A 140,126-nucleotide genomic window follows, 5' to 3' on the forward strand; every position below is an offset into this window, starting at 1 on the left:
GTCCTGGCCATCACCAAGCACCAGTGTAAGTACTTCGTGGGGAGGAATGATGCTGGGATTGCTGCTGAAGCAGAGCTGGGTTTGAATCCAGGGGTGCTCCTGCCATCACTCCTGAGAGGTGCAGAGAGATATTTTGGGGAGGGGTGCAAGGATGCAGCTCCCCTACGGAGAGAGGCTGAGGGAGCTGGGCTGGGTCAGCCTGGAGAAGAGAAGGCTGTGGGGGGACCTCACTGCAGCCCCCCAGTCCCTGAAGGGAGCAGAGGAACAGGAGGGGAATGGGCTTGTTAAAGGGCAGAGACTGGCAGGACAAGGGGATGGGGTGAAGCTGGAGGAGGGAAGGGGGAGAGGAGAGACTGGGGGGAAGTTCTTTGCAGAGAGAGTGGTGAGGGGCTGGAGGGGCTGCCCAGAGAGGGGGTGGGTGCCCCATCCATCCCTGGGGGTGTCCAAGGCCAGGTTGGCTGGGGCCCTGGGCAACCTTGTGTAGCTCCAGGCCTGGAGGTTGGTGTCCCTGCCTGTGGCAGGGGGTTGGAGCTCTGTGACCCTTGGGGTCTCTTCCAGCCCATGCCATTCTATGATTCTGTGCTGCCCTTGATTTCATTCTGATGACACAAGTAATTCCCCTGCCCAATGCCTGTGGTCCCTTGGAGCACCTCAGATATTGAGCCCTGCCTGCACAGGCCTGGTTTAAAGGACTGCTGTAACCAGTCTGCATTTCCCAGAACTGTTTCCCATAGGAACTGGAATTTCCTTCTCTCCAGGACAAATAAAACGAGTCCTTTTAAGCAATTTACTTATTTCCAGGACAAATAAAGCCAGTGCTCCTAAGCATTGTCCCTTCAGCGCTCGTAAAGCAGGTGGGTGAGGATACTGCAAGCCAAACACAAGGCAGCAGGGTGAAAATGCCTTCTAAACTTAGTCAGCATATAAAACCCCATTGCCATCAAATATTTAACATCATTAACGAGGAGGGGGTCACATAATTCCTCCCAGTATTTGCTTGGCACTAGACCAAAGAGAGAAAGTTTGGGGGGGGTTGTTTTTGTTAGGAGCTGTTGGTGTTTGCTGCATGCTGCATTTGGGCTCCTGGCCACCCAGAGCCCTGTGGTGGGTGTACTCCTGGGGGTGGACAAGCTGTGTTGGGGTCATAACCCCCCCCCCCAAAACCTAAATAACCCTCCCCACAGGGATTTAAGAGCTTCAGCCTAGTGAAAGGCTGTGAAAATACACTCATCCCCCATCCTGAGGAATAACAAATGTAAAAAGAAAAGCAAATATTTTCCCATCACCTCCTTTCCTGGGGACATGAGGAAAAACTGGGTGTTTGGGGGGAATATTTGGGGCTTTTTTTCTTCTTTTTTTTTTTTAGGGAAATGGGGATATTTTAGGGGAAAAGCCTTAATCCTGGGGGAAAGCAGAACATCTGCACTGGGTATTTATCTAAATGGGTATTTATGTAAAAATATATCAATGGTTATTTATGTTGAGGTTGTTCCAGTTTTCTGTTGGGGTTGTTCTGGTTTATGTTGAGGTTTTTCCAGTTTATGTTGAGGACAATCCAGTTTATGTTTAGGTTATTCTAGGTTATTCCAGTTTAGGTTATTTAAGTTGAGGATTGATACATTCAACCAGTGGGATTTACTGAGTAAGCACTTTTTTGGGGGGGAGGAGGGTGTGTATTCTTCAAAACAATTCATCTTTATCTTTCAATCCTGACCAAGCAGCTTGTGCTCAGAGGTGGAATTCTTTTCTGCCTTAGGTTATGCAAGTGTATTTCAAATTTGTTGATGTCTCTAGAACCAACCCCCCCTGAAAGGCTGAAATTAAAGACCAAGGCTGCTGATCCACACTCAGAAAAACAGAACTGAACCCACTGGACTTCAAAGTAACCCCTGAGCAGAGGGTTTTACCACAGATAAAGGAGAGAGAAGGGAGTAGTAAGGCAGGAGGAGGGAAGTGCTGCACCTTGGAGTTGTTGCCTTGAGCTGTGTGATTCTGCCAGCCAGGAACTCACGTGGGCTTCATCCCCCTCCCAAGCAAGGAGAGTTTGGGGTGCCTGCTTGGGGGACCCTTCCTGCTCCTGGAGGTGACAGGGAGCTTCAGGCTGTGGTCTGAGTAAAGAGAGCTGAGATGAAGGCACTGCTGAAACCTCCCTCACAAACCAGGGTCTGGCTGTGGGCTGGAAAGCTCCCAGGGAGTTGGGGGACTGAGTTTGGGGGTCTTCCTGGTGGGACTACAAAGGGGATTGATGGGATTTTAACCCCTCTCTCTGTATCCTTTTGTCTCCTAGCCCTGACTGACCCCAGAAGCTACTACCTGTCGTGTGTGTGGAGTTTCATCTCCTTGAAATGGGCCTTCCTGCTCAGTCTCTACTCTTACCGGTACAGGAACGAGTTTGCAGACATCAGCATCCTCAGTGACTTCTGAGCCTTGGACTTCAATCCTCTCTGAAGGTGCTGGATGTTTGGTTGCCCCCAGAGGCACGGTACCCACCAGAGATGTGTGAGGGGCAGAGAGAAGGATCCCACCCAGTGCTGCTTGGTCTGTCTGTCTGCAGTAGGGGTTTTTTCCTAATTGCTTTTACTCAACCATTTAACGTTCGGCTAACGATGTCAGTCTAGTCCTTCTGTGTCTGGTGTCTGGTGGTGAGGTGAGAGACTCCACCTGCTTAACACACAGCAGGCCTGGAGCTGCTATTGGTGGTTCTCCCACTCCAGGGCACCTCTGAGGAGGAAATCAGGGGGTCTTGTGGGTCTGGACCTGGTAGCTGCAGCACCCGAGCACCTTCCTCCTCGGGCGTGTGGAGTGAGGAGCCCTGCTGGGTGGGAGTCAGCTCCCTTTGCACTGCTCTGCTCCTTGGGGTGGGAGAGGTGAGGTCCCTGCATCCCCCCCCTCTTTCTGGCCAGGGTCCCTGTATCCCCCCCCCTTTCTGGCCAGGGTCCCTGCATCCCCCCCTCTTTCTGGCCAGGGTCCCTGTATCCCCCCCCCTTTCTGGCCAGGGTCCCTGCATCCCCCCCCTCTTTCTGGCCAGGGTCCCTGCATCCCCCCTCCTCTTTCTGGCCAGGGTCCCTGCATCCCCCCTCCTCTTTCTGGCCAGGGTCCCTGCATCCCCCCTCCTCTTTCTGGCCAGGGTCCCTGCATTCCCCCCTCTTTCTGGCCAGGGTCCCTGCATCCCCCCCTCTTTCTGGCTCGGCTCCCTGCATCCCCCCCACCTTTCTGACTGAGGTCCCCCCATCCCTCCCAGCCCATACCATGCATCTTGCCAGTTTTCTTTCCCCCCATTATACTCCCAGTCAGCTCTCTCCAGTGCTCTGGGTGAGCCCCAAGGGACAGGCCAGCATCACTGTCACCTCAAGGCTCTGTCCAGGGTGGGGAACACTGATTCTGGCTGCTCTCCCTCATCATTTTCAAAAGGAACTTGATACTGGGATGTCACCCTCAGATTTGTAGGTGTTTGGGTGAAAGGTGTACTGGGCAGAGGGTTACCTGCCTGAGTCTCTGCAGAAACACAAATACCACTCTTCTCCTAAAGAAACAGACGCTCTGGAGGCAGGACTGAGCTTCCTTCTCTTTGCTCAGCTTCCCCCTAACAGCCAGGGGGGTGAGCAAGGGGAGGGGACACGGTGCTCAGGTCCAAAAGGGACCCAGAGCCAGGTCCCACTGAGTGTCCCCACAGCCACAGACACACTGCCAGGCTCCTGTGTGGCGAGTTAAGGGGTGACAAGTCTCATGCTTGTGGGCTGGTGTGTGGGATGTGGCTGGGCTTGCCCTTTGCCTGCTGGTGGGGAAGCTTTTCCCTCTGACAACCCTAAACCCTGCGTGGATTTAGTGGCCTCTCCCCACCCTTGCTCCCTGCCAGCAGCTCTGCACAGGAGCATGAAGCCTTCAAGCCTTCTCATCATCCTCATTCACTGCACGTCCCCTGGACTGGGTGCAGGTTTGGGGCTGCTGCTCTGGTGTTTTGAGGTGGGAATGGCCATTTGCTTAATCACATGTAGATGGGTGAGAGGAGAGGAGGGAAAAGCAGGGGAAAGGTGCTTGGAGTCCTGCAGATGTTCTCCTGCCTCCCCTGCAGAGCCTTCCTGCCAGGGACCTGCTCAGGGTCTGTGACCAAGAGGGGTGCGAGTGGAAGGTCCCCTTGTCCTCTTGTGTCAGGCCAGCCTTCCCTCACACCCCCTACACAACTCCCACTCTGGTTCTTGTATCGTGGGCTGTCCTTGTACCCTGTCCCAGCACTGTGCCCCACCACTGCCACCTCTGCATCCCTCTGGGAGGCTCCATCCCACCTTGGCTGCTGGGGAAGGTGGGTGACTCGGGCACGTGGTGATCCATCAGAGCTGCTGAGGGGGGGTTGGCTGTGTTTCCCAGCACCTCTTCATAGTGTTCTGGGTTTCTTGGGTAGGCAGCTCCTCAAATGACTTAATTACATCGAGGAAGGGCTTCAGGTTGATGTGTCAACCGAGCTTACAGCCAGCTTCTGCCAGGGCTCCCCCTGGAGCTGCTAAACCCAGGCAGAGGGCTTTTAAATGCTGCCACCTGCCTCGCTGCTGGGGTCAGGCTGCCAGAGCCTGGCAGGGGACAGAGCAGCTCATCTCCCTTCCCTGCCCAAAGCCACAACACCCACTGCCAGGCTCACACAGGGTTTTGGCATCGTTCCTGTCCCTAAAAGCCACCTCTGCCTCACCCAGCACCGCGAGCGCCGGCTCCGAGCACCAGCTTGGGTCCCGACTCCCATCGCTTCCCACCAAACATCATCCCCATCTCTCCCTAAATTATCCAGCCCACACCCAGCGTGGTGTGCTGAGGGTGTGTGGGGGGCTCCTTCCTCAGTCACTCACCCAAAAATCCCCTCAGGGCCAAGGGGGGGGATATTTAAAGTTGATTTTTATGATTTTAAATAAGCTCACTGAACCTGACCCCTTCTTTTTTCTCCCTGCCACCTTTTAGCTCTGGAATTTCTACTCCCACCCCAGCTTTTTAAAAAGCTGCTTTCTGTAAATATCTAATATATTTTTACATTGTTTATGCTTCCTTTGCACGCTGGGGGTGAGATTGGGGTGTGGTGGGACGGTGTTACCTCACGGTGGGCTTTGTCTGTGTGTATCCTGGTGTCTCCTTGTACTAAACCGCGCTGTAACTCGTCCGTGACGCCACAGCAAGAGCAGAATACAGTCTGTCTTTCTCACCAAACCAGCCTCTGGAGTGATTCCTTTGCCTTTTCCCCCCATCAAGTTGTTAAATTCCCTCTTTCCCCTCCCTTGGTGACACTGAATTGCACAACACATGGTGCTTTTAGGGGTGATGTGGAGCCCCCCCCAGCATTCAACTCTGTCGTGCTCCATCCCTTCCACCTTTAGCAGCATTCTCAAGATAGAAGTGATGCCTAAAGTGGGTTTTATTTCCCCCCTCTTTGGATTTTGGGACTGAAGGAATCTTGGACACTGCAGCCCATCCCTGGGGGGAGACACCCATCCTGCAGCCCTGAGCCTGGGAGGTGCAAATCCCTGTACACTCAGGTGAGAGAGAATCCCAGAATCCCAGACTGGTCTGGGTTGGAAGGGACCCCAAGGGTCACAGAGCTCCAACCCCCTGCCACAGGCAGGGACACCAACCTCCAGGCCTGGAGCTACACAAGGTTGCCCAGGGCCCATCCAACCTGGCCTTGAACACCCCCAGGCATGGATGGGGCACCCACCCCCTCTCTGGGCAGCCCCTTCCAGCCCCTCACCACTCTCTCTGCACAGAACTTCCCCCCAATCTCTCCTCTCCCCCTTCCCTCCTCCAGCTTCACCCCAGCCCCTTGTCCTGCCAGTCTCTGCCCTTTAACAAGCCCATTCCCCTCCTGTTCCTGGGGTCCCTTCAGGGACTGGGGGGCTGCAGTGAGGTCCCCCCACAGCCTTCTCTTCTCCAGGCTGACCCAGCCCAGCTCCCTCAGCCTCTCTCCAGGCTGGTGCAGGATTTTCCCCATTTCCCTGCTTCCTGGAGTTAAAACTGGCTAAAAATCACCAGGATCATCTAAAAATACCTCTGTGCCATCCAGCAGCTGTGGCCTGGGAGCAGCTGCCTGTCCCCCCTGTGTGGTCTCAGCTGGTCAGCGAGCTCCCAGCCGGCTCTCCGGTGCCAGCGCTCACGGATCGGTGAGGGAAAAGGGGGATCCCTCAGCCCTTCCTCCTCTTGGGAAGGGGAAGGGGCTTTTAGGGAGCCGAGCAGGGGTGGGAAATGCCTGAAATTCAGAGCTGGAGGCTGGCTGGCAGCGTGCTGGGATGTGCTGGGATGCACTGGGCTGCTCTCCCACCCGCCAGCGGGGTGGGCTGTGCGTCCTCCTCATGGGCTGCTGGGGATCCTGTGTCCCCCAAACCTCTCTGGGAGAGCCCATGGGCAGCTCCTCTCCCAGTCCTGCCCAGTGCTACACGTCCCGATGCTGGGACCGGGCCCAGTGAGGTTTGGGGTGACGAGCTGAGCCCCCCCTGTGTCTCGATTCCCAGTCCCCACTTTGTGCCTTGGCAGCACTGGTGGTAACTGGAATATTGGGAGCGAATTGGGAAATGCTGGGACCGTGTGTCCCCTCTGATGCTTCTCCTGCAGGAGGGGAGAGTGGTGAGAGGGTCCTTCAGCGAAGGGAAGGGGGCTGAGGACCGCCCCCCGTCACCCCCCGGGACCAGCAGAGAGGGATGGAGGGAGGGATGGAGGGAGGGATGGAGGGAGGGATGGAGGGAGGGATGGAGGGATGGAGGGATGCTGGAGCCGGGACCAAGCCGCCAGCCTGGCCAGGAGCACCCATGGGTGCAGGGTGGGCAGCGGCCGGTGGAGGGCAGCAGTGGCCCGGCCATGGCTGGGGGGAGCCGGGACCCCCCCCCGGAGGGTTGTCCAGCGGATGCTGTTGTGGTGGGAGGGGACACAAGGCTGGAGCCCTTTGGGGACCACCAGCTCCCACCACCCCGGCCAGGACCCCCCATCTCCTGGCAGGCTGAGGAGGCTGAAGCCCCCGTTTGAGACCTGCACCCCATCCCGGGGTGACATGAGGGTCTGGCAGGGTGCTGAGCCGTGGCCCACACCCCCCCGTGGGCTGGTCTGGGGGTCTCCTTCCCTTGCTGGGGTCTGGCAGATGGTTTTGGGGGTCCCTCCTGGCCCCGCTCCCAGCTCCTTCATCCCGAAATCCCATCTGAGGAGTCACCAAGTCTCTGCCCTCAACGGGGGGCTGACAGCCCCCTGACACACACACCCAGGGCGCCATGTGAGCCCTTCTCAGCGTTGGGGGACGTATTTCCCCCCCCTCAAACCCCATCCCCTGTGGCATGTCCAAGGGCTGAGCTCAGAGCCACAGTGGGTCCAGCACCGCGGCACTTGGGTGTCCCCTGGGGTTGGGGTCTGCGCAGAGGCTGGTGGGGGGCCCAGCACAGGGGTGTCCTGCCATGGGATGCTCAGAGATGCTGGTACACACTGGTCCTGCTGCCTCTCTCAATGGGGTCACAACCCCAAAACCCGATGTGGAGGGAGGGGATTCCCCTCCTGTGCTCCCTCTGTGCTGGGGAATCCGTGTCCCCACCCCATCCTACGGGATCTCAGGGGATCCAGACCCCCTTCAAGGGGGTAGAGCAGCTGTTGACTGCCCTGGTCCTGGGAGGAAAAACCTTCTCCTCTCCTGGGAAAGGTTTCCAGCCCCTTCTCTAAACCAGGGGGGGGCAGCACGTGAGCCCAACCTACCTGCTCATCCCTGGGGTAGGAGGGGAGCACAGATCCCCCATGGCTCTGAAGGGTCAGAGCACCCCCCCAGCTAGACCTGAGTCCATCCTCTTGCCACAAGAGCCCTTCTCTACCTTCAGGCTCCCCAAAAATCACCACGATCCCATCCCTGCTCTCAGGTTAGACTGGCCTTTCCCACCCAGCAGGATGGGAGGAGCAGCAGCTTGAGGAAGCCCTCAGGAACTGGGCAGCATCTCCTGGCTTTGACCCACGTGTTGGGGGCTTGCAGAGGACCTTTGGGGTTGGAAAAGAGTCCCAGTGTGGGGCTCAGTTCTACCTGCAGCCTCACCACAAGCACAGGTCTCCCAACAGCTCAGTGAGACCCATTCTTGGGGGGCAGGGGGGGCTCAGCACCCTCCTGGAGGGTCCGTTGTTGGCCCATGCTGGTGGCCCTGATCCCACCTCCCTGCCTTGGAGATACTCAGAGCAACATCCAGGCAAGCAGCAGGTTTTCTGCATTTCACCAATCTGCTCTCAAGATGTGGGGAGGCCGGAAGCGGCGGTTCAAAGGCAGCGGCCCCGCCAGGCGTTGGAGGCCTCTGCAGAGGAGCTGAGCACGGGCCTGCAGAGGTGGGGTTGGGTGGAGAAGGGGGCTCGGGGGGGCTGCTGGCCAGGGGGACGCTGCCCTGGCTCTTTGTGGCTGGAAATCGTGGCTGCGTGTCCTCTGCGCGGGCTCCGGGGTGTCCGACAGCTCTGAGCTGTGGGGCAGCCAAGCAACCTCCTCCAAACACCCTTGGAGACCCCCTCCCACCATATTTGGAGACCCCCTCCCACTATCCTTGGAGACTCCCTCCAACTGTCCTTGGAGACCCCCTTCAACCATCCTTGGAGACCTCCTCCACCCATCCTTGGAGACCCCCTCCCACCATACTTGGAGACCCCCTCCAACCGTCCTTGGAGACCCCCTCCAACTGCCCTTGGAGACCACCTCCCACCATCCTTGGAGACCCCCTCCAACCATCCTTGGAGACCCCCTCCCACCGTCCTTGGAGACCCCCTCCCACCATACTTGGAGACCCCCTCCACCCATCCTTGGAGACCCCCTCCCACCATACTTGGAGAACCCCTCCACCCATCCTTGGAGACCCCCTCCCACCATACTTGGAGACCCCCTCCAACCGTCCTTGGAGACCCCCTCCCACCATCCTTGGAGACCCCCTCCCACCATACTTGGAGACCCCCTCCACCCATCCTTGGAGACCCCCTCCAACCGTCCTTGGAGACCCCCTCCCACCATCCTTGGAGACCCCCTCCCACCATACTTGGAGACCCCCTCCACCCATCCTTGGAGACCCCCTCCCACCATACTTGGAGAACCCCTCCACCCATCCTTGGAGACCCCCTCCAACTGTCCTTGGGGACCCCCTCCACCCATCTTTGGAGAACCCCTCCACCCATCTTTGGAGACCCCCTCCAACTGTCCTTGGAGACCCCCCTCCACCCATCCTTGGAGACCCCCTTCAACCATCCTTGGAGACCTCTTCCACCCATCCTTGGAGACCCCCTCCACCCAGCAATGAGTGGAGCTGGCAGGTCTGGGGAAGCCCTGGATACGGGATGGTGCTGGGTGTGATGGGTTGAGGAGGATGTGGTGAGGGTTGGGGTGCCCTTGGGTGCTGTTTGGCACGGTGGGTGTGGGTTAAAGAGTAAAATAAGGCTGGAAGGGACCTTCTGGTGGAGTTTGGGCTGGCTTCCTCCTCATGGCAGGGGTGCCTGCAAGGTCTCCCTGCATCCACCCTCTGGATGGGTGGAGAGGACAGGACAACCAGCCCAAGGGGAGCATGGTGAGGAAGAGTCCCTGCCTCAGACCTTCTTGCTGGAACAAGTAACCCCAGAGGTGTCTCCTGGCTTCCTCCAAACACTGTGTGTCAAGCTGGATGGATGCCTGGACAAAGTCCTCCTCCTCTTCCTCCTCACCTTCAGCCCTAGGTCCTGCTTGGCTGATCTGGGCTCTTCCCAAGGGAATTCATGGTCCTTCCTGGAGCTTCTCACAAGCCCCTGGCAGAGCTGAGACTTGGCAAAGAATTCCCAGGGGGATTCAAAGTTGCCAACTGAGCTGATTGAGCGCTGGGAGAAGCGGAGATGGAGCTGGGAGGCAGCCATGGATTGGGGGGGGGGGAGGGGGAGAAGGGGGGGTCGTGGGGATTGAGCATCACACGCAGAACTGGGAATAGTTATTTTTAGGCCATCTTTCAGTTTGGAGAGCAACCAAGGGAGTAAAATGGTTCAATATGGTTCCAATATTTAACGGGGAGGCTGAAAATCGCCGGGTTGGAGTCTGGAGGAAGAGCCTCTGGGACAAGATTTATGGGGAGCCACGAGGTGCAGCCAAAAGGGAGCTAAACCTCTGCTTTGCCAGGGGGGTTGCTGGATGGTCCTGGCACCCCTGTGGAGTTGTGCTGCACTTTGGAGTTGGCTGAAAGGACTCTGGTTCCCTTCTGGATCGGTCCCTGCCAGGGGCTTGGAGTTGAGCTGGGCTGGAGGCAGCTTCCCATGGAAGCAGCGCTGCTTCTCTTCCTCCTGAACCAGGAATGGGGGAGGAAGGAATTGAAGAAAGGGCTGAAAAAGCCAAGAACAAACTTGGATGGTCCCTGTGGGGCAAAACCCAATGGCAAGCAGAGAGACAAGCACCCAAATGGGTGTCCCCCCCCCTCCTCCTGCCAGTGAGATCCTCCACCAGACCCTGTTTACTCCACGCCTGATGCAGCTGGAAGCATCTCATGGAGGCAGCGCTGTGCCAGGACATGTCTCTTGGCCCAGGGCTCCGTGACACAGCTCAGTGGTTTAGGAGGCTTTGTGGGGGAGAATTAATTCTGGGAATAATTCTAGGAGAGCCCTTGAGGGTTGGTGGCACGAGGGCTGGGAGCTCCAAGGCAGGACAGGGACCTGCTCAAGGTGGGTCGGTTTGGGGTGCACAGGGCATGGGGTGGGCACCCCAAAGCCCACCAAGCCAAGGCACGCTCCTCCTTTCCAAATGGGGTTTGGTTTTGGCTTGTTCTCCCATCCTGGGGGAAGATTCTGCTTGGTGGGGGTGGGATCAGCTGCATTGTGGTCAGGGGGCAGCTTCACCCAGGAAGGGCACTGGGGGAGCAATAAATGGGGTGTCTGTGGTGGCATGGGGTGTCTTTTCCCCTAAAGAGTGGTTGGGCATCAGAAGGGGCTGCCCAGGGAGGTGGTGGAGTCACCATCCCTCAGGGTGTTCAAGGAGAGGTTGGATGAGGTGCTCAGGGACGTGGTTAGTGAGTGATAGAGGTGGTAGAGGGGTGGTTGGGCTGGATGGTCTTGGAGATCTCTTCCAACCTCAACGATGCTCTGATTCTCCTTGTCTTGCCCAGCTCCCACCCATCCCCACTCAACCCAGCTCAGATACCCCCATCCCAACCCAGTTCAGGTATCCCCATCCCATCCCAGCTCTTGTATCCCCATCCCATCCCAGCTCAGGTATCCCCAGCCCAGCCCAGCTTAGGTATCCCCATCCCAACTCAGCTCAGGTACCCCCATCCCAACCCAGCTCAGCCACCCCCATCCCAACCCAGCTCAGATACCCCCATCCCATCCCAGCTCAGGTGTGGTGCTGGGTATCCCCATCCCAACCCAGCTCAGGTATCCCCATCCCAACCCAGCTCAGGTCTCCCCATCCCAACCCAGCTCAGATACCCCCATCCCAGCCCAGCTCAGGTATCCCCATCCCAACCCAGCTCAGATACCCCCATCCCAGCCCAGCTCAGGTGTGGTGCTGGGTATCCCCATCCCAACCCAGCTCAGATACCCCCATCCCAGCCCAGCTCAGGTATCCCCATCCCAACCCAGCTCAGATACCCCCAGCCCAGCTCAGGTGTGGTGCTGGGTATCCCCATCCCAACCCAGTGGGGAGATGCAGGGAGGAGAGGGGAGGGTCTGGGAGGGTTGTGTGGGTACCAGGGCACATCCTGCCCATCACATGTCCCCAGATGAGCAGCTCCATCCCTTCCTGCTCCGTGCTGTGCAGCCCATCCCTTTACTTAACAACCCCCTTGAAGTCATCTCCAGCCCTTGCCGCTCGTGCCCTCGCCTCCTCTCCCTCCTTTAAATCTTCCTTGGAAGCTTTTAGCCGATCCATTAGCCCAATAAATCCCAACAATTGGAGAGAAACCCAATCCTACCCCCCCCTCTACCCTCCCTCCCCCCCCTTTCCCCACCGAGATCAAAGGGGTTTTAATCAGAATAGAATTTCCTCTGGTGAAATGAGGAAAATCTGTCGCTCTCATCCGCTCCCCAGCCCTGGGCTGTGAGGCTGGGCTTGGTGCAGGACCCAAAACCCACCCTCCCCAAGCATTTTCTGGACACTCACTCATGGCATCCTCACCCCTGAGGGGGTGGTGGGGGTCTGGAAGCCACCAGTGAGTGTCCAGAAAGGGCTTGGGGGGGGTCTGGCTGAGCTGTGGAGAGACAGAGGATGCCAGCACCAGGGTTGGCTGATGGAGCACACAGGTTGCACCCCACTCCTGGCATCCTCCTGGTGTGCTCCAGGATGGACCAAAGGGCTATGGATGGTTGGGATATCTGCTCTCCCAGCAGCCCCGTGGCTGGTTGGGACATCTGCTCTCCTAGCAGCCCCGTGGCTGGTTAGCAAAGTCCCCCCTGGAAATGAAAGCTGCTGCCATGGCGGTCAGGAAATGGGCCTCAAACCCGACTCCAAAGCACCAGCAACTCGTTCCAGGCGTGGAGGGAGAGTTTCCTTTCATCTCCAGCCAGGAGTTTAACCGGCCTTTCGTCTCTCCCCAGACGGGGCTTTGAAAGCTCGCAGGGTCCTCCCACATGTGCTGCTGGGGCTGGGAGTGGTGTCAGCTCTGGGACTGGGAGGGAGGAGAGGTTGGAGATGCACAGTGGGAGAAAAGGGTTCTTGCCCTTGGGAGATGCCCGGATGGGGAGGGGGTCCCACAAACCAGCTTTACCCCTGATGGTGATGGAGAGATGGGGGCATCCAGGGGCTGGGGGAATCCAGGGGCTGGGGGCATCCAGGGGCATCCAGGGGCTGGGGGCATCCAGGGGCTGGGGGACATCCAGGGGCTGGGGGCATCCAGGGGATGGGGGACATCCAGGGGCTGGGGAACATCCAGGGACTGGGGGCATCCAGGGGCATCCGGGGGCTGGGGGCATCCAGGGGATGGGGGACATCCAGGGGCTGGGGACATCCAGGGGCTGGGGGAATCCAGGGGCTGGGAGCATCCAGGGGCTGGGGGCATCTGTGGGCTGGGGACATCCAGGGGCTGGGGGCATCCAGGGGATGGGGGACATCCAGGGGCTGGGGGCATCCAGGGGCTGGGGACATCCATGGGCTGGGAGCATCCAGGGGCTGGGGGCATCCAGGGGCTGGGAGCATCCAGGGGCTGGGGACATCTGTGGGCTGGAGCATGGAGGGACCATCCTGAGCATCTCCTGGTGGTTTTGAACTTGTGCAAAGTCTCTTCCCCAGGCAGCTTAGAAGAGGTTTTAGAGCTCTTGAGGATGGAGCAGAGATGCTCCCCCTGCTTCTCCAGGTCTTTGGGCTTGGGTGGGGGGGCAGGGGGTGGGTCCTGCTTTCTGCCCTGGCCCATGCTGTGGGGAGAGATGAAGTGCTTTACACTGATTGTAGAGGCAGAGTTTGGTTCCCCCTTGCAGAACAGGATCAGTGATGTGGAGAAGGGTCCAACCTCTCCACCAGCACTCACTCAACCCCCCCTTTCTCCAAAATCCTCCCACCTCTTTCTGCAACTCCAGTGAGAGCAGAGCAGGGTGCTGATGGTGGTGCTGATGGATGCTGATGGAAGGTGATGATGGGAGAGCATCCAGCCAGTCCTATCCCACCCCAGCTTGTGCTGAGGTGTTGACCAAGGTGTTGGCCACAACTCTGCTCTGCCAAGCTCGGGGTGCCTGGGAGCTGTGGGAAGCCACCCCATTGTGAAGCTGACCTACTCACCTGCTCCAGGATGGTTTGTGGGCTCACACAGAGCTGTGTGAAGACGCCTCAGCCCGCTGGTTCCTCTGAGACCCCTTTTCCTCCATCCCTGGGGCTGGTGTGGCTCCAGTTTGGCCCGTGGCTCGGAGGGAGGAGGTGCAGGACACTGAGTCAGGGCTGAACGCTCACCAGGTGGCTCACATAAAAATAACTCAGCGTTCTTTGGGCTGTGCATCATCAGTGGCATCTGTCTGTCTGTCTGTCTGCTCTGCTGGCCTTACCCTGCTGGTGGCCTTTGTGACCTGTAGGTAACAGCCCAAGGGCAACTGCTAGGAAACATCTGCCCTTGCTGGTATCTTCTTGGGGCTTTTTTTGCTTCTCTGGTTGCCCCCAGGAGGAAAAAACACCCTCTGCCCCTCCCTGTTTTCACCCTTTCCCAGTTCCTGAACCTCTGGTTGATTTGGGGTGAGCAGGAAGCACGAGGGTGGTTTGGTCTCTGCTTGGGAATAACACCAAGTGAGATGTCTCCTCCCAGCTGGGGATGATGCTCTGGGACAGGGACCTCCCTGGGGCAATTTCAACTTCTGCCCTTCCATCCCTTCCTCCCCCAGGGGCTGTTTTGCTCCTGGATTAAACCAAACCCACCCTGAATGTCTGTCTCATTGCTAACAGGGGGTCAGGAGGTTGGGATGGCTTTGACCTACTGGATCCCCCTCCAGAAAAAAGTGGCTGCACATAAAAAATCCACCTCTGCCCCCATCAAATTCCCTTTAGAGCAAGAGGATGGGTTTGGTGCACGTGGGGAGGGAAGAGAGTTGGCTCCCATTGGCTTTGGTGGGATTTTAGGGCTGTCCATAGGGGAGGGGAGGGGGACAGCTTGGTAGAGGGGTGATGTGTGGGAGTAGAGAGGGGAAAGGTGTGTGAAGGGGGGGTGAGTGGCCCTCTGAGTATGTATGGAGATGGAGTTTGTGTGTAGAAGCTGGTGCTGGAAGGTCTGTGCCTGACACAGAGGGTTTGGTGCAGGGTGACCCACAGCCAAGCCACCCCTTGGGTCAGGAAGAGGCAGAAATGGGCCCAGGGTGCAGCTTGAGAACCCCAAAATGACCAAGTTTCCTCTCATGAGCTCCCATGCTTGGGGAACTCTGCTTTTGGGGGGGTTCAGAGCTGCAGGGGGGTGTCTGGGATGCCTTGGGAGGCAGGGGGAGGTGTGCAGCATTGACACATCCTGAGAGGGTTCAGATGAAACTCCCCAGGAGCAGAAGACAACCCTCTGGCTTCCCTTCCCACAGCCCAGACTGGAGGCTCTGGGATCTCCTGGTTGGAAGTGGGAAGAGGCTGCCTGCTCCCCCCTCCCCCAGCCCTGGACATTGGGATCCTCACTCCCCCTGACCGTCAGTCCCTGGCCTCTCATCCCTGGTGCTAGACCAGGTCCAGATGGGTACTGGGAGGCACTGGGATGAACTGCAGAGCTCTCAGCCCGTGGTGGTCCCACACCCCATCTCCTTTCCTTCCCTGTGTATGCATCAGGCATCACAGTGCCCCATCCATGCCCAGAACCCTCTCTCCAGGCAGGAGTCTGGGTGAGGGTCATCCTCAGGCCCCCAAGGGTTTGCTGTGCATGCACATCTGGAGCCAGTGCTGGGCCCTGCAGCTGGCTCTGCACATCTGGGAGGTGCAGGAAGCAGGGATGGACAACTCACAGCCTCCCTCTGTGCCTGGTGTTGAAACCCAGGCCACAAAATCAAAGGCCAAGAGGGTTTTAGTGGCACCCAAGGTGTGGGACAGCAGCAGGGATAAGCACAGCTACCCACCAGCTCTGAAGATGATGGAGCTGGTGGTGCTGGGAGATACAGCCAGGAGTGACCCCCTCCTGTCTGAGCAGAGGGGCTGCTCCAGGAAATGTTTGCTGCAGGGCTAAAATAGCCCCTGGGTTGGGCTGTTCACCAGGCAGCGCTGGGTTTGCCCCTCACAGCAGTTCCTGGGCTGTGGGGCTCTTCTTGCTGCCTCCTCCCCAAGACTTCCTTCACCTGCAAAGGTTGTGTTTGGCCTCTGCATCCTGTATCCCCCCACCCCAGGGCAACACATGTTGGCTTATCTCCTGTCCCCAGCATGGAAACCCCCCTCCCTGCCTGTCCCATGGCCCATGGTGCCCTCCCAGGGCGTCTCCATGGCGAGGGCATCGCCGCGCAGCCGCGTCCTTGGCGGGAGGCAGCTGGAGTGAGTAGGAAGAGCGACTGCTCAGGATGCTCTCTCACTGCTGGCAGGGAGAGGATGTGTGTGTGTGTGTGTGATCTGCTGCAGAGCTGCCTGGGACTGATGCAAATTCAAGGAGAGAACAAGGTCACAGGCGGCACGTCGGTCGGTCGGCGCTGAGGCTGCGGATGGAGAAGGGCTGGGCTGGGCTGGGCTCAGCTGGGCTCAGCTTGGCTGGGCTGGGCTGAGCTGCTGTGCCCCAGTGTGAGCCCATCGTGCTCTGTTTCCACCCCCCTCCCCAAAGCCTCAGCTCCTGCAGCGCCAGGGCCCAGGCTCAAGGCAGCTTCAGTGGGAACGATTTGGCTCGTGGGGAGAGCGGGGAGGGTCTTGGCAGCAGGACCTGGCCCGTGGTGCTGTGCTGCTTTGATGGCCAGATGGGAACAGATGGGGAAGAAGCGTGTGGAGGGAGGGGGGAACCACCCCCACCACCCCCCCCAAACTTTCACATGTGAACTGGAACGGGATGGGCGTCAGCGCAGGGCTGGGGGTGAGGGGGGGTTGGCATCTGTGGGTGCACGTGGGGCATCCCTCCATCGCTGGGTGCTGCAGCTCATCCCGCTGCCCCATCCATGGGGAAGGGGCACAGTGAGGGAGGAATGCACTGTGGCTCACCCCCAGTAGCACCAGTGAGACCCCATCCACCACCAGACCCCACAACCAGCCCCCATCCACCACCAGACCCCACAACCAGCCCCCATCCACCACCAGAACCCATGGCCAGACCCCATCCACCACCAGAACCCATCCACCAACAGAACCCATGACCAGACCCCACCAGACCCCAGACCCCATGGCCAGACCCCATCCACCACCAGACCCCCGGCCAGCCCCCATCCACCACCAGAACCCATGACCAGACCCCACCAGACCCCAGACCCCATGGTCAGACCCCATCCACCACCAGACCCCATGACCAGCCCCCATCCACCACCAGAACCCATGACCAGACCCCACCAGACCCCAGACCCCATGGCCAGCCCCCATCCACCACCAGACCCCATGACCAGCCCCCATCCACCACCAGACCCCATGGCCAGACACCATCAGACCCCAGACCACATGGCCAGACCCCATCCACCACCAGACCCCATCCACCACCAGACCCCATGACCAGCCCCCATTCACCACCAGCCCCCATCCACCACCAGACACCATGGCCAGCCCCCATCCACCACCAGACCCCATGACCAGACCCCACCACACCCCAGACCCCATGGCCAGACCCCATCCACCACCAGACCCCATGACCAGACCCCATCCACCACCAGACTCCATGGCCAGACCCCACCACACCCCAGACCCCATGGCCAGACCCCATCCACCACCAGAACCCATCCACCACCAGACCCCACGACCAGCCCCCATCCACCACCAGACCCCATAGCCAGACCCCATCCACCACCAGCCACCAGCCACCACCAGACCCCATCCACCACCAGACCCCACCACCAGACCCCATCCACCACCACCGCCCCTTCATTTTCCCCACCCCCCATCTTCACTGAGGAGTTGGGAGGGTGGGGGGGGGGGTGGAAAACACATTTCCTTAGGGGAGCATCTTTTAGTTCTTAAAAAGTTCAGCGAGTTCCAGGAACATGAAGTCACTTTGACAAGGAAATGAATCTCCAGCCCATCCATCAACCCCGCAAGGCGCGCGGATCAAAGGGCCCCGCGGCGCTCGCGCTCCCTTTTACAGCCAGGGCCCTGCACGGTCCCCCTCGCCCCTATTCCCCCCTGGTTGCTCCAGCAACAGCACGCCGCAGCGGATGCTTGGCATTTTTATTCACACCACACATGTTTCCACTCTCAGCCCTGCAAATAAGTAGAAAAACCTGCAAACCCCCCGCCCCCCACCATCACCATCACCATCACCACCCTCCAAGCTGCTTCCCCAGCCCCCAGGGGCAGCAGCTATTCCTGGCTCCCTTTAATCTTCCCTATTTATTAGTGTTATCCTCCCTCTTTTTTTTTCTTCACAGCAGAGATTATTTTTGTCCTTTCCAACAAAGAAAAGGAGCTTGTAACCACCCAAACCAGCCCCTCCTCCCCCAAATCCCCCCACACCCCCCCCCCAAACTCAACCCTCTGCATCAAGGCTTGGCCCCTTGATTCTGAGCCTGGAATTATTCCATCAAAGTGATGTTATCTCCTCCAGCACCCGGCTCACACATGGACCGTGTTATCCTGCAGCAGCCCCAGCTCTTTGCAGCAGCAGGTTTGCAGCCTGGTTTTACCAAGGGTGGAGTTGGGGGGGGTTGGGGTGGGGTGGGGGGACTTTCTCAGCCTCTCTGGCCCCAAACGGCGTTAGTGGGATGGGATGGCTGTCCTGGCCTAAGGAAAGGTTGGATGAGGCACTCAGGGATGGGGTTTAGTGAGGGATAGAGGTGGTAGGGGGATGGTTGGACTAGATGATCTTGGGGGTCTTTTTCAACAGCCTTAATGATTCTAGGGTCCTATGATTCCATGATTCTATGATTCCTTGATTCTAGGATTCCATGATTCTAGGGTCCTATGATTCCATGATTCTATGATCCTTGATTCTAGGGTTCCATGATTCTAGGGTCCTATGATTTCATGATTCTATGATTCCACAATTCTAGGGTTCCATGATTCTAGGGTTTTATGACTCCATGATTCTATGATTCCTTGATTCTATGATTCCATGATTCTAGGGTTCCATGATTCTAGGGTTCCATGATTCTAGGGTTCAATGATCCCATGATTCTAGGGTTCTATGATTCTATGATTCCATGATTCTAGGGTTCCATGATTCTAGGGGTCTGTATCTCCATGATTCTAGGGTTCTATGATTCCATGATTCTAGGGTTCCATGATTCTAGGGCTCTGTAACTCCATGATTCTAGGGTTCCATGATTCTAGGGTTCCATGATTCTAGGGTTCTATGATTCTAGGGGTCTGTAACTCCATGATTCTAGGGTTCCATGATTCTAGGGTTCAATGATTCCATGATTCTAGGGTTCCATGATTCTAGGGTTCTATGATTCTACACAAGAAAAGATCACGGGTTCAACCTCCCCCTGCAACGCTCAAGGATGCAGAAAGCTCCTGTCTGCTGTCCCATCCTTACACCCATGGGGAGAGAACATCAGCTCCACACCGAGCTCTCCTCACCACGCATGAGCCCACCTGAGACCTCCTCCCACCACAGCCACCCTGCTCGTTGTGTCTGACCCGCTCAGGGCAGCTCCTCGTGCTGTGATGCCACCAGTGAACCAGCAGCAGGCTGCTAAAAGAAGTGTTTTCCTTTTGAGGTATCAAGTGTCTTTTGAGGTGTCTGTGCCCCCGTGGGGTGTCCTAAGAGGGACACAGCTGGACCTGGGGACCTTCAGACCACGTGGACAACAACCACCTCTTGCTCTGTTGGACCAGCCCTGCAGAGAGAGGCCAAAACACTCCAGGAGCTTCGTGTGAGCTGGGGAGTTGTCCTGAAAGGAGGTGGGAAGGAGTTTGTGCCGGAGCTCAGCGGTCCTGGGAGCAAGGTCCTGGGAGCGAGGGGCTTTCTGAAGATCTAACTGTCCAGGAGCCCTGCAAAGCATCTTCCAGGCTCAGATCTGCTGAGGACATCCCAGCACCAAGGACATTTCCTACCTAAACTGAGAAACAAAAAGAGGTGGCTGCTTGGGAAAGATGGATGTGAGCAGCACAAGGGTGGAGAAGGACCGGGAGGGGAGGTGAGCTGAGGGGTGGGACGTGGTGGGAATTCAAATCTTCCATCTGGTGGCTTCTCACTAGGCTTCTTTTTTTTCCTTTTCCTTTTCCCTTCATATTTAAGGTCTGAAATTTTCACTGATCTGTCAAAATTGCAAAAAAAAACCCCCAAAACCCACCCCAAGTAACTGGAAACGCAAAGTTATTGAACCCAGTTTGGTGACTCGTGACCTTTCCATGGACAGTTCATATTAATGTTCTTCTTCCCCTCCTCCCAAAAAAACAAGACCAAATTGAAATGTTTAAGGGGAAAAAAATAAATATCCCAAAACATCCAAATCTGGGTGAAAAATAACCCCTTCTGGAGCAGTTTGGGGTGCTCAGCTGATCCTCCCTTCAAGGCTCGTTGGAGTTCTTCTGCACAAGGATGTCAGCAACGGTTCCAGGCTCCAGCCCCTCCCTCCCAAACCATTTGCCAGGGAAATTAAATTAAACTCTTTTTAAAATTTTTTCCTTAAAAAAAAAAGGGAAAACAATAAAAAATATCCCCACCAAAACTCCACAAATCAATCCCAGCACAAGCCAGTGCCCCGACTGGTGTTAATTGGCAGCCCCCCAGCCCTTGGCAGAGCCGGCTGCTCCGAGCGCGGGATCAGAGGACCCTGGATCCCGCTGGAATCCTGCCCTCCCTGGGGGATTTTCTTCCCTCTCCCTTTGTTTTCTCTCTCTTTCCCAGGCCCCTGTGATCTATTGTCTCTCCACATCTGATATTAGGCGCTGTCTTGACAACGCTCGCGTGTGAGTAACGCATCCGATGTCCTGCCCGGGGCATCCCGGCACCATGGGCTTTGGGAAGGAGCAAAGTCACCAGGCTTCATCCCAGAACATCTCAGCATCAACTGAGAGGGTCTTTTTTTCCTGAGCATCTTTCAGTTTTTAAAGGAATATTGGGTGTTTTTCAGACACTCCATGAGCTCCCATCCATCCCTGCCAAGGTGACACCAGTGCAGGCAGGATGGGGCTGAACCCAAAGCCCTCTCACAGCCAAAAATCATCGTCCTGCATCATCCCCGGGGTGGAGGTGGCCCCTTGAGGTTGTTGTCTCACTCGGTATGGAGGGAAGATGGAAGGGTGTGAAAACACATCTCCTGGACGTCAAGAAAAGCATCATGAGAGAGAAGGTGGCATCTGTGTGAGTGCAACTAGGAGGGTGAAGGAGTAGGGAAGGAAGGGATGGATGGATGGATGGATGGATGGATGGATGGATGGATGGATGGATGGATGGATGGATGGATGGATGGGTAGGTGGATGGATGGATGGATAGATGGATGGATGGATGGATGGATGGGATGGGTGGATGGATGGATGGATGGATGGATGGATGGATGGATGGATGGATGGATGGATGGATGGATGGATGGATGGATGGATGGATGGGATGGGTGGCAGGATGCTTGTCTGGTCAGGCTGCAGGTGCTTGGCGGGTCTAGGCAGGATGGTTTTGAGGAGAGACCTTGTAGCTGAGCTTGAATGGAGTTGTTTTCTACTGGAAATGGGTCGAGCTTCCTTGAGAAGAGTTTGGATGGGGGCAACAGACCCTGGAGGAGAAAGACCTTGGAGAGCCAGAGGGGGCACAGGCAGGAGATGGGAAGGTTATAGGGGTTCCCAAAGGAGTAGGAGCTCTATGGGAGTGGGTGGCTGGGTCTGGGAGGATGGTGGGCCACTGATGGGCTCCAGTTTCATGTGCTGGTGTGATAACAGAGGCTTGAAAACTCTCCAGGGTAAGGAGGGACCTGTGCAGAATGGTTCAGCAGCAATGGATGGATGGGTGGATGGATAGGTGGATGGATGGATGGATGGATGGATGGATGGATGGATGGATGGATGGATGGATGGATGGATGGATGGAGGGATGGATGGATGGATGGATGGATGGATGGATGGATGGATGGATGGATGGATGGATGGACGGACGGATGGACAGGTGGGTGGGTGCAAACTCAAGGTCATTTTGAAATACACCATTTCTTAAGAGCAGTATGGATGCCTCTTGCCATCGCTTCTTCCTTCAGTTTCAGAGAGTACCTGCACTGCTCATTGGAACTCCCATTACTCCACGTTTCCACTTGAATCTCTCCTAGCTAAAGGTCTCCTTCTCCAAGCTGGACAAGTGAATATTTCTGACTGGCTTTTGCAAGGTCAACTGGGCTTAAAAAATGATTAAAAAAAGAACTAAACCCCCCCAAAAAGCCTCTCCTGAACTCCATGGCTGGTGCTCACATTAGCATAGGCAATGTCCCCTGACATCCGGGCAGCAGGCTGGAGCATCTGTGCCGGAGGGCTTGGGGGTGTTTGGTGGAGGAGGGAGGAAATCTGGAACCCATAAGCTCCACTGATGTTTGCGTTACCTTGCACGGCTGCATTGGTCTGCGCCTGGTCCGCCCACGGCCTTCCTCACCCTATCAGCAAGAGCCATTCCCCAAAGTTATCCGAACGCCCTCCTCTCCATAGCCCAAAGGAAAAAACCAACCCAGCTCCTTGGAGGGCTCCACAGGGCTTGGGAAAGTCTAGGGAGGCTGAAGGGTGGATGCTCCGGGCTGCATCTCTTGAGCGGGCGCTGGCTCCTCTCCAGGCCGATGCGCCGTGGCCGTCGTGTCTCCTGAGTTGCCCGGAGCCCCTTCCCCAGCAAAGCTGCCAGCTGAGAAGATGAAAGAGGAAAACATGTGCCCGGATTCCCCAGAAGGCAGCCTGGTGACCAGCGAGGAGGAAGGTGACCGCCTGCACAAGAAATGCCTGCGCAAGCGCGGCCAGGGCGGCAAGACAGCGGCGGTGGCGGTGGTGGCGGAGGAGCGCGGCGCCGCCTCGCCGCAGGGCAAGCGGAGCAAGCGCAGCCCTGTCCCCCAGTCCTTCGAGGAGGTGCACACGCAGCGGGTGATCGCCAACGTGCGGGAGCGCCAGCGCACCCAGTCGCTCAACGACGCCTTCGCCGAGCTGCGGAAGATCATCCCCACCCTGCCCTCCGACAAGCTCAGCAAGATCCAGACCCTCAAGCTGGCCGCCCGCTACATAGACTTCTTGTACCAGGTCCTGCAGAGCGATGAGCTGGACCACAAGATCACCAGCTGCAACTACCTGGCCCACGAGAGGCTCAGCTACGCCTTCTCTGTCTGGAGGATGGAAGGGGCTTGGTCCATGTCCGCGTCCCACTGAGCCGGGGGGGGGTACGTACGGCCGCTCACACCTCCGCACGGCCCCCTCGCTCCTGCATCCTCCGCGCATCTGCAACCCAGCTCGGTCCTTCTTGGGGGGGATGAAGGGGGGAGAGGGGGGGAAAGGCTGAGCTGCTGCCCCCTCCTCATGCTACACGTGTGAGTGGTTTTGCTCTAACGAAGCCCAGACGCTGCTGAGGTGGAGGCGGGTGGAGGAGGGAGGTGGCTGTTCCCACCCTCGCCGGGGCTGGATGGATGTTGTGGTTGGTGGGGGGGCTGAGTTTTGGAGCCCTGAGGTGATTGAGAGTGTGTAGCAGGGGCTGGTCTGGGATAGGCTAGAGAAAGGTTTAAAATGAGGGCTTAACCCCCTGGTTTCTCCTCCCTGGGGAGGGGGTGTAGATCAGTGACCTGTCCTGACCGCGCTCGGCTTTCCAAGGTGTCAAAACCGCGCGGGAGGGACCAGTGGCAGCCCCATCGGCCGACGGCTGCTGTGGCTCCCACCCTGCCTTGTCCTCACCATCCTGAAGCCCTTAGGTGGCCCTGGAGCCTCCAAGCATCCTCACATCCTTCTCCTAAAGCACCAGGGGTTAGATGGGACCCGTAACCCCTCCGGATCGGTGGGCTGAGGGAGCGTGCTGGGTTTGGCCACTCATCCCACTACACCCCTTGTCTGAGGTACAGCACCATCCTGCCACCACCCCAGCGTCCTTCCAGCCCCTGGTGATGCTCTCAAGAGGGGGATAATCCTCATTTTGGTGCTTCAGGTCTCGTTGGGGTGGGAGCAAAGGGGACCAGGGGGAGAAGGGTCAGCGACGCGTGAGCGTTTCCCGCAGCCCGTCGGCAGGAGCAGGAAGCTCTGGAGGATATTCCCAAGCTGTGGACTTTTGGGACACGTCATAGGAGCTCAGCCCAGCTCCTGAGTGTCCCCAAAGTGGGATTAGGGCTTCCCTTGGGTGCTGCTGAGCATTGGTCCTGCCACTCCCCTGGGAAGCAGAGTGACCCTCACCTCTCGTGCGCCAACCTCAAAGAGCTGCAACCTGGAAAACCCTTTTCCTCTGATTTTCTGGCAGCTATTGGGGGCAGCCTCGTGCTCCCCCCACCCCTCCATGTGCCACTTCTCCTCCTGACGGGTCTTAGTGCAGACCCAGCTCAGTGCAGGGACCACCGTGCCCAGCCCTGGTCTCCCTGCAGCCCCCAGCAGCATCTTTACAACGCGCCCCAGTCCGGATGCTGAGCAGGTGCCAGACCCCCCACACTGACCCCCCCAGCCCCACCTCAGCATGGGCACAGGCTTTAGGGTACATCTGGGGATGCTGTAGAGCAGAAAACCATTCTGCTCTCAACCCCCAGAGGCCAGATGGGGGGGAAAAGGCCTGAGACAAAATAACCCCCTACAAAGTGTCCCAAGCGATGCCTGGGTGGTGGGAGACCCTTTGCCATGGCTGGTGTCCTCCCCTGAGCACCCTGCCCCCAGGCTTTGCCACTCACCAGCCTGGAATTTCCAACCAGAGCTTGTCCAGCTCCCAGAGGGGGATCACTCAAGGCTGTGCCACACTCAAAGCCTGGTTTTCCTGCAAGCCTTGCTAGGACCAACAGGAAGGCTGCCAGTTCCCTAATCCCACAGCCAGACCTGGTTATTTGGGGTGCAACCTGCTCATTTAGGAACAGGACGATGCTGGAGGCAAGACTGATGACCCCTTGGCTGTGGCTGGGTGCTGCTGGGGGACACCTTCCCCTTCGGGACACCCAGCAGCAAAGTCCAGGGCAGTTTGTTGTCACCTTGAGAAGCCCAAAAAAGCTCTGCTGGGACAGTTGGGATGCTGATGTCCCTGAGCCAGCCTGCAGCCCCCTCCCCAGAGCATCCCTCACCCTCTTCTGCGCATCACTGTCTTGCAGCCCCGTGAGCTTTGCAGCTCACAGCTGGCTTATCCTGGGCTGGGGGGTGCAGGGTGCTCTGTGCATGCTCCCAAAAGATGGAGTGAGGAGGGTGGGGGGCTGCTCCCCTCCCTATTCAGCCCAGGGAGTTTCTTCAGGGGGTGGTTTTCAGGAGCGCCGGCGTTGTGCCGTGCTGGCAGAGCCCGTGCTGATGAGCTGTGTGCTTCGTTAAAGCCTAGCTAAAGGCATTTTCACCTTGGGGAGGTGTGGAGGGGGGCTTTGAGTCCCCCTCCCCATCTCCTCCAGCCTCTCAGTGCACGGTGCCTGCTCCCAGTCGCGTGTGTGGGCTGCTGTGTCCGGCCACTGACCTGTAGACCTGTTTGTTTAAGCTGAGTGCTTGGCCAGAATCGTGTTCCCACAATAAACAGAGGCATTAAAGACCCTAAAACCCCCTCTGCTCAATGAAAACCCCCCTGATACGCTGGTTAATATTCATCCCAGGCAGCCCAGCTCTTGCCTTGGGGCGAAGCATCCTTGGCTGAACAGCTCATCATCTGCTTGGTGCCAACCTGCAGCGGCGTTTGGGTACCAATTAGCAGCTCCCAGTAGGGCAGGGAAACGAGGGGAGGAGGGTTTTGCTAAGCAGAGACCTGGAAAGAGGGACCAGCTACAGGGGAAGGGATGCTAGAGTGGGAAAGGCTGAGCCTCCCCCCTCCCCATCACCCCCCGTAAGCAAATTAACCCAGCGCTCGCAGTGGGACTGTAATTCTATAATGGAAAGCAGCTAATGGTGTACTGGTCTCCACTGGAACCCAGCCTATTAAATATCAAAGGGTGCTGGAATAGCTGGATGTGGATATGCCCTTGTTAACCAGGAGACATCATCTGGGGAAAGAGGGATTGAGCCCTCAGGCAAGAAACACCCACCCTCCCACCCCCTCCCCATCATGTTTGAAGTCCCCCTCCCCGAGCTCGTGGGTTTTCAGCAGGGTGATGAGCACATTAAACTGGCTCCTTTTCCTGCTGGAGGAGAAAATGAGGCTGGGAAATGCTGGGGGTGGGAGAGGGGGGAGAGCCTGGCGGGGTGGTGAGGGGTGATATTCCTCGCCCTTCATTCGTCTCCCTGGATTTATTGTCTCCCTGGCGTTGCCCTCACTTAATTGTCTCTCCTGAAAGACCTTGGATAAATCTTCCCTGTGGGGCTGTTGCTCTTGCTTGGAGTCTGCTGCTTCGCTGGGTGGATGCTCCATCCCCTTTTATTTATCAATCCGGCTCGCTGTGAGCCCCGGGGGTGTCACAGGGGCTCAAGGAGCCCCCCCTTCCCCCCCCCCCCCGCTTGGGAAAGCAGCAGCAGCTCTCTGATCTCCAGTGGCTCTGTGAGATTCCCTCTGCAGACAGGGAAGGAAGCGTGGTGCTGGCTGAGCCAGCTCACCAGCCTGGCTGGGTTTGTTAAACACACTGAGAAGTTAAACCAGGATGGTTTGGCCATCACTGATGGTTAAACTGGTCAAGGGGTCCCAGGAAACCCAGGGCTGGGTGAAGAGCAAGCCTGGATACCAGGGGGCCCCTCCATAGGAAGGTCCAGCGGGTGAGGAGTTGGGTCTCCTCACTTTCACTTCAGGTTCGAGCTCCCAGCAGAGGTGAGGAGCTGCCCAGGTCCTGGGAGACCTTTTCCCTGGGTGGGTTTGGTTTTCCTTTCTCCCATTCCAGATGAGGTTCTGTGTTAAACACCAGCCATGGGCAGGATGCTTCTTGGGGTTGCTCCTTGCTCCAGCCTGGGGCAGCTTCAGAGCCCAAAGGTTCCCTCCTGCTGCCCCCCATCCCGTGCTGCCAGCGCAGAGCTGGAGTGGTGATTGTGGGATGGATGAAGAAGAAGAGCTGGTCGGTGCCTCCAAGGCTCCAGCTTCAGTGCACCAGGGTGGGGGAGCAGCTGTAGATGGGGGATGCAGGACACCCCTAAAACCCCAAGGCTGGTCTCACTGGACTGGCTCCAGGTGAGCCTGCAGGACTGGGTGAGGCTGGGGGGATGCTCAGTCCATGTGGGACACCCCAACTGGGGTGTCAGAGCAAGGGGTGGCATCACTTCCACGTCCCAGAGCTGCTCTGCTGCAGCTCCCAGGGGCTGTCCAGCCGTCCTTCCCCAGCTCCCTCAGCACAGCAGCATCTGGCATGACGACACATCACTGGAGTGACTGGGGCTGCCAAGAATTTCACATTCAGAAACAACTTTTCCTAACAAAAAAACCCTTCTACTTTTCTCCTAAAAAACCCCCTGGAGAGCTCAACACCAAACCTCCCCTGGGGGAAACCAGGCTCCTCTCCATCCCAGGTCCTCAGCACCGCTTGGGATGAGTTAAAATTAAACCAGAGAGAAAATTCTGGAGCCAGCCCTCCCTCCCCAGCATTAAAATGATGGCTGGTTTACGATCCCTGTGAGGAGCTGGAGAGCTGGATCTCAGCTGCCTCCCCTTAGCCTGGAGGAATGTCTTTGAAACCAGCCCCGGTGTCATCGCCCAGCGTCACGCCTGGGATCTGAGGGGGAATGAGGAGAAGCGCTAACGAGACGGGCTTTGCACTTCGTTGCCTTTTATAAGGGCTCTACCTGGAGGGAGATGAGGGTGGGGAGGGCAGGGTGCTGCTCAGTGGGGGCTGGGGGACGGGGGTTTGGCCCACACTGGCTGTTTACGGGGCCGGCATGAGCCAAACCCCCGTCCCCCAGTCCTGGGGTCGGGGTTGATCTGCCCTGAAAGATCCTACAGCCCTTCCCTGGCCTTCTGGAAACCATCCCCTGAATGCTTGTGGTCCAGGACATCCCTGTCCCCCAGGACATCCCTATGCCCCAGGACATCCCTGTGCCCCAGGACATCCCTGTGCCCCAGGATGTCCCCGTGCCCCAGGACATCCCTGTGCCCCAGGACATCCCCGTGCCCCAGGACATCCCTGTGCCCCAAGACACCCCTGTCCCCCAAGACACCCCTGTCCCCCAGGACATCCCTGTGCCCCAGGACATCCCCGTGCCCCAGGACATCCCTGTGCCCCAGGACGTCCCCGTGCCCCAGGACACCCCCGTGCCCCAGAATGTCCCTATGCCCCAGGACACCACTGTGCCCCAGGACATCCCCGTGCCCCAGGACACCCCTGTGCCACAGGACATCCCTGTGCCCCAGGACATCCTTGTGCCCCAGGATGTCCCCATGCCCCAGGACAACCCTGTGCCCCAGGACACTCCTGTGCCCCAGGATGTGCCTGTCCACCAGGACGTCCCTGTGCCCCAGGACACCCCTGTGCCCCAGGACGTCCCCGTGCCCCAGGACACCCCTGTGCCCCAGGACGTCCCTGTGCTCCAGGACATCCCCATTCCACCCAGGTGGACACGAGTTTGCCCGCTGTGCCAGCCCCAGTTGCCAATGAGCTCTGTGGCTGTGCACGGCGCCTGTCGGGGACCTTTTGGCCCGTGGTCCCAAAGGGGCAGCAATGGGACACGTCAGGCTTTGGGGGGGGGGCTGTGGGGGGGTTGTTTTCTGTGCTGCCCACAGAGACAGTGGGCAGGGGCTGCCCCCAGCAGCCTGCAGCCCCCCCTCAGTCGCCATTACCTCAGCGGTGCCGGGGGGGTGAATTACTGGAGGGTTTGATTTATTCCTCTCCAGGCTCCTCTCCAGAGAGTTAAAGGTCTCGGTTCTTGCACAAGGAGGCACTAGAAAAGCAGGAGGCAAAGCCAAGGCTGGGGTGGGGGGAGGATGAAATAAAACCAGGGACCTGGGGGTGATGGGGAGGAAGCCCAGAGAGTCCCAGGACCATGGGAATGGAGCTGTTGCCTCTCAGGGCTCCACTCCCCATCATCCCCCCCACCCCCCAGGACTTTCTTTCCCCTTCCCAAGGTCCGAATCAGGCCCTGGATCCTCTTGCCCTGCTCCTGTGCTCAGCTCACCCCCACCACAGCCCCCCTGGCTCCAGGCTGGCGTCCGGCATCGGCTGGAGGCGCCCAGCAGCTCCGCGGGGTCCCCTCCAGCATCACCCACCCTGGGGACATCCTGTCATCCTCCAGGCTGGAGAGGGACCAGTGCATCACAGGATAAGGCCTGTCCTCTCCAGGGAGGGGTGAGGAGAGGGGGGGATGAGCTGCTTTCCTCCCAGAAAACCCTATTTGGGGGGAAATGTGGTGAGGTTTTGGACCGCTCGGGGTGCTGGGCTCAGGTGTGGGGCCGTTTCCCAGTGTCCCAGCCCAATCTCTGGTGGCTGTGGGGAAGTCTGCGAATGCAAAGCATGAAGGCTCAGCAGCCAGCAACCCTCCTCCCCATCCCTGCCAGCTCCCCAGCTGGATTGTTCACGATTTTGGGAAGCCTGGGCTGCTCCAAGCCCAACCCTGGGTGACTCTGCAGCCCGGCTGACCCTGCCTGTCTCTCCCCTCAGGTCTTCTGCCTCCGCCTCGATGGAACCCAGCAGCAGCTCACCAGCGCCCAGGCACCCAGCCCCAGCCACCCTGCTCTCCTTCCAGCACCCAAAAATTCCCACCAGCCTTCAGGAGAGCACCAGCCCCATCCCACCCTGCCAAGACCCCTCACCAGGGGCTGCTCTGACCCCTTCCAAACCCTGGGGCTGGGGCAGAGGGACCCGATCCAGGACTGAGGTGCTTTTGTTTGGGACGATGCTGTGAGTGGAACTCTTTAGGGTGTAATTTATTTTTGATTGGCAGGTAAGAGGCCATCCAGTTACCTGGTCTGGTATTTCCCTCCTGCTCCCAGAGCCTGTAGGGATACTGATATCCCTGGCTCTGCATCCTCTCCAGCCCTGCAGCCAGGATAGCTGCCTTCTGCCAGGACAACACATCGTGGGATGATGGGAAGGGCTCAGCCCTCCTTCCCTGGCCTGCTCCTTGCTGCTTTCCTCCCCTTGGGATGGGAAAACCCTGCACCCAAGGAATTTGGCCAAGGCTGGAGCAGGGAGCCCAGCACAGCTCCACCTTACCCTTCCCTGGAGGTCTGCGCCACGGCGCACGGCGAGCGGATTTTTGGGGGGGGGGCTGCACAACCTCCCCCCCCAGGCTCACAACACCCACAGCTCATTTCTCAAAAGCCTGTTGGAATGACAATTTTCCTTGAAATTCCTGGAAAATAAGGCTGGGGCTGTTAGACACAGCCCTCCCCTCCTCCCCAAAAGGCTTTGGGGATGTCCCAAGAAGGGGGTGGGATTCAGGCTCTTTGGGGGGGGGGACAGTGGGGGCTGTTGAGCTTTCCAGACAATCCCTACAAAGTCTGGGGGTGGGGGGAAGGAATTTTCCAGGGGCTCAACCCTTTTGTTTCCCAAGGGAATTGGGAATTCCAAGGTGCTGCTGTAAGCACCCAGCTACCACTCACCCCCTGGTCCATCAAGCACTGGTGCTCAGCCAGTTTGATTTAAATTGGGTGAGGGGGAAAAAAATCAGGGATTTCTGCTCTTTATCCCAGGAAAAGGCTGGGATTAATGAATTAATCAATTAATGAATGAGTTAATGAATTAAATCCCTGTGAGCCAGGCTGCAACAGGCGTGCACCCCCCCCAAAGTAACCCCCATGGGAAGGAAGGGTTGTGAATGACTTGATGGTGGAGTTTTAATTAGTGCTGGTGCTTCATTAGGCACCAGAGAATCCAGGGAGAAGTGATCACCAGGCTCAGCCGACCTTTTTTTCTATAGAATCATCGATTTTTTAGGCATTTGCTGCCTTGGGGAGCTGAGTGCAGCCTTGGAAAAAATAGAAATAAATCAGAAAGTGCTTAAAAAAATGTAAAAACACCTAATAAAAAGAATTAGATGTAAAATAAGGTGATGGGTGTCCTTGTTACCTGCCTCAGGGGAAGGGTTTCACCTGTGGAAAACATGAAATTACCTTTTAAAAAAATAGAAATTTTCTCCCCCCAAAGGAAAAGGTGCTTTAGAAGGGGAAATAACCTCTGGGGAGCCCTGGGATCCCAACCTCAAGCTGTACAAAAGGGGAAATAGGTCTGAAAAAAAATGGGGTTTTGGCTATTTAAAAAAAAAAAATTAAAAATAATAATTAAAACAAATAATCCTTATAGTGGTTGATTTATAAATGAGCAAAAAGCTCATCACTAAGGGGAACGATCTGAGCTGAGGGCTTGAGTTTGGTCCCAGTGCCCACAGTCCTGGCTGTGGTCACTGTCAGGGAAGCCACAGAAAATCAGGGGGTCTTGGGGGGGACAAAAGGTGTTTGGGGGTGCAGGGGGATGGATCTGGAGATGATCTGGCCCTTGGCATCCTCACATGTCTTGGGGGAACCCCCCCCCCACACACTAAATCCCATCCTTGAGGGATGCTTGGCTGAGGTGGGGGGTTTCCTGCTGCCCCATGGAACCTCCCTGTTGGCTGGGAAGCTCCAGGGATTTGGGTGGCATCTGGTGCTGCTGGGGGTGGGGGTCCCGTTCTGTGGGGTGGAGGATGCTCAGGGCAGGAGGAGCTGGGGGGATGGGGGAAGCATCTGCCTGAGGTTTGGTGGTTACAATCAGGTGGATTTTAGGTCCCTCCTTGGGGGTCCCTCTGTAGGGTCCCTCTGTGGGGGGTCCCTGCTCTCCATCCAAACCCAGAAGCGCTGGGAGCACCCAGGGAGTGTTGGACCCACCCAGCGCTGGGCTTCGGCATCACCACAGCAGGACCCCCACTTGTGGGACCCCACCACCTCCTCCTGCCTCCAGAATGGATCTTTAGGGACCTGGGGATGAGGAGGTGACACCCCACAAGGGAGAGGGGACCCTCCTGAGCCAGCACGTAGCTCTGCTCACATCAACACCCACCCTGCTCTGCCGTCGTCGGGGGGCAGGGACACCAAGGCTGGGGGAGCAGCAGATCCCTCCCACCACCCCACAGGCTGGAGGGATGGTCCCAGCACCCCCCCAGTGCCAGGCTCTGGAGAAGACAGTGAGGTTTTTGGGGTGCTGCTTCACCCCAAGATGCTCCATGGCACAACCCCCCCCCCCCCACCTCCTATCCCGCCAGAGGCTGCGGCGGTGCCGAGTGTGGGGCCAAGAGGGTGTCCCAGCACCGAGGTGGCCGCTACCAGAGGGACACAGGCCAGGCTGTGGTGGGGGTCAGGGTGGTTTCCTGCAGCTCCCAGCCATCCCCAGGCCCTGTGCCCCCCACCAGCACCGCTGGACCCCAGCTCTGGGCAGTGTGAGACACAGAAAGGTTTTATTCTTCCAAGGTCCCTCCTTCCGGATGCCTCCAGAGCCCCAAACAGGTCTCAGGGCTCCATCCATCCCCTCTGCCCCAGCCCCCCCAGTCCCCCAACCCCGCTGCAGCCCGAGTGGGGACCTGTCCTTGAAGGGTGACCCATGGGACACGTGGAAGAAAGGTACTGGGGGTGAGGAGCCACGTGCTGCCCTGCTGCAGCAGGAGAGGGGAAGAAGGCAAATCTTAGATGGATGCTTATTTTGGGGGGGGGACACGACCCAAAGACACTGCCAGGACTTTGGGTATCCCTGGGGGGAGCTGAGCACCAAGCAGAGGGTGACAGGGCTGGAGTTCATCTCAGATGGAGAAGAGGAGCCCATGGGGGTGCTGGAGGGGGCCCTGGGCAGGTTACAGAGGGGCTACAGCCATAGAGATCCTCAGGTCAGCAGGGTGCTGAACGGGGCTGGAGGCAGCTGGGTGAAGGTCCACAGGAAGAGAGGTTGTGTCTGTTCCCAAAATCCCCATGAAAGAAGAGTCTGTGAGGTTCACATTAGCACACGTCAATTGTATATAGTGCAAATCAGAGCCCCGGCACCAGAGGGTCCCGCTCTGGTTAGTGGTTAGGATGTCCCCTGGGTGTGAGCCTGGGCACTGCAGACACTCCAAGCCCTCGCTCCTCCCCGGCAGCAGCGGGGGCACCGGCGCAGCATCCGCGGCTCTCCGGGCCCTTCACACCCCCCGGGGTGCTGCCACGCTGGCTCCCACCTCGTGCCAGAGGAGCTGGGAAGGCTCTGGGAGAGGATGCAGAGGGAGAGCCTTGTCCCTCCTGAGTGAAACTGGGGGCTGCTTCTCAAAGGCACGGCTTCCCCAGGGGTGAGGAGCTCTGGGTGCAGTCCCAAGGGTGGCTCTATCCACCCACAGCACGGCCACAACGTCCATCCCAACACCCACCCCCTTCCCCAAGGGTGAGGAAAATCCCAGGAGAAGGGCAGGTCTGCACCCAGCTGCAGCCAGAGGATGAGGGGGGAGAGGCCTCCCACACACGTCCCTGGGGGGCAAGGGGGTGGTTCAGGTCCCAAAAGGTTGGGGACTGATCTCAGGCACGGTGTAGGTCCCAAGGCAGAGGGAGTTCCATCGGTCCCGAGCAGGAGGATGCGTCCCAGCATCACTTCTGGGAGAGCCAAAGGTCCAGGTCCCTTCCAGGACCGTGACTCAGGGAGTGAGGATGATGTGGCAAATGGGAAGCCAGGAGCAAAGGGTGAGCACCGGGCTCAGCAGAGTCCAGCCACGTCCTGGGAGCAGGGGAGCAGAGAACGGCACCACTCATCACTGGTTCATGGGCTCCTCTTCCTCCATCGGCTCGTCCTGTGGCCTGAAACAGAGAAATCCCACAGGTGAGACAAGGAGGAGATCTGGGTGGTCCAACTCATCCCTCTGGGCATCAAGGGGCTTTCTGGAACCACCCAACCAGGCTCCCAGAGCTTCCCACTCCACTGAGACTCTGGCCGAGTCCTGGTGAGGATGGGAAAAGGCGGTGGGCAGGTGGGGACCCTGTGCTGAACACCCCCCCACCTCCAGCCTCCAAGGAAGGGAAGAGGATTTGGTCTCATTTCCATCTTGTTTGGGATGAGACCAGCGCTGAACCCCCCCCAGAAGGCAAACTGGGGTCCTGTACATGGGGTGAGCAGGGGCTCACCCCAACCCCCCCAACACTGAAAGCTGGAGACAAATCTGCCAAGCTCTGGATGGGAAGGGTGGCTGTAATTCCCACCTCCCACACCTCAGGACCTGCTGGAAGCCAGCCCTGCCCTGTCCTTCCAGCAGCAAGCCTGGCCATGGAGCACCAAGGCCATGTCCCAAGGGGCACCCATGTCTCCCAGGATGAATTAAGGGCATCACCTCTTCTCCACCATCACGGCCACCGAGAGGGAGGCCAAGGCTGTGACCGTCTCCACCTCTTCTGCCTCGTGGTGCTGTGCCTCCAGGAAGGAGCAGCCCAGCTTGGAGGCAAAGCGCTGCACAGCCACCCAGTATTTACCTGGGGGAGAAGCCAAAGTCAGGGGGTGCCAGGGAAGGGGGTGCCCCAGGTCTCCGGGCAGTGTACACGTGGGGCATCACCCTCCCCTGAGGTGATGATGATGATGATGATGATTAGAGGTCTCCACTTGCCCAGGACCCCCTTGGAGGTGACAGGGTTTATTGGGAGGGGGATGAACCACTGAGGTCTGGCCCTTCCACACCAGCAAACAACACTCACTCTGGACCTGGAGCACGGCTTCCAAGGAGCGCACCGCGTTGGGGTTGGGTTTCTGCCTCATGCTTTCCTCTGGCAGAGGGTCCAGCTGCCCAAAGAAGGCACAGGGGGGTGAGGAGGAGAGACCCATGCCCAGCACCCAGCTTGCAGCATCAGTACAGCCCCACAGCCACCACCCCAGCCCGGCTCTCACCTCGTTGCCCAACAAGGCTGACACACAAGCTTCGGACGCGTCGCAGATGGCTGTGAGGTCGTGGCCACCTTCTAATGCAAGGACGATGGCTCCACCAGCCAGGCTCATCAGCTGCTTTGTCATGTAGCCAAAGCCTGGAGAGGGGATAAAGCCCAAGAGACTGTGTCACCCTCCCTGCCCGAAACACCGGGGTGACCCCACAGATCTCACCCCAGACCCCAACCCCGGCTCCCTGGAGAGCTGCAGGGTCCCAGCTCCCTGTGGAGAGCTGCAGGGTCCCAGCTCCCTGTGGAGAGCCTGGGTGGATATCAGGAGCCACCCAAACTAGTTCCACCTCCTCACATTTGGCAGAGACTTTGTAGCCACCCAGGGGGGGTGGGTGCCCGTCGGCTGCGTCGAACCCGGCCGACACCAGCACCAGGTCGGGGGAGAACTCGTGTGCGATGGGCATCACCACCGTCCTGCACGGGAGAACCCAGGGAGAGGGGTTAGGTGCTGGCTCAGCCAGCACTGGGGAGGGGTGGGGGATTGGGGGGGAGGGAGGACATGAGCAGAAACACAAGGAACAGCACCTGAAAGCGGCCAGATACTCAGGGTCGCCCATGGGGGGGTCGAGCCCTCCAGTCCAGGCTACGTTGACATTAAATCCCTCACCGGGGCCAGCGCCAACCTGTGAGGGCAGCAAGGACAGTGGTGATGGTGATGGGCTGGCCCAGGTCTGTGGGGGTGCTTGGGGATGCATCCCCAGCGGGCTCCATCGCTGCCAGGCTCTGCAGGGACAGGGCTGGGTGTCCCAGCCCTCCTTTCCCCCCCCCACCAGTGCCACCCAGGAGTGGGAGGGTGGGCAAAGCTTGCTGAGGAGCTCCACGATGTCTCCCAGCCCCTCACAGCACTTGGTCACCATGGCTACAGGCTGGGGTGATGCCTCAGCTCTGCTGGGTGAACTGGGCAGGATCGGGCATCGATGGGATGGGGTGGGGGTGAGGTACAGACATGGGACCCCCCTCTGCTTGAACCCTGTTCCCCTGCCTGTCCCCAGCGCTGTTGTCCCCAGGCAGAGCACCGACCCCTCGGTGCCCTTTACCTCATCGGCAGCCCCACTCCCAGGGAAGAAGTTGCCATCGTCGTGACGATGCAGAGAGATGTAGAGGACATCAGGGTCTCTGTAGAAGATCTGCTGAGTCCCATTGCCATGGTGAACGTCCTAAAAGGGAGAGAAACTGGGAGATTGCTCTTCTGCTCAGCCTTGAGGGTGGTCTTATCGCCTAACGGAGCCAAAAGGAACTGGATCTTCATTCCAGGGCTTGGTTCCTCCATCCCTGGGATCCAGGGCTTGGTTCCTCCATCCCTGGGATCTGGTCCTGCTCCCTCACCCCCACATGCCAGGGGGGTTCCCAGCCACACTCCTGGCAGCCAGTCCCCAAGGAGGAGGTTTTGCTGCTCTCTGGTCTAGCTCCAAACCAGAGGTGGAGGGAGGTGCAGACACCCACCCTTGGGGATGGCGTGGGGAGGAGCAGGGACACGCTGGGGGCCGTTGGGACCTTACCCAATCCACAATGAGGATCTTGCTGAGTTTCCCTTTCTGCTGCAGCTGCCTGGCAGCAATGGCCACCGAGTTGAAGAAGCAGAATCCCCTGCAAGGAGGGAGTCAGAGTCGGTTAACGGCGTGGGGTCCCCCCTGGGTACCCCCCACCGGCTCCCCGAAGGATCTGGATGGGTCCCAGGGGAGGTGAATCTGGAGTGACTCCGAGCCAAGGAGCTGTCTGGGGGCTTCCCACGTGGCAGCCCAGGCCCTGCTGCTGGGGAAGGGACCCTTACATGGCCGTGGAGGGATCTGCATGATGTCCAGGTGGCCGCACCACAGCGAAGCCGTTCTGAGGGACAGAACAAAGGCGAGAGATCAGCGCTGCCGTCCCCAGTGTCACCCACCCCTCTCCACTGGGAACAGCCAGGGACTGCCAAGAACACCCAGTGCTGGCTGGTGACCCCCTCCCCAAGAGCCTCCTTCTTGCTCTGGGTCCCCCAGCTTGAGGCCACCTACCTTCAGCTCCCTGGTAGCCACCTTGAAGGCCAGCTCGGTGACGCTGCCGGCAGCCCAGCGGGCAGCGTTGGAGGAATGCAGCTCGTTCCAGATGGTGTCACTGTCCACCTGGAAAGCAAGGAGATGGCTCAGATGGGGGACCAGGCAGCAGTGGGGGACATCTGGGTGGTGGGACCCACGCTCTCTGCCAGCCACCCTGCTCAGGAAGGGCTGGGCACCGCGGAGCTGAACCATCTCACACACAACTGAGCAGGGTCCCCAGCTCTGTGGGGGGCTCCCTTGGTGCTGCTTGGCCAGGATTGCAGCTCCTCTGCCCACTGTCAGCCCCAGCCCCCAGCCCATCTCACCCTGCACCCAGAGGGGGGGGGGGGGGGGCTGGAAGGAGTGACTGAGAAAACGCTCGTTACCTTCTTTATCTTATTTTATTGTTTAACCAAACATCTTGGTTTGATCAGGATCACGTCAAGGGCCGGAAAACTCAAAGTCTCTTCTGATCAACTCCATGTGTGCAACTCAAAGGCTCCCCTCTGCCCATGGAGAGGGGCAGCTCCAGCCCCCCCTCCCCCCCCAGCCTTCGGGCCACGGGCGAGAGGAGGGCAGGGAGGGGGAGAGCAGGGAAAGTGGATGCAAACGGGGCTGAGAAGAGCTGGTGCCCAGCAGCAGGGGCAAGGAGAGGAGAAGAACCAGAAGAGGCAGCAGGAAGGCATGGAGTGAGACCCTTCCCTGAAAGAGAGAGAGAGAAGGACAGAGGCAGGGGGGGGAGAGAGGAAGAGAGGAGAACGCGGTGAATGGAGAGAAACCAGGGTGGCAAGCTGTGAAAGGAGAGGCCACAGAAGTGTCTGGAGAGAGGTGGCAAGCTGCTGTCCCCACCACACCGCTCCCCTCCCTCAGTGCAGACCGTGGCTTCAGCTTCCTCCGGCCATCCCGCTCCCTTCTAACACCCCAGGCTCTCAGAAATGGCTGTGAGGGGCTTTTGAGGGCTGGATACCCCGGAGTGAGGGGGTGGAAAGGGTCTCCTTTCAGGGGTGGGATGTTTGGGACCATCCCAGGGATAAAGGGAGCGCTGACACCACGACATCTTGCCCACAGATGGAGCACTCCCAGCTCAGGAGCTCCCAAGACTTGAGGAGCTCCCTCTCCTCTCAAACCCATGAGGAGGCTCCCAGTGGGGACAGATGGAAGGAACAACCCCCAAAAACCAGAGCAGAGATGGAGCACTTACCCCCACCCCTCCACAGGGCAGCATGACGAACATCCTCTGCGACAGGATCCCTGTGGAGAGAAGGGAGAGGAAGGACTTCAGAGCTGAGCAACTGGGGGGCAGTGGGGGACAGGGTGGGGGTACCAAGGAGGGAGGTTTGGCCAGGATGCTTGGCCAGAATTAGGACCAGCCTGCAGAGAAGCTGCTTGGCGTGGTTCCCAAGGGTGTTTTGAGCCCCAGAGTGGGATGTGTGGGGCAGGGATGGGCAGCAGGTGAGGGCTGGGCTCACCTGCCAGCTTCCCATTGTCCAGTTTCAGGCGGTTGAGGGGGTTGGTGCCGTAGAGGAAGACGTGGCGCTCGGTGTGGACACACTGCAGCTCTTCCAGGGTGGCCTTGCGACCCCGGAGACACTGTGGTAGACAGAGGTGGTGACCAAGCTGCTCTGGACCAGAGCTCTCCCATCAGCTTGCAGGGGTAAGGGGCACCTCTGAGTAGAGCTGCACCTCGTGCCACTGGAGCTGGGAAGCTGAGCATGGTGCTTCTTGGATGGGATTTGAAGGGCATCAACCCCTCCTCCCTCCTCCTCTGCAGGCAGGCAATGCCAGCACCGCTGGCATCACCAGTGGCATCACCACTTCAGAGCCCAGCTAGACCAGAGCAGGGGTTCAAACAGACTGGAAATGACACTGCTGTTCCCAAGGGCTGTTCCCAAGGGATCACACCTCTCCCTGCTCCCATCTTCCAGCAGAGCAGACTACCACTGCCATCCAAACCCAGGGATGGTCAGGCCAGCGTGGCTCCAGCTCAGCACTGCCAGCAAGAGCCAAGTCCAAGCCCCATTCCCAAGGTCTTTGTGGCCTGGATAACAGGCTGAGAAGGGAGTAAAAAGCATGGAGGTGGGAGTAGGATACCCTGTCACACAAGAGCTACTCCTGCAAGTATCCCAGGCAGGAGTGTGGGCTCCCTGGGGCTGCTGGAGCTCACCTCACACTGGCTGCGCAGGCCCCTCTCCTGCAGACGGGACCAGATGCTCTGGATCCTGCCTGCATGCTCAGGGTGGTTGCTGTTGTCACCACAGGAACACTGGTGTTTGAGCATCACCGAGTCGTAAACCAGTCCTGCAAAGCACAAGGAAGGCTGCTGTCCCCAGGATGGGTGGGCTGAGGACATCCTGACCCTAATTCAGCTCTTTTCCAGGAGCTGGCTGAGACCCTAAATGCCCATAAGTATTTGGTTTGGGTGAAACAGCCCCCTGAGGCTGTGGCAGCCTCTGTCCCAGCATGCTTGAAGCAAATCCTGCCTTGGATATGCAAGAGAGCTGAACCTTCCCAGCATCACCAGACCAGGATGGTGCTCAAGGGACCAGCCCTGCTTGGAAAAGCCACCTCAGATAAAGAGAAGGGCCCCTCAAAGCTTGCTCTGCTCTTTCAGCACCCAGCCAGAGCACTCCCGAGCATGTATGAGGCTGGGAGTGAGCAGGATGGATGCTCAGCTGCTCCTGGGCATCCCCACCTCCCTTCCAGCTCCTGTCCCCAGCTGTGACAGCCCCGTACCTGTTGTGAAGTGTGGCTTGGCTGGCTGCTCCTGCACAGGCAGGGACAGAGTCTTGGAGGCTGGGTCCTGGGCAGGGAGGGAGACGGTGGCAGTGGCAGGAGATGACTGGGCCCTGGAGAGGGGCCTGTGCCCTGTGTGGATGGTGGGGACCATGGGGGAGTCAGCCAAGGGCTGTCGCTTGAGGAGCTGCTGCTGCACACGCTGGTAGGAGTCCCAGAGGTAGGCCTGGGGGAGAGGGAGAGGTGAGCACAGCACCCACAGCAAGGCACTGGGGTGCTGAGAGCAGCATCACCCACCCCAGGGAAGCCCTGCATTGTGCACCCTCCCAGGGTCTGGATACAACAGCCCCCTCCTTGCTGGGGGGCTGGGAGCAGGTTTGGAGGAGCTGGGACAGACATGGTGCAGCATCTGCTGCTCTCTGCTGGCTCAGCCCCGCAGTGCTGGGCAGGGATGGGTGAGCCAGGAGAGTATGTTGCTGCTGCAAGGGTGAAGCCATCTGGGGACCATGCCCCAGCCTTGGTGACACCAATGACAGGGCTGCAAAGTCCTGGCAAAGTGCTGGAGGAGGGAACAACCTCCTTACCCACCCAGCACCCCCTTTTTGGAGGTGGCTCCCAGGGTCTGATCTGAATCCTCCCAGGGCTCCAGGTGCTCCCAGCCCTGCTGGCTTTGTGCAAAGCCTCACATGGGAGACACCAAGGGATGGAGAACTGCTCTGCATGGCAGGGCTGGGATCTCTGCATGCTGCCTGCACAGGACCAGTGCTCAAAGCACCTAAGCCCCAACTGAGGAGAGAGATGAAGCTCCACCTCTTCCAGCCCACTCCCAAGCCAGCTAGGAAGGCTTCAAACCACCCCAAGGGCTCTATGCAGCTGGAGACAGCCACTGAAGCTGTCATCCCTTCTCCTCACGGGCTCCTTGTGTGCAGTGGGGAACCAGCTGCTCCAGGTGGGCAGCCCAGACCCCTCCCCACAGCTCTCCCATCCCCACCAGCCCTCACGGACCTGCTGTAAGACTAACTCCTCATGGGGCTGCATCATCTTCTGCGTCCTCTCGGGCTCCTTCCCGCTGCTCCCCGGCCGTGGGGGCTCCACACGTGCCCTTGTTGTGTCGCTGCTCTCAGCTCCAGGCTCTGGGACCGAGCCCTCAGCCTCCATGTCCTCTGAGGAGGGGATCTGGCGCAGCCGGGGCTTCTCGCTGGATTTAGCCATGCGCTGCGGCCAGAGGGGTCAGGGGGTGAGAAGGATGGAATGAGAAGAGCCAGGAAATCAAAACCTGGCTCCAAACATGCTGTGAGAAGCAGAACTTTTGGGTTCTTCAACAATGGGGCGGGCTCCAGCATCACCAACCTTGCTGTCTAGGGATGGGGAGCATCGGGGTTGGACCCGATGATCTCTTGAGGTCCCTTCCAACCCCACAGATTCTGTGATTCTGTGATTCTCCCCAAGGGACAGAGGTGTACTTAGGGATATGGTTTAACCCTGGTTGGACTTGATGGTCTTAAAGGGCTTTTCCAACCTTGTGATTCTGGGAATGAGCACAGAGCTCAGGCAGGCAACCACCCAGACCAAAAGGAGGTGGTGGGTGGCAGGGTGGGAGCACAGTGGATGTGGGAGCTAAGGATGCTGAGCAGGCACCCTCAGCCTGCTGCTACGGGTTTGGGCAAGGCAGCTCCTTGCACCCTGGAGATGGGGGCTGGCTGCCCAGGAGGAAGGGATGCCATCCTGCACCCTTCCAGCACCTGCCTCCCATCGCCTCCTGCGTGCCCAGGTCTCCCTGACTCACCTTGCCCAGGTGTGTCTGCTGCTTGAGCCTCTCCAGGAACTGGGCGTGATGCTGCTGGTACACCAGTTGCTGCTGGATGGCTTTGGGGTTCTGGGGCAGGGGCTCCGAGCGGGTCCTGCCCAGCGGCTTATGGTGGCCGGGGAGCGACAGGCGCTCTGCGGAGATGAGCGAGGGGCTGAAGGAGAAGGGGACCGTTCCCAGACCTGGCACTGCAGGGGAGAGGAAGGAGAGGTGAGGAGGGGTGGGGGGCACTGTCTGCTGGGCAGATGCTACAGGCTGTGGAGCTGGGCATGGCAAGCAGCAGTGCTGTCTGTGCCCATGCACCAGCCAGCCCTAAAAATGCCAGTGACCCAGCCCAGGGTCTGGTAGGTGAGGATGGATGGGCTGTATCTTCATGGCTCCCCTCCTCCTGTCCCCATCACACAACCCACAGGGGTCTGGCTGACCTCAATGGTCTTGTCAACCCTTCAAGCTTCATCCTCAACAGGAGAAGCTTCTTTCACTGCCTGTATCAGAGCCAGGAACAGGCAGAGAGGAGCCAGTTCTCCTCCTGCTCCAGTCAGAGAGCATCACCTGGCAGGGGGCTGGGGTGGATGAGGTGGCTTAGAGCCAAGGGGTCTGAGCTGCCCTGCTCAGTGCAGGGTCTGTGGGGAAAGCTGCTGGCCCAAGTGCCCAGGAAGAGGCAGGAGAGACCCTGGCAGGGCAAGGGGCAGCCTGTGGGAAGAGCCAAAGCTACATCTCTCTCTGCATTGTAGAGCTCGGGGTGTGCACGCTCCTGGTTTCATCCACAGCAAGGACTTGCTGGCTGGCACCCCCAGAACCAGGAGCAACATCCCCCACTCCCTTGGCCCCAGCTCACAGCAGAGTAATGGAAAAATCAAAGCTTTCCCAGCAGCCAGAAAAGCCTGCCTGCCCTCCATGGGGCTCCACACCAAGCCCTGCCAGCACTGACACAGCTCGGTGCCTGTCACCCTGCTCAACCCTTACCTGCCACCAGCGGACCGTGGGTGACCGAGGGCTCGAGGATGATGACGGGCTGGAGCCGAGGGGATAAAGGGCTCCCAGCCTCATGCTGCTCCAAGCCAGCTGGTATGAACATGGGGGAGTGTGTGCCTGCCAGGACAGGTCCGTTCAGCACGGGGACACGGTGTGCCAGGCCGGAGAGCTGGCGACGCTCTGCCTCTCCCTGCAGAGAGGAGGAGGGCTGGGTTAGCCACAGGGAAGGGATGGAAGGGGGTGGTGTATCCTCACTGTGCCCATCACAGGAGCACCTTGGACTGCTCAGAGCCAGCACACCCCCTGGAATCACCCCAGGAACCCCAAACCTGAGGGAAAAGGCTTCCCCTGTGCCCACGGGGACCCTCTGCCCAGTTCTGGGGCCACCTACAACCTGGCTACCTACCCTGGTGCTAGTGGTAGCCGGCAATCCCAGCGTGATGGCTGGAAGGGAGGCTGTACTCTGCAGGGCAAACTGGGCCAGTGAGCTCTCCTGCATCATCAGGCGCTGGGCCAGGGGCGTCTGCACCAAACACACAACTCATTAGTCTGCTGCTCCGGCGCCAGTGGAGCTCAGCGTGGGACAGGGAGGGTGGCTGAGCCCCAGCTGCCTGAAGGGGGGGAAATGCCTGGAGGAAGGGGCACCAGGGACCCATGGGGAGAGGAGAAACCCTAGGAGATGAGAAATGCACACTGAGGAGGAGGGCAGCATGTCAGGAGCAGCGCTGGGCTGGGCAGAAGGTCCCAACCATGCAGGGGGAGCAGGGCCAAGGGCAACAGGGTTCTGGGCTGGGGTCCCTGGGTGGGGGGGGAAGCTACCTTCACCTGAGCCTAGGATGGGAGTGAGGGCACCCAACCCCAGCAGGCCTCTGGCTGTGGAGCTCAACTCACCTCGTGGGCCATGCTGGAGGCAGCGGGGAGGGCTCCGTGCTCGGCGGGGAGGCTGTCGTTGGGAGAGCTGCAGCCGGACACAGGGGTGCTGCTACTGCTCGGGGAGGAGTCTGCTCAGGGGAGAGAGAGGGTGGAGATGGACATGAGCACCCAGAGAGGGGTTCACACCCCCAGTCCCAGCCCTTCACAGCACCTCCCTCCCTCTAACAGCTGCACCTCGCTCTCTGAGGGCTGAGTCTCCCTTGGGTAGAGTGGAGATGGAGGAATCCTGACCAGCTGCACGTGCTCAGGGCCTCAGACCCTACCAGGTCCATGCCTGGGACCAGGGTGCAGCTGCAGCAACATCCTCCCCTGGCTCATCCATCCCTATGTCATCGTGGCAGAAAGCTCCCTCCGTGGGCCATACCCCGAGGAGAAGAAGGAGAAGGAGGAGGAGGAGGAGGAGGAGGGTACTGATAACGATGTGGTGCAGGATCCTGGGCAGACTGTAGCTGCTCCAGGCTGGCCCCAAGCTCTCTGCAAAGCCCTGAGGTAGCAGCATGCAGGCAAAGCCCTCACCGATGGCCTCGGGCGGCCGCCTCTTCAGCGAAGGGGGAGCGCTCTCCTTCCGCGTCAGGGGGTTCTTGCGTCGGTCCAGGCACTTCCTGGGCTTGCAACGCACCTTCAGGTTGGGCTCAGATGCTGTGGGCACACAGGGCAGTTAGTCCCAGCCCCACCACTGATGGAGATGAAGCTGGACTGGCTTTGAAGGGCCAGGCAACCCCTCCACGGTGGGAGGGAGGTCGCATTATCCCCAAGGTCTTACCTGTCTTCCGCAGTGGAAAATGCTCTGGGGGGTCAAGAGAAGTGCTGGGGACAGGGGACAGGAAGGTGCTGAGCACAGGAGGGGAAGGGCCCTCAGGATCCAGAGGCTCCAAAGACCTACGAGGAGAAGCCACCTTGTAAGAGACCTTTGCCAGCTGGCAGCCACGTGCCACCCAGGCGACACCAAGCGCAAGGGTGGCCCATGGGGCAGCACCTTTCCTGGGCTCACGTTGGCTCTTCTGCCAGTGGCCAGAAAGCCTTGTCCTGCCCACTACCACCAGCACCCACAGAAGGGGCCCAGCTGCTGGTTTTGCCTTGTCTTGGGACAAAAGACCTGACACCTGACAGTGGTTTTCTGGGTCAGTGGTGGGACAAGCCATCAAAGTCCCAACACGGTTGGGGAAAACAAGGTGGGAGCTTCACCCACCTCCTACAAGCACTTAACACAAACCAAGCTGCCTCACCCAACAGCTGTCAGCTAAACAGTGTCTCTAAAGCAGAAGATAACAAGATCTTGCCCAAGACAAACAGCCACCTTCTATGGGTCCTGAGCTTGGGGTAGGCTAGAAGATGCTCTTGCTTTACCTGTATGACATGGCTGAGGGGTTGGGGTTGCTGGTCCTCTCCAAAGCTGCCTGTTGCTTCTTCAGGATGACCTCAGCCAGCTTCTGCTTCACCACCGTGCTGGCCACAGCACCTGCAGGAAGATCAGCAGTGACCATGTAGAGCACTTTAAAGGGTCCCTGTAGCCAGGAGTAATGCTGGGGTGGTTGGAGATGCCCTACAGGTACATGGACACTGAGAAAAGCCTGTGGAGATGCTTGTTCTCAGGTCAAAGTTGGCTCAGGGAGAGAAAGGACACCACAGTTTCCTGGATGGTCAGAGAAGCATCCCTGTCCCACTTCAGCCTCTCCCAGGTCATCTTAGGAGCCTTATGTTCCTGCATGCACCTTGCTGAGCATCAGGAGTGCTTCATCCAAGCCCAAGAGCCCAGGTCTAAGTTGATCCACCCTGAGAGGGGATCTGATCACTGGTTCTCAATATCTGAAGGGTGGGACACAGGGGGACATGGGCAGCCTCTGCTCAGTGGCTGTGGGGACAGGACAAGGGGCGATGGGCTCAAGTTGGAGCACAGGGAGTTCCACACCAACTTCTTCCCAGTGAGGGTGAGGGAGCCCTGGGACAGGCTGCCCAGGGGGTGTGGAGTCTCCTTCTCTGGAGAGATTCCAGCCCCATCTGGACACCTCCTAGGGAGGAGACCTGTCCTGGGGACCCTGCTTTGGCAGGGGGTTGGACCCGATGGGTTCTGAGGGGTCCCTTCCAACCCCTACAACTCTGGAATCTGTGATTCCGTATCAGCATCCGACAAGAGCTCAGGCTGGGCGGACAGATGGACTCACAGACACTGGGTTGGGAGCAGAGCACCCGATTCGGGCTGATGCCTGAAGATCAGAGCATCCTCCAGCTCCCTGCAGCCACTGGCACTAGATGGCGCAGGCAGATCGCAGCCGGACGGGGTCTGCTCGGTGTTAGGGGGGACCCACCAACCTCTCCCAACTGCCACGGGTGCTCCAGCCCGGGCTGTGCGAGCTCAAGAGGTAAATTCACTGCCCCGGGGAAGTCACTGGCAGCTGGGGCAGCACCGCTGCGGTGGCCGTTGGGCATGACACAAGGAGGGCACAGAGATCTGCTGTGCCCATGTGGGTGGCATCGCTGGGAAGGACGTGATGGACAAACACCACAGCCAGGCTGGGGCCAAATAAATCTCTTGCCAGGTGCTGAGTGCAAGGTCTGGGTTGGAAGGGACCCCAAGGGTCACAGAGCTCCAACCCCCCTGCCACAGGCAGGGACACCAACCTCCACGCCTGGAGCTACACAAGGTTGCCCAGGGCCCCAGCCAACCTGGCCTTGGACACCCCCAGGGATGGATGGGGCACCCACCCCCTCTCTGGGCAGCCCCTTCCAGCCCCTCACCACTCTGCAAAGAACTTCCCCCCAGTCTCTCCTCTCACCCTTCCCTCCTCCAGCTTCACCCCAGCCCCTTGTCCTGCCAGTCTCTGCCCTTTAACAAGCCCATTCCCCTCCTGTTCCTCTGCTCCCTTCAGGGATGGGGAGGCTGCAGTGAGGTCCCCCCACAGCCTTCTCTTCTCCAGGCTGACCCAGCCCAGCTCCCTCAGCCTCTCTCCGTAGGAAGAGAAGGAGAGAAGGCAGAACTCAGGCTGTATGAGGGCAGAACCACCTGCTGAGCTCCCTTTAAAGCCACTCCCATCTCCCACCCTGAGTCCAGCGTCCCGGTTTTGGGGCTGCAGCTCCTTGGGCAGCCCCGTGGTGCCCGGTGCCACATGCTGGGCAGCACACTGAGGCTCTTACTTCTCTTGCTCTTGTCCTTGTTGAGGATCTGCCGCAGCTCCTGCTCCTGTTGCCCGGGCTCAGCTTCACGGTGTGGGGACTCCATGGTGACCTGCAAGAGGAGAGTCCCATCAGCACCTCACCCAGTGCAGACCCAAGCCCAAGCCATGATGACAGGGTGATGGAGCACATCTGAACCAGGCTGTGGTGTCCCTTTTGGGAACCTGATGGGCAGCCCTGGCTGACAAGAACACGTTAAGTTGTTTCATCACAGGGAACCGGATGCATCTTCATCTCCAGAGACGCTCTCCCCAGGGACATTGTAAAATCCAAACCACCCTGTTTCAACTTGCTGCCTTTCATGGTGTTGTGACACAGCTGTAGCGGGGGTATGTTGTAATACAACCAAGAATAAACTTCATGGTTGACTAAAAAGAGGGGAAAAAGGAAAAAAACCACCTCTAAGGTGGCAGCAGGAGCATCTCCAACTCCTTTTGTGTGGACCAAGCTGGTGCTCAGCCTCAAAAAAGCCTTGCTGTGATTCCCCCAGGGCTTCCAGACAAGGTTACTGGGACCAGTGAGCCTCTGCCAGCCCCTGAGAGCTGCACAGAGCACACAGGATGTGAGAGGAGCAGATGAGGTTTAGTTCTGGGATGAGGGGGTACACTGGTGTCTTCCCAGTGGGGGTGATGGAGGCTCCAAGGAGGATGAGCAGCCATGGGATGAGGGAAATCCCAACTGAGCCGATTCCCACTGTGAGCATGGAGCTGCCCTGCGACTGGGACAGGCTGGGATGGGGGGAAACTCTGCCCCAACTCCCAGGACGTGGTCTCCTTCAATCCACCCTCCTTCCAAAGCCCGCCCTGCTCTCAGCTGGGGTCTCCAGAGGAACCATCCAAGCTCAACCTTGCTATGGACAAGCCTGGCAGGCCAAGGATATCCAGGGGCAGGGGTGTTATTCCGGGTGACGCTGAGGAATTTCAGCAAAGGCTTCCCAGAAAAGCAAAGTAAGCTTGTGAAGTGAGTAAGCCGTGCCTCTGGGGCAGGGGAACAGCGGTGGCCAAGCCCAGTGGCGGATCACAGACACCAGGCATCCTGTCCAGTCGCTCCGGCTCCTCGCTCAGCACACATGGTATGTGGCTGAAAGCATTTTCCCTGCCTCACACATCCCAGGAGGCCCCAGCCCTCCTGCTGGCCTTGGCAGGATGGAGGTTTGGCCTGAAAGTAAGACACGAACAACCCCCCCCCTTCTCCTCCTCCTCCTCCTCCTCTTTCCCCCCCAACCTGACTCCCTAACCGGCCTCCTTGCGTCAGAGAGGTCTCCGGGCTGGCTAACGAGCACTGCAGACTCTGCAGCTCAGGGGGAGGAAGGAATTCACCCGGGAAGGTTCTTTTGGCATTGGGATTTCCAGCCTCTTCCTCTCCATCCCTGCCAGAGACGGGAGCTGGGGGTGAAGCCAGCCCTGAGGCAGGGCACTGCTGGCAGACACACGCTCACAGCCCCATGAGCTACGTGCTCTGGGGGCAAAACATAATTCAATCCTTGCCCAAAAAGTGGGTGCAGGTCTGTCCCCACCCCCCCCTCCCAGGGTGGCCATACCCTCACGTGCTGGTGGGCGAGCTGCTCCACTTGCTGCTGGTGCAGGCTGGCGAGGAAGAGCTGGTGCTGGAGCTGCTGGGTGTGCTTCAGGGCCAGCAAGGTGGTGTCAGAGCCGGGCTTGACCACACGCTGCCCGATCCGCAGGTCCATGGGGACGGTCTGGGGCACCCGTGGGGAGGTGCACGGGTTCACAGCAGCTGTTGAGACACAAAATAGGGGCACAGCTCAGTCCTGTCCAGCTTAGACCACCCTATTAGGTAGGGAAAGCATCAGGATGGGGCCCCGTGCACAAGGAGGATGCTCTGTCATTGAGAAGGGCTTCGCCACACACCATCTACCTCCTGGAAAAGCCTCTTTCCCATTCCCTGGGCAAAAGAATCCCATGATTTAGATACCTTTGGAGTGTCTCCATGTGCTGCAGACACCCTCCCACCCTGAGATGACGTGGCTGAGAATCACTTTGCAGACTTACAGACACTCCCACCCTGCCCAGGCGGTGAATCCCCCGTCCCCACGGGGAACACCTAAAATAGTCCCAGTTACCCAGAGTGTCGGGACACCCACTGCAGCAGGGGATTTTTCACCCACCTAAAGCTCCTAAAGCTCTGCTTAATTTATCCTTGCACGTGCTGCAGAGCAGAGCTGAGCCGCCTCCAGCTGCGACAGACAGAACAGCCACCCAGCCATGGGATGCTCACAGCTCTGAGGGGTGGGGGGATGCTCCAAAGAGCCCAGGCACAAAGGGGATGAGCAGCCATCACCCCAAGTGAAGCCCAATGGGTCTGTGGCATCTCACTTGGGATACAGCTGGGCACAAGGGAACCGTGGCCACGGCAGCATCGGGCTTTGCCACGGGGGTCGTAGCACTGGGGATGCTGGAAACAGGCAGGTGGGTAGAGAATTCAGCCTGAAGAGACACTGCAAGGAGGGGGGGATGCTCTTGCAGGATGCAGCACCAAGGCTGAATTATTTTCCAGAGCATAAAAAAGCCGCCAAACAACAAACACAGACGTTATTTTATAGGCAGGGAGCCACACCCTGGGCAGTTCAAACCTCAGCCTCAACGGCAGCGGCGGCGGGCAGCCCTGTGTGATGGCTCCAACACCCCAGGAGCAATCTCTGCAGGTTCCCAGCCCACAAAGCAGGGTTTGCCCAGCTCTTCCAAGGGGGAAAAAATACCTGGCAAACTCCTGCCCTGGCCCGTGCATCCCTGCAAGGGGATGAGTATGAATGAGTTCACCCAAGGAGGGCACGAGGATGATCGATAACCGTGGGTGCACGTCAGGGCAAGGTGATGGGGTGCACAGCCCTGCTGAAATGGGGCTGGCTTTGACATTCCAGCATGGGACAGGCAGGAAGATTCCCTCTGGTTGAGGGTAAATGCTTCTCTCTTCTCCAGGATAGAACTGTCCCTCACATCAGTCCATGTTAAGGAAGGAGGTGATGCTCCCAGGACCCCCCATGGCAGCTTTACCCTGTTCCCTCTCCATCTCCTGGGATTTAATTGCTGTCTCCCCCCTGTAACCAGCGTGGCACGAGGTGAAGGAAGGTTAAGAGCCCCAGCCTGAGAGCCACTGAGCTCCTCTGCCCTGGTCTCACCATGGCCTTGGGGCTGGACACGGCGCGATGCCCCGTGACGGGCAGAATGAGCCCCTCAGCCCCCTCTGAGGATCAGGGTGGGCAGGCAAGTTCCAGCTGCATTTTTGGGAGCAAACAAGAGTCCAAGTGAAGTTATCCCAAGCAAGGACACCCTGAGTCTTCTCTCAGTGTGTCCAACGCTTGCAAGAAGCCTGAAAGGGTCCCAAAAAGGCCAATATCCTCCACGGGGGTTGGCAGGGGGGTTGGACTCAGTGACCTCTGGAGGTCCCTTCCAACCCCTACAGTTCTGTGACTCTGTCACTTGTCCCAGCACTACCTGGGAGGCTGCAGCATGTGGTTCCATCTCCCTGCCAGCACCAGCACCCTGGGAGGCCTGCCTGCTGCTGCAGGAACCTCCCAGCCTCAGCTCTCCCCAGAGGGCCTCGGATCTCCCTGAACATCAGTGATTTTGAAGGATGCAAGTGATAAGCTGGGCTGCCACCTCCTCCTGCTCAAGCTCAGGGGAGGAAGATGTCAGAGGAGGAGGAGGATGCCAGAGAGACGGTCCCTCATGGATGCTCATTGGGAGGAAGGCTGGAGGGAGGCAGCACGGTGTGCACAGTGCTACCCCACGTGCCAGGCCCCTGGCAGCCTGACAAGGACAGACTGTAACGAGCAGATCTCAGGATGGGAAATGGGGACTTCAGAGAGAGCTCTGGGCCCAGCCAAACCCCTTCCACGTGACGCTGGCTATCTGCTCAGCCACCCTCCCTCCCCTCCAGCCAAATGTCACCGTCCCGCTCAGTACCACGAAGGGACAGGTGCTGGGGGACCAGGACCACCAGGCTTAGCTGTGAAACACTGAGAAGGTCTATTGATGCACAGAAGCATCGTTCAGAGGGGAAAGCAGGGGGATGAGGAGGAAAGGACCAGTCCATGCAGCAACAGCCCCCGTCCTCAGAGATGACGGCATCCAGAGTTGTCCCAGCCTCCGTCTGCTTGGGATGCTCAGAACACTCAAGGGGAGCTGCCACTGGAGCAATCTTGTTCTCACCTCCCCATCAGCAGCACCCTCAGGCCCCATGCTGCTCCTCCAGCACTTCCCCAGGGCCAAAAAGGGGCAAGATGGGTGGCACGGGACAGGGACCTCCAGGGATGGAGGGGGAGACACGGGCAGCCCACAGAGCTGAGGGCAGCCCACAGAGCCGAGGGGGAAGGAGCTGGCGGGGTCTCTGGGAATCTCTCTCCCTCATTTGTTTTAGTCCTTTTTAAAAACAAACTCTGAAAGGGCGGAAGAGGAGAAGTGGGAGGGAACGTGTGTGCTGGGGGAGAGGGAGGACGGGCCGGCCAGCGGCCAGCAGCCAGAAAAACAACTCCTCACCACTCACCCAGAGCCAGGAAAAAGCCTGTCGAGCATCCCCACAGCCAAGAAGCACCAGAGCCAGGGAGAGTGGCTGTGAGCAGAGCCTGCACAGGCCCTCCTCCCAGCACAGCCCCCCCCACATCCCCGGCACAGGGAGCACCCTGCTCAACCAGGGCTGCTTTGGGAAAATGGGGCTGTTTGGGAGCGGAATAGAGGGGAGGATGGGATGGAAACAAGGCAGTGAGGGAGCAGGGGCTGGCCCCATGTGCCCCAGGGCGTCCCGGCCTGCGCAGAGCCCCGACGTTATGGGCTGAAGTCACCCAGCTCAGGGCGGTTTTCCAGAGCTCAGGAACATGACGCGTTATGTGCCGAGTGCCAGGGATGGGATGAGGAGCAGGCGGGATCAGCGGCGCTGGAACCCCCCAGCCATCAGCACCTGCACACTGCAGCTCCCCAGGGATGCTCTGCATCCCCCCTCCCCTGCTCCAGCAGCTCAGGACCCCTTTGCAAAGCCCTTCCTGCCCTGAGAGCCGTTTGTTTCAGCCGTGACCTCCCGTTGCAGCTTGAATTCATTTGGGGTTTCATGCCGGGACCTCCGCCAAGAGTTACAGTAAACAACTCCCCTCCCCGGCAGCCTCCGATGCTCACACGATTCAGGGGGCAGGAAGCCAGGCAAGCAGCTCCTCCTCTTCCCCCCTGCCTGAGGAAGGCCAAAAACACAGCCCTGCGACGGCTCCAGGGGATCCTACCCCCTTCCCAACCCAGCCTGGGTCCTGCTGGTTCCTAGGAGACCCTCCGATGTCACCAGCACCGCGACGGGATGGGATGGGGATGCATGGGATGGGGATGCATGGGATGGGATGGGGACACGTGGGATGGGATGGGGACACATGGGATGGGATGGGGACACGTGGGACGGGACGGGGATGCTCTCCTGGCCCCATGCAGTCTCAGGAGGGACAAAATCCATCATCCATCCCCTCTTCACCCGCAGGGCCAGGAGCAGAGCTGAGCGCCGGGAGAAGCCAACTGGGAGCACCCACCCAAGGGGAGAGGCGGAAGGTTTCTGGAGCGGGCTCCTCTCCCAGCTCCATGTCCAGCTGCCAACATTTTTTTGCTACATTATTTTTAGTTCCCAAGAACATTCGCACGGGAAGGCCGGCGCTGGTGGCAAGTTTGTCTTCACCCGAGCGCTGGGGCTGGGGAGGGGGGGGACACTCAGCACCCACCACAGCACCAGTACCAGGGTTGGCGTCGCCGTTAAACCACAGCAAAACCCAGCCTCCTCCCTCCCTCCCATCCTCTCCCAGCTTCTGCTGAATAATCATTAATTACAAAGCAGCTCAAAACCACCCAGGGGGAATTCAGGGTGCGAAGAGAGGCAGCATCACCCCCTCTTCTCCCAGCCGGGGGGTGATGGGAGCAGCGGGGTATCTCTTGCTGCCTCATCCCCTCTCGCCCCAGTGCTGAAGCAGAAGCACTGTGGCCATCACCCTGGCACCCAGCGCTTGCTTTTCTGGGTCACCTTGTGCAGCCAGGTCAGCGGGAGGAAAACACCCAGCAGCACGTCGGGGAGGAAACTGAGGCAAACCACACCGCGGTCCCGGCACGCAGAGCTGATTGCCTGGGGGGGCTGTGGAACCCATTGCACAAACCACTCTGCACCTGGGCAGGTAAAAGCAGCGGCAGCTCCACCTTTCCTCTGTGGGAAGGTGGGAGGGGATTGCAACACAGTGAGAGGAGCTCCAAGGTGAGGTTCTACCTGATGCAGCCTGGGAAAGGCTTCAGTGGTACCGGTGTGAATGTGAGCGCTGTGCTCCGCAGCCCGGCACCAGTTACCAGCAGTTTCCAGGCACTGGGATAAGAGTTGGGGGCCTGCATGGAGTGAGACAGGCTCCCCATGGGCACCAAGAGTCCAGGACTTCTGAGGGTCCTGCAAATCCTGAGTGAAACGGGGTGAAATCCCACAGTAGTGAGTTCCCCTTGGGGCTGGCGGTGTCAATCCTGCGCTCAAAATCACCCGGTTGCACTGCTGCACCCAGACAGACAGAGAGACAGACAGACACTCTCCCCAGGAAAGCAGCAAAGAAATCTTTTGCTTTGGCATTTCCTGGTTGGGTGTTTTTTTTTTCCCCCTCTCTTTTAAAGAGATCAGCCCTCAGCAAAGAGCTGTGCTTACATAAGAGAGGAAAGCAAAGCAAATCAACCCAGGCAGGCGGACCATTACCGATGCCTTCCCGTGCATCCCTGCCTTCCATCAGCAGCAGCGCTGCCATCGCTCCCAAAGAGGTTAAAGGGAGGTTGGATTATTTTTTTTTGGGGGGGGTTCTTTTCTTTTGCAGAACCTTTTCCCATCTTATGCTGATGAGCTGGGAAGGGTTCAGAGTTCAGCTGGGTTGAAGAACGCGTGCGATGAAAAACATTCCTCTCTTTAATAAAAGGAAAAGGTTCTTCTGCACGAGCAAAGAGGAATTAGCTGGAGGGAATTTGTTCAAATTAAAAACACTTAACTAAGAAACCACACGAAAAGGGACTATGTTGAAATAACATTTGAGATCACAGAGCCAGGACTCGGGAGAAATAGGAAACCCTGGAGTCGGGGTACCTCGCATAACCTCGCCCCGGCCCCTGGGGTGTACGCACCGAGACGCTGGGTTTAATTACAGGACTAAATGCTACACTCTCCCCACCCCTCAAAGGTGAGCAAAGCAATTAAACCACAAACCCAGCATCACCCCCAGTACCCCTGCCCAGCCACGATGGGACTGGGGACGCGGGGACCCCGAGCCGGTGCTCCACACACTCCTCCATTCCCCCTACCTCCATCTGCTCGCACGTTCCTGAGGGGCTTCGTCGTGGCACCCCGTGAGATGGGAATATTTGGGGCATTTTCCTTCTTCCTGGCCGTGCTGGGAGGCTGCTGGGGGAGCAGAGGGGAGCTGCTGCACGGCTGCAGGGCAAGAGGCTCCGGGGAAAGCCCTGCGCCGCCGCAGCTGTCCCCGAGCGCAGAGGCCGTACGCAGCGTCCCGCATGAGCCATAAGAGAACAGATGATGCTCAGGGAAGATGTAATGTTTGGAGCAGTCGGTTGCCAAGTTCTGATAACTCTTTATGGAGCATGTTAACTGGGCTTTATGAATTGGCCAGATGTGGGTGGGTCCCTCTCCTCCCTACCAGGCAGCAAATTTCTGCTCCAAAACAAGAAGAGAACGATGCTTCTCTAACAACAAAAAAAAGCCCCCAAGAGTTTTTCCAGAAGGGTAAAACTGTATTTTTCTACTCTGATTCTCGCTTTCTTCTGCAGAATAAGTTTCCAGAGCCTTTGTGAGACAGATGATGGTGATTAAAGTTTGGCAAAGCCACATAGCAAACCCCCCCCCCGCCCTCCCCTTTCCACAACCAAAGCCACGCACCTGAAAGCACCCAGGACCACACATCCACCTGGGAGCAAAACCAAGTCAGTTCAGGATTTCAAGAATAGAAAAATCAAGGAAAATAATAACCTCCCCCACACCCCATCCCATCTGAGCCTGCAAACAAGATCCACATCAGGCCTCGGGAAGCGGATCAGGGCGAGAGACTTCCCCTCATTACTCTCGCTGGTTATTTGTGGCTCGTGACCTTTGAGTCAGACATTTAATAGCCCTCCCTGGAATTTTCTCCCCACGAACGTGCGTAGTTATGTTTTGAAACTCATGACTGCAGGACCCAAAAAGTAAATAATCTCATGGTGTGCAGAGCACTGAAGGGTTTTTTTCTACCTGGATCCACCCAAATTTGTAAGGTTCTGAGTTTCAAGCTGCATCCCCGGTACCTGTTCAGATCCATCACCTCACAGGGGTGAGGTTTGGAGGCTCTAAAGGGGTTTCAGACAAAACCTGCCCAGCAAAACCTGGTTTTGAGGCTGATGAGGTATGTCTGTGTGCACATCTAAAGCCAGTAAGGAAATAAAAAGCCTTTTCACAGGTCACTTTACAGAAGGAACAGGTCCCCAGTGCTGTGCCATTTGTGTGTGGGCAGCACAAGGTGGGACCAGAGAGCTCATCTCCTGCAGTCACAGCCAGGACGTGGGACTGGAGGGACAGAGCAAGTGGGCTCCATCCCCACCACGGCGCTTGGCAGAGCTGGAAACCTCTGGCAATCATTTCCTGCCAGCAGTTGCATCCTCCCACCCCCACCGGCTGTAAAGTCCATCCCAAATAGCAGCAGCAGGCCCTCAGGGGAGGATGCTGTGAGGAGGAGGGCAAGGTATCCCCAGGAAACCTCCAAACAACTGCCATTTCCTCTGAAACAGAGGGAGATTCATCACTAAAAGGGCTCTCGAAGGAAAGCTGAGGCTGCCTGGCAGCACCTCACACTCCCCACACAGCAGCGTAGGCAGAGCCTGTCCATGGAAACTCCCAGGATTCAGGAAAAGCCCTCCTCTCCCAGCTGCCAAACATCCCCTGTGGTGCAGCACACCCTGTCCGACCCCTTCCCCTCCGACCACCCTCACCTGGTCACACAGCCTGGCTGGGGTCAGCTCTGGAGCCCCCGGGACGGGTCAGTGCAGCCCCACACACGGTGCTAGTCCCCAGTCAGACAATGGAGAGGTGGCACCGATCCTCCTGGTCCTCCAGTGAAGCTTTTCTCTGCAACGGGCTGATGCTGAGCTCCACCACGCCTCCTGCCCGGCTAAGAGCCCACCAAGGGCTGTGGTGCATCCTCACCGCCTCACGGGCACCGCGCCGAGAGCAGCCAGAGGGTTTGCAGCACGTTCCTCCTGAAAGCTTAAACCAGACCCACAAGCAAAGCCCAACTTGGACCAGCAGCTCCAGGGAAACAAGCATCCACGCTCTGCCTGCACCAGAGCAGCACGGTGTCCTCCAACAGCTCCATCTCCTCCCTCGACCAGGCTTCTCAGTCCAGTCTAGAACCTCAGCATCATCTCCCCAGCTCCACAGCCTGTGCTGATCTCCTCTGGCACCGGTCTGGGCAAGATAAGCTCCCCAGGGTCACGGCTCTCCAGGCAGGTAGATGCTAGAGCTGCTCAGCAGCCCCGTGGAGGCAGCCGGGGCGCTCCCGGGAAGCCAGCGAGCACCCTCTCGGCGCAGGATGCCTCCTCTTCCCGCGCTGGCTTTGATTACATCAGCACGAGAGGATGCAGCCTCTGTGCCAAGGGAAGCAGAGGAGAGATCAAACGATTATACGAACCTCTCCTCAATTACCAGCCGTTTGCATAAGCAGAGGAGAGAGAGAGAGAGGGAGAGAGCGTTCCCAACCGGTTTGGACAGCACGCTGACGGGCTCAGCAGCACCTCTGCCCTGCGCCACGCTGCTTGCCAAGGGGTTGTTGTTACAGGATGGGGGTCCCCGCTGCTGCCACCCCCTCCAAGCACGTTTGGGAGCATCCTGCTGCTAACATGGAGCAAAAGGTCCATGCAGCTTGGCTCAGACCTACAACTTGCTTGGCCTCACACCACTTGCCAAGGGGCACGGCTGCGCGGGGGCTCCAGCAGCCGACCTTTAAGTGAGAGCCCCAGCTTGACTCATAACCCCCCAAGGGAATCGCTCAGGGCTCTGAAGCAGCGGTGTCCTGCTTGATCTGGAAGTGCCAAGACAAAAAGCCTGGGCTGCCACAATACCCACTCTCAGCAAGGGACTACTCGAGGGGACTTGCACGTTAATTGGAGCCTCTCTCCGTGCTGCTGGGAAGGAAATCCCTTTGGCAAACGCTGGCTGGAGCCCAAGGTTGGGCTGCAAGGCAGAGCTGGTCATGAAAATAAAATAAACTGTGAAAAAAGAAAGAGCTCCAGCTCAATTCAAGGCAGAGAGAGGGAGAAACACCAGCAGCAGCCTCAGCTCTCCTGGAAGAAGATGCATCCTGGGACAAGAGGCCCTGATGGAATTCCCTGTGTGGATCGACAGGCTGCCCAGGATCCATCAGCAAGGGCAAAGCTGAGCTCACCCCAAGCCTTGCTCCAGCACCGACTCCTGGGTGTTTTAGCCAGGAGACACTTCAGGGAGCTCTCTGGGGAGACCCAGCTTTGCCCTGCAAGGCCTGGGGACCGCCACTCGCCCTGTCTCAGCCTCCAGCCAGCGCTGGAGATCACCAGCACGCAGAGCAGACTCGGGTTGTAGGGTGAGAGCTATTTAAGTCAGAGGAAGGAAGTAGCAGCATTTTCAGCTTCCTGCACAAACACACTTCTGGTATCCTTCGCTGTGGGGCTGTCTGGCATCACCTCCTGTACCTGGGTGCTCACAGAGAAGCTGGGAAAGCCTGGCCTTTGGCTCAAGGTTGGCATCTGCCTGGCTGGGAAAGGCGCAGGCGTCAAATCCTTGATGTGGAGGAGGCTGAGACATGCCTGGATCCAAGGAGCCCTCCTGCTGCACCATGGGGACACTGGTGACAGCCACCCCGGGGTTAAATCTGGGTTAGGGCTGGGGCATGCAAGCAGATGCTGGGAAGAGATCCCCAATGCTGAAGCCAGGGAATGCCACCTGGGCTGGAAAAGCTACAAGGAACAGCACAGCCAAGGCATCAGATGGGGTTTCTGGGTCTCCCCGAGAGCCAGGGGTGAAGAAACACGAGGGGGACCCGGTGTCCTACACGCAGCTGGAGTCTGGCAGGGGAAAAGCACCAGAAAACAGCATTTGGAAGGGAGAAACCTGGGAGGAGGACACAGGGAGGACGCAGGGAGGAGGACGCAGGCCGGCTCTGAGCTGACAGCTGCAGAACGCGGGTGCCCGGAGGCAGCCAAAGCGCCCGGCGGGGACGGAGGGTGCGGTGGGGTGTGTGCGCTCTGCACTCATGTAGCAACACTGCCCAGGGTGTTTAACCCAGAAAGCAGGGTTAATCCTGCTGCTGAGCTGCTTGGGCATGGTGGGGGGGAAAGGAAAATAAACAAACCAGCCCCCAGCGAGCCCAGTGAAGCAGCGTTTACCTCAGGCACCGAGGGACTGGTGCACGTGTCAGGGATCTGAGCCCTCAGCACCTCTAGAGATCAGATCTAGGATCAGCTCAGCCAAACCATGGCCACATCTGGGACCTCAAAACTCACTTTAAGATGAAATGAGCCATGGTACCTGGCTGGGCACGTGCTGAGGAGCTGAACCGCCCCAGTTCTGGATAAAAGGATGCTCAAGGCACCTCTAATCATATGAATCCCAGACTGGGCTGGGTTGGAAGGGACTCCAAGGGTCACAGAGCTCCAACCCCCTGCCACAGGCAGGGACACCAACCTCCAGGCCTGGAGCTACACAAGGTTGCCCAGGGCCCATCCAACCTGGCTTTGGACACCCCCAGGGAGGGATGGGGCACCCACCCCCTCTCTGGGCAGCCCCTTCCAGCCCCTCACCACTCTCTCTGCAAAGAACTTCCCCACAATCTCTCCTCTCCCCCTTCCCTCCTCCAGCTTCACCCCATCCCCTTCTCCTGCCAGTCTCTGCCCTTTAACAAGCCCATTCCCCTCCTGCTCCTGGTGTCCCTTCAGGGACGGGGAGGCTGCAGTGAGGTCCCCCCACAGCCTTCTCTTCTCCAGGCTGACCCAGCCCAGCTCCCTCAGCCTCTCTCCGTAGGGGAGCTGCTCCAGCCCTCTGATTATCCTCATGGCTCCTCTGTCCCCTCTCCAACAGTCCCACATTGTATTGGGGTCCCAGCTCTGGACACAGGACTCCAGCTGAGGCCTCACCAAGGGCAAACCCATCTTCCTAAGACCCTTCATAACACCTCCGAGGGGCACTGCCCACCCCCTTGGCACACTCCCCTAGTGATATCACAGCGTTCCCCCAAGTCCTTGGGGTCAACACAGAGAGTAGAGCCGAACCCCAGGACGCAGGCTGGGCCTACAGCGCCAGGCGAGCGGCGCAGGGACCAGGCCCGAGGGCGGCGGGGCCCTCTCAGATCTCTCTCCTCGCAGCGGTTGCAGAGCCAGGCGCGGCCCCACACCACACCCTTGCAGTTCTCACGGGCAAGTAGGAACCTTGGCAAAGCCCTGGGCTTGCTGGCAGCCAGCCCCATCAGCCTCGTTAAGCACAATTAAGCCGGAGTAGGTATTCCCCTCCACTTTCCACCCCCCCTCCCCTTCTCCTGACACACACCCCCCGCTTTGGGGGATACTGCTTTGAGACAAAACAAACAGGGAAGCTTTGCGTGGGCTCGGGCAGGTGGCTGGCACCCAGGTCCCACACAGCAGCAGGTGGAAACGCTGAGGTCTTGGGTCAGGGAAGCAGAAGCCGTGGTAGAGCAGAGGCCGATCCACATCACCAGCCCTGCTCCACCTCCCCTCGCTGCAGCAGCTGATGGAGACACAACAACGCTCACACTCAGCCTGCTGATGCTTCAAGGAATAAAATGTATTATTTACCCCAGTAATATTTGCCCCTAGATGATATTTTGCTGCCTCAGCTCCTCCAGCATCGTTTCTAAGCTGGTTTACAGAGGAATGGCTATTCCTCTGAGCTCGTGCACCCTCTGAGCATCCCTCTAAATCCCATAAGGAGACAGCTGAACTGCCCAGCTTCTCCACCCTCCATGCATCTTCTCCTCCCTGCCATATCCCAACGTGTGGACCAGAAACTCTGTGGATCGTCCCTGTTTTTCATTAACACAAAGAGGCGGCTCCAACAGCTGCCAAGTAATTGCTCCATCGCCCTGGCACTGCCAGACACCTCCTGTGAGCAGCGAAATCTGGGAGCTCCCGGTATTCCCAGCAGGTTGTGGAGGCTGGTCCCAACCCTGGGCTTCGTTTGAAAGGTTTGGTGGCTCCAAAGTGGGGTACAGAGACCCCCAAGAATGGCACGTGATGGGTATGACACGGCGGGTGCTGTTTGAGGAGGATGTCCCAGGGTGATCCCAGCTGAGCTGGGATCCAGCTCACTAAAGAGATGGGCTTTTCCCAGTTTGGCAGCTACCAGGAAGTGACAATCACCCCAGTAAAACTGGAAAAACTCTCCCTTTACAGTCAAACCCTGGGAGATGTGTCACAGAGGACTTTTCCTCCTCTGAACGATGGGAGAGGTGTGGTCATCGTGCTCTGACCGAGTTCTTTGCTTCAAAGGTTTGGGGTTCATGGCTAAAGGGATAGAGACGGAACAAATTAAGATAATTTCCCATTTTAATTAATTCTGCTTTCACTTCCTGGCACGTGGGAGCTCAGCCTCCTCTGGCAGAGTGAGGAGCCCTGACTTTGCATGGCGGCGGCAGCAAAAAAGCACAGGAAGGGTTTTGCACTGATCCTTTGTCATCATCAGAGCCCTGCCCACAAGATGATGGATTAAAAGCATCCCCCCCAAAGAAGCCAGCACCCCCACTTCCTTCTCCATCATAAAGGGACCTTCCCCATCACCTCTCCCACCGGGCAACTTCTTCCAACGCTTTCAGAGGCACCTGAAACCACCCCTGAGGGGCTGGGGCTGTGTGTAGGTTACCCTCACAGCCTTCCCCATGACACCTCCACACCCTGGCACAGCACTCAGGGCATTTAATAATATGAGGATCCCACCACACCTCCTCAAAATGCCTTAATTGGACCACCAGCACCCTCACCACAGCCTCAGCCCGTGGCTGGGAATAAGGGATGCAGGGACAGCAGCATCCTCCCCAGCACTGCTGAGCACCTCGGGGCTGGCTGTGCCTGCAGATCCACTAAAGGCCACGTCACCAAAGCATCTCTTTCAATGGAGCTCTGAGCCTTCATGCTGCACTGGAGGCTGTGCCTGAGCAGGGACACAGGGTGAGATGCATCTCCACTGCCAAGCTGTGCAGAGGTGGGGAGACCTCGGGGATGTCTCGGGCCCCCTTGACCTGGGCGGAGCGGGGAAAGTGCTTAGAAGAGCAGTTATTGTGCTTATTGCACAACAGGCAGCCAGCAAAATCCTCTCCCCTCCCCGCCCACCCCATATCCCTTTGAGGCAAAAAGGAAGAAGGCTGGAAACATCCTTCCTCTGCTCCGGACAATGCGATGGAAATAGCAAGGGAGGAGTTGTGGTGGAGGCAGCTTCGGCTCCGTGAGGATGCGGTGCCCGGCCAGCGGCGAGGAGCAGCACGTGGCTCCCAGCTTCCTGCCATTGTCCCAGCCAGGGGACAAACCTGGGATGGCAAAACCCAAACTGCCTCTTTGCTCCCAAGGACCGGCCCCGGAACGCAAACCTGCTGCCCTGTTTTGGGGTCAGGATCCCACTGTCACCCAGGATCCTCCAGTAAAACATCCAGGTCTCTGAATCCAAAATACACGGTGATCCCTGGGCAGAGGGGATCCCTGCAGAGGGGCTGGGAACCAGGATCTCTGCAACAGCCACAAGGACCAGGATAACACAGACACCTGAGCGTGGTGGGATTTTCCACTCCAAGGATAACCCCCCCTGACCAAACCAGCAACCAAACCAGAGAGCAGAAGACACTTTCTCTGGACCCTGCCTGGAGGGTGAAACAAAGTCCCCAGGGAGCAAGTTCTACCCTAAACTCCTATCAAGTATTATCGTCCCACAAGTAAATCTAGAAAGCTCAAATCCAAAAAAAATCTACACAAGAGAGGCTTATCCTAGCAGAGACATGCAGGGAAGCTCCACTGCTGCAGCAAGCTGGAATCACAGAGTCACAGGGGTTGGAAGGAACCTCCAGAGATCATCGGGTCCAATCCCCCTGCCAAAGCAACTCCCCAGCTCATATTGCACAGGTTGGTGTCCAGATGGGGCTGGAATCTCTCCAGAGATGGAGACTCCACACCCCCTGGGCAGCCTGTCCCAGGGCTCCCTCACCCTCACTGGGGAAAAGCTCTTCCTATGCTCCAACTTGCAGCCATTGCCCCTTGTCCTGTCCCCATAGACACTGCTAAGGGGCTGCCCATTCCCCCTGCATCCCATACTTCAGATATTTATAAACTTGAATAAGGTCCCCCCCTTAGTCTTCTCTCCAGGCTGAACAGCCCCAGCTCCCTCAGCCTTTCCTCACAGGGGAGATGCTCCAGGAAAATTAACCCACCATCCTCAAGAGCAGTCGTTACATTGATGCACAGCAGCGTTAAACACCAGTGGTAAACTTGCCTTCTCCCTCCTCTCCTGGCTTCCCTGGGGTTGTTTTCAGGCCTTTAGGCATCTGCTGCAGGCTGCCTGCCTGTGCTGGCCTCTGAGAAGGGTGCACCGGCTTGTGCACGACACTCCCACCAAAGAACATCCTGCCCCGGGGCTGCCCTGGCAGATGGGAAAGGGAGCAGGATCCAATTTGGGAGTGGTCTTGTCACCATCCTCTCATTAACACTTTCCAGCTCCCAGCAAAGCATCGCTGCGGGGCAGGGGGTGATGCTGTTCCTACAGAGCAGGGAGAGGGGGGGATCCAGAGAGCCACAGGCAGCCAGACACACCAGCCCCATCCTGGCTCCCAACTGGTTTGCACCTTCCTTTTGCGGTGAGCTCAGGGGTGGGAGAGCTGTGGAGCTTCCCCATCTCCCTTATCCCTGCTCCCAACGCCATCCCTACAAGAGAGATGTGGGGCTGCTGGAGAGGGGGCAGAGGAGCCATGAGGATGATCAGAGGGCTGGAGCAGCTCCCCTACGGAGAGAGGCTGAGGGAGCTGGGCTGGGTCAGCCTGGAGAAGAGAAGGCTGTGGGGGGACCTCACTGCAGCCCCCCAGTCCCTGAAGGGACCCCAGGAACAGGAGGGGAATGGGCTTGTTAAAGGGCAGAGACTGGCAGGACAAGGGGCTGGGGTGAAGCTGGAGGAGGGAAGGGGGAGGAGGAGAGATTGGGGGGAAGTTCTTTGCAGAGAGGGTGGTGAGGGGCTGGAAGGGGCTGCCCAGAGAGGGGGTGGGTGCCCCATCCATCCCTGGGGGTGCTCAAGGGCAGGTTGGCTGGGGCCCTGGGCAACCTTGTGTAGCTCCAGGCCTGGAGGTTGGTGTCCCTGCCTGTGGCAGGGGGTTGGAGCTCTGTGACCCTTGGGGTCCCTCCCAACCCAGACCAGGCTGGGATTCTATGATCCCTGCTGGGTCAGCAGGGAGGGGAGAAGGGGGGGTGGGGAGGGGGGGGGCATCAGCCTGAACCTCATTCTTGGAAAGGGAAGATTTCTACGCAGGCTCTGCCTTTCCCTGAGCGTTCCTGCTAACAGATCAGACCGCTCCCACCCAGCTGGGACCCGGGCTCTAGATCCAATTTCACTTCTCCGAAAATCACACGGGAGATGAGAGGAATGTGTTGGGTCTCCTCCAGCTCCAGGCGGGAATCCTGGCTTCTCCAAACACAGCCCTAGGAGATGGAAAGAAACCCAACCCACCCTGAAAACCATGGGCAAGGGGATGCCTGACCTTCCAGTGGCTCCCCTGAGAGGTGCCTAAAGTGGAGATGCACCAGCAGCCCCCACCACTCAACACAAAGCCGGCTCTGCGGGATGACACACTCCATCCACCCTCAGCAGAACCCCCCTCTGCAGGCGCTGCCCCAGGCATCACTTCGCTCCCAAACAAAGCAGCGTCCAGCCTTCGCCCCCACCCAGCACCGGAGCACCCCGTGGGAGGGCCTGGGAGGAGGCTAGGGTGGAGAGGTCACACCATCATCCCCAACACCATCCCACTGGTCAGGGCTGAGGCGGCGAGGCTGTGAGCACAGACCTGCAGATGCAGCGAGCAGACCAAGCATAAGTCACTTCACACCCCCCTCCCCTTCTCCCCAAACCAAAACACACACCCAGAAACAGAAGGAAACCAGTCAGGAAAAACCCAACAGTAACTCAACAACTATTTCAAGCTGTTTTATTCCCAAGAGGGGGATGCTCTGCTCTCCACCACATCCCCCACACAACCCCAGTGCCGTACCAGAGCTGCCCCTTGGTGATGCTGTGTCAAGTGCTGGTGGACCAGCTGGTCTCTCCTCCCTTCATACTGTGCACATCTCAGCTGGCATTTCGGGGTGAAGGCAGTGCCAGATTTCTCTCTGCTGAGCCAACGTGCTTGGAAATGCATGACGACTTCAGCAGATTAATTGGAAACACAGCCCGGGTGTTGCAATCCCAGGATTGACTCCAATTTCAGGAACAAATGTTTTCATCTCTTCACTGGGAGCAGTCACCCAAGTGGAAGGGCGCATTCTTCTCACTGTAGCTCACCCCTCCCCTGGAGCTCGGGTGGTGGGAGAGGGCTGCATCTCACATCTCACCCTGATGGGTCCCTGCGCCGGCGCTTGCATCACCGGGGAGCTGCTGCTGCAGGGATTCCTCCTGCTCCCAGCCTGCAGCCATCTCCAGCAGCACTCAGGCATTCCTGACTGCAAGGCTCCTCTGCCAGCAGTGAAAGGCAGGAGAGGGCATGGGGGTCCCCAGCTGCCAGCCCCCAGGTCCCCAGGGATGGCTGTGGGCTCAGTGGGTAGCTCTTCCACAAGGTCCCACCGCAATTCCAGGCACGTCAGGACAACAACATAGCCAGCTCTTGCATGGGAGGGGGGGTGTTCCCAAAAGGCTCCCCCCTCACTCCTCAAAGCTCTGAGAGGGGCAGCTCCACTGCTCCCTCCAAAGGACATCCTTCTGCTGCCTGACTCTTGCCCCTTCCACACTCTCACATGGAAACTCTCACCCCAACGCGTCCCAAACTTTTCCTTCTGCTGAAGGACACGCGCTCCCAGATCCCCGGGGTTTGATTTCTGTGCCCACAGCATCTGACTCAAGTCCAAGGCACGGTGACAACGTGGATGGTGACAGACCCAGGCCACCACGTCACACACCCAGCAGCAGCACTGGAGCAGATGCCCAGCTCAGCTCCCCAAATTCCAGCCCAGGAGCTTGAGGAAGAAAGGACCTATTCCCACAGGATTTACCAGAGACTGGAGATAAATCCCATTAAACCCATCCACTCCATCTAGTGACAAGCCATTCCCACACTCATTATTCCCCCCCCTCTACAGCAAGACTCCCCCCTTCCTGGGATCTGACCATCAGCTGCCTTTTCTCTGCTGCCAACCTCCCCTGCTCTCTTAGGTGGCCCCTCCACGACCATCCCAACCCTTGATGTTCTCCCTTTGCTCCCAACACCAAAAAGCTCTGCCATGGCTTGGCAGCCACACAGCGACTCCCAAAGCTTGAGGTGATGAGGGAAGGAGAAAAGCTGGTCTATCCACCCTCAGAGCCCTGGCACGGATGCCTGCTCTGACAGCCCGCTGCCAGCGCTCCTGCACCCCCAAGAAAGGCTGCGTGGGCTGTGGAAAGGGCACGTGGAGAGGAATAAAACCACAAGCTGGGAGCCTGGGGATGGGAGAAGCCAGCTTGCTCGGCTCTGGAGAGCCTGTACCTGAAAGGGAAGGAGGGGCTGGCTCTGGGGGGCTGTGGCTGCTTCAGCCCATCGCTGCTGCAGACAGGGAGCAATGCCCAGGTCAAGCCCTGGGCTGGATGAGCTGCCACAGGATGCTCACCTGCAGTGAGTGGTGGGGATCCTGAGGGAGTGTTGGGGATCCTGAGGGAGTGGTGGGGATCCTGAGGGAGTGGTGGGGAAGCCCAGCCCCTGCCTTGTGGAGCCCAGATGATGGAGGCTGGTTATTTCAGCTAATTAAAAAGCATTATTGATAAATCAGCCCCTGCAGACCCCACTTCTGGCAGCTTCCCTCCTCTCCCTGCTGCTTCCCCCTCAGCCAAAGCCCTGCCAGAGCTGGAGCCTGACCCAGGAGCAGGTGCATCCTGCAGCACAGATGGGACAAACTCTCCCCATGATCCCTGCTCAAGGCTAAACCTCACCGACCCCAGCCCCAAATCCAATTCCCTTCTCTGCCTCACAAAACCCTTTCCTTTGCTTTTGTGAAAACCACAGCTCCCAGCCAGGCCTTTGGGCTGCCAGCTCTAATCCCTGGCCATAAAGCTCCCAACCCCTTTTCTTCTTCGGTGACACAGGGATTTCTAGACAGGCAGGAGCTGCCAACACCACCACTTGCTAAGACATCACCTGTCCCTGCTCTGGACTGGTGCTCTCACCCAGCCCTCCCCACATCAGCCATGGGAAGCTCAGCACAGGCTTCAGTGGAGGCTCTTGAAAGCCTCTCAAATGATTTCTCAAAACACAGAGCTGATGGGAACTACCCACCCATGACCAAACCCTCACCTCAAAGCCTTCCTGCTGTTCATTTAGATACCCCAACAAAATAAACCCACCAGGTTTTGTAATGAGATGCCACTTTGGGAGCTCTTTCATCCCAGAACCTGCTGCCAGAGCTTTATTTGGGGCTTATCACTGTCCCTCTGACCAGGAAAGCACTGGTGTGGGACTGGGAACCTCTTCTCAACTGGGCTGCCAGTATCAGAGCGGTTGGTGAGCTCTGGCAAAGTCTCATCTCTCAATCCCAGGGAGCCAGGGATGTTGGTGAGCTGCTACAAGGAGACAGAGCCCACAAGGAAGAGGAGAAAGCCGTGGGGAGCTCAAGGTCCTCCCCCACCCGACATTGGGAGGGAGGACGCAGGGATTTGTGCAGCTCCAGCACACACACCCAAGCTGACGCCAGGCCTAGCCCACAAATCCTTCTGCAAGTGCCTCCGTCCCACCTCCAGATGTGCCAGCACCCCGTCCTACACCCTGCACCCCTCCCAGGCTTCTCCTCAGGCACACCCTCCACGCTGCCCCAGACACGTCTGCGCGGCGCGCAGCGGCCTCTCCGCGCCAGCACCTCTCCGGCAGCCCAGCGCTATCGCCCCTTCCCATCGCCGTCACTGGTTCCCATCCCACAGAGGAGAGAGCCAACTTCCAACCCAGCCAGCACAGTTACTCATGAGCAAGCTAGACCCAACAAGACATCCAAGCAACCCTGACGGCACGGTCCCACCAAGGGGAAAAGAAAATAGTACAGTTCTCTTCCCAGCCCCTTGGTCTTGACAGATCTTTCAAGGGTTCATCATCATCATCATCGTCATCATCACCACCACCGTTAGGGATCCACACCTCAAAACACAAACAAAGGTGGCCAGTAAAGCCAACAAGACTTGTAGATCCTTGGCCAGGGAAGGAGCAGGCACCAGACATGTCTCCAGGGACTCCCTTCTGCTGCGACATGACACAGGAGGAGATCGATGTGGCACTGCCAGGCGCTTCTAATCATAGAATCCCAGCCTGGGCTGGGTTGGAAGGGGCCCCAAGGGTCACAGAGCTCCAACCCCCCTGCCACAGGCAGGGACACCAACCTCCAGGCCTGCAGCTACACAAGGTTGCCCAGGGCCCCAGCCAACCTGGCCTTGAACACCCCCAGGCATGGATGGGGCACCCACCCCCTCTCTGGGCAGCCCCTTCCAGCCCCTCACCACTCTCTCTGCAAAGAACTTCCCCCCAGTCTCTCCTCTCCCCCTTCCCTCCTCCAGCTTCACCCCAGCCCCTTGTCCTGCCAGTCTCTGCCCTTTAACAAGCCCATTCCCCTCCTGTTCCTGGGATCCTTTCAGGGATGGGGAGGCTGCAGTGAGGTCCCCCCACAGCCTTCTCTTCTCCAGGCTGACCCAGCCCAGCTCCCTCAGCCTCTCTCCGTAGGGGGGCTGCTCCAGCCCTCTGATCATCCTCATGGCTCCTCTGACCCCTCTCCAACAGCCCCACATTGTTTTGGGGTCCCAGCTCTAGACACAGATGAGGGCAGAGCAGAGAGGGGACAATCCCCTCCCTGTCCCTGCTGCCACCCCTCTGCTGATGGAGCCCAGGATCCCATTGCCCTTCGAGCTGCAAGAGCCACTGCTGCTCATGGGGAGTTCCTCATCCACCAGTTTTGAACCTTTTCTGCTGAATCTTGCCCTTTCCAAGTAGGTAGCACAGTGTTGGCTACTCAGAGATCCATGAGCTACATTGGTGATGACACCCTACTGCTGCCCAAACCTTCTTGGCATCACTCAAGCAGCACAGGCTTGGTGGATCCTCTGCTCTAGGTCTTCAAAGACCAGTTTATCCTCCCAAGGAAGGTCAGAGCCCACCTGTAGAACCGACAAAGGCAGCGAGACATGCAGAGCTGGTATCTGCAAGGGTCCCACCTGCCAGTACAGGGTTCCTCAGGCTGCTGCTTGCCCAGAACCAAGGGTGCGTTGCAGCAAACCCTCTTGGTGACAGATGAGATGCAGAACCACCACCCCCTGCTTGCTTACAACCTGCTACTGGTATGTGTTTTAACTGGAGTAACCGCATGGAGCGACCCAAGTGCCAGAGCCTGACTTGAGAGCCTCTACAACCAGCATGGCAGGTGGTGGGGGGGTATGGGGGGCACCTTCTGCAGTGCCTTTGCCTGCAACTGGTCAGCATCAAGCCATATCTCCCTACAAGGAGGACTTCAGAGAAGGGCTACAAGGCTGGTGAAGGGTTTAGAAGGCAAGTCTGATGAGGAGTGGCTGAGGGAGCTGGGATGGTTTAGGCTGGAGAAGAGACCGAGGGGAGAGCTCATCACTCTCTACAGCTATCTAAAAGGGGGTTGTAGTGAGGTGGGGCTCAGTCCCTTCTCCCTGGTAGCTGGTGGCAAGACAAGGGGAAACGGCCTGAAGTTGGGTCAGGGGAAGTTTAGGTGGGATATTAGGAACAATCTCTGTACTGGAAGGGCTGTCAGAGACTGGAAGGGGCTGTCCAGGGAGGTGGGTGAGTCACCATCCCTGGAGGGGTTTAAAAGATGAGTAGATGTTGTACTTGGTGACACAGTCTAGTGTTGGACCTCACAGGGCTGGATAGAGGTTGGACTCTATGATCTTGGAGGTCTTTTGCAACCATTCTAGGATTCCATAGCTTTTTAGGGTCCTGGTAGTCATTTTGACACCAAATGTCCACTGAGGGCTCAGAAATATTGCACAAAGGGTGTCTGCAGGACATGCTGGGAGGTGTCTGCAGGCAGCACGACACCAGAACTCCCCAGTCCCCTCTTACCTCATCTGGGATGTACATGATGGTGCCTCAACAACTTCCCAGTCAAGTCTTGAAAAATACCCCCCCCCCCTGGAGCCTGACTGCAGGGTAAGATCCCAACCCAGCAGCTCCAGCCCTGATTGATCCCCCAGAGGTGGCATCTCCGCGCTGGCTGTGGAGGCTCCAGCAATAACCCCATCACAGCCACCCCAAAGCGGTGTGATCCGCCTGCCCCAGCAGCTCTTCCCCCCACCCCAAGCACAGCGACACGTGGTTCAGGCTCAGGTGGAAACATCATCACTACAGACACCCAGAACCCAAGGAGGCAGAGCAAGGCTCCCAAAACACCCCTTGAACCCCCCTCTCCCAGCACAGTGAGGCCACCCCAGCGACACTTTCCTCTGTGACCAGTTCCACAGTATCTCCAGCACCCAAGTTTAAGCAACCCCCTTCCTGCAATTCCAAGGGGGCTCCCCAAGGCTCTGAGGGGTGCACAAGAGCTGCTGCAAAACCGAATTCACAGCCTGAAGGCATCAGCATCCTCCAGGCATGCAAAGCGTGGGGGTGGGAGGGGGGTAACAGCACTTTGGGGTCTATGGTTCTCTGAGCATCTTTGGAAGGCGCAGCCAACTCACTCCACACATGACACCGAGCTCTGCCTGTCCCCTTTCTCTAGGCATCCCTGGATTTGGGGTGGTTTTATCCAGCACAAAACCAGGCCTGGTGCTGGTCCAGCCAAAGACCTGCTGGGCTCAGCATGTGGATGCTCCATGTCCATACAGGTGTATGACTGGGATGTTTGCCTTCCTGGGTGGTTATCTCCAGGCTGTCTGTAGGCAAACTTAGCTCTGAGGGGAGGGGTGTGTTGCTCCTGCACACAGGCTTATTTATCTCCAGGGATGCAGGCCTTCCTCTGAGGTGAACACACGCCACGTGGGTTGAGCTTTACCTGTGGGTTGGTATCTGTGCTGGCCTCGGCTCCACGGCTGCCTGCAGCGGTGCTGGGGCTTGCAGGAGTGGTGCTGCTCCTCTCCAACCCCCTGCCCTCTCCCTAGCTGGGCATCAGTCCCTTTGTCACCACCAAAGCAGGTGGCACTGGAAAAAGCAGCAGCTCTTACAAGGAAGGAGATGTGGGAAGGGCAGAGCAGGGAGGAAGGAGGGATGACGCGTCCTAATGGAGGAGTGCTGATCCCAGCAGGATGAATTTGGGGTCTCCCCACAACTCTCCCTATCAGAACAGCCTCAGGGAGAGCCCCCATTTCTACATAAGCATCCCATTTCTTCCCAGCTCTCTAATTCACAGCAGGGACAAACAACTCAGCCATCCCTAAAGTTCCTCCAACGTGGCCAAAACCTCCCTGCTCATCCTCACCCCTGGACCAGTCCTGGTCTGTCTGCTGCAGTGCTGGGCCATCACCTGCCCTGGGAAGGGAAACATGCCCTCACACCACCACAGCACTGTTTAGAGACCTGGCTCTGCTTGACTTCACCCCACCAGACATGCTCTGTGATCCCTCAGCAGCTCCATGCCTTTCCAAAACACCCCTGACGAGCTACCGCTGAGGCTCCCGCGGCGGAGCGGGAGGGGGAAGGATGGCTCCCAGCCTCCCAGACACCGCTCTCAGCAGCGCCCCGGGACATTTGCCTTTTTCACAACACCAGGATATTGAGTCACTCCTCAGCCTCCCCGTAGCCTGCACTCGCCCCTGCAACCGCCCAGCTGCTGGGTGTGCAGCTTACCCAAAGCTCGGCTCCGTCCCCAGGCTCCCACCGCGCACACTCGACCCTCTGGCTGGGCTCAGCGGGGCTCTCAACCTGCTGAAACGAGGACACCAGGAAACTCCTCTTCTGGCAGAGGTCCTGAGCGATCCCAGCTCGTGGATTTGTTGCCTCAGATCTGTCTGGTCTCCTCTAATTTGCCTGAGAGCCCTCGGGCTCAGCTGTCACAGGCTGTGGGAAACCTCATCTTTGGAAACGCAGCGCTTAACAGTGACGCAACTTGGAGAGACATTCAGTGTCCACGGGTGTTTTTCAGGGGCCAAAGCAGCTTAAGCAGCCTGGTTTAGGAGCTGACCCTCCATGCAGACAGCAGTACAGCCTCCCTGAGCTGTAACCCTCCCTTCCTCTCCCTCCCCCACAGCCCCGGTCCCTTTGCTCACAGGGTTCCTGCAATTCCTGGCCCTGGGCTGCGATGCGTTGCACAGCTTCCGCCACCATCTGGGCTCCATTTAGGGGGAGCTGATGTTTTTCACAGGGCTGTAATCTAAACTTTGGTATTGAGTTTACATCTCGCATACCAGCGTCTCACCACTCAGCCTGGCCACGCAGAAGGGGTGTCTGGGGCTGCCAGGCTCTGTCCTACCGCAGGAGGATGCGGCACGGCGGCGGCTCCACGGTACCTGGGAACCATCGTGCTGCCAGGAATGGAGAAGACCAAGAAGTGGGGGATCCACACACACAAACTGCTTACAGGGACACTGGCACTGCCAGTAGGTGCAAGCTGGGAGAGCCCAGCAAGCTGGGAATCAGGTCAGCTTTCCTTGGGAGCTGCAGATGGGAGTCAAAGCCCTAATTCAGCATTATCCAGGCTCCATCTCTACTAGCAGCAGGAAATTCTCCTAATTTTTGGCCTCAAACTCTACCCTTATCTCCATCCAGACACTCCAGAGCCTTTCAGAAGTGTCAGGTCCTGCAAGTGGTGATGGAGGTTGCTCTTTGGAAGGGGGGAACGGACATCAAGAGGCACTGGGAGCAGAGGAGCATCCAGAGCAGCACCACAGGACTGCTGCTGCTCTGCTTGGCCCAGACTAAGCAGATACAGCTCCTGAATCCAAGTTCTACCTCTATCTCCACCAGCAGCAACCCCAGACTGCCCTGGCTGGTGCATGAGCCCCTGCAAGCCATGCCTGTGGGCCAAGCAAGGAAGATGAGGCGCAAGGGGACAGTCCCTTCCCACCACCACCTCTGAGCAGCTGGCACAGCATCCAGCTTTGAGCTTGCCCTTGGGATGCATGGGCAGGCTTGTCCTCTCCAGCTACAAATGGCCAACCCAGAGCATGGCTTCCAACCCTTTTTTGAAGCAAACTTTGATTATAAATTTGGCCAAGCTGAAGGGGGTTGGAAAAGCACCAGTGTCCCCCAGTCAGGCATCTCATCAGGTCACACTGTGAGCAAGCCAGTTGGTGTTGGAGCAAAGAGCACATCACCCACCTCGTTGCTGGGAGATGGGGGGCAGACATCCCCTGGCCACTGCCCCCCACACACTCCCTAGCACCCTCCCCATCACCATTTCTCCCCTCCATAGGCTCAGCTGACTTTAGTGCAGCTAGCCAGCTGGGAACCTGAGCTTTGGAAGGGCTACGCTGGCTGGGAGGAGAAGAGGAGGGGTGTGCTTGGGAAGGCCTGAGCAGCTGGAGATACGAGCAGAGGAAGCAGAAGCAAGTCAGGGGATGAGGATGTGCAGTGGCTTATGCACTGCCTGGTCCACCACCACCTGTCTTCAGAACACAGCATGGATGCTGTCATGTCGAGCGGGCTGTGGTGCTGTTTGGAGAAGGAAGAGGATGCTGCTGGGGTGAGGGTCTTGAGGCAACGTAGCATGCAGCACCTGAGTCCACAGGCACCTGCTCTCACAGCAGCCTGAACCACAGAGGTGGGACACATCAGATGTTTCAGGCAGCAAGATCCAAGGAGCAATGCCAGGACACCTACTTAGACTGGGCTACTACTAGGCTGCTCACCACCCTCCTCAGCTCCTACTCCAGTGTGTTAGAGACACACAAAACCCACAGAACGCCTTTAGCTCCAAGCTCTCCTCCCCCAGACCAACGTCCTACTCAACCCCAGCATCTCCCACCTCACACCCCAGCCATTCCCCCCAGACTGACAGCAGCACCCACCAGCCAGGATGCAACAGAGTGACAGACCCACCGCATCGTTCAGGCTCCAGGGCAACCACCAGCCACTGTCTGTCAGAGCAGCAGGGAAACAAGGGTGGAACGCAGAAACCCTCACTGAGGAAGCACAGAGGAGAGAAAAACCAGCTGAAAAGCTAAAATAACCACAGGCAAGGTGCTGCATGCACACAGGGGCTGGCACCACAGCTCCTCTACCAGACACCAGCCGGGTTATTTACGGAGTGCGAGGGCTCGCACCCCAGCACCGCCCTCCAGCCCTCCTGCCAACGGGCACAGGGATCCTTGCAGGAGCACTCTGCTAGCAGATCCCAGGCTCTGAAGCTGGCCCTAGTGCTGTTGGGGCAGCAGCAGCTCCCATGCACCCCAAAACCCCTGCCTGACCCCCTTCCTCCACCTCCTCTGCCAGCTGCAATGCGGGCAGAGCCCCGGCTGGCATCCAGAGGGACAGGCAGCTCCATCATCCCTCCAGGCAGCTGAGGTGGCTCCATCCCAGCAATCCACCAGGCTCAGCCAAACCCAAAAAATAATGTTTTCGTATTCTGACTTTTCAGGCAGGATTTAGTCATTTGTGGACACGAGGGCTTGGCAGGACGGCGCTGCCTCCACTCACCTACTCCAGTCAGCAGCTGTTTACCATGGCAGAGCCCCGACGATGGAAGGAGAAGAGGGAGACTTGTGATTTAATCCAGGTGAATTATTCCTGTTCCCTTTACAGAGCAGCCAGCCCATGAGGAAGGAGGGGGAGGAAGGGTGAGGGGGTGGGATTCAGCATCCACACGCACCCATCACATCCAGCGTGTGGGCAGGGAATGGACCTGGTGCATGAGTCAAAGGCACAACCAACCCTCCAACGGCTCCACAACGAGCTGCCTGGGCAAATCCAGCAGGGACATTTGGCCCCATCTTCCCTAACGGCTAAAAAATGAGTTACAGGCAGGAAAGGCAAACCTTCTCTGAGCAGAGGTGCTTTAAAGAGGCAGAGTGGCCGGGACCTGGTCTGTCATACTAGAAAAGCAGGTTCCAGTCCCAGTGTTGGAAGGGTTGGACAAGCCCTGTTTGCTTATCCCTGCGCTGGGGCACTCAGAACCTGCCTGACCCAGGCAGGGAGACCAGAGGTAAAGGGATAATGGACTCACTAGCTCATGGTGGCTAGCTGGGGTAACGCTCAGAAAGCCTTCATGCAATGGGCCTGCAGGTTTGGGGCCAAACTGTGCCAGCTTGGGCCTGAGAGGCAGCTTACAGAGCCCAGGAAGCTTTCAGGAAGACCGACAAATTCAGGTTGAGAAAGAAACTGGGTTGGCTGAGGAGTCGGCGCTGCTCTGACCCCTGTCCTGGCTTCCCCCAGATGCCACCTTTGTGCTCTGCTCCTCTACCCTGCAGCATTTCAGGCTCAGAGAGACACCTCCCTGTACCTCAGGAGCCAGCCTGTGTGTCCTCAGTGGTGAGGTTTACCTCCCTACCCCCTTTCAAGCCCCCTCTCCCCCCTGAGCATCGTAGAAGACAGGGATGCACTTTATCCATCAGGGTTTGCCAGTGAGCTCCCGTGGAGCAAGGGAACAGCTTCTGCCCCCGTGCCACCTCCACTGTCACGAGCTCCTGTTGGGTCCTCACCCAGGACCTTAGTCCTAAATCACCTTCCAAGCAGAGCCTTGGTGAAGGCAGAAGGCTTTGCTGACATCCCACGACCCTCTGTATGCTGCAGTAGACTCAGCAGGAGCTCCAAGCCCCACTCCAAGCAGCCAGGACAGCCCATGGACCTACAGATCGGTCCAAGAGCCCTCACACTCAGGATCCAAGGTTCACTTTCATACCCTAATTCTTCTCCTTGAGCCAACAGCAAGCTTTGCCCCAGCTGCCATGCAAAGCCCATCCTGGCCCACCAGAAAGGATGGGCTTCTGCTTGGCAACCATGTCCTCAACACCTTACAGTGCCAAAGCCACCACATCCCTCTCTTGGTCTCCTTTGGGTGTGGGATGAGCCAGACTGGGAAGGCAGGTTACAAACACATGAAGGAAGCTCTACCAACACCCCCAGTTCACCAGAGTGCAGCAGCTCTCAGCATCACATCAGGCAAACTGATTTATCCAGCCACAGAGCCAAAACCTCCCAGGAGCATCCACCCAGGGTGCTGAAATGGCCAGGCTCTGCAGCACACACTGCCCAAAGAATTTAAAAGAAGGAGGGAAAAAAAGAAGGAAAGGGAAATTGCAAGAAGCTACGAGGAGTTTGCCACCCTTGCATCACACGTCTGAGCCTGCTGCTTCTTCTGATGAGCTCTGAGGACCAGAGGACACGAGCTGGGAGAAGGATGGGGCTGCAGGCAAGGCTGGCCACACACCAGCACTTCCTCTGAACCAGTAAACACCAGTAGATCTCTTGGAGAGACCGTCCTTACGGTTAGGCAGGGTGCCTCTCTGCGCAGAGAGAGGATAAACCAGGCCTAGGATAAACCAGGCCTAATCTAGAGCACCAGAAGATGAGGAGAGCAAGAGGAGAGGAGAAAAACAAACCCTCATCCCGTTCACCTCAGCAAAATACGAGCTGTGGTGCAGCTCCCCACCTCAGCGTCCGATTAGAACTCCGCGGGCACGAGCCCAGGGCTTATCTGCTGCTCCCCTCCCTTCTCCCACATTTCTGTTATTAAACCAACTAACACAACTTATCTACAAATCCTGCCTCTTAAACCAGCAGAGCCACCCCACAGCTCCCACAGCGCTGCCGCTCTGGGAAGCCCAAGGAATGCCAACAGCTCACTCCCCACAAACTCCACACCGTCTGCCAGCCTCCAAAGCTCCTGCACAACGCCGGTCCCACCACGATGCTCTGCAACCTGTGTCAGAGAATCCCAGCCTGGGCTGGGTTGGGAGGGACCCCAAGGGTCACAGAGCTCCAACCCCCTGCCACAGGCAGGGACACCAACCTCCAGGCTTGGAGCTACACAAGGTTGCCCAGGGCCCCATCCAACCTGGCCTTGGACACCCCCAGGGATGGATGGGGCACCCACCCCCAGTCTGGGCAGCCCCTTCCAGCCCCTCACCACTCTCTCTGCAAAGAACTTCCCCCCAGTCTCTCCTCTCCCCCTTCCCTCCTCCAGCTTCACCCCATCCCCTTGTCCTGCCAGTCTCTGCCCTTTAACAAGCCCATTCCCCTCCTGTTCCTCTGCTCCCTTCAGGGACTGGGGGGCTGCAGTGAGGTCCCCCCACAGCCTTCTCCTCTCCAGGCTGACCCAGCCCAGCTCCCTCAGCCTCTCCATATGGGAGCTGCTCCAGCCCTCTGATCATCCTCATGGCTCCTCTGACCCCTCTCCAACAGTCCCATATTGTACTGGGTTCCCCAGCTCTGGACACAGGACTCCTGAGGGCAGAGCAGAGAGGGACAATCCCCTCCCTGTCCCTGCTGCCACCCCTCTCCTGATGGAACCCAGGATCCCATCACCCTTCCAAGCTGCAAGAGTCACTGCTCATCAAACAGCTCCAAGCATCCCAAGAGCCAAATCTCTGCAGGAGCCCATAGCAGAGCCAGCATGGAGCAAGACTTCAAGGGATGGGAGTTACTTCCAGCGGGCTAGAGCTGGGAGAGGAAGGATTCACCGAGGCAGCTCGTGCGTCAGCAGCACGAACCCATCAAGCTCCGGCCACCGGCAGAAGTTTTTCTGGAGGAGGCTCCATGCCCTCCAGGCAGGCTCCACACAGCAGTTGTACAGCTGTCCCGGGGTTTGAAAGACAGATAAAGCTCAAATGATTCATTCAGTGTAAACCTTTATTTGTTCTTGCTTACCCAGGAGGAGCCGGCAGCTGCTAATGCTGAACTGGGCCTGCTCCCAAGCGCAGACAAAGGCCTGCAAAAAAACTGGGCTTAAGGAGGAACTGATTGTTCAGAAAAGCAATCCTAGAAGAGGGAGTTAGAAAGAGGGAGCGCAGGGCAGCGCAGGAGGAAGAGGAAGCCAGAGAGCACCTAAAAATAAAGTTTTAAAAAAGCAGCCAGGGCAGAGGACTGAGGCCTCGGCCTGCACGTGACCGTTACCCGCAGCGTAGGCAGGATGCAAACTGGGTACACAACACTCGCTCCCCAGCAACCCCACGTACAGAGCTCAGCACCCAGCCAGCACCTTTTACCCCCCAGGATGGGCTTGTTTCTCCCGTGCCATAAATCCCTCGGGTGTGGGATGCTGCTCCTGCCCGTGGCCTAACGCAAGCACACCGCTCCTGATCCGCTCCTGGGTGGAAATCCACCATCAGCCCGCTTCAACTGTAGCTTGAAGAAGTCAAAGGAGTTGAAATGAGTTCTGGAAAGCATGATTTCACCCAAAATACACTCTCCAAAATAGCTAAGGCCTGCTGAAGGGCTAGCGAGGGGTCCCTCTGCATCCAGCCAGGCAGCACCTTGTCCAGACCGGAGCAAGAGCTGGTGGGTAAACAGTGAGTTCTCAGTGAACCCACCAGGAAAGGCAGAGCAGAGAACACATGAGACATGGGATAGATGCTCCCACACAGACACTGAGCTGGGACCCTGCGTACAGGAGAGAAAACCTCAGAGCCCTTCACCTGCACCGGTGGTGGCTGCGACCACCAGCCGTGGATCAGAGCTTCAGCTCCGGCCCACGCGTGTCCCATTCTTCCCGGGCTATACAGGAGGAATGAAGGGGGGAAAAAAAAACCCAAACCACCCAGAGCTGGGAAAGGCACTTACAGGATGGGCTGAACATCCCCAGCGCAGCAGATATCTCCAGCCTCGAGGCAAGGCTCTGAGAACATCCAGCTAGTTCCGCTCCCGGGAAGCCACCGCTCCGCATCCCACATTCACTTCTGCTTCGCTCCTGCCACGCGTGTATCTGGTCATCAGCAGTACGACACAGCCACTCGTACGTAGATGGGTTAACTCGTGCTCCGAGTCATCCCATCACCCAGACTATCTGCTTCCTCAGAGCACGTACGGGCTCCACCGACTCTGACTACACCCTCTCACCCAAGCCTGGAACTGCCGCCGCTTCAAAGCCACGATGAAAGGCAAACAAAGCTCCAGCATGGCCTAGGTTTGCTGGTCTTCACCCTGCAATCCTTGAACTCATGACTACTGAGTAACGCGGCTTGCTCAGCTAACCAGCGAGCTAAGAATAGAGACCTTGAAGTGAAACCTACTGGGATTGGCAGCTATTTTGAGCGCACGCTCAGCCGGCGGGGCAGCGTGACATAAGAGGATATAAAGAGGAAATTCTGCACAACAACTCTCACCTCACCCAGAGAGGTTTGGGTAACAGAAGGTAGAGCCACCGCATGTGCTTTTGAGGCAAAGTCAACGCAGTGATGAATCCCCAAGGCCTTCTCCACTCCGCTTTGCCAGCTCATCCCTCAAGACACCAGCCACCGCGTCTGCGTTTGCGGCGGCGCGAGGCCAAGCGGGTCGTCCCATGGTGCAGCACCAACCCCACCACGCCCTGAGCATCCTCAGGACTGGTTGAGCCCACCCAGAACTGCACAGCCAGACCCTTGACAGCTCAGTGTGGTTGATGGTTCCCCATGCCTGGGGACATCAGACAGAAGCCCAGCAAACCACCGCCCGTGTCAGCGCCGCGCCAAGCGGAGATGCTGCCGCCAGTCCAGCCTGCCCAGGCGCCTTCGTGGAGCTGCCAGAGATCCGGCTGCGGCTGAGCCTCAAAGGGACCTGACACGACCAAAGGGACCAGAGAGAGCACCCACAAACCCCAACCCTCGCCTTTGCTTTCTAACCTCAAGCAGACCCTTTGCAGCTCTTCGGCGCAGAAGAACCCTTAGCAGAGAGGGTTGTGACTGTCCCCAGGCGTGTTTAGGAAAGACCTGGTCTGGGTTAGCAGCCAACACGGTGATTGATGCTGGGAAACAACAAGGGCAACACTCAGAGCGTGTTTGATCCCAAGCCTGAGGTACTGGGAGAACAGAACACATGAGTTAGGGTTTTTGGGAACCAAACTCACCACCTGAGAGCTGTCCCTGTGGTGCCTCCACCTCATCAGCATGTGCTTTTGAATACCAGTGCATTCTGCCATCTTACTCAATCTCACTCTTACATCATCACCCCCAATATCCCCCTTCTACTGGTTTTGGGACAGGAATAAGCCAGAAGCAGGGACTGAGTGAGAGCCTCCAGCACTCCACAGCTGAATTCCCCAAAGCCACCAGCTTTGGCTCTTCCAAATTGACACGGGGCATCCGAGGGAACGCGGCACCTCCAACACCAGCCACCAGCCAGACAGCAGCTGCTTATTAAAGCTGCTGTCAAACCACCAGGATTAAACCAGGGTTTCAAAGGGCCTGAGTGCTCTGAATGAAGATCAGAAGCCGCTGATTTGCTTAACGCTGCAGTTCAATTATGCCAGTGGCATGAGCCAGCGCTGCTCCTCTCCGCTTGCCCCATGCCAGCAGGTGACAGCCCCACAGCTGCAGGGACCCCAACCAAACCTGGCCACCCCAGCACGGCAGCAGGGACTGTCCCCCAGCATGAGGAACCTTCCTTCTGGGATGCTGCCACCTCCATCCTGCCATGGAGATCGAAGCGCTACCAACGAGGGCAAGGAGGATCCAGCCCATCTCAGCCCCAGCGCAGAGGGGAGCAGGGAGGTAGAGGCACATGGGAAGTGACCAGGAGTTTCATCAGGCTTTGATGCGCCCCAGTCCCTGGGGAACTGTGTCTGCTCAGAGGTGTGGTCTCTGTGGAGGCAGTTTTCAAAGCAAATGGACTGTATCACACACCTGCCCGATCAGCAGCTCCACACCCTCCCACTTGGGGACCCTTCTACCACTGCAGCGGGGTGTTGGGGCACTCCTGGAAGAAGGAAACGGAGGTCAGCCTGATCCTGAGCTCAGCAGAAGCCAGGAGATAAACCCCAAGACAGAGGCTGCTCCATCCAGGTGCTTTGAAGTGTCTGCAGAAAGAGCCGACCCTCCATCCTCGACATCCCTGGAGGCCAGAGGATCAAGGGTGAGCCCACATGAATAGCAGAAAGGACGTGGCAAAACCCATGTCTGAGTGAGGTGAGGGAAGTGGGAGAAGGGTGCTTCCCTGCTCCGGGATGTCACGGGGAAGGAGGGAGCAGGGACATACTCCCACCTTGGAGAAAGCCTCCCCACTGCCAATATTCCCACCCCACCATCGATATTCCCACCCCAGGGCCACTAGAAGACAACTGAAGGCCTGTTCAGCTTTGCTGAAGGCAGGCAGGTGAAGAAAAGTCCCTGGCAGGAAGAGAAGAGACTATTTTCACTTGGTGGTTGCACCCCTAGGCTACGTATGGCAAGGTATCTGCTGCAACAGAAGCACACCAAGCCCTGAGCAAACCTGGAGCATTTGCATAAGCCTTGAAGTTCAGGATGTGCATAAAGGGAGAAATTCAGGCAGCAATCCTCTCTTTGTCTCCAGTGATGGCTGGGAAGTGATCTTCTCCACATCTTCTGTGCTGCCCCAGGCTTTGCCTTGGCAGGGACACCCTTCTCCCCTGCCTGGGGTAAGAGATTCTCCTTCCACAAAGGCTCAAGAACATCCCTCCCAGCTCCACGTCCCAGCACTGCAGCCTGACTCCTGGGAGTCCAGTCCTGGCACCACGGAGCTGAATTCCAAGCACTTGCAGGACCCCAGGATGCTCTGGAGTCTCCTTGCATCGGCTGCTGGACACCAGCAGCACCCCCACCCCTCCTGCCCTGCTCACCAGGTACATGCCAGGAAGATGCTCCTGGTGGGCACTGCTGATGGGGACATGTAAAACCCTTCTCTGCCAAGCAAAACGAGTCTCTTAGGGAATCTGTCACAAGATACTCACAGTTCCCAGCTCTTTGCCCCAACTACTGTGTGTCTGTCGTGCTGTTCCCTACCTTCAGCATCCACCTTCCCAGCACAGAGCCTCTGTCCCCCCTCCAAAAGCACTCGCTGCGCGGCGGGGAGGCCACGGGGTGAGCGCACCGCACGCCAGGCCAGCACCAACCAGCATTTGTTTTCGCCCTGATGTGAGCAGTGTTTTGATCCAACCGTGCAAGGCAGCCGCCTGGAAGAGGAGCTAATTCTCCCTCTGGCACGAGTTCCTGCTCCTGGCTACAAACACAAGGCCCCACGTATCCTCCTGCGGGTGAGCGGCGCGGTCGGTCACCGCGCCGAGGGGCACAGCCACGCAGACACCCAGCACCTCCATCACTCCTGCACTGACAACGGGGAGCACCAGAACAGGGAGGGACTCCGCTTTTCGGATGAGGGAAGACAGACAGACAGACACAATGGATGTGCTGAGGTGCTGAAGTACAAGGGATAGCCACTATCTTGCTCTACCCCCCACCAGCCCAGGCTCAGGACCTCTGAGGAGACCCTCACTGTTGGACGTTCCCTCCCTGCTGAAGACCTGTCTGGGTGACAGCGTCACACTGACTCAAAGCTCTTTCCTCAGCATCCTCAGCTGTTGCCCAAGAGGGACCACAGTGACACGGCCCTGTGGCACTCACACCAACGCAGCCACCTCATCGACTGGCTTCGGGGCATCCCGCTGAGCACTCATCGCCCTCAGCCCCTCTCTGCCAAGGGCTGATGTGCCCTGGCACCAATTCCTCTTCCAAGGTGAGTCTGGGAAATTTCCAAACTCGGTTCAACGAGCGCTCGGGCTCCGTTTGCTATTTATAGCTTGGCAACTGGGCCAGTGCCACCCAAGCATACCAGTTTCACTTGCTCTGGCTAAACTCAAACGTCCTGCCCAGCAAACAGCAGCCTCGGCGCTGCCGGCACTCGGCATTCATTCAGTGTTAGCAACTGCTGCTATATCTGGAAGGTGGTTTCAAGGGACGATGGAGCTCTCCAAGGCAGACAAAGAAAACAAACCCTTTGCCTGCATTCTGCAGGACAGCGCTGCTCTCCTGAGCTTTCCTGGCTTGGCTTAACCAGACCTGAGTTTTTCTGCTTAAAAAGCAAACATTAACAGTGTTAGCAGCTCACAGTGCACCCCCACCAGCTCCAGAATGTCCTGAACTCTCTATTCCTCTCCCTAACCCCCAAAAGCTTCACATCACCATCACATCATACTGCAAGTGGATCAACCTAGACCCACTTGGAGCGACAAAGCCGTCCCTAACACGCTCCAGGGGAAGGCACTTGGGCAGAGCAACTCATATACATCCAAAGAGGTGGGGAGAGGGGTGGCCAGAAGCAAACCCCGGGGGGGTTTTGGCACCAACAAAGGCAGGTGACTGTCACAGCCCTTCATGGAGGCCGTGAGCCCTTCTGCAGAGGTTTAGGGCAGACCAGCCATGCCAGCCAGGAGCTGAACCACACCGGGCTCTCGGTCTCTCGGTCACGGAGGGCTGCTCAGCCCTGACACCAGCCCACCCAGCTGCAACCAGACAGCTCAGACTGGGCAAGGCCAGGACACGCTACCCTGGCTGGCTGTCGTCTCCCCTGTTTTACACAAGGAGTCAGCAAAAGAAGTTGCTAACAGGAAGGAAGGAGGCAAAGCCTGAACTGGGGAAGGATGAAGGATGCATTCCTGCCTTCGGGGAGCATAGCAAGGTAATGAGACACAGGCATCGCGGGGAACGGGCTCAGCAGCGCGCAGCACTGACTCACCTACCCATCCCGAGCTGTCCTGTCCTCCCTCTGCAGCAGAGAGCAGCTACAGAGGCTGGATGGAGATCAGAAGGTTGTAAACTGGATCAGAAAAGCTAAGGTCTTGCTGTTTGAACCAGGGATTGAAGAGGAGAGTCGTGCACCCCTCCCCTGCAAGAGTCAGGCAGAAGGAGCCGCGTGTTTCGGAGCAGTGCCAACACACTTGTTTGTTTTTTCCCCTCCCCAAGGTCCCAGCTGTTAAATACATGATTGCAGGATCCCACAGGCTCTCCTGGAAAAGCACGTACACTACTGCATCCCACTCCCTGAACAGGAAAAACCCCCGAAAATCCGAGCCACCACGATCCAAACACACAATGTCTCCTTACTACTGATCCTTCCAAACCTTGTTTTTCCTTCAACAGCTTCCAAACAGTTTCCTTCCAATGGTTAGTGTTTCACAGCAGCACCAGCTTGCAGCCTCCCCAGGAGCTGTTCCCATCCCAGTGCCCCACGCTGGGAGAACTGCTCAGCTGAAGCCATGCATCTCAAAGCCAGGGGTGCTGCCACTCACACCCCTGGAGCCACCCATCTCAAAAGACGTTAAGCAACCAGCTTCACACCAAGCACAACCTGGGTCTCAACCCTGCTCTGCAGCCCAAACCAGGGCTGGAGCTGGGACATGAGCTTCAGCCACCACCTGCCTCGATTCCCCCTCTCCTCCAGATGCACACCACCGATCCAGACCCTCAATCTCACAAGGACACGACGTCCATCCCTTTGCCAGTCCGGATATAACACCCTGTCATGCTGAAACGCCTCTATGAGATCAGAGCCACACTGGACAGCACCCAGTACCTACCCAAAGCTCCAGCCTCTCCCTGCCCCGGGGCAGGTTCCCATCTGAGCCCCAGCAGGACACAACAGGGATGTTTGATAGACTGCAGAAAAGACAGACTCACTTGCACCCATCCACACTCACCTCCATCCTGCTACGCTGCCCCAGGACAACACACACACTTGCACAGACCAGCCCTGACACTCTGACTTGTCCTTTCCCAAATGACACCTCCAACAGATTCAGGACCCTGCTCAGGACAGGTCTAACCTCCTCACCACTCAAAGACCTCACGTCTGCTGAGCTTCCAGCCTCACTGCAAGCACTTTTGCTGCCATTTTCATGCTCCCACTTCCTGCTCACATCCGGCAGTGGAGTAGGAAGCTCTGACATCCTCACTGCAAACCAGGAAGCACTGGAGATCTCCTGAGAAAGGCTGTGATTTCCAGGCTGCAAATGCTCTGCAAACATCTGGTCAGAGGTATCGCATCCGGACCCTCAGAGAGCGGGGCCCACCCTCCCCATCCTCCCACAAGCGTGCTGCTCTGACCGTCTGCTAGAGCCAATGCAAGTGCTTATGGATCATCCAGCTGGGTAAAAACTTTGGCAAAGTCCAAATCCTGGGGCCACTCGCTTCCCTTCCCTCCCCTATGACAACCCACCACATCCAGCCCGGGCACGCAGCTCAGCGTCACCTCAGCAGGAGCCTCCCAAGGTCCCATTACTCAGCAGGAGGCTCGTAACGTGCCCAAACCCCAACTAACACCTTTACCATGGGAAAAGGTGTGGGAAGATCTGCTTTTTTTTTTTGAGAGAGAGAGCCTGGGGATTGCCAGCAAAGGGCAAATCTTGGCCGAGCTGCAGATCTGTGGGCTGCAATTGGCTCGTACGCTCGGGCTCCAGACAGATCCAGGCTACGCAGGGTATCGACATCTCTTTTCCCACACAGCAGCTGCTCACATCCTTTCTCAACAGCGGATTTGGAGCGAGAGAGAGAGAGAGAGAGAGAGGGAGAGATGCTGTTTCAGTAAATACACCCAGGCAGGACGCAAGCCAGCGGAGCTGTTAGTGCTGTGTCGCTCCTTTGCCCTTAAAGCCTCACTTCCTGCAAGTGCCAGCTGGCCTTTGGGAGGGAAAGGAGACAGGAATAGAACAAAAAAAAAGCTTCCAGCAAGCAACAGGCTCGGGTCTGCCGCGTCTAAACACGCGCTCTCCAAGGCGGCCACGGCTCCACAGAGCTCCTCAGACCTGAGGAGTCCGGGATGCAGCAGCCTGAAGTCTCTCCCTCAGCTCCAGCACTGGTTGCGTGGGATATTGTCTCCTCCCAGGGCAGAGCTGCTGCTCCGGGAGCCACCGGCACCTGATGCCTCCCCCAGGCTGAGCACCAGCCCTGGCTCCCCGCAGCGGCCGTTGGGTGCTGGGAGGCTCCATCGCCCGCAGCTCTGTTCACCCAACAGACACCAAGCCAGGGGTAGACAGCACTGCCAGCACCTCTCCATCGATACGGGGTGCACCCCCAGCCCTGGCTGGAGGCTGCGGACCCCCACACAGGTCCCGGTGCCCCCGGGAGCGAAGCAATCCCCCTGCCATCCAAACCAGCCCGACCCCAGCGCAACGCTGGGCCCGGCTCCGGGCACCCTTCGCCAGAGCCTGCCAGACCCAGGGGGCTCTGGGGGTGCAGGGCTCAGGGATGGGGGGCGAGCAGAGCCCTTCCTTGGGTGGGGGGCATGGCCGGGGCTGCCCCGGAGGGTGCAACTCCCCTCCGGCAGCGTGGGGAAAACGGGGCTCAGCCCGGGGGAGACCCCCTTCCCCCCCCCAACCTCCCCCGGGGATGGAGACCCGCCCCGGGGGTGAGAGAGCCGGTGCCTACCTCGGGCGGGGGCCGGGCTGGGGCCGGCGGCGGGGACAAAGGCGAGGCCGGTGCGTCCGCGGGCTCAGGCGGCGGAGCGGGGAGCGGCCCCCGGCCGGGCCGCGCTGGGCGGCGGCGGGGCAGGGGGAGCCATGGGCCGGGCGGCGGGGCTCGGCGGGGCTCGGCGGGCGGCTCGGCTCCAGCGGCTCCACCTGCGCCGCCGCACCGGAACCGCGCGGGGAGGAGCAGCCGGGCCCGGCCCGGCCCACGGCGCGTTGTCTGCGGGCGGCACCGCCCCGCGGCCACGGCCAATGGCGCCGGCTCCGCCCCCCCCCCCCCCCCCCCCCGGGCAGGGCCGGGTCGGGCCGGGCCGAACCGCGGCCCCCCCGGCATCACCCCCCCCACCCCCCGGGGCTGCCGAGATGCGCCCGCCGGGCCCGTCCCCGCAGCGGTGCAGCGGGGGGGGGGCACACGCGTACCCGGGACCTGCGGGGGTTCCGCGCTGGGAGCGGCCCGGGGCTCCATCCCCCGGTGCAGAGCCGGGCTTCGCCTGCCCCCGAGCCCAGCCAGGGCGCCGGGAGCCGCCCCGGGCAGCCGGCGTGGGCGTGCGGAGCCCCCGGCGCGTCCCGGTGCGCGGCCGGGCTGGAAAAGCGCCGGCATCCCCATGGCCTCGGCCTCGCAGGTCTGGTGCTGCTGTGGGACACGGCAGGATGTCTGCGTGGTGCCACGGCCAGCCCCAGCGCCCGTGGCCATCACCCACGGCCATCCCCAGCATCCACAGTCATCCCCAGCGCCCGTGGCCATCACCCACGGCCATCCCCAGCATCCACGGCCATCCCCAGTGCCCGTGGCCATCACCCACGGCCATCCCCAGCATCCACGGCCATCCCCTGCACCCATGGCCATCCCCAGTGCCCACAGTCATCACCAGCACCCACAGCCATCCCAGCGCCCATGGCCATACCCTGCATCCACAGCCATCCCCAGCACCCATGGCCAGCACCCACGGCCACCACCAGTACCCACAGCCATCCCCAGCACCCATGGCCAGCACCCACGGCCACCCCCAGCACCCACAGCCATCCCCAGCACCCACGGCCACCCCCAGTGCCCACGGCCATCCCCAGCGCTCCTTGGTACACACGCTTGTACCATCATCACACAGTGCAACGAGCTGATGGAGGGCAAACAGAAAAGCATCAACTCTGCCAGGAGGAATGGTGCAGGAGGACAGACCCCAGCGATAGCCCAGGGGGGTGTGTAACCCACCCAACAAATGCCAAGAAGCATCTGCAGGAGGCAGCTTTAACTGCTGGGGCGCTGTCTTTGGATATAATCACTCTGAGCTGTGTTCTGCTTGGACATGCAACGCCATCCCTGGTTTCCATGCTTGCTTGAGATGGAGACTATCGAGTTCTAGCTTAACACCTTTTATAACAGCATGGAAAAGTCAGGCAGTAAGGTGCTCGCTGAATTTAACCTCCACTGCTTCAACGGCTCCTCCTTGCCAACCCTACCATGTCTGGTCCACCCAACCCACCCCCTCTGAGACCACTGAACCACCAAGAAGCTTTGCTACAGCTTATAAATCCCAGACACAGGACATGTAAGGGTCAGGTTGGTTACATGCAGGAACTTAAGAAACTCCCCTCTTGCAGCAAGAGCTCTTCAGTAAGAAATTCTGCCGTTACTGAAGCTTTTTATCTCGCTTCCCAAACCTGCCATCTCAGGCAGGACGCTGCCCTTTGCTAGAGACACTCTGGTACGATGCAGAGACACATTTAAGAGGAAAAAGTAGGACCCTGAGCCCAGAGTTACTCACAGAATCACAAGGTTGGAAGAGACCTTTGAGATCATCAAGTCCATTCCCGTCCTGTGCTAAACCAGATCCCTGAGCACCTCATCAACCTGTCTGTTCAACCAACCTGGGGTGGGGACTCAGCCCCCTCCCTGGGCAGGAGGCTCCTGCTCCAGGCCCTGACCCTGCTCCAGGCCCCTGTTCCCCATCCCCACAACTCTTTCAGTGAAGAACTTTCCCCTCCCATCTGCTCTGCCCCTGCCCTGGGGCAGCTTGAGCCCATTGCCCCTTGTCCCATCTCCTGTCCCCTGGCTGAAGAGACCATCGCCCACCTCTCTGCACCCTCCTGGCAGGGCAGGGGAGGTGGGGAGAAGGGCTCCCCTCAGCCTCCTCTTCTCCAGGCTCAACACCCCCAGCTCCCCCAGCTGCTCCTCAGAGGATTCACCCTCCAGCCCCTTCCCCAGCCTGGTTGCCCTTCTCTGCACTCGCCCCAGGACCCCAATGTCCTTCTGATGCTGAGGAGCCCAGAACTGGACCCAGCACTCGAGGTGCAGCCTCCCCAGTGCCCAGTCCAGGGGCACAATCCCCTCCCCAGCCCTACTGGCCACGCTGGGTCTGACACAAGCCAGGATGCCCTTGGCCTTGTTGGCCATCTGGCCACACAGCTGGCTCATGGTCAGTCACCCAACACCCCCAGGTCCTTCTCTGCCTGACAGCTCTCCAGCCAGACTCCCCCAGCCTGTATCACTGCATGGAGTTGTTATGTCCCATGCGCAGCAACTTAATTCACTTAATTAATTCACTTAATTAACCTCTGGAAACGATTTTTCCCACCACAGATTCACTTTAAAAATCTGCAACCCAGCAACACTCAGCAGTGAGGGCTGTGTGGGAGCACAGGGGATGCAAAGCTGAAAACACAGGGTACCGTTTCCTGCCCGTTTCCTTGGGACGTGGTCTCCAGCGACACAGCCCTTTCAAGTGGCCACATCACTTGGATTCGATGCATCCGGCTGGTAAAAATAAGGGTGGCTCCAGAAAGATACGGGATGTGCAAGCAGGAAGGAGCCATGAAGCCTGCCAGCCTTTCCTACTGCTATTTATATTAGCCTTAAGTGTATTCCCTTTGAAAATTAAATACTATTAATCCAGAATATTATGCGGATCGCAGCCTGCCTTAAATTTAAGGAGCATAGCAGCGCTTTAATTGAAGTTGAGCCAAACATTCCTTTTCAGAGCCTTGTTTTCAGGTGCTCTAAAATCCACGTTGAATATTTAGGCTGCCTTGGGAACATGCAGCTTGTAGCATCCCGGGTCTCTGGCACAGTGGTTGGGCACCAGAACCTCCTGTCTCGATGTCCCCTGGGGGATGCTTTGCTTCTCCAAATGCTGGTTGGTTGTGGTAGGCTGTGCTTAGACCTCTCCTTCATGTCCTCATCCTGCCCTAAACCACAGCAGCTCCTCTCACCTCTCCTTGCAGCCCCCATGTCCTCCATCCTGACCATCTCAGCAGCTCCACTTGAAGCGCAGTAACCACTAGAGCAAGACCCAAAACTCAGGTTGCTCACCCATGGGAGCACCCTCATCTCCAGGAGGAGGGAGCCACGTTGTCTTGTACCCAATAAACACCCTATTATTTTATAGACAACAGACCTGCTTCAACAGGAGGGACCATGAGAAGCACTTTCCAGCTGAGGGAGGTAGAAAGACCCAGTGTAAGCAAAGAGACGGTTCAAATCCTTGTTGCTCAAAGCCAAACTTGCCCCTGTGTCCCCTCCATCCATGGCTGAATGTCCAGGCCACCAAACTGCTGAGAAAAGAGGCAGCAAACACACTGGCAGAAGCCCCTGAGCCCAGGAGAGCTCTGCACACCTAACTGGAGACAGACACTTCCCTGTAGCCCTGAGGAAATCTCCTAGATTGCATTAAATTGCAGGCTCAAGACACACCCTGCTCCTGCCTGTCTCCCTCGCTCCCCTCTCAGGGCTCTTCTGTCACCCCACTGCAGGAGCTCAGCCATGGACCCTCCTGGGGGGGTATCAGGACTGAGCTGGGGCAGTTCCCGTTGCGGTCGGACCCGATGGGATAAGGAGGGGGGATGAGCATCCCCACTCAGTGCACCTCAAAGAAAGGAAACGAGCCAAATTCAGAGCATTGGAGGTGGTGCTCAGGGGCTTCAAATCCCATTCAAAGGCAGGGTTGATACCACCCAAAATTTCCTTGCTGGCTGTGGGGTGAGCAGCAGCTCCTTGGCCACAGCTCCTCTGCAAGAGGACAGCTGCATTTCCAGGAAATCCAAAGCAGGGAGGGAGACAGAGGGGGGGAGGGGGGGAGGATTCTCTGACCACTGAATTACACTTCTCTTTTCCAAAGAAGAAATCACTTCAGATGCAGAGCAAAGCCCTGACGAGTCCCGGAGTGAGGAGACCTGGAAGAGCTGCGGTGCCCCGCGTCTCCGGAGGTCAACCAGTGCAGATGCAGGGAGATAAACACTGAAACACGGGTGGGCAGTGCCTGTGTTTTCTGCTGAGCTATTTTGCTCGCTCTTACAATACCAGAACAGAATATGGGAAGTTACATATCAAGCATGCATGCGTGCACACGGGCTGGCACACGCGGGCTGGTTACAGAGCGGTTATTTTCGGCGCTCTCTGAAGCTGGCAGGCTCAAACTGCAGCTGCTCAGGGTGCATCTCACCTTTGGGGCTTTCTCTTTCCCTTTCATTTAAGGCAGTTTTCTTTCTGAACAGCCTGGCCCTTCCCTTTCGTTTCGGCTGATCCACAGTTTCATCTTGGAAACGCTTAGGGAAGCTCCTCGGAGGAGACGCGCGACCCTCAAGCACCACCTGAGAGGGGTTTGGTGCATGGCAAGGGCAGAGGGAGGGGAAGAAGGCTTTTTAACGAGCTCCTAATTATGGAGGTTACACTTAATGCCCCTCTGATACGGAAAACACCACCGGAACAGAAGTTGTAGTCATTTAAGATGGTTGCAAACGAATCCCAAACTGAAGCTGAGGGAGGTAACAGGGTAACCTCAGCGCCGGTGTGGGCTGAGGATGCCAACCAGTGGGGGAAGAAACGCTGATGTCCTTGATTTCATGAGCTGCAAAAGCCTTGGCCAGTTGTCCAGGCTGGTGAAGAAGCCAGAGCGTGGCTGGGGTCTGCTGGAGGCTCAGAACCCCACCAGGATGGACAGCAAAGCAGGGACAAGAGGGACGTGATGAGGCATAAAACCTCTCCAACTGCACAGGCAATGGGAAACCAGGACTATGGGTTGGGTAGAGCTGCTCTGACCCCACTGGCAAGCATCAAGCAGACCCATGGACATCCCAGGGCTGGAAAGCCTCTCTGAGCACTGCCTGCCTGGCTGGGGAGGAGGGGAGGGGGCTCTGTGTTTTGAGCCCACCCTGTCCTCGCCTCAGGCAGCCTCACAGGGTGGGACGCTGACGTGCTTCCCTGCTCTGACAACACCAAAACTGCCATGGCAATGTTTTCATGACTAACAGCTCATTCTGAGAACAGTCAATAGCTTCACAGCGTAAGTCCCAGCAGGCCCCACTCTGCATAAATTTGCATATTACTCAGTGGAGCCAACGGTGGGGACCGTTCTCTATGGTTGGTGTTGTGCAGCAGCAGCAAAAAGGGTTTCACCATCCCCACCTAGGTCTTTCTCCTGCTTGCTGCCCTAAATTCCCTTAAATCCATCCTTCCCAAAGGATCCAGCACCTTGGGAAGGGCAAGCTGGGGGTTGGTCCCCTGCTGCTCAGCCAGCCCCTCCGTTCCTACAGGTAGCCCCCCCGCTGTGGTATCACCCACGGGTCTCTACCCTGGGGCATCCTGGAGGAAGCTGGTGTGTTTTTCTTTTCTAAAAATAACAGGTCAGGTTTGGGGGTGAGCTGGATGACCACAGTGCTTCTGATCTTCTCAGCTGGGATGGAGCTTGTGAATTTGTTCACGTTCACGAGGGGCTTCTCCCCTTGCAACCCACATCACATCACATCACATCACATCATCACATCACATCACATCACATCACATCACATCACATCACATCACATCACATCACATCACATCACAGCTCCTGCTGAGACCTTTCTCCATCCAGGAGACCAAAACTTACACCCAGATCCTGAAGTTATTGGGGAATTGAACCCAGGCAGCAGCCTCAGAGCCTGGGGGTCAATCGAGATCATTTAACCAAGCTTATTTTGGAAGCCCAGCCAGTATTTTTAGCCTGGAAAGCAAGGTACTGCTTCCCTTTCTTGAGTCTCTTCTGCCTTCCAGAGCATTGCCAGCGAGGCTGGGGCTCTGTTGCGGCTGGCGGGGTGGTGGGAGGAGGAGGAGGAGGAGGAGGGGGGGGGTTGTAGGGTGGGGGGGGCATGTGCAGAACCCGCTGGCGGTTGTGAAAGAAACGTGCTATTTTGATCGGCAGAGATGAATGTGCTTCACCCCCACACGTTGTGCAACCCTCAGACTGCTGGTGAAGGAGCCAGAGACGCTCGAGGCTGCCCAGGCTCCTCTGAGCTCCCCCAGCACCCGGCTCAGGGCGAGCGGGGAGGGGTCCCACAGCATCCCAGTGTGAGCTTGGCCCCTGATGCGGGGTGAGGCAGAAGGTGGTCTTGGTCTGGCTGGCAGGGGGAAGGAGGGTGGGTGGGTGGGTGGGTGACAGTGGTGGGTCCCCACTGAAGCCTTTGCTCAGCTGCCTGGCGTGCTTTCCTAGTTGCCACCCATCGCACCACGCTCCCACCTCACACAGAGCTGGGACATGTCAGCACGAGCCTGGGAATGTCCCCAAGGCAGGGGGTACACAGCTGACCCCCCAAATGGCAGGAGCTAAGAGCCCAGGCATACTCCCTGGGACGATCCATGCACAGGGATTGCACGGGCAGCCCTATTCCCAGGAACTCTCCCAGCTTCCATCTCCCATCCAGCAGCATCTCGCAGACCACCAGCCGTCACCTCCTGCCTGCCTGAGCTTGGGGGTGCCTCTCCCCCTTTCCCACACCCTCTCCCTGCTGCCTCTCTGCCCACAGCAAGCCAGAAAGTTGGGAAGAGCCAGAGGCCAGGTAGGTGGTGGCTGTGGCAGGTGAGGAGTGACTGTGGTTTCGATCAGAGGAGAGTGATGCTTCCCTGGCCAGAGCATCCTGTGACGTGCGCTCAGCTCCTCAGCCCGCCCTGGTTTATGGAGCCACACTGGGAACCTGGGCTGCAGCCAGCTTTCTCCTGGCACAGGGCTGTCCTCATCAGAGCCCTGGGAACAGAAAGCTGCCTGGTAGCTCCACGGTGGCAGCCAAACCAATGCCTGGCTGTTGCCGGCATCAGGAGGGCTGTGTGGAAGTGTGGGGATCCTGCTGAACCTGGTAAAATTAGGGATGCAGCAGCCAGTGTTCCCCCTCCTCCTCAGCCCCCCAACCCAGGACTGATTGCATCCTCCTGGCTCTGGAATTACCTGAGCAACACAAGGGCTGAGTGAGCATGATGGGGTTGCACGGAGCTGGAGGTGGGACCCACAGCCTCAGGGACAGCCCAGCATCCTCCCCACTGGGTTTGTGCTGATCTGTGTCCTCCTCTTTCCATCCTCAAACTTCCCATCCCAAAAATGGAGCTTCCTGTCCTGCAGCCACAAAGTTCTGCTCTCAGTGCTGGTCCAGGGCTGTACAAGGCCTGGACCTCCCAGCTCACCCTTGGGCCTCACAGAGTATGAAAAAACCACAGGTTTCTCCTGCTTTCCAGGGAAAAAAAGGGGTTTTACTTGTTTCAGATATATTTTAGCCTCCCTGGGTGCAGCAGGAGCTCAGTCTGGCAGCAGGATGCTTCAGCCTGATAATAAATTGCTGGAAACCACCATTTGCCCCTGCTCAGTACCTGCTGATCTAACACCCCAGCATCTCCTCCAAGCTCTTATCTTCCTCCTACAGCCCAAGGCAGGGATGTTACCTGCCCCACTGGGTGCACAGCCAGGGGGGATAAAGCTGCCTCTGCTCCCCACATCCACACGAGCCCCATCACAGCAGAGCAGGGCTGCAGCTAACACAACACCCACGACACCACCTCTCAACACCAGTAGGTTTGGAGATGCAAATAAAAAAGGAAACCTGCTCCATGTCCTCAGATCCAACCTAAAAACCTCCTTCCTGGGAGCCTCAGGTCCTGTGACACTGGAGATCCCTCATGATGCTACCTGGCATCCCCCTGCAAGCGGCTCAACTGAGCACAAAGCCTGGGATTAAAGCATTTCCCACAACCCCTGCCTTATATCACAGGCTTTCTCCTTTCCCCCCCCCCCCTCAACCATTTCTTCTCTGCTGGGGGCTGATTTGAGGATGCTGTGAGGTTTGAGAAGCCAAGCCCTTGAGCCTGCCAGCAGCAGCGGGACCTGCCGACCCAGCAAGCAGGTGGGCGAGTTGCTGACTTGGGCACAAGTGTGTTTGATGCCTCTTTTTTTATGTGCTGATGTAGGATAGGGGAGCAGCAACTCACACCCTGCGTTGGGCAACGCGCCGCTGGGATGGGTAGGCGGCGGCGAGCGGCGCTTGGGGTAAACAGGCGACCGGTCGGGTCTTTGAGATGGGTGCTGGGTGCTGAAGGGTTTGTGTTTTGGGTCCCTAAGGTCTCGGCTGTGCAAGGGAAGGAAGCAGGGGACAAGCAGATGGTGGGCTGAGCAGGTCCTGGCCATGCTGGGCAAGCACTAGAATCACAGAATCACAGAATCACAGGGGTTGGAAGGGACCTTGAGAGCTCATCGGGTCCAACCCCCCTGCCAAAGCAGGGTCCCTAGGACAGGTCACACAGGTTGGTGTCCAGATGGGGCTGGAATCTCTCCAGAGAAGGAGACTCCACACCCCCCTGGGCAGCCTGTCCCAGGGCTCCCTCACCCTCACTGAGAAAAGAGCCCACTCCCAGTACCATTTGGACCCCGGCTGCATCCCACCTGGAGCAGCTCAGCAGCTCCAGCCCAGCATTTCCACTCCCTGACTTCCATTCAAACTGTTGGGATTGAAATATCCAAACACTGGGAGCACAGAGGAACCTGTACAACAAATAGCTTCTCCCTTCCACATGCCCTTGTCTCACACAGCTCCACATACACTACAGCAGGTCCACCTTCCACACAGATCCATCCAGGACTCAGGCTCCAGAGATGCTCAGAGAGCTCACAACACCAACCAGAGCAGCAGAAACCCTCGTGGGGCTATCACCAGCAAACCCTGTGAGCCCCATCCTCCCCCTCTGCACTTTTAACTGCTCAGTGACACTTGTTTGGCACCCCCCAGGAGTCGCTTTTTAAATAGATGCTCCTTGAATAAGACCCACAAAAATACCTTGGCCGCCCGGCCGCTGCGCGCGAAACCACAGCGCAGCAAAGAGGAACCAAGGACTTGGGTGGCTTTTTAAAAATTTAAAAAAAAATAAAGAAAGCAAGAAAAAAAAAAAAAATCACACTTCTGCCTGCCCGTTTCACCCTCCCACTGTCGTTAGCGTTGCGCAAAGCCAGCGGTAATTAGAGGGAAGGGGGGCGATGCTATGGGTAGCCCTGGTCCTGTAGCATCCCCCCTCCTCCCCAAGCCCAACCTCCCCCTTCCCTCTCTGGTCCCTTCCCCGTGCTGCTCTTGTGTGGGGCTTTCGTACAGCCCCAGGGGAGAGAAAAACATTTGTTTTAAAAACAGGAAAATGTGATTGTAAAACCACAACAATGGGCTGAGGAAGGAGCCGGAGCAGCTCCGAATTTAGCTTTCGAAACAGGGGTTGACTAAATGTTTCTGGCCCGAAGCTGCCCGCAGCCCCACACCACGCGCCCTCTCCCGACTCTGGGAGCAAATGCAATCGCTCCTCAGCCTCATCTATCCCCACACAGCCAGGTGCCACAGCTGCACCTCCAAATTCAAGCCTTTCCCATGGGATCTGCAACACAAGGAAGATGTGGGGCTGTTGGAGAGGGGGCAGAGGAGCCATGAGGATGCTCAGAGGGCTGGAGCAGCTCCCCTATGGAGAGAGGCTGAGGGAGCTGGGCTGGGTCAGCCTGGAGAAGAGAAGGCTGTGGGGGGACCTCACTGCAGCCCCCCAGTCCCTGAAGGGACCCCAGGAACAGGAGGGGAATGGGCTTGTTCAAGGGCAGAGACTGGCAGGACAAGGGGGATGGATTAAAGCTAAAGGAAGGAAGGTTTAGATTAGATATTAGGGGGAAGATTTTACAGAGAGAGTGGTGAGGGGCTGGAACAGGCTGCCCAGAGAAGGGGTGGATGGGTTGGGAGGGACCCCAAGGGTCACAGAGCTCCAACCCCCTGCCACAGGCAGGGACACCAACCCCCAGGCCTGGAGCTACACAAGGTTGCCCAGGGCCCCAGCCAACCTGCCCTTGGACACCCCCAGGGATGGATGAGGCACCCACCCCCTCTCTGGACAGCCCCTTCCAGCCCCTCACCACTCTCTCTGCAAAGAGCTTCCCCCCAGTCTCTCCTCTCACAGGCTTGTTTGGGGGTTAAGAAGGTTGTGGCGAGGTGGGGGTTGGTCTCTTCTCTCAAGTAACTAGCAATAGGATGAGAGGAAACGGTCTCAAGGAGCATCAGGGGAGGTTCAGATTGGATATTGGGAATAATTTCTTCACAGAGAGTGGTCAGACCTTGGGCTGGGTGCTGGAGTCACCATCCCTAGAGGGGTTCAAAACACACATAGACGTGGCACCCCAGGACGTGGTCTAGTTGACAGGGTAGTGTTGGGCAGACAGTTGGATTTGATGGTCTTTGAGGTCCTTTCCAACCTTAAAGATTCAAGAAACCCATGAAACCCAGCTGGGAAGGGTCCTACCACTGCAGGTCCTGCCCTGGCCCCCACCACCCACCCCACAAGGTCGGGCCCAGAGCGTTCCCCAGCACAGAGGGGTTGTGGGTGGCTCTGTGGGTGGCTTTTCCACTCCAGACCTTCCAGGCACCAGCAGATCAGATCCCTGACTATCAGGACACAAGAAAGGAGAGCCAGCTTTCATCTCAACTCTCTTCAGAGCCAACCAGGGCACAGGAACCACCTGAGTTGCCTTAAACTGGGTGACAGCTAAAAGAGAATCAGTGGCAGTTGTGATTCTCTCATGGAGCCAGCTCAAAGAAGGAAACATTGATCTGAAGCTAGCAGCTCACCATCATCTGGCTGATTGAAAACATGACTGAACTGCCCCAGGAGGGCAACTTTCCATGGGTGCTGTATCAGTCACCAAGTGAAAAACCACACGTGAAATCCCTGGGCAGAGCAGGTAGGGCTCCTCTCCAAAACAGCCCAGATGACTCATGCCCTAGAAAAAGCTGTTCCCCTCCGTTGACTCTGAAGTGATGCTCAGGTGAAGACATCTCAAGGTAGGTGAGATGAATTCAGGCCTTCAGGAAAGTCCCACTCTCAAACCCACATGCCTGATACACCACTGAAGGTGCACAGGGTGGTAAAACATCACAGCAGGTCAGTAAAGATTCAATGTCCACATGTCCTGACACGCAGTGAGAGGCTGAAGAGCACTGTGTGCATCCAGGAGAAGGTCTGGGGGTGAAGGAATGGGTTGTGCCATGCTCAGAGCACACTGGGACACACAGAGCAAGCCAGGAGCTGGACAGCCTGATGGTCAAGGAGGTGGGTTGGGAGTAGGACATGCAACTGCTGTCAGCAGATCCATCCCTGGCAGCGTTCAAGACTGGGTTGGAAGGGAGTTTGGGCAACCTGGGCTGGTGGAGGGTGTCCCTGCCCATGGCTGGGGTGGCACTGGGGGTGCTCTGAGGTCCTTTCTGATTCTGTGGGTTGAGACATGAGGGCATAAGCAGTGAAGATCCTGCTACAGGTAGAAGAGTTGTCATAGGATCATTCAATTTGGAAGGGATTTGTGGAGGTCTCTAATTCCACCTCCAGCTTGAAACAGGGGCAGCTGTCAGATCAGAATAAGTTACTTGGGGTTTGGTCTTGAAAAGCCCAAGGATGGAGCCTGCACAACCTATTCCAACACCTGACTGTCCTCCTGGGAAAAGTTCCTCTTCATACCAGAACCTTCCCCTAGTTCAATTCATGCTCCTGGCTCCTCCTGCCACTCACCACGGTGAAGAGCCTGGCTGCAGCCACGCAGCACAGGTACCCAGAGCATCGCTGGGAGGAACTCCATGTCACTCCCTACAGCATAACCTCACCTGAGGATCTAAAAGCATCTCCCAAAAGCAGGTCAAGCACCTCAATTGAGGGACCCAAGGCAGACACAGTGCCACCAAGTGGACACAGAACACACACACCTACAGATGCCCTTGGAACTTGCTCAGAAACATCCAGAGCTCGTGGGCCACAGCAGAGAACGTGTCCAGTGCAAAATGAATCCAGCAAAGCAAATAAATCCTCCAGCCCCTGACAGCCTGGGCACCCCAGGGGCTGCTTTCACCCAACCAGTCCACCTCCTGCAGTCGGTTTGTGCACCAGCTCTTCTCCTCTTCTCCACGCAGCCCCACAAGGTCTGACAGCAAAACTTTGGTGAATGCCTCAGAAAGCCAGAGAGGAGCCCAAACTGGCTTCTGAGACTGCAAAATGAGCTCGTTCAGAGCTCAGGATGGCAACCAGAGGCAAATGTAATGAGTTGTGAGGATGGAGATACCCAAAGGCTCCTGAGCAATGACATCCTACCCCCAGCCAGGCCAGTGGGAGCCAGTCCTCTGAGAGCAGGGACACCCCTTGTGGCCTGGCTTTCTGCTGGAGCTGAGACATGGGCCAGCTGTGGTAGGAACAGGGAGGATTTCTGGGACAAGCTCCACCAAGTGCTCTGGAGGTGCCAGTGAAAACCCCCTGAGATGGGGTAGGATGGAGGAAGATACCAGAGGAGCCAAGGGGAAGCAAGCTGGGATGTCTGAAGCAACCCAGCACTGATGACAGATCTCAGAAGTCCCAAGCAAGTGAGGGGACAACCCAGGGCACCCATGTGCTCTGGCCAGGGCACTGGCAGGGTAGGGTGGCCAGGAGAGAACCACAGATGCTCTGTCATGGCAGGAATCCTGCCTCTGGCCAGTTCCCTTCCTCCCAGAGAGTTTCTGGGACAGACTTTGCAGGCTGAGCCGTGGCTTTCACTGTGGTTGGTGGCATCTTTGACATGGAGCTAACAACTCTGGCAGGTTTTTATCTTAGGAGGGAGGTAGATAAAAGTTGGAGGAAGGAAGGGCTGGGGGAAGCATCACAACCACATGTCTCAGGACAGACAGACATCAGCTGGATCCCACCAAAAAGCTCCTCATTGTTCACACCAGCCTCTCCAAGGGCCACCTTCCCTTACAGGACAAGCCTTGGAGGTCTCAGCCCAGCTTGGAGGTCCTTGCCTTGGGTGCAGGTCCCAGGCTGTAGCCTCACTCTTCCTACCTCCCCTACCCACCACAGCTCCCATGCCCCAAACCCTTCACAGCCTCTTCCCCTTTGACACAGGGTCTGTTTCCTCTCCACCTCTTGCCACGAGCTGAAGCTTTCTTTTCCTCTCCTACAACCCCATCCCAAACCCAAGCAGCACCTTTCCATTTCCCCCACACACACACCTCCCAGATTTCCTCTCCCAACCTTCTCTGCTGCAGTTGCCCACGATGGATGAGAACCTTCCCAAGAGGGGCAGTTTTTAAGCACACAGTGCTCACACAATGAAGCTGTCTAGCTTGAGGTTTCGTGGGGTGATGTTTCAGCACGTTGTGGTCCCCGTTCCACGCGGGTGCTGCCCTTGCCTGAGCTCTGAAGGCGACACCCCACAGCTCTTCAGGCTTCCTTAGAACAATCATAACCTCACCGTCCCCATGACCGTGTGATTACTCATCCTTCAAAGTAATAGGTGGGAAATCATCCTGTTTTGGTTAAAAACAATAAAAAATCCATCCTCCTCCTGCCCCTGAGCTCCTAAGAGTGAGATGTGGCTCATCCTCTACCTCCTGGGTTCACTGGGAAGACTTTCCCTAAAACACCATTTATCCAAAGCCAGCAGCTCCCTGTCTCCCAGGGGACACTGGGAAGGACCAGGTGACCGTGGGCTGGGTGTTAAGTTCAGAAATTGCCACCAAAGGAGCTTTTTCTTTGCTGAGTCTGCATCTTTTCACGCTTCCTTCGCCTGATGTCAAGCTCTAAGCTCGTGGCTCAGCCCTGGAAGGCATCTCTCTGACACACAGGCCTGTCAGCCTGCCCAGAAACAGTAAAAAAAGACCTTTTATACCCTTTTTTGTCCTACCAGAAGGGATCCTTCAGGTCTTAGACACCGAGCTCACAACACCCCCCGTGGTAGGAGTGACCCTGTCTGTGTGGTGGAGGCTGTAACCACCGCGCTGCCTCGCCTGACTGCTACAGGTGCACAGGCTGGTGTGGGTGTGAAAGGGCCTCAAAGCCCTCCCAGTGACCCCCCCTGCCATGACAGGGACACCCCCCAGCCCAGGGTGCCCCCAGCCCCATCCAACCCGGCTTGAGCCCTGCCAGGGATCCCTGCACAGCCCCAGGAAGGATTCCTGCCCCCCAGCCCCTCTCCATCTCCCTCCTGCAGCTGAAGGCTGTTCCCCTGGGCACCAGCCCCTCTCCAGCTCTCCTGGAGCCCCTCCTGATGACTTCACCGTTGGCAAAATGACTTTAATAACACCAAGTCCAAAAGCCCAGGCACTGTGTGCTGCTGTGCCCTCAACAGCCCTGTGAATGAACCCTTTTTGGCTCACAGAATACGTGATTTGAAGGATTTTCAGTCCTTAGTTGAAGGCATTCACAGCTTTCCTCCCCCCCAAAGGCTCTGCTGTGGGTGCCTGTGCTCCATCCCAACACACTGAAGCCCTCCCCACCGCTCTGTATCAACCCCCTGCTCACGTTTTCACTCTCCCATCCTTAGTTTTCACTTTTTTTCCTCATTTTTCTCATCTCAGGTGGCAATGGGCTGCTCACCTGGTGGCATCACCTCGATTCCCCACCAGGACCCAGCCGATTCTCTCTGTCCCCACTCAGAGTTTTACTGTTTGAATCAAGTCACCCCCTTTTTTTCTTCCACAAGGTCACATCTCTGGTCATCATTACAACCTGGTCATGAACTACAGAGCCCACCAGCCCTCCAGAACCGCTCTTCAGACTCTGCACAATCAGACCTGCTATAAATGCCACAAAAGAGCCTCTGTTTCTGACTCTCTTACCTGAAACCAGTATCCCTCAAAAGCCTCAGTCCTGCTAGGACTGCACTGTCATCCAAGGGTTTGCACCAGCATCTGATAACTTAAATGCAGCCTGTTAAGAACATCTTATGATCTCAGAAGCAAAGGGTCTGCAAGCAGCTAACATTTGCTCATTTTCTTCCCCCTCTGTCTTTCCTTGGAGCCTCCAGGTACCCTGGAGCATCCTCAGGGGTTTGGTGCACTTGGGCACACGCCTTGCAAAGCATCTGCAGCTGCTTTTCTCTCTCTTCCAGAGAAGCATTTGGCCTCTCACTGCTGTAGGCGGGGAACAAAGACAACCCCAACCCAGAGCTCATAACTGATGAAGCTTTAATACAAGAGGAAAGAGTGGGTGAAAGAGAAGAGGGGGCTGCAGCTTCTCTCTCTGCTGCTCCTTGCTCACTGGCTGTAAGTGGCTTTAATTTGCACTAACCATGATCAGGTGGTGCTGTTTCCAGCTCTAGGGAACAGCCCTGAAAGGTGTTTTCATGGCCTGGAAGAGGTTGTAGGAACCCTGGGGTTGAAAACCTTCCTGCTACGTGGGGTCTACAAAGTTCTTCCACTTTCTTCCCCACTTCCCAGCAGTGCCCCATCATGTGTAGGGCTCAGTTTTCCTGTGTTCTCTCCCTCTCCTGCCTTTCTCACTACCCCCTTCAAAGCCAGGAGCTTCAAACACAGTTGTCACACCACCAAGGTCAACCATCTGAAAGTCATGTTGGTTGGATGCCTCCAGATGATGAGATTTCCCTTCAAGGGTCCTGATGCTTTAAAAGCCACACGATCTTCCAATTTACCTCCTGGCTTCTGAAACACCTAAGGCACCCTGAGCATGTGCTCAGCCTTCTCTACAGCCCAGAGAACCAAAACCAGTTGGGTTTAGCTGGAAATTCCCAGCCTGGGGTGTGGGAGCATTTACACCAGTTTCAGCACTTTTGAGGTAGGACAAAACACAAGTTCTTCCATCACAGCTTCCCTCCTCCTAACCATGGTGTCACGACCGGTGTGTTTCTGTCTTGATGCAATTTCCCAACCTATTCACAGAAGGGAAGCAGGGAAGTACCAGGGGGGTGGCAAGAGAAGAGCTGTAATACCTGTCTTGGGGTGAGGAAAGCAGAGAGATGCTCCCTCCCTACGTCCTGGTTCCAGCCACTTGGTCCAGGCCAGGGCTCTGCAAGGTGAATACTGGTGTGTGGAGAAAGAGTAATCTGTGTAACAAAAGGGATTGCTGTAGCTGTTGGGTATTGTCATGGTTTAGCCCTGCAGAGCTAGAGTTGGGCCAGCTCAGCTCATCTCCAACGCACCATCCATGCTGTGGGTCGTACGGTGCCCGCAGCGTGGCCCACGCAGGAGGCTCTTGAGGAGCATCCCTGAGAGCTTCACCCCTTGAAGGTGAAAACTCAGAACTGAGCATCTCAGCCTGGAAGCTGGAGAGCTCTGGTGTGTCCCCCACCCAAGAGTCAGCACCCTTGCTGGCACAATGCCTCCCTCATCTGCAAGAGGGGAGCAGCCTCCACCTGCTAGGAGACTGTCACGTGCAGCCGATGGGGAACGTGAGCACGAGCTACTTGCCCTGTTGGCCATCCCCTTCCTGGCTGATGTCCATCAGGACATCCCCCACTTCACAGCCCACCCATCACAGCCTCTCTCAGCTACTTATAGCACAAGAGGCTGTGCCAGCTGAGGGGATGGAGATGCTGATCTAGGGTTATCCAGGCAAGAGCGGGTCAGGAATAGCGCAGGATGCACCACACAAAGATGGGTGAACTAAAACACCCCAGGTCCCTGTGAGCTTTTGGGCAGGTCTGGGTCACAGGGAGCCAGCACCACACCAGCTGTGTTTCCTGGTAAGTGCTGCCCAGGCTCTTGAGGCTCGGCAGCACGCTCAGCTGTAGCCAAGATACAAACACAAGCTTTACCAACCGAGCCCTGAACCCCACCACTCCCTCCCCTCCGCCACCACATCTCCCAGTCCTCCCAAGGAGCTACAAGGATGCCAAAACCCCACCCTAGGGTGGCAATCACAGACACAACAAAGAGCTGAGGAGCAAGAGAGCCCCAAAGAGACACTGAAACCCAAAAGATGGGTGGGATGAGAGTAGCCCGGAGAGGACGAGAGTACCTTTGTTGTCAGTGCTCATCTGCCCCGCCAGAGCTGCCTGCTGCCCTTCAGGTTTCCGTCTCTCTTTTGCCCCGGTGCATGTGACAATCCCCAGGCAGAGCAGCTCTTTAGTGTGGTCTGCAGTGTGTGTGGCAAGGAGCCCGAGCCCTGCTCTCTAGCTTTCTTCTGGGTGCAGTTTCCATGCTCGGTTTCAGAATGACGACCTCTGATGCTGCGCTGCCGCGGGGCAGCCACTCACTCTCTCGCACCAAGTGGGTTTATCTCGCATCCTTTCATTTTACTCTCACACCCAGCTGGGGGCCAACTGGTTTCAAAATAAAAATCGAGCTGCCAGAAGCTCTTGGGACTCTACCAACCTCTTGCAAACACTTTGAGCTGTCGCAGAAAATGGGCCCCTTTCCATGAACGCTCCCGCTGGCATAATTGGTCACCCGGGGATTCCCGGACAATGAATATCCCAGGAGCAGATGCAGCAAGATGCCCAGTTTTATATCTGGGTGGTGTGGAGAGACTAAAATTGGAGCAGCTTTGGAGCCACCCACGCTCACCCAGGAAGGGAAAAATCCCTCCCTTGGAGAATTTACAACCCCAAAGCTCAGATTTCGGAGTGGCAGCAGACGCCCACACGGACAAACGGCCAGGCCCAGTTAGCAAGGCAGAAGAAAAGAGAAAGGAGAAGCCATCCCCTGTGTTCTGCAGGAAAGGCAAGTTGATGCCCAAGCATAACTTCCTTAAGGTGCACCAGGGGGACAGGAATCACCCCAACTGCTGGTTCAGCATCCCAGAGCATCAGTATCCCCCTCCTCGTGCCTGGAAGCCTGTCCCTCCAGCCCTGTGTTTACTGGAAGTTGGCTCTTTCTGTGGTCAGCCCTGCTGGGCTGTGGCTTTGCTTTCACACTGGTCCTGAGCCGATGGAGGAGCCTGGTCCTGTTCCTCCCCTGAGCCAGGGAAGGTTTTGACATGGGTGGCTGTTGGCAGGAAGGCCTGGAGGTATTTCTGCTGGGGACTCCAGGAGAGAGGCCAAGAACAAGAGGGCGAGTTCATAGAATCACAGGATCACAGGATCACAGGGGTTGGAAGGGACATCGAGAGCTCATGGGGTCCAACCCCCCTGCCAAAGCAGCTCCCCAGCTCATATTGCACAGGTTGGTGTCCAGATGGGGCTGGAATCTCTCCAGAGAAGGAGACTCCACACCCCCTGGGCAGCCTGTCCCAGGGCTCCCTCACCCTCACTGGGGAAAAGCTCTTCCCCACATTGGGGGGGAACTCCCTGTGCTCCAACTTGAGCCCATCACCCCTTGTCCTGTCCCCACAGACACTGAGCAGAGGCTGCCCATGGCCCCCTGTGTCCCACCCTTCAGCTCTTGATCCCCAGTGATCAGATCCCCTCTCAGTCTCTCCTCCCCAGGCTGAACAGCCCCAGGTCCCTCAGCCTTTCCTCACAGGGGGGATGCTCCAGCCCCTTCAGCATCTCTGTATCCCTCCTCTGGACTCTCTCCAGCAGATCCCTGTCCCTTTGATCCCAGGGAGCCCAGACCTGGACACAACACTCCAGTGGGGCCTGAGCAGGGCAGAGCAGAGGGGGAGGATCCCCTCCTGTTACCTGCTGCCCACACTCCTCCTGATGCCCCCAGGATCCCCTTGGCTCTCTCAGCCCCCAGGGCAAACTGCTGGCTCGTGGCCACCCTGTCACCCCCCAGCACCCCCAGGTCCTTCTCCTCTGAGCTCCTCTCCAGCAGCTCCCCCTGTCTGTCCTGATTCAAGCTACTTCACAGGCTGTTGTCATTAGAAAATAGCTGGAGGCAGAGAACCTGGGCCGGCTGTTCTGCTGGGAAGGATGCTGCAGCTCAGTGTCTTCCCCCCACCACACTGGTGGAAATTCATTTTCTCCCTGTAATTGTCCTTCTGTTCCCAAATCCTTAATGTGTGCTTGGAGTCTAAGGAACCTTTGGTTTAGGTTGAAGCCAAATGGCAAATCAGGAGAGAGCCCAAGTGACGTCTCCACGAGGCACAAGCCGTGTCTGTCTCCCCTGCCACGAAATGAGTCCACTCCCACTAAGTCCCAGCTCTTACCTGGGGACTGGAAGTCATCCCATTAAGCCTGGGGTGAAGATCTACATGAGCTAAGTAACACAGTGCTACATTGCCCACAGCAGTCTGCTCCCCACATCCCCACTCCCTCAGTACCCCCTCCCCACTGTGGTGTTTATTGCTTAAGAGCAAAAGCCACCAACTAGAACTCTGCACATGAAGAGAGGAGGAGAAATCCAGGGCACATCCAGTGATGGAGCCTCTGTTATTTTGGGGGAATATCCAGTGCCCTGGGTAAAGCTCCTGAAGACCCAAATCCAGTGCTGCCACTGAGAAAATGATTCACTCTCATGAGTAAGATAACCTCAGGCGTGTAATTTCCCTTCCCTTTACATCAGGCATGAGAGAGGTGGATAAAAGAGTAGATGCTCCCCAACAGAAAGAATTTATATGAAATATAGGGTCAAATTATCTTCTTATGCAACACCCCTGCAACTTACAAAGAAATCTAAAGCTGGAGGACATAAATCAACCACTAACTGCCTGGGGTTAAAGAGAAACTTCCTCTCCTAGCAGCCTATTGCGTAAGTGTCTTTAGTGGGAGCTCCTATCTTCTGAAATCTGTTAGAAGGAGGTTGGCTGGACTGTAGGGCTGCGTCTTGATGATCTTTTCGGTGCCCTTTTGCTCTGGTCCATCCTCCTGCCTCTTCCTCAAGCCAGCGAAGTGCAAAGCCAACAGCTCCCTGCTTCGTGCCACGGCTACTGCAATGCCCAGCTCAGCTCAAGCCGGGCTTGATCCCACCACCGAGCTTGATCCCACCACCATCACGTTTTCTAAGCCCTGCTCTTAGGGCTTTAGCCCCTTCCCTGGCTCTGACTCAGGTCCTGGAAAACTTCCTCAGGGATTAGTGAGCACTGGTAACTCCTTTCCATGTGCAATCTGCCCCTGCCAGCCCTTGTGTAGCTGCTGTCCCAGAGAAAGGCTGGAAAAGCTTCTCAGGTGGGGCACTCCTTTCCCCTGGGGATGCAGCTGGGAAGCCACAGCAGGACCTTCCTCAGCAGCATTACTGAGACCACCCTGCAGCTGCCACTCCTCCTCCATCCACGGAGACCGGAGTGGTGCCACAGGGCTGGTTCTTCCCGGCTGCTTGTGAGTGTTTGCTCCAAACCCCCCTGTCAGCCCAAGCAGGGGGGTCCCGGGGGGACACGTGTTCCCAGGACAGACATCAGATGAGAAGCAGCAGCACACGCTGCTCCTCAAGGCTGTTCAGCATCCCCAGAGCTGGCTGGGATGACACATGCCCACCCAGCCACTGGAAACCAGCTCCAGGTCCGGAGGCAGCCCAGCAAAGTCCCCATCCTGGCAGAGGCTGTTCCTGCTTCGCTTCCCATCCTCCACAGCTTCCCCCCAGCCCATCAGCGGGCTGAACTGATTTCCACCAGCCATTTCTGGCAGAAACTTGTTCTATTTATATTTTAACCCTTGCCTTACTCCCCACACACACTAAACAAACCAGAAACAAAGAGAAATCACTGCGAGCTGCAGCCACCAGCCTTTGCAGCACCGTGTTCTGCTAGAAAAACCCCACAGGGGGGTAAGGAAAGTCAGTGCTCTCAGTACCCCCCTGCCTGCTGCTCGCCCCATGCCGTGGGACACATGGGATTGGGGCTCCAGGGCTGGTGTTAACACGCTGTTTGTTTGGTGGCTGTTCAGCTACAGTTATTTTTAGCTGGTGACGCCCAGGGTATTTCGCTTCAGGATGTCCGGTCTGAGGCTCTTTCTGGGAATCCCATGTTCTCTAATTGTAAACAGCCCCATTCAGTTGCCTGCAAATTGCGAGAGGCCCCGACTCAGGCAGTCAGGTGTGAGTCAAACAGGAAGCCGCCGCTGCGCAGGCGAGTGGGTACCAGCTCCGAAAATGTGCCCTCGATTAACTCACGGGACCTGGTTACACAGCCCAGCCCTGGCCCAGGCTGATTTACCCAGCTGGCATGAGGCTTGGGGGGGTTTGGGATGCTTCCCATGGGATGCTGCTTGGGGGATACTGCTTGTGGGATGCTGCCCGTGCTGGGGTTTGGCTCTGCACCTCCTCTATCTCAAGGTTTGTTTGGATGCTCGGTGTCGCCTGTGCCACCCCCCTCTGAAAAAGGAGGGGTTTGGGGTAATTTTGAGGCCCCAGCTGCTGGTTTTGCAAATGTTGTTGCTGTGGGAAAAAGGGGCTTTGGAGCATTGAAAAGCTCCTCATGTGTGCGGATATGTCACCTGAGGGACACTGAGGCATCGGGGGCTGAATGGTGCCAGGGGACTCTGGGTATCTGGGATGGGATTTGGGAGCTGTGGGGGCACAGGAAGGGAAAGGCTGGAGTTGAGGGGGCTGGTTTCAGTCCTGTCCCCCTCCCTGTGGGGCTGAGACTGATTGATTTGGTTGTTTGCTGCTGCCCCTGTGCACAGTAACCAGCCTGGGGTGGCCAGAACACGTGGCCCATGTGTCCCAATGCCCATGCAGACGCTGCAGCTCAGTCTCCATCACCCCCCAGGGAAACCAGTACCAGGCAGAGGGCAACACCATGAGCCTGACACTGGAAAGGCAGGGATTATAAAGATTGTCCCCCATGTCTTTATGTTCAGGGGTCTCTGGATGATGCACATCAACAGATGTCCTTCAATCCCCATGATACCTCTCAGCCCCCCATCCCGTGTGGTGCTGGTGGGTTCTGAGCAGCCAGGATGGACCCACAGGTCTCACTGGATTTCCCTTTGAGCACTGGATTTTCCCCAGGATCATGAAATCATTAAGGTTAGAAAAGACCTCCAAGATCATCCAGCCCAACCACCCCCCTAACACCTCTATCACTCACTAACCACGTCCCTGAGTACCTCATCCAACCTCTCCTTGAACATCCCAAGGGATGGTGACTCCCAGGATGGAGCAGCTCTTCCCACCTCACAGCTGCAGTGAGGCTTTCAAATGTTAGCAACGCAACAGTGGTCTCCAGCACTCTCTTTACCCCATTTTAGCAGTTTATCCCCATTTTCCACCCTCCTAGCCCAAGAAAACCTTAAATCAGCAGTTTCATTCATACAAGACCTTGCCAGCACTCATTCAGCTGAAAGTTACTGCTTGGCCCTGCAGCCCAGGAGGGTCTGCTCAGGACCCCCACGCTCTGCTGACATCCCCATGCTCACTCCTCCCCTCTGCCCCTTTGGTGAGCTGAAAACACAGGTCAGGATTGAGCCAGACTATCAAATAACTCTTTCATGACTGAGGCACGATGGAGCCAGCGGGGTTTTCAAAAGGGGCCAAGAGCAGGATGCTGTGTAGCACCTAAATCTGGTAGGAAGATGAGTCCATCCATAGGGACCGTGGCTTCCAAGGCACCTCAGCATGGAGCAAAGGTGCCCTGGAGCAGCCCGTGTGCGGAGCAGCGCGGCCGGCGTGAAGCGCAGGGCATGGGCACGGTTGTGCCCGTCTCTTATCTGACTCATTTCAGTGTCTCAGGGGGAAACCCTGGCATCGATAAACAGCTCTCTGCTCCCTGCCTCCGCATTCACTAACCGAAATCTGGAGTCTATTTTTAACCCCGAAACACCCACTGGGAGCTGGAGGGGGGGGGAAGTCGGCAGCGCGGTGCGGCGGGTCGGCCGGCACCGGCAGCTTGGGGACCGTGGTGCTGCCAGCCCCCTTTCCCAGTCTGAGCTGGCTCGTGCTGCTGTTTACTGGGGTGATTTTACTGTGGCACTGGCGAGTTATCGAGCCAAGTGAGACCAAAACAAGTCACGCAGGCACTTTCCGTGCTGGGTGGTGGCACCGTGCCCCCGGATGGGGTATGCAAAACCAAAAAGGCTCCAACTTTGAATTTTCCAGCACGTCCCCCAACTCAGAGTGCTGCTTAACCCAGAATCACAAGGTTGGAAAAGACCTTTGAAGTCCAACCATTCCCATCCTAAGCTAAACCACATCCCTAAGTACCTTATCTAACCTTTCTTTGAACACATCCAGGGAAGGTGACTCAACCCCCTCCCTGGGCAGCCTGTTCCAGCTCTGACAACTCTTCCAGTGTAATTTTTTTTTTCTAATATCTAATCTAAACCTGCCCTGGCTCAGCTTGAGGCCATTTCCCCTTGTTCCCACTCAGCAACGCTCATTTAGGAGGGATGGGTCCAAGGGGACAACACAACAGAGGGGCAAGCGAGCTGGAAAAAGGCTCCAGGTTCGAGATGGGGTTGAATTGAAACCATATTCAGGCCACACTGCTCTGTAAGGGGTGTTTTCTTCTTATTATTCCCTTCCCTCATGCTCAGGGCTGCGGTGTACACAGGCACACACCAAACACAACATGATGAGCACACCCAGCATCACCCAGTGCAGCCACGGGATGCAGCAAGGCGAAGCGATAAGACCTCGTGGCTCTTGGGGTCTCCAGCTCTCCTGTTACAGCTCATCCCCTGGGAGATGTCCAGCCACTCTGTCTGGAAGCAGCACAAGAAGTGGCATTTCCATTTCCCAGCCCAGCTGAGAGCAGGAAGGGCAGGGGCAAGACAAACCGTGTCAAAGCCCGAGTCACGGCAGAGCTGTTGCATCCGAGGTGACGCACGTCCGAGCCCGGGTGACGATCTGGAGCCTGGCCCTGCCACAGATTCAGAAGGGAAGTTGAAGCTGGGGCTGCTTCAGGTGCTGGCAGGAGGTTTTTCTGCTCCCTGGGCATGCAGAGAGTGGATCCAGGCTGGTTCTACGAGCAGGGCAGGGTGCCTCCTGCTTTCTCTGGCTTGGTTTTTGGAGAATCCAGGGGGAAGGTTTCCAGCCATCCTTGGGGAAACACCTCCACTCCCAAACATTGCAGGAGGGAAGAGAGAGTCTGGTTGTAATTCCTGCCAGCACAAAGGCTGCCTTTCACAGCAGGGCCCCGTCCCTGCTGTGGGATGACACCTTCCAAAGCCCCCAGGCTGTCAGCGAGGTCTTTGCTAACAGACCTTCTGGGACAGGTCTTTTTCCTGCCTTTAAGACAACTTATGGGGCTGAGACTCCAAAAGACCTTTGCTTTTCTCCCTGCACACAGCAGCCGCTCCGAAGGCAGCTCCAGTGGGAGATGCTTTGATCACCTCCAACCTCTCCACCAGCCACCAGCACCCCTGGACCATTTTCTGCCCAGCCCAGGCTTCCTGCCTTCTTATAGGCATGGATTGAAATCCTTTGGGATCCATCTCCTCTGGGGCACATCAGACCAAAGCTCCTCAACCCAGAAATAACTCAGGAGGCATCAATCCTCCTTGGAACCCCAAGAAAGAGGCTTTCCCTGTGGGAGAGGCCACCGGGGAGTCACAGCAGGCCCCCCTACACTGAGGGTGACCTGTGTGCCTGTCCCCAGGCTCTGGCTGTTGCTGCTCTGTTTAGAGATGTACTATAAAGCCTTCGTTTCCTGACACACGTGGGGTGAGGCCAAGGGGTCGTGTTTTGGACAACCTGGCTTTTCCATGGCAACCGGCAATGATGTCACCGGTGTGCAATGATCAGAAGGGGCCTGGGGAATGGGGAGGGCTCCAGGACTGAGGCAGGAGAGGAGGCTGAGGAGGTGGGGGACGTGCTTGCAGAGGGCTGGGGCTGCCTGAGAACAACCCAGGCAGCGTTTGCCTTGGACAGCCCCAAGCACAAGCTGAAGCGTGCGGAGAGCAGTCAGGCACAGCAGCTGTAGCAGAGACCACCCTGGCTTCTCCACCATCCTCCTCCTCCCATGCCTCATGCATCACCCCCCAACAGCATTTCACCCCCCTGAAACCAAACACAGCCAGCTCCAGCTGGCTAAAACCCCTGACCATCTCCTCTCCTGTGCACGGGCATCCACAGGATTAACCCCTCCCACCCTCTCCTCAGGGCCTGGGAGCTGCTCTGCTTCCCCTTCCCCTGCCTCTTCTCCCCCCCTTTGTTCCTACAGCTGCTCCTCATCCCATCACAAACTCCCTCCCTGCAGGGGAGCCCCTTTACAACAGCAGAATAATTAAAACCCAGGGCAGACAAGTCTGGGTGGCACTGACAGTCGGCATCTGGAGCCCTGGGGCAGTTTGAAAGGTCTCATTGCAGGGGTGTCCGTCTGTCTGCCCAGGCTTCCCGTGGCTGGAGCCATCTGATACTGCAGTGCTTCACCTCTGGGCACCATGCTTCACCTCTGGGTTGGCTCCTAGATGCTACCAGGATAAACACACTGAGTAAAAATGTCCCTATGCACATGGAGCTGCCAAGGAGCCGCTGTCCCACCTGCTTGTGATGTGATGGAAGAGTCCAAGCATCTCTTACCCAGCCCAGAAGCACCTGCACAGGCACCAAGTATCAGCTCTATCCCCAACCCTGACTCCTCACTGATGCTTTGGGACTGACCTGTTGTAGCTAAGGAGGGAACAAGGCTGGCACTGTACTGCAGAGGTGAGAAATGAGCTGGCTGGGCGTACAGAGGAGATAGGGACCCCCATCCATCTCCCAAACCTGCGGTGTCCAAGGCCAGGTTGGATGGGGCCCTGGGCAACCTTGTGTAGCTCCAGGCCTGGAGGTTGGTGTCCCTGCCTGTGGCAGGGGGGTTGGAGCTCTGTGACCCTTGGGGTCCCCTCCAACCCAGCCCATTCTACGATCTCAACCAGGATGGGCAGAGACTGGGAGCACAGATTTAACTGGTAATGAAGTTTTCACCAGCTGCATCCACAGAAGATTCACCTGCCTGAAGGTCCTTGTGGCACAGCAAACAAACACACAAGGAAACATGGGGGGAGATTTGATCCACCTCTCAGTTTTAACTCCTTGCTCGTGTGCTGGGTCTTTGTGTGATGCTGGGCAAGTTGTTGACATGACCTGTTACACATACACCTTCCTCAACAGTGAATGGAACAGCGTCTGGTAAATAAAACCCAACAAACCAACCCAAACATTTCACTATGAGAGACATAACAGCAAAAAAAAACCAGTTAAGAGACTGGTGAACTCAAAGCAAAGCCCCTTTTCAGTGTCTGTGGGGGCAGGACAAGGGGCAATGGCTGCAAGTTGGAGCACAGGGAGTTCCCCACCAACATGGGGAAGAACTTTTCCCCAGTGAGGGTGAGGGAGCCCTGGGACAGGCTGCCCAGGGGGTGTGGAGTCTCCATCTCTGGAGAGATTCCAGCCCCGTCTGGACACCAACGTGTCCTGGGGAGCTGCTTTGGCAGGGGGGTTGGACCCGATGAGCTCTTGAAGCCCCTTCCAACCCCTGTGATTCTCTGATTTCAGCCTCAATCAAACCATTTTCAGCAAACAGCCTCCTCCAGCACCTTCATCCCAGTACACATTGACTCCACACAGCCATCCCCATCGAGACCCAACCAGCACCAGCACCGCTCATGGGAGGGATGGGGAAAAGGGGGGGGGGGAAAGGCAGGAAAAAAAAACCACCAGGAGAAAACAAAACACCACAAGAGACCTTCCAAAAATGTTGCACAAAAAGTGAACACTCAGCAGAGCGAGGTTTCCTGCTCAGTGAGAGTTGGCTGGGGAACCAACAGGAAATCACTGCTTCCTGCCTGCAGAGGAAGCGCCTATCTAATGCCTGTGATCAAAAACAAACAGCACTTCAATTAAACAAACAAAGGGCCTAAAACTTCAACAGCTTGCAGCCTGGGTCAGCTCCAGAGGCAGGGAAAGGCATCCAAAAAATAAGAGGCTCCTAACCTTGAAAAAGGCCCCCATCCTCTTCCCCTTGCAGCCACGCTGCGTGTGTAGAAAGCAAAGGAGGCAGGGGACACCCTGGCTGTGGCCCTGAGGGGGTGCTGCCCCAGGGAAGGGGAAGAGGTGGTCTCCAGTGATGTCCCCAACTCTTGGGTTTGGCAAAGGACTGCTGCCCACAGCCAGAGCTCAGCCCCACACATCCCCAGTGCCTGATGCTGTGGGTGAGGCAGGAACCCCGACTCCGTCAGGAAAAACTTCTGCTCCAGCCTTAGAGCTCTGAAGAAGAGTTTGAGAAGCACTTGCACAAGGACAGTGACCGTAGCCCAGTGCCTTCTGACTCTTGGGAACCAACCTGGCACATCCCACAGCCATTGAGCTCATTGAGCTGGCAGGCATCACCTTCCTCCTGCCCAAGACCCAGCTCAGACACCTGTGACTTCTTACAGCTTTAAACCAGGTCCTTCTGGCTGGTCTCTACTCTGCTTGTCTCAATTTTGGGTTGAGATCCAGTTTCAGGTATAGGAATGTTTCCTTTCTGAGCAGAGATTTGGGGGGTGATTATTCCAATTCAGATCCACTTGTCTTAACTACCATGAATTCAGGGAAGAGGGAGAGGGATCCCCTCTTGTTACATCTGAGCAGTGCAGGATTTGTAGTCCTGGGGCTATAAATCATTCCTAGGAGTCACACAGCACCATGAGCTTGAGCCTCTCATACTTTCAGGATTTCACCTCTATAAAGAAGCCAGAGGATGCTGAGGACTCTGAAATGCCTGGGCATCTCACACAGGATTCTTCTAACGTGCTGAAAACCTTTTCTCTGGGATGGATTGATCTGAAAAGCCAGTGGGATTCAGCAGCCAGGTCCTCCCCAGCCCAGTGCCTGGGAGAAGCAGTGGTTGCTGCAGTATTTGAGTGTGTTAGAGGGTTGGGGTCTCCTCAAAGGAATGACGACCACAGACCTCCTGCCTTTCACCAGATTTAAAGCCCAGGCACAAAGAGATGGAAGAAAGAGTTTTGCTTCCAACCCAAAGCCTCAGGACATCTCCAAATCAAAACCCATCTCTGGAAAGCCTGTATTCCCTGCAAGCCATGTCCCCAACCCCAGAACGAGCCCTTTCCCCCCCACCATGAGACTTTCTGCCTGTTGATGGGTCCTCCAGCCTCTCCATCCCACCCAGGGTCTTCCAGGCTGAGCCCCAAAGCTCCAGCATTGCTCATTCTGCACATGTCCAGTGCTCTGGGCTTTTCCAAAGCCAGGCTGGCTGGATAAAACCTGCTCTCCCAGCATGAAAGTGAGCACAGAAGAAGAAAGAAGTAAAAAAAAAAAGACTAAACAAAAAGGTAAAGGTTGTCCTGGGACTTTGTGTTTGAAAGGGAGGGGTGTCTCCATCTCACTGAGCAGCTTGTGACAGGGTGAGAAATATGGTTGGAGAACAAAGGATGGGGAGCAGCTACCAGAGAGGAGCAGGCTGGCATGAAAAGAAAGGTTAGAGCAGGCTGAACCACGGTGTTACCTGTCTCCCAGCCTGCTGGGGACCAGCACAAGCCACAGAATGGTCACCCATGATTGTGGTGACACAGGAGGGACCTGGAGAGAGGCTCCATCTCCATCCTCTGTGCCAGGGGTGGGAGCTGCAGCAGCTGAAATCCCACTGCACTCCCTCAGCTGGGGGTTTGCACCAGTGCTGCAAAGCTCAGGATGGGTTTTACAGACCCACACACATCTGCCAGACACAGCACAGAGAGCACAAGGATTTCCTTTAAGATATATATATAATTTTTTTCTCCTGTTTTCAATGTATTTTGCATTTGGAGGATGCCAAGGGAGCAGCAGCAAACAGGCTCTGACTACAGGCTCATGAAATAACTATTCCCAAGTCACCAGCAGCCCTTGAATCACTTGGGCAGCAGATTTCAAGGGTGGGGGGCTGTGTGTGGCCACCACAAAACCTCCTTATTTAGCACCATCAGGTGCAGCCCTCACAAACCCACTGGATGTTTGGGGCTCAGACATGGGTTTGTTCTTCTCATCCATTTGGTTTGTTCAAGGGAAGAGTAGTTTACCTGTTTCCTGGCATTATAACTGCCCACTGGTTTTATTTGCTTTTAAAACAAACTTCCTGATGAATTAACCAAGCCCAATTAATACATATCTAAAGCCCATCTTCCTGAGGAGGCAGACAATGCCTGGCTGTGTCTGTCCAGGAGAGATACCAAGGGGGGAGTGTCACTGGCAATAAGGTCACAGCTGGGTACCTGTCACTTCCTATCCCTGGTGCCATGAAGGTGGTTAAATGCATCCCATCACCTACACCCCACTTCACCACTTCCAGGAGGGCATTTCTAGGTGCTTTGTCCCAGTTTTCCTTCCCTAGGTGACACCCCAAACTTGGCTTCCCCAAGTGAATGGGGTGACAAAACCAGGATGGTGGATGCCAGAAAATACCAATAGTCCATCAAAACGCCAAGAAGTGACATCAGATGGGATGAGAGTCTACAGAGCAGTGCTGCCATCCCACCCATCCCTCCCTCCTTAGCCCAGTTTGCCCATTTACCCACTGGTGTGACACTGGTGCTGTCAGAGGGGGTGGCTGGGCACAGCACTGGTGACAGCAGCAATCACTGTGCCTTGCCAAAAATGTCCCTGCAGGGACAATCATAGGATGGGCTGGGTTAGGAGGGACCCCAAGGGTCACAGAGCTCCAACCCCCTGCCACAGGCAGGGACCAGCAACCTCCAGGCCTGGAGCTACACAAGGTTGCCCAGGGCCCCATCCAACCTGGCCTTGGACACCCCCAGGGATGGATGGGGCACCCACCCCCTCTCTGGGCAGCCCCTTCCAGCCCCTCACCTCTCTCTCTGCACAGAACTTCCCCCCAATCTCTCCTCTCCCCCTTCCCTCCTCCAGCTTCACCCCATCCCCTTGTCCTGCCAGTCTCTGCCCTTGAACAAGCCCATTCCCCTCCTGTCCCTCTGCTCCCTTCAGGGACTGGGGGGCTGCAGTGAGGTCCCCCCACAGCCTTCTCTTCTCCAGGCTGACCCAGCCCAGCTCCCTCAGCCTCTCTCCATAGGGGAGCTGCTCCAGCCCTCTGAGCATCCCCATGGCTCCTCTGACCCCTCTCCAACAGCCCCACATTGTATTGGGGCCCCAGCTCTGGACACAGGACTCCAGCTAGGGCCTCAGAAGGGCAGAGCAGAGAGGGACTGAGCATCAGAGCAGAGCCCTAACTAAGAGCTCCTGTGCATAAGGACCAACACCAAACACTCTCATCCAAGTCATTTGAAACAACATCTGGTCCTTCCTACTGCCTGGCAGATAAAAGGGTTGCTGATGCTGTTCCATCCTTTGCTGGAAAATACATGCAACATCCCTGGAAAGTTGTTGGTTAATATGGAAACACTGGCCAGCTTCCTCATTGCACCAGTGCCAAGAGCACAGAGCAGCTCCTGGAGGCTGCAGTGGAGGGGACTATGGGCACAGAGGTGGGGAAGACTTTCAGTGGCACTGAAGTTCTCCCTGCCCCTGAAAACCAAGGGAAGACAATGACACCTTGGAAAAACCCCATTCAATCTGGAGGTTTCCTCTACATTTATATTAATAAATGTCAGTTCCTGCTGGAAAAATGCCTGTCCCCAGCAGCAGCACAACAGTTTTGGAGGTTTCCTCCTTCTGCTGACCTGAGATCCGTTCAGTATCAAGTCTGGAGCTGCTCATCACACCTCATTCTGCTACTTTAAAGCCCAATTTTATCCCACTCCTTCAACTTAGTGGGATTTCAGGTGACTGCAACTTGCTTCCCTCATGTCAACAAGATCTGATCCTCCCTAGAGGATGTTCATCTAGTCTGGTGTCCATTCCCAAGCCATCACTATCCCCAACTCCTAGTCCATGTTCAGAGGTTGGTATCCCAAAATTTCTGGGTTTAGTCGAGGTCACTGGCTAAGAACAAATGGCACAAGCAGAGCAGCACTGGGATGGAGGGAAAACACCCTGGCTGGACCAGAACTGTGATTTTTATGGGGAGAAAAACTTGAAAACCTACCCAGCCTGCTCTGATGTTGTGCATAACAGACTGCACAGGCTCTTCCATAACTTCTGCACAGGTTCTGCAGGGCGCCTGGACAACTCCCAGTCTCAGCTGCTCCTCAGAGGATTCACCCTCCAGCCCCTTCCCCAGCCTGGTTGCCCTTCTCTGGGCTCACCCCAGGACCCCAATGTCCTTCTGATGCTGAGGAGCCCAGAACTGGACCCAGCACTGGAGGTGCAGCCTCCCCAGTGCCCAGTCCAGGGGCACAATCCCCTCCCCAGACCTACTGGCCACGCTGGGTCTGACACAAGCCAGGATGCCCTTGGCCTTCCTGGCCATCTGGCCACACTGCTGGCTCATGGTCAGTCACCCAACACCCCCAGGTCCTTCTCTGCCTGACAGCTCTCCAGCCAGTCTCCCTCAGCCTGTAGTGCTGCATGGCCCCAGATGGTCTTAGCAATGCTTTAATGAATAATAAAGTGGGGTTTTATACTCTGATTGATGGTTCCTTGTTTATAAGGCCCAAGACTTCACTGGGGTTTTTTTCCACATGCCATATTATACCAGCAACAGCACAAGGAGATTTCTATTTCAAAGCCTCTTTCCAGCTCCCCATTGCAAATATATCCTACACTGAGCACCACCAGCATCCCTGTTTTCTAAAAACAATAATAAAATTAACTGCAGTGACATTAAAACATCATAAGGGCAGATATGTTAGACCTATCTGCCTAGTTACCCCATCAGGCCTTTGGGGAGAAGTGGGGCATGTCTTCTTCCTGGTCACCCAGAGTGGTGGCCAAGCCCTGCCCAGAGTTGGCATCCTCAGATCCAGCAGGCAGCACCTGACCTGTTTACTCTGGTCTCAACCATCAGCTTCCAGTGTTTTCTAACACAATCACATTGTTTGCACACCTGCCCAGGTTTACCCTGGTAATCTCAGCTTCCTTCCATCAGCTATTTTGCTTGCTTTTCCTGTCTTTCCCCCCCCCCCCCCCTCCATCAGCTGCTTCTCCTGAAGCTCCTGCCAGGAGGATTCAGTTTAACCCAGATTAGAAGTGCACATCAAATATCTACTTTTAGCCAAGATGAACTACCCAAAGAGCCTCCTCCTCTGCCTGCACAGGGAGCCAAGGCTGAGCAGCTCAGCTGCTCCTGTCCACCCCAGCTTGGATCAGCTCCACCTAATGAGCCTATAGACAGGATGGAGGAGACCAAGAAAGCCATTGGAAACTTTCCTAACTGCAGTTATCCCAGACTTTCCTTCTTTTTTCCAGGGCAGAAGACAGAAATTTGGGAAGCTTGCCTGTGAGAAAGCTTTTAAGACGATTTCTTGCCTGAGGATCAGTCATTGTGGCATGGAGGATTGCTCTGGACTTTCAGGGATGGATCATTTCCATGCCCCATCCCAGGGACCTCAGATACCCTGTGGTATTTCCTAAGATACTATTTCCTATGAATCATATTTCAGCCCAGACAGCAGACGCTGGAGACAGATGGAGATGAAGAGGAGACGCTCAAAGAGGGGGGAACTGAGAGGGGGGAGGCTGTCAGATAACAGCATCTGGGCTGTATTTAGTTGCATGCAATCGACTCCTCAACCCAGGACTCATTCCACTTCACGGTGACTTTGGCAGCGAAGCCTTTGGGACTTCCCACCAGAGCCATTTGATCCCACCAGCATGTCCCAGTTCACGGCCCCTCTCCACACCAGCACTGCTATGGCTCCTGGTGTGTTTTCACCCAGATCCCTGAGCTGACACTGAGTGATGGAGGTTAAAAACAAGCCCTTAGGGCACTGTGATCCCAGATTCAGCAGCAGAACCACTGGAGCACCTCCCCTCCCCAGAGCAGCTACTGCTGCATCTCACCAGCTTTCCCCCACTCTGCTTTTTCAGACTCTGGGGGGTTCCCAGCCTGCCAAGGAAGATGCCACATCTCTTAGCACACACAGTATTTCCCATTTACCAGGCACACCAGGTGCTGCTGCCCTTACCCTGCATGGTACCACAGGTGCCCACACTGCTGGGTCCACATGCATCACCTTCATTTATCAGTTTCCCTCCTCCAAGTGAAGGCAGGGAACGCACTGCAAAGTGTATCAGCTCCTCTGTTCACTGAGAGAGTGGTGGGGGGTGGTCTTTTTGACCTCAGGCATCCTTTCAGAGTCACAGCCCCTGCTCCATTCTTCCCTCTGTCACTGCAGCAAAAATAAGTCTGCATTGAGAGCACAGGCAAAAAAAGGGACAGGCACCCCGGGGAGCTCCTCAGAGCTCAGGGAGCACAAACACCTTGGGGGGAGGATTTCACAACATAAACACGTTTTAGTTGCTTGCAAAGGCCTGCCAGAAGGAGCAGGGGGGAAGTGCCAGGAGCACTGAGCTGGTTTGGTGCTAATTGAGCAGAGCAAGTGTCCTGGGAAGCTGCTCTGCAGGAGGAGCTGGCAGGTTTGCAATGTGCTTTTAAAGGTTTGTCCGGGACAGACCTTCACATCCATCACAGGCTCCCATGGGAATCAGTTTTCCAGGGACCCCACATGGGGAGTTTCAAGCTCTGCAGCAGCTTCATCACCAGTCCCAAACTCCCTTGGCCACCACACATCACACCGCTGCCTGGATGTCCTATATTCTGCCTCCTGCTTTTTGTGCAAAAAAGCCACCTAGACCAGTTGCTGGGGTAAAACTAGACCCCAGATAACACTTCACAACAGCACACACTGAGCCTCCCCAGCTCTCCCCAGCACAGACCCCACCAGCCACACACTCTGCCTGGGATGCGGCGGTTGCAAGTCACCGGAGCAGAAGCTGCCCTGAGCTCCAGCCCATCACTCACTTCACCACTTAAAACAGACCAGAAAATTCCTATGAGGCTGTTCAAGGCATGAGAGAGCAGAAATGTGACAGAAGAGAAGGTCCTCAGCATCTGCATGCCCCACACTGTGGGGGCATCTCCCACCCAGCGCCTTTCCAAGCTCCTCTTGAGCATCACCCCTGTGGAGCCCCAAAGCTGGGCAGGGGTTGGGGGGGAGATCTCCCTCCCCCAGTGCAGCTCTGAGTCACACTTGATTGCATCATTTTTGTTTGTCTTTGAGCTCAGGATTCCCCCCACCTTGCCGAGAGCCAGGCTTTACCCCATCTCACAGGGAGGACACCCCAAATCCAGACACAGAGCTGGGTGGCAAAGCCTCCTCCAGCACATGATCTGATGGGAGCAGCATCCGAGAAGGGACAGCGACGGAGTTATCACCTTCTCAGGCGGCGCTGCTTGGGTTACAAGGGGTTTCAAGGCTCACAGCATCTGTTCTTGTGCTACACGATACATCCGCAGCCTGAGAGCAGCGAGGAGCCGCGACGCTGCGGGGATGGGCACCAGCACCCACCGCAGCCCATCCCACGCAGGAACCGGCAGAGTCACTAGCAAGCTACTCACCCTGGCTTTGTCCTTGCATCCAGAGGAATTAAAGCCCTTGGAGAGGAGGTCTCATTGTTCAAGAGGTGCCTTAAGGGAGGCAGCTGCTTTCTTTATATCTCAAGATTCACTAAGGTTCAGGAAGAGAGAGAGAGAGAAAGAGAGGGGAAGGCGAAAGGGGAGGGACTGAGAGAAGGGCCCAGAGGCCGTATAGAATGACAATGGAAGGAAATGCTTTATCAAACCTAGAAAGCCAACCCTGTCCTGGGAACACAGAGGGAGAAAAAAAAAAAAAAGAGAAGAGAAGAGAAGAAATCTTGCTGAAGAAAACCGAGTTCACTGCCTGGGGTTCCTCCCTTGGCAGCCCCAACCCTCCTCCCCCAACCCCTCTCCCCCAAACATGATGTGAGCTGGTGAAAGCAGTCGGGCTCAGACACTTTTTTCCTTAGACAGGGAGAAGTTTCAGAGGTTTTGGTAGGTTTTTTTTTTTGTTTTAAAGAAAGAATCAAAAAGTCCTCCAACAACCAAACCCTGCCCGGGAAAGGGAATGTGACGCTCTTCCCCCCCCCCCCCCCCCCTCCCCCGGGCTCCAGCCGTCCAAGTTTCTATGAGTCAAAGGTTTGCAATGTGTTACCGAACTGTTACCAAGCTGGAATGCAGCATCCCAGAGGGTTCAGCTAATAAAACCTTTGTTTGTTGGCTGGGAGAAAGTGTCACCAGCAGAGAATTCGGAGCTGCTTCTTCCTTTTACCTCCTTTCCCCCCCCCCCCCTTCTTATCTGTAGCTTATCTGGAGAGGGTTAACTGGTGACACCCCAAGCAGGCAGCGTTAACCTGGTGTTCCCTGGCCCAAACAGGGAAGGAAATAACATGATTTAGCAAGAGGTGAAGGGAAACCATCGATCTGATAGAGCTGGTGGGAACCAGAGGTGCAGAGAGAAATTGAATTGTTTGGACATCAAGGCATAGCTAGGGATGGACCTCAGCCACTGAAGCACAGCTTCAGACACAGGCTTTGAGGTTTTCCTGACCCCAAAAGTGTTATTTCCCCATCTGAAAGTCCTCAGGTTTGTCCCAAGATGGGAACTTTCATCCAAGACAACCAGCTACTGGGCCCAAGGTCCGTAGTGTTTTTCCAGGAGCACCTGCTCTGGATTTGCACACATCAAACTTCGAGTTTTCCCTCAATCATTTAACCACCTAATGAGGAATGTTTATCATCCTGATCTTCAGGCAGCACCAAAATCAGCATTTTTTTTTGTTTGACTGCTCCTGGAATCACAGGATCACAGAATCAGAGAATCACAGGGGTTGGAAGGGACCTTGAGAGCTCATCACGTCCAACCCCCTGCCAAAGCAGCTCCCCAGGACAGGTTGGTGTTCAGATGGGGCTGGAATCTCTCCAGAGAAGGAGACTCCACACCCCCTGGGCAGCCTGTCCCAGGGCTCCCTCACCCTCACTGGGAAGAAGTTCTTTCCCAGATTGGGGGGGAACTTCCTGTGCTCCAACTTGAGCCCATCACCCCTTGTCCTGTCCCCACAGACACTGAGCAGAGGCTGCCCATGGCCCCCTGTGTCCCACCCTTCAGCTCTTGATCCCCAGTGATCAGATCCCCTCTCAGTCTCTCCTCCCCAGGCTGAACAGCCCCAGGTCCCTCAGCCTTTCCTCACAGGGGAGATGCTCCAGCCCCTTCAGCATCTCCCTGTCCCTCCTCTGGACTCTCTCCAGGAGATCCCTGTCCCTTTGATCCCAGGGAGCCCAGACCTGGACACAACACTCCAGTGGGGCCTGAGCAGGGCAGAGCAGAGGGGGAGGATCCCCTCCTGTCACCTGCTGCCCACACTCCTCCTGATGCCCCCAGGATCCCCTTGGCTCTCTCAGCCCCCAGGGCACACTGCTGGCTCGTGGCCACCCTGTCACCCCCCAGCACCCCCAGGTCCTTCTCCTCAGAGCTCCCCACCAGCAGCTCCCCCCAGCCTGTCCTGATTCTAGTGGAAATTGATTATTATGCAGGTTACCACTTCCAAAACCAGTCAGACACAGTATTTTCCAGTGCCACCAAACAGGCAGCAGAATAATGGGTTGAGTGGCAGCTGGGTTTTAATGTACTGAAAAGATGATGCCCCTTCATGTCACACTCTCTCCTGTTCAACAGGCTGATCTCTGCCCTGCCTGAAGTTATCTTGCTTTTAAAGGACTCACCTAGGGAAGAAATACACATTTCAAACATGGACTCAGGCTCAAACAAGGGGGAAAAAAAAAAAAAGGTCCATCCTGAGGATTTTAGGTTGAATTTGTTCAGAGAAGTCAAGCCAGCTGCCCTCCAAGGTATAAGACTTCTGGGCAGATGTTTCAGAAGCACACAACTCATTAGATGCCTACATCAAATTGTCACTACATTTTACAGTGCTTATAAAGGAAAGTCACAGGAGCTGAAGATAGAGCTTCCTCTGGTGACTCCAGAGAGGGTCTCTCCAGGGTGAGACTCTGTTCTTTGCCTACTCTTAGCTCCATTCCACTGCCATCCCCCCAGTCCTCAAGGATCTTGGCCACACCACTGCCTGCCCTTCACTCCTCATTCCTCCTCTTCAAGGAGGTGTTTGTGCTAGAGAGGTGTAGCATCTCCCAATAGATCTGTAGAGGGTAATGGGGCCGTAGCACAAGAGTTTGCCCACTGTGAGCATCTCACTGTCCTGGTGGGAGCACAGCCTAGTCCAAGAAGAGCACATGAGTATGAGGAGGGCAGGGTTGAAGCTGAGGGACTGGCTTTCAAGCCTTAGTCTACCCAGGAGGTGCCTCCTTCCACCCCAAGCCATTTCCAAGGCTTGTGGCCCTCACCCTTCTGAAGGGCCTTCATGGTTCAGCTCCAGGACAAAGACAGTCACACTCTTCCTGCCTCACCCAGCATCACCTCAAGTGTCCCTTTTGATAACAGCAGTTGGCCTAACACAGGAGGCCTGGCTTCAGGTTCTGCCTGTGTTTGGGGGAAGGAAAGTCTCCAGCAGCCAGGAGAATCCTCCCAGGAGCCTTGCAAAGGGATGGACTCCACCTCTTCCGCTCCAGTTGCCCTGCTTTGTGCAGAGAGCACACAAATTCTCCTGAGAGCAGAGTTTGGGCTCCCTGCCCTGCTCCTGGATTGGAGAATCATAGTCAACCTGTCCTGGCTATTTCCAGCCCAAGCACAAATTGTCCTTTAACACCAACTGGCACAGTGTCAGCAGAAGAGAGGGAGCATGGTGGTCCTTCTCTCACCTCTGAAGAAGTGAGGCCAGTCTTGCCCCAGCTCATAGGTGTGGATTCCTGAGACTAGGAATAAAATGGTGTCTTCAAGAGCAAAAGGTCAGTTTTGCTGTCACAAGGAGGGAGAAAGTTGTTCTGGCACTGGCAGAAGCTGGATTCACATTCATGGTGACAACAGGGCAAGTTCTGGCAGGGAGGGACCCATCAGACTTCAGAAAGCTGCAATCAAAGGCAGCTTCCTCCCCCCACCCCAAATGACAAGTCACATCCTGGGTGTCACAGTCTTGCCCTAGAGAAGTGCCCTCCCCCAAAAAAAAAGAGAAAACCCACCCTTCTCTTAGGGTCTTTCTGAGAGTCTGTTCCCAAATAAAAGAACCTGTTGAACCTCTGCCAGGTCAGAAGGAAAAATAAAAGTAAAGATGATGGGGAAGGGATCAGAGGGGGAAGGAAATCACCAGGGTAAAGATGTGCTGGGGAGAGGGTTGAGCCACAGAACTGAGCACCCCCAGACAGGGTCACTCCTGCTCTGGGGCTGAACCAAGGTATTATGAGTTGCACACTTTTACCTAGTTGGCTATTCACAGCATTTGCATGTGAGGTGTAAGGATACAGGAGGAATTGCCAAGAGCAGTGTGGGTTAAAGGCCAGGCTGAGATAAGAGATACCACCTTGCTTAACAAAGAGACATTTCCATACCTAAGGAAGTGAGGCAATCCTGGCTAATTAAGATGACTGACCAAAGTCTCCCAGGAGGAAGAAAGAGGGTGAAAGATTAAAGCCCTTGTGTTTCAAAGGCAGGACAGGACCAGGAAAGCTCATGTGCTACCCACTGGAGAACCCCCCAAAAAGCTGTGTGGCAGCTTGAGCACAAGAGGTGGTCCTGGTGCTGGGTCTGAGGTGGGTCCTGAAGGTGGCTGTGATGGGAGATGCATCTGGAGGGTTTGGGATGGCCACCTAGGATGAACTCTGTCCCAAAGCAGCTCTGTCTCTATCAGAGGCAGCCAAGGCAAACTCTGGATGCTACTCTGCAGGACAGAGGGATGGGTAAGAGAGCAGTATTCTGTGCATGCTTGCACCCCAGCAGCCAGAGGGACCATTTCCCACAGTTGAAGGTTGGAAGGACCCTTCTCCAGGGGGGCACACAGCTGCTTTAGCACAGAGCACTTGGATGCTCCTGGAAGAGTCATCTCTGCCCTGAGAGAACATCATGGGCAGTCAAGAGATCAGAAGGAAACAGGCCAGAGGGAGCTTTTGGGGTAGACCAGGTGTGGTACATACATGTGCATGGAGGCTCTGAGCACACACCAACACCCCCCCTGCAAAGGGGAGAGCTGGAGAGTGGCACTCAGCAAGCTTGGAGATGGGAACACAGGGACCCAGGGATGGAGCAGGGCTTTCAGAAACCATGCCATGACCCACCTCCTGAAGGAAAACATATGCCTGGCTCCTTTGAACTTAAGGGCTGTGCAGATGCTAAGCCCCACTCTAATCTGTGCTGGCATTTGCCAGCAGAACTTCTCCAAGGCTTTATCAGGAAAGAACAAACCTCTGCACATTCCTGCAGACTCCTGAAATCCCTGGCTACAGACACAGCTCTCTCCAAGGGAAATCTTCACATAGTCCATGAGTGCTTGTTCACCCAGCTGCACTTCAGGAGGAGGAGGAGGAATTTCAAGGTTTCTGGAAATTTCAGAGGAAATGTGGAATAACACAGGGGAACTTCAGTACAGACATGGAGATCACTCATACCATGTGGGAATGATGTCCCAGAACACTTCCAGAAGATGCTGTGCATATGCACAGGCAGCCCACAAGCTGCCCAGTGTCCCCAACATCCCCATCAGTGGGAGATCACAGGCATAGCAGAAAGGTGGGGTGGCATGGCCATGTCACATTGCCCTTTGGGGTTGCACAGCAGAAGACCTGAGCAGCTCCAGGCACAGCATTTGCTGGCTGGTACCCTGACATCTCCCAGCACTGGCTTCTCCCTGGTGCCCTCTCAAGCATGGCACAGCCACCACAGTGTGTACAGTCCCTTCACTGAGTGTTGGGAAGGCTGAGGCAGCACAAAGAGGAGAGGAAGGGATCTTTTGCAGATGCAAACAGGTATTTCAGCAGTCCCACTGGCCAGAAACTGGTCAAAGAATGAACAGCATTCCCTGGGTATTCTGGAAAACCAGAGGCTGCTAGTTCTGTGACTATTGAGGCCAGGTCAGGTCTGAGACAGTGTTTAGGGGTAGAAAGGGGTTGGAAAGTCCTTTGGTAGCCAACAGCATGAGCTCTGCTGAAAATCCTTCTAGGTTCCCATAGCTCTGTGTGCTGGATGTGCCTTCAGCACATCAGCTTTCAGTCTAAGCACAAGGACCTGAGTGGTACTGCTGTATCCCAGGGTCTTGAGCTACATCATACACACCCCACCTGCCATGGTGTGCTTCCAGGAGCTCAGTCTTTGCTTGAGCACCCACAAGCCTCCTCTCACACCACTGGAGATCCACCTCCCTGCCCAAAGGTGAGTGGAAAGCCAGCTGCCAGCATTGCCCTTAGACACTAAACAGGCCATCAGCAGCTTAACAGCTGGAGGAGCAGCAGCAGCAGCGTGGGTGCAGGAGGTGGGTGTGTGAGGCAGGGGGGGGAGGAGAGCTGCCTGGAGCTGCATCTCTCCATAGAAGGCAGGAAATGAGCAGGTTTGTTTCTTCAGGAGGGGAAGAGTTATGTCTGCGAGGCACGCCAGCTAAAAATACTCTGTGCTGTTGAGGACCAGGGTATGTGAGAAAGGTCACTTGGGAGAGCACACCACGGGGTGCTGGGTGCCCCGTGTCAGGGGGAAGGTGGCAACGCCACCTCCACAGCACCACAGCCTCCCTACAGCCCCCACTGGAGGGGAAACCCTGAGGTGATGCTCCACATACCCAAAGGGCAGGATGGGGGTGTCCAAGAGCCACAAAACTGGAGGCCACCTGAACCCTCCCACATACTTAGGGCTTTGTTTTAGGCTCTGAAGGGAGCACAGCAGCCTGGCTCGTTAATAATTAGTACACAGAGTAATTTGAGCCCCAGCAATGCTCTGCAGGTTCCTCACATTGATATTGCCATTGTTCATGGAACAGAGATGTGAGCTCCCTCCTAGGCAGGTCACCCAGGGGGACTTGGTGCTGCTGCACAGCACAGAGCAGCACCCAACAGAGGGGACACCAGAGAGGGTAGAGCCCCACAGGGCAGGGACCATACTCTGTCTGTCCATCTGATACCCAACACTAAGAGCATCTTGGCCACCTGGCATGAAACAGGCAGGGGACACAGAGCAACAGACCTTCACACCTCCAACCCCAGAGCAGAGCTCCCCAGGGCATCTGCTCCTGCCCAAGAGCAGCTCCAGCAGCTCCATTCCTCCTGGGACCTTCCTCCTCATCCACCACAAGCCCCAGTGAAGGGCAAGAACCTGGTTAAACTCACCCATTCTCCTGGCTCCTGAGGATGGAGAAGGTGGCACATCAGCACACACAATGCTCCTCCACATCACCCCAGCATCTCCTCAGGGACTTCACCCCACAGCAGACCTTCTTGAATCATTCCACATCTTCTCAAGTTTCAGCTAGCAAAAAGACACTTCAGCTCAGCTTCCCCCTTTCAAAAACACTGGTCCCTTACAAACAACTCCACAGCAAGGGCATGAGGAGGAACTTGCCTGGCCTCAGTCCCAGTAAATCACAGTTCAGAGACAGCTGAACTCCATTTCATGATTATTAACCCCAGCCCCACACCATTTGTTTGGCCTGTCTGAGGCTATATATAGTGATGGGAGCAGGCATGGCTGGAGGGGGGGAATTGTGTGCAGCTGGGAAGCACAGCCCACCCCCCCACCCCCCCCTTAAAATAAAAAATGAAAAGAAAGGATTCCAGCAAAACAGGAAAAACTATGGCTGGAAATGAGAAGCAGCTGTTTAGAGGAGGGATGAGATGTCATACAGGGAGGCCTGACTTCAAAACTTGCAGGAAATGTAGAAGAAATTTTACAGGCATTTTTCTAATCCATCATCCCACCCATGTCCCGTGGTGGCTCTTGGCTGTGGTGGCAGACTGTGACCGCCCAAACGTAGAGCATCCCTAGGGTGGACTCAGCAGGAAGACCTACAAAGATGGCTGTTTGCTCTCATGCTGCCCTCAGAAATCTCTTGCTGTGCCTCTGGGATGGATCCTAATCGCTGCAGATGGATGAAGTGTCAGGAACAGGGAGGTGCTGAGCCAAGGGAGCTCCAGGATTGAGTCTGTGTGTACCAGGTAATGAAAAGCTCAGAATGGCAGTGGTGGGAAACTCTGAACTCACATGTACTTAATATGCAAGCCAAGGGAGCAGAGGAGAGGACCAGGATGAAGGAGGAGAGGTGGAAAAATGTGGAGGTCCCTTTCTGAGACCGCTGTCCCCTTCCCACACTCTGGTGAGAGAGTGGCCCCTTGGCAGAGGGAAGCAGATCACAGAATCACAGGGGTTGGAAGGGACCTCAAGAGACCATCGAGTCCAACCCCCTGCCAAAGCAGCTCCCCAGGACAGGTTGGTGTCCAGATGGGGCTGGAATCTCTCCAGAGATGGAGACTCCACGCTCCCCTGTGCAGCCTGTCCCAGGGCTCCCTCACCCTCACTGGGGAAAAGCTCTTCCTGTGCTCCAACTTGCAGCCATTGCCCCTTGTCCTGTCCCCACAGACACTGCAAAGGGGCTGCCCATTCCCCCTGCATCCCACACTTCAGATATTTATAAACATGAATAAGGTCCCCCCTTAGTCTTCTCCTCCCCAGGCTGAACAGCCCCAGCTCCCTCAGCCTTTCCTCTCAGGGGAGATGCTCCAGGCCCTTCATCATCTCCCTGTCCCTCCTCTGGCCTCTCTCCAGGAGATCCCTGTCCCTTTGATCCCAGGGAGCCCAGAACTGGGCACAACACTCCAGTTGGGGCCACCTGCTGCTCTTCCTCAATGAAGCACCTCTCATCAAGGTTGCCCTGGGCAACCTTGTGTAGCTCCAGGCCTGGAGGTTGGTGACCCTGCCTGTGGTAGGGGGATTGGAGCTCTCTGATCCTTGGGGTCCCTTCCAACCCAGACCAGTCTATGATTCCATGATTCTCACCATGATTCCTTTTGGAGCTGCCAAAGAAATATACACCTGGCAAGATGATGATGATGCATTAGCAGTCTGCACATGAGAGCTCCCCTTTGCCCTCTGCATCAGCCTGGAAGATGCCCAGCGATTACAAATAAACACTTATAACATCATCCAGGTCTTTGAACTTTTGGTACCAGGCATAAGAAAGTTGCTTCTTGGTGTGCAAGCGTGGCAGGAACCTGTGGGAGCTGCAGGTGCCTTTAGTGAGGATTGATCCTGCTCTTTGATCGTTCTTATAGTGGTATAAACCCCCTCCTCCCCCCATCTTTTCCTGGGCACGTTTCCTTAGGCATTTGCACTATTTAATATCAGTTTATTTAAATTGATTGTTTTCCCTCTGGACTTTCTGTGGGCAGATAGTTCCAGAGCCAAACTGCTTTTATCTGTCTCAGTCACGTTTTCCTGGGCACCTCCCTGCTCCTTTCCCCTCTCCATCAACATTCTGGTAGACAGTCCCCATCTCCTGTGGCAGTAAACTGCAACGAGGGACCCTCACAGACTCCAGCCTGAGCCCCTTAGCTGAGGGCATGAGAAAGCAGCCACCTCTCCTAGAAGGACTTCTTCCCTGCTCCTGGAGGAGTTCAGGGATGGAATGAGCACCATGGGTGAGGAAAGACCTTCCCTCTCCAAGGGAGGATGAGTTAGGCTGAAGACCTGGTGCTCGTGCATGGAGGAAGCTCATTGCTGACCACTGATCTCTTGGCACCAACGGCAGCTCAGCAGCAGCCACCACACCTGAGCCGCTGCTCTGGCAGATGGTGCATCAGTTTAACGTTCCTCCTGAAGACAAAGCAGAGGGAGAGGAATGGGAGTGCCCAACCCATGCTGTGTTTTGGATACAGATGTGGGTGCATCAGCTGGCCAGGTAACCCCAGATGCATCTGTTTACCTGGAAAGCATTTCTTTCACTTCACTGCAGGTGGTGCCTGGGGTATGTCCCTGAGCCCATGAACTCACTCTTCCACCCTTGCTCGTAGCTTCCTGTTTGCCAGGGGAGTTTAGGGTGAGAATCAGCCTGGTTGGGCTTTGTTTTCGTGCAGCACAGCCTGCTCTTGAGCGAGGGAGAGGAAGGCTGCCTTCATTCAAGCTGCGGTTTCAGCAGCTGCTGGCACCAGGCACCCCGCAGTCAGGTGCGCTGCTCTCGAGCGACCGCACCGGGCTGAGCTGGTGAGAAGGAGGAGAGGGGGGAGCTGAGATCAAGGTGTTCATCTGCAAAGGAAGGAGCTTCCAACCGAAGTGCTGCCTGCGTGGTAAGCTTGTGGCTAGCGAGTTCACCCCTCCCTGCTGAGGCTCGGAGAGCTTCAAACTCGACCCGACGCTCTTGTTCTGCACCTGCTGAGCTGCTCACCCAATGGAGGGGGTCTCTTCTTCTCAGAGAAACCCTGGCATGGAAACAGGAGGGCAGCAGCTCTCTTCAGAGCAGGTTTAAGCTCTTGCAGGTTGATAGGAACTGCCAGTCTCTTTGATCCCCCTCCTCTCCCACAGGTCCCAGGGAAAGGGTGCTGTGGTCCAGGTAGAGCCCATAAGGGCTGTGCCTCCTGCCTGCATCTGTAGCCAGGAACCCAGGGTCCTGCTTTGGGTCAGGATGGTTGTCCTAAAGCAGGAGGGATGAGGAAAGTCACCCAGCCCTAAAGCAGGAGGGATGAGCAAGGACACTGAGGAAAGTCGCCCAGCCTGGACAGGGATGTTTCATGCTCATTGTTGTGTTCGCTTCACCCCCCTTCACAAGCTGCTCAGAGCACAGAGCAGTTCACTGGAAAACAACCCAGAGGAGTTAATTCAGACCTGAGAGCTACAGGGAACTCCTGAAAATCACCCCCTTAGCACTCAGTCTTGCCTCTGGCTTTGTTGTGCCAGCTTTAACCCACCAGAGCTGTATCCCATTGGAGCTGTATCCCATCAGACCTGTGTCCCATCAGAGCTGTATCCCATTGGAGCTGTATCCCATCAGACCTGTGTCCCATCAGAGCTGTATCCCATTGGAGCTGTACCCCACCAGAGCTGTATCCCATCAAAGCTATATACCATTGGAGCTGTATCCCATCAGAGCTGTATCCTACTGGAGCTGTATCCCATTGGAGCTGTATCCCATCGGAGCTGTATCCCATCAGAGCTGCTCAGTCCAACATGCCAGAGGATGATGCTCCTCAAGCTTTCTTCTACCAACACCCTCTCCTGCCATTAAATCATTGTGCCAAGCCCATCATAAATTCCTCCTCCAAAGAAATGACTAATTCCTGCTGTGAAATGAGGGGAATGGGGATGCTTCTGAGCATCTTCATCACCCACAGGTGCCCGTTGGGATGTCTTGGTGATGGGACATCTGTCTTTTGAAACCTCAAGTCCTGTACCATGCACCCACTGCACAGGGGGCATTAAAAGGTCTCTCCCTGCTCTGCCTGCTTCAGTAACGGGTGTTTCTCCAGCTTCCTCTGAGTCCTGGGAGCTGCCAGGTGGGAACAGGCATCTGGTGGGATGCAGAACAGAGAGGACAAAAGCTGAGTGGTGACAGGAATGTGGACACAGCAGCAGGAGAAGGAGAAGGAGAAGGAACAGACCCTCAGGAGAGGCCTCCATGAGCTCCTCCGTGATCCCTGAGAGGGTTTTGACCATTCACAGACTGAAACTGGGCCATTTCCCCATCCCTTCCCTCAGGGCTCATGAAGCTGCTCTTCCTCCTTCTTGCCCAGACCCTTGGAGAGCCAGGACAGCAGCACAGACCTTGAGAAACTCTGTGCAAACCTGTATGAGACCCAGATCTTCTTTCCCACTCCCTGTCTGTACCAACCAGTCGGGATTTAACCCCTTGTTGTCCTGTCACTTCCATCTCCATTCTGTGTGCACAGAGTGTCTGACTGACTGTGCAAATCCCTAGCAGGGAGAAGAAGTTTGATTTACTGAGGCCAGAGGTACTAAAGAGCTTGGCAGGAATTTGCACTAAAACCTTTGACACACAAGACATTTCCCTTTCTGGCCAAGACAAACAAAGGAAGGAAGTGTCTGGGACTTTTAAAGCGACCTAGTGGAGACAGGTAAGGGCAGATAAGGGCTGAAGGAAGAGTGGGTTGGCTAAGGGAAGTATCTAGTTCTCCAGATTTGTTTTGAGTCCTTAAAATTCTACAAACCAGCCTTTGGGGAGGTGAAGCTGCCTGGGGAAGACCCGCTTGTGACAGGAGAAACAGGCTGAACATCCCTAATTCCTGAGTACAGGGTGTCTGGTCACCCTCTGCTTTTTTTCCCCATGTAATTTGCAAAGTTCTCTGTCTCCAGGGCTTATCCCATGACCAAGGCTTACAGGATTTCAGTGCCTTGCTGTCAGGCTCTGTAAAGTCAGGGCTCAGGTGCCTGGGTGATGTCTGCCTTTACCATTCCTGAAGGATCCTGTGGTTTCTCAGTGTTCTTGCTTTGGAGTATTTGCCCCATCTCCAGCATCTGTTCAGATCTTCTAATAAAAAGAAAAGCTGAAGCTGTTTCTGCCCTGAAAAGGGGAGTAAAACACTCTATGATGGAGGGATTGGCAAAAACCCACACAATTAATGGAAGGATCAGCTCCTCATTAATACCACCCGTGTGGGGGATACAGGGGGCCCTCATGTTTCCAGTGCTGGGGACGGGACCAGCAAGAAGAATCCTGTGGGATGAGACCAGCAGTCAGGATGAGACCTGGCTCCTCCTTAGCCATGGCATCTCTACCTGGCTCTGAGAGGGCATCCTGTGCCCACAGCTGCTGGGGGAAGTCAGACATCCCTCCAGCCTAGAAGCCAACAACAAGTACCTGTCCAAATTTCACATCGCTGACTCCTCATCCCAGCAGCAAACAAGTGCTCGAAGGCTGTCCCTGCCAACAGACAGGGCTAATCCTGCCTGCATGGGGTTAATTTTCCTCTCAGGGTTTCAGTTTCCCCTTGGAGTTACCTGTGTGCTGAGAGCTGACTCCACAGGTCCCTTGCACACCTCCCTCCATTAACATTTTGCTCTTTGACCTCAACTCTTTCCATTCTCCACAAAATCGCTCCCGTTTCTTTTTTAACCCTTTTTTATCACTCAGGAAGCAACAGGGCAATAACAACGAGCTCAGGGGGTGGTGGCTAACGTCCCTACACTCCTCCAAAACATGGTGTGTGTGGATTTTGGCAAGATCCAGGGCACAGAGGGAGCAGGAAGGTCCTCCATGTCCACAGCTCTCCCATGCCAGAAGGTCAAGGATCCTGCTCCTTGGTCATGTCCCACTGGGGTATTTTGCATGTTATGAGTCAGTAAATAAGATGCCTGTACAGGGACTGGTGTCCCTGGCAGGGTTTGGACACACGCTCTGCTGAGGGTCCTCTGCACATCCAGCCCAAGATCATGAAAACAAAGCTGCTGCTCTCGGAGTTATTTATAAAGCAAGTTGGACAAATAAGCTTTTCCTACACAGAATGGTCAAGGTTATGAATCCATAGTTCTCCTTTCCTATGGGGACCTTGTTTGTGACTCATTCCTGGCAGCTGGTCAGGAGCTTCCAGTCCATGGGCTGGAAGTGAGGAGCCCTTCAGAGGGAGGAATGGCTCAGCAGAGGCAGCTGAAGGCTCCTTGCAAGGACCGAGCCTGGTCCACCCTGGTTTGTCACTATTAAATAAAGACCTGCAAGGAAAAGCCATCTGTAGGGCATGCAAATTCTTCTAAAACCCCAGAAAATTGGCTGGAGCACCATCTTGAGGCAGTTTCTGGAAGCATCTCCTGTAGCACCGTTCACTGGGCTGAAAGGGATGAAGATGCAGGTGTCCTTGGGTGGGATGAGATGCACACACAGCATCTGGAGTCGCTGCACAGCCTCTGGACCGCAGCAGGATCCAGCCAGGCTGAAGAGCTCCATCCCACTGGTAACTCCAGGGCTGCAGCATGACCTTGCAATTCAAGGTCCTTGAATAACAGGTTGTTCTCCCATTCTTCCCTTCTTCAGCCTGATACCCTTGGACAAAGTCTGTCACTGGATACCCAGCCATGTCATCCACTAATCTAGCAGGGAGCCTGAGATGAGGCTTTTCCCAATCCCACATCCCTGGAATCACACTTTCCCCCCCTGTTAACGCTAATTTGTGCATTTCCATCATCTGTGACCACGATGTAACTTTCTGCCTGTGTTTCTCTGCTCTCAGTGCTTGTCACCAGAGCACAGTTGGGTCCATTTCAAATTAGGAAATTCTTCTCTGTGGCTTTTCCCCAAAATATAAGGGGTTTTTAATTACTCTGCTAGATTGTTATCGATTTTTCTAAGATTTTCTTTCAAGAGCCAGACTGCCCAAGAGTCTGCCTTTATCTACTGCTGGTTTTGACCACAATTTTATTATCCCACTCTATCTTTCTGATAGTACTTGGATAGTGCAGAGTGCTGCTTCTGGTTGCTCTTGAAAGGGGAGACTATTATAGTTTTTAATTCTGCTGATGCTGAAAAGAGTTAAGATTTCTAAGAAGTGGTTTTCATAGAATCCCAGACTGGGCTGGGTTGGAAGGGACCCCAAGGGTCACAGAGCTCCAACACCCTGCCACAGGCAGAGCCACCAACCTCCAGGCCTGGAGCTACACAAGGTTGCCCAGGGCCCCAGCCAACCTGGCCTTGGACACCCCCCAAGGGATGGGGCACCCACCCCCTCTCTGGGCAGCCCCTTCCAGACCCTCACCACTCTCTCTGCAAAGAACTTCCCCCTAATATCTAATTTAAACCTTCCCTTTTGTGTGTGCCCTGCCATGTTTCACAACTCAAGGCCAAGCAAGCTGGGCTCTCCAGCAGTCAGTGAAAAGACCAGAAGTGGGTTGGGGGTATTTTTTTGGGAGGGGGGGTGGTTTCTTTCTGCAATCTGACCATTCGGGTTGTTCACAAAGACAACTTGATTTTTCAATATGCACAAATCTGTGGTCAGCTTTCTCCACAGCTCAGAATCACAGAATCACAAGGTTGGAAAAGACCTTTGAAAATCATCAAGTCCAACCAACCCCATCCTAAGTTAAACCATCTCCCTGAGCACCTCATCTACCCCTTTTTTTAAACACATCCAGGGAAGGGGACTCAGCCCCTCCCTGGGCAGCCTGTTCCAGCCCTGACACTGCTCCAGACCCTGACCCTGCTCCAGGCCCATTCCATGCCTTGACCCTGCTCCAGGTCCCTGTTCCCCATCCCCACAACTCCTTCAGGGAAGAACTTTCCCCTCCCATCTGCTCTGCCCCTGCCCTGGGGCAGCTTGAGCCCATTGCCCCTTGTCCCATCTCCTGTCCCCTGGCTGAAGAGACCACCCCCCACCTCTCTACACCCTCCCTTCAGGTAGTTATAGGTGGTGATAAGTCCACCCCTCAGCCTCCTCTTCTCCAAGCTAGGATGCTCACCCTTGGCAGCAGTGGGTTAACAGCTCAGGCCCTACAGCTTTGAGGGTGATGCTGTCTCAAAGCATTGTTTTTCTCTCTCTGTCCCCTGTTAACAATGTTAAATACTTCCTTCCCCTTGGCGCTGGAGGCTGCTCTGAAAGCTGGAAGCCTGAGGTGTCTGTTTGAGCAGGGCCCCTCTATCACCAGAATCTGCTTATCTGCAGCTCAAAGGAAATTCTGCTTGGCTGGTGTGTTCCAGCTCCGGATGAAACGCCTGCTTGTCTGCACACACAGTGAAGTTTCACAAGCAAAGGGGCCGAGATGCCACGAGCTGCTGCAAGGCCGCTGCTCCGGGCCTGTGAAAATAATCAGGGGTTCTCGTTTCACACAGTCAGCAAACGCCGGGGCCAGAGCTGCCTCTGGGAATCATCCCAGCGCCAAGGGACTCACTCAAAGCCTTCAGGGCAAGAGATGTCAGGACTTGAGAGCTTCAGAGGGAAGGGGGGGGGTGGAGGGACTCTGAGGAGAAGGACCTGGGGGTGCTGGGGGGTGACAGGGTGGCCAGCAGTGTGCCCTGGGGGCTGAGAGAGCCAAGGGGATCCTGGGGGCATCAGGAGGAGTGTGGGCAGCAGGTGACAGGAGGGGATCCTCCCCCTCTGCTCTGCCCTGCTCAGGCCCCACTGGAGTGTTGTGCCCAGTGCTGGGCTCCCTGGGATCAAAGGGACAGGGATCTGCTGGAGAGAGGCCAGAGGAGGGACAGGGAGATGCTGAAGGGGCTGGAGCATCTCCCCTGTGAGGAAAGGCTGAGGGAGCTGGGGCTGTTCAGCCTGGGGAGGAGAAGACTAAGGGGGGACCTTATTCATGTTTATCAATACCTAAAGTATGGGATGCAGGGGGAATGGGCAGCCCCTTTGCAGTGTCTGTAGGGACAGGACAAGGGGCGATGGGCTCAAGTTGGAGCACAGGGAGTTCCCCCTCAATCTGGGGAAGAACATCTTCCTGGTGAGGGTGAGGGAGCCCTGGGACAGGCTGCCCAGGGGGTGTGGAGTCTCCTCCTCTGGGGATACTCCAGACCCATCTGGACACTGACCTATGCAATATGAGCTGGGGAGCTGCTTTGGCGGGGGGGGGTTGGACCTGATGGTCTCTTGAGGTCCCTTCCAAGACCTGTGGTTCTTTGATTCTGTGACTTGAGAAATACTTACATGGGGAGCAACATCTCAAAAATGAAACATCAAATAGAATCCCATCAAATAAAACACAATCACAAGGACTGAATTAAGCTGCTAGAAAGTCCAGGCAAGTTTAAGAGCTCCTTTGTATTTAAAAGAAGCAGTTTTATATTTTCAAGTGTCTTCCCATCACCTAACAGCATACCTCAGGGCACAGAGCATGCTCTTCATGCCCTGCTAAAAATAAACCGCTCAGGAAGGCTCTGGCAGCCTTCTCAGTGCTTCAGGTACTTTGAACTGAAAAAAGCCAATAAAACACAAGAAAAGAAACTCTTCTTGGGCCACGTGATGCTGGGGAAGACTTTGGCCAAGCAGTAGACAGCAGATCCAAAGCTGGTGTCCACCGTGGTTGTAGCAAGTTGCATCCCCAAACGTGGGCTGCAAAGATGCTCTAAACAGCACCAGCAGCACACATTGCTGCTTGTCTCAGTCAACGTCTCTTTGAAGCCACTAAACCAGCCAGTGGGATGGCACTGGCAGATACCACCATGTCTTTGCCACACACCAGTGACAGTTGTTGGCTGAGATACAGCCTGGGTGAGAAGTGGATGAAGCAGAAGTGGAGTACCCAGGAGATGCTGTTGCGAGCAGCTGATAGCATGTGGTGAAACCTGCTGTCCTGGGGAGATGGCTCGATCAGGATTAGGCCACTGGACTTGCCAAGGGGAGAAATGGCCAACTGCATCTCTGCCTGATGGAGAGGTGAGCAGGGAGCTGTCTTCTCACCGGGGGGAATTATAGTTCATCGAAAACAATTTCACCTCTGCCTCTTAGTTTCCTGAAAGCTGATGAAGAGGCAGAATTAGTGGAGAGAATGGATGCCATTCTATGATTCTATGATTCTGTGAAATCATTTCCTACCCAAGGAAGAATCCAAGGAACTGTAGAATCAGCCACGGTCCATCTCAGATACACCAAGAATAATCGTCTGTCCTGAGCTGACTGGGCACCGATGTCTCATGCCCCTTTTATTTTGTTTCTCTAGAACTTTCTCTGAGCTCAGCCACATTTCAGAGCTTTTACATTCTTCAAACACATGCAAAGCACCTGAACATTTCACCAGGGAGGATCTACTCACCCACTCTTACCCACAGCTACTGTTAACCGGTCTAAGTGCACCATGTTCTGATTGTTTCTAAGTTGTGCAGGGAACAGCTTCAGTATCTATATTATTTTCATTAACACATTGTTTAAATCATCCCCTGACTATTATTCTTTCTTTCTACACATTATGGTGGGTTGTCATCACGTCAGTTTCTCCTCTTTCCCCATTGCTCTCAGAGTTTGGCTCAGAGCATCACATATTACTGCTGCAGTCTTATCAAAACCTTAACACCACATCTCATTACTTCTATGCCTTGATAGTAGGACCACACACCTATGGACCAGCAGTTGGCTGCTGGAGTCAGAGGATCTGATTTTCTTTCAAGTTCTGGCTTTTATTAATTAACATCAGTTAGAAAAAATAGTTGGCTTGGAATAAATAAGGGTGGAACATTGTGGCCCTTGCCCCAAGGTCATTGCTGTGGGAAGAGTTAGGACCAGATAGGACCTGAGATGTCTACAATGCCTTGGCTTCTGAGATGAGAAGGATTTGGTCTTATTTCTGAGCTCTTGCAGCCAGCTGTCTTCCCCACACGTCCTTCTCCCATCTCCTCATCAATTGTTTCTGAGAAACAAAGCAGGTATGCTCTCCATGCCCTTAGAACCCTCCCAACTGACCCATCCTCAGTCCCCTTGAGTGCTCTGACTGGGTCCTGGCTACTCCCACCCCCAGAAAGACCTCAGCTCCCCATTAGCATTAAGAGCCACCTGAATTCAGCAACAGCTACTACACCCCACACAAGGGGCACATCAGGAACAGCCACTCTCAGCTTTCACTGCTCCTCCTTGCACCGTAGCTCAGCATAACCCTGGCTTGGGAGAGGACCTGAAGGCTGCAGCCCCAAAGCAGGGAATGAGCTAGGTCCAGATTGAGAAGCTCCCTGGATCTGAACCATTCTGTGTGCTTACAGCAGGACGGGGTTTTGCTGCTCTCCCTTGCCAAACTGCCTGCCCTAGACCAGCCCCTGGTGCTCTGGAGTTTCCCAGCCTCGATGAGTAGCTAATGCTTATCACCGCATCAGAGCAGTTGGAAGACAGTTGAGTGTCTCTCTGAGTGCTGATAGAAGGGAAGGCTTTGCTCTTGGAGATAAGAAGCCCTCCCTGAGGAGCCAGGGGAGTTCGTTGATATCAGGGTGTCTTCCAGCACTTTGCAGGCACAGCCTTTGAACGTGGGAGATGGTGAGGCAGGCACATAGACAGCAGCCAGAGAGGGCTGTGTTTTTGAGGTCAGTTAACTGAACCCCTTGCTATCATCTACTTTCTTTTCCCTAGAATTATTTTTCTTTTGTTGATCAAGCCTTTGCAGTGACCTCTGCAAACAGACAGTCAAATCCTCCTGTTTTTGGAGACAGATTAACTCAGGAGGGTATTTCAGCCTAAGTTTTTTAAATGCTTAACAGCTCCCTCCTTCTGCTCCCTGTCTGCCTGAGAAGCTGCCTGGTTCTTGCTGCAGTTCTAGAAGATGCAGTTTCATAAACATCTCCAGTCTCGTCCAGGGGACAGCAGGTGTGTCTGGAGCAAAGCTGATCACTGCCACCTTGAGAGAGCTCCCTGCATCATCCCCTCACAGGAAATCCCAGCTCAGGTGGTTCTGTGTCATCTGATCATAGAATTATAGACTGGGCTGGGTTGGAAGGGACCCCAAGGGTCACAGAGCTCCAACCCCCTGCCACAGGCAGGGACACCAACCTCCAGGCCTGGAGCTACACAAGGTTGCCCAGGGCCCCAGCCAACCTGGCCTTGAACACCCCCGGGGATGGATGGGGCACCCACCCCCTCTCTGGGCAGCCCCTTCCAGCCCCTCACCACTCTCTCTGCAAAGAACTTCCCCCCAGTCTCTCCTCTCCCCCTTCCCTCCTCCAGCTTCACCCCATCCCCTTGTCCTGCCAGTCTCTGCCCTTTAACAAGCCCATTCCCCTCCTGTTCCTGGGGTCCCTTCAGGGACTGGGGGGCTGCAGTGAGGTCCCCCCACAGCCTTCTCTTCTCCAGGCTGACCCAGCCCAGCTCCCTCAGCCTCTCTCCGTAGGGGAGCTGCTCCAGCCCTCTGATCATCCTCATGGCTCCTCTGACCCCTCTCCAACAGTCCCACATCTTCCTTTTATTGGGGCCCCAGGTCTGGACACAGGATTCATGAGGACACAGCAGAGAGACCCCTCTCCTGATGGAGCCCAGGATCCCATCACCCTTTGAGCTGCAAGAGCCACTGCTGGCTCATGTATTAGTAAAGCAGAATGTCTAAGCCACCTTTATCTAGAGGAATTCAATAGATCTCATTCCCAGCTTTGGGTAGTTGGGGTGGGTGGGACGAGCAGGTCATGCACAGGGAGGTTGGGCTTGGTTGTACATTCAAAGCATTTGAAACCAAGGCGGGGGGGTGAAAGCTTTTGGTGAGGCTGTTTTGGCACAGTGCTGCTCTCAGTTTCAGTCTTCACCATATGGAAAAATATATACTGCCTTTTGCATGTTCAGCTTGCTGCCTGGTGATACTCTTGGGCAGTGAGAACAGCAGACACTCCCACCTTGTGGCATGGGTGGAAATCCTCTGCCATCTGCTGGTACGAGTTGGTGGAGCAAAGGCTGGTTAGATCACACTCAGAGAATCGTAGGGGTTGGAAGGGACATCGAGAGATCATTGGGTCCAACCCCCTGCCAAAGCAGGGTCCCTAGGACAGGTCACACAGGTCGGTGTCCAGATGGGGCTGGGATCTCTCCAGAGAAGGAGACTCCACACCCCCTGGGCAGCCTGTCCCAGGGCTCCCTCATCCTCACTGGGGAAAAGTTCTTCCCCATGTTGGGGGGGAACTCCCTGTGCTCCAACTTGAGCCCATCACAATGGCTGCAAGTTGGAGCATAGGAAGAACTTTTCCCCAGTGAGGGAGCCCTGGGACAGGCTGCCCAGGGAGGTGGTGGAATCTCCATCTCTGGAGAGATTCCAGCCCCATCTGGACACCAACCTGTGCAATATGAGCTGGGGAGCTGCTTTGGCAGGGGGGTTGGACCCAATGAGCTCTCAAGGTCCCTTCCAACCCCTGGGATTGTGTTCCCAAGTAGGCAGCAGAGGAGCTTTGGGACACAGGAGTGTTTTTCCAAACTCGGGAAACGTCTGGGCCAATAAACCAGGATTTCCTTTCAGTCACCTCAGTAAATTCACTCAGCATTATTTGATGTAGCACGACTGGGTTGGAGCCAAGGGCTGTTTTCAAGCTGTCTCCAAAGCTGTTTGTATTTTTCTGCTCTGCATCTTATTGCAGCTCCTTTGCTTTTTCCTTCCCACCGTTTATCTTTCACAACACCAAGCCTTGCCTGTGCTTCCTGTTTGGCTGTGTGGTTGGTAGTTTGCTCATTTGCTGTTATTTTTGACTTCCATCCAAGCTTTGTATGATATTAATAGCTATTTCACAGAACCGTAATCTTCCTCAGATCAGTCCTAATATTAGCAGGAGAAAGAACCAAGAACCACTGCTGAGGCCTGTGGGACTTGAGCTCTGAATTTCTTCTCCATTCTGCCAGCACTGCCTCCAGCCCAGCTCAGCCCAAGCCCCAGGGAGTCAAAACATCTGTGGTAGGGTTGGAAGGGACCTTCAGAGGTCATCTAGTCCTACACCCCTGCAGTGAGCAGGGACATCTTCACTAGATCAGGTTGCCCAGAGCCTTGACCCAACTTGCATGGCCCCATCCTGACCATGCCAGGTCACAGCTTGTCCAAGCCTAAGCACACAGAAAGGAGATGCTTACGTGAGGATTCAAGAATTGGAACTTCATGGTAGTCTAATGGTTCAGAGTGTGTCCAGAGGAGGATCACAAAAATGATCCAAGGGCTGGAGCACATCTCCTGTGAAGACAGGCTGAGAGAGTTGGGCTTGTTCAGCCTGGAGAAGAGAAGGCTCTGGGGGCACCTTATGGAACCTTCCAGTCCCTGAAAGATGCCTGTAGGAAGCAGGGGAAGAGCTGTTCCCAAGGTCATGTAGCAATAGGATGAGGGGTGACAGTTTTAAACTAGAGAAGGGGAGATGTAGGGTAGATATTAGGAAAATGTTCTTCACTCTGAGGATGGTGGATCATTGGCTCAGGGTGCCCAGAGAGGTGGTGGAGGCCCCATCCCTGGAGATATTCAAGGTCAGGCTTGATGGGGTTCTGGGCAACCTGATCTAGTGAAGATGTCCCTGCTCACTGCCAGGGTGTTGGACTAGATGACCTCTAAATGTCCCTTCCACCCCTACACATTCTATGATTCTAATGCCTCAGTCTAAGCAAGATCCATCAGTCTCAATCACCCAGTGACAACAGCACCAACAACCAATATCTAAATTACCCTATTTCTATTCATGGATTTCAGTGACCAAAAAAACCCCAACTCAACACAATAGACACAAGTATTTTCCACCCCATTCCTCCAGTGAGAAGATCTCCCTACTTCCTTTGCATTGCTGTAGTGACACATCAGCATCCTGAGG

General features: G+C 56.5%; 3 protein-coding genes across 6 annotated transcripts in view; 2 read left to right on the forward strand and 1 right to left on the reverse strand.

Annotated features, from left to right (window-relative positions):
- SLC48A1 (solute carrier family 48 member 1) overlaps positions 1-3,071 on the forward strand; it is a gene marked incomplete at its 5' end in the record, with an annotated part of 14,362 nt that extends 11,291 nt beyond the window's left edge. Inside the window, 2 exons of the mRNA XM_084277401.1 lie at positions 1-25; positions 2,288-3,071. The exon at positions 1-25 is cut by the window's left edge and continues 143 nt beyond it. Coding sequence (XP_084133527.1) covers positions 1-25; positions 2,288-2,424 — 162 coding nt within the window. The 3' untranslated portion in view covers positions 2,425-3,071. The remainder of the gene's footprint in view (positions 26-2,287) is intronic.
- A 19,215-nt stretch (positions 3,072-22,286) lies between these two features.
- Positions 22,287-22,790, forward strand: LOC311202766 (twist-related protein 2-like; the record flags this gene model as incomplete). The annotated part of the gene is made up of 1 exon (XM_084277400.1): positions 22,287-22,790. The coding sequence occupies one exon, from the start codon at positions 22,287-22,289 to the stop codon at positions 22,788-22,790; it is 504 nt and encodes a 167-aa protein (XP_084133526.1).
- A 9,586-nt stretch (positions 22,791-32,376) lies between these two features.
- On the reverse strand, positions 32,377-118,649 carry HDAC7 (histone deacetylase 7). 4 transcript variants are annotated; one of them, XM_084277378.1, is made up of 25 exons: positions 118,627-118,649; positions 47,495-47,691; positions 45,916-46,006; positions 44,131-44,242; positions 43,547-43,662; positions 43,300-43,422; positions 42,742-42,851; positions 42,257-42,373; positions 41,842-42,040; positions 40,855-41,063; positions 40,074-40,283; positions 39,069-39,294; positions 38,500-38,633; positions 37,805-37,925; positions 37,537-37,586; positions 36,315-36,422; positions 36,092-36,147; positions 35,820-35,907; positions 35,358-35,477; positions 34,846-34,943; positions 34,616-34,734; positions 34,274-34,407; positions 34,084-34,168; positions 33,726-33,864; positions 32,377-33,198 (listed from the first exon to the last, which is right to left on the reverse strand). In XM_084277378.1, exons 1-25 carry the CDS (start codon positions 118,643-118,645, stop codon positions 33,153-33,155), a joined length of 3,027 nt encoding a protein of 1,008 aa, XP_084133504.1. In that variant the 5' UTR covers positions 118,646-118,649; the 3' UTR covers positions 32,377-33,152. The 4 variants fall into 4 exon arrangements, with proteins under 4 accessions (XP_084133504.1, XP_084133505.1, XP_084133503.1 ...); XM_084277379.1 differs by lacking the exon at positions 118,627-118,649 and adding an exon at positions 84,403-84,506; XM_084277377.1 differs by lacking the exon at positions 118,627-118,649 and adding an exon at positions 76,835-76,899.
- Positions 118,650-140,126: the final 21,477 nt, after the last annotated feature.

This window comes from Gallinula chloropus, assembly GCF_964237585.1.
Source record: "Gallinula chloropus genome assembly, chromosome: 31".
In the NCBI taxonomy this organism is placed as follows: domain Eukaryota; kingdom Metazoa; phylum Chordata; class Aves; order Gruiformes; family Rallidae; genus Gallinula; species Gallinula chloropus.

Coding starts and splice junctions, on each gene's coding strand:
- HDAC7 (XM_084277378.1), bottom strand. Junction 42,852..43,299: donor GCGGCCGCCCGAGGCCATCG/GTGAGGGCTTTG, acceptor TCCCCTGAGCAG/ACTCCTCCCCGAGCAGTAGC. Junction 33,865..34,083: donor AGCCGTGCTCCAGGTCCAGA/GTGAGTGTTGTT, acceptor CTTCTCCCCCAG/GTAAATACTGGGTGGCTGTG.